Source organism: Python bivittatus, unplaced genomic scaffold (assembly GCF_059951505.1).
Source record: "Python bivittatus isolate LINGU-HERP-01145 unplaced genomic scaffold, Pbiv_v1 ctg000840_np1212, whole genome shotgun sequence".
Lineage (NCBI taxonomy): Eukaryota > Metazoa > Chordata > Lepidosauria > Squamata > Pythonidae > Python > Python bivittatus.
The window spans coordinates 37,478,231-37,622,409 of NW_028277113.1; the positions used below are offsets into that span (position 1 = coordinate 37,478,231).

At 37.5% G+C, this 144,179-nt stretch overlaps 1 protein-coding gene across 5 annotated transcripts; it reads right to left on the reverse strand.

Annotated features, from left to right (window-relative positions):
* Nucleotides 1-10,252: 10,252 nt before the first annotated feature.
* Nucleotides 10,253-83,363, reverse strand: KCTD1 (potassium channel tetramerization domain containing 1). 5 transcript variants are annotated; one of them, XM_007422483.3, is made up of 6 exons: nucleotides 82,921-83,363; nucleotides 52,721-52,819; nucleotides 52,072-52,250; nucleotides 26,263-26,407; nucleotides 16,404-16,709; nucleotides 10,253-11,872 (listed from the first exon to the last, which is right to left on the reverse strand). In XM_007422483.3, the coding sequence occupies exons 2-6, from the start codon at nucleotides 52,733-52,735 to the stop codon at nucleotides 11,714-11,716; spliced, it is 804 nt and encodes a 267-aa protein (XP_007422545.1). In that variant the 5' UTR covers nucleotides 52,736-52,819; nucleotides 82,921-83,363; the 3' UTR covers nucleotides 10,253-11,713. The 5 variants fall into 5 exon arrangements, with proteins under 5 accessions (XP_007422545.1, XP_025033481.2, XP_007422538.2 ...); XM_025177713.2 differs by lacking the exons at nucleotides 52,721-52,819; nucleotides 82,921-83,363 and adding exons at nucleotides 15,678-15,722; nucleotides 80,701-82,881; XM_007422476.3 differs by lacking the exons at nucleotides 52,721-52,819; nucleotides 82,921-83,363 and adding an exon at nucleotides 80,701-82,875.
* Between the last annotated feature and the right edge of the window lie 60,816 nt (nucleotides 83,364-144,179).

A 144,179-nucleotide genomic window follows, 5' to 3' on the forward strand; every position in this document is an offset into this window, starting at 1 on the left:
CAATGCAGAGAAGCACTCTACCTTCAGTTGGCTTTGTAAGTGCATAACCGTTAGAGTAGGAAAGTTAGAATGTATTCCACCTGCACTTACTTGGGCGATGTGACAGTTGGCATGCTCTTGCAGAACAGCTGCCCATACACTCAAGAGTAAGGGAAGTCTTGCCGATACTGGTGCTCAATTTGTCTATAGCAGTGTTTCTCAACCTTGGCAACTTGAAGATGGGTGGACTTCAGCTTCCAGAATTCCCCAGGCAGCATGGGGGAATTCTGGAAGCACTGGTCTATAGAGTGTCAAAGAATGGCTTAAAGAAACTAGTGAATCTAGGATGTCTCCTTGCTTCATTCATACCTATGAAGCTTGGGCTATATCTGCAAACTCTTTTGAAGGACTGTATATGAAAAGTGAATTCAAATATCCTGGCTTTTATTTTATACAGTAAGCAAAAATTATTTAAATAAGGAGGCTGTTGTAAAAATTATGACTCCACAGGAGCAAACGTAGGAAGAAAAAAGAAGGCTGGGAGAGATGCCTTAGGAGTGATTTAGGAAGGGAAGCTTTGTAGAGCAGAATGGCAGGTCCTTCCACACAAAGGGAGCGGTGCAGGAAAGAGCTGAAGGCAAGAGTGGGAAGAAAGCATTACAGCAATGGAGGAGGAGTGGGTGGAGCAGAGACTTATGGAGTGTCTTGGAGATGCACGAAAGTCAGAGATGAAAGTGTGTCCACAAGTATATTGACCCTTGTATGGAGATCTGGAAATTTTAAAGGAAACATTTGGTGGAAAGAATCACTTTAAAGTTTGCTATCCTCCAAGTTGCAATAAGATTGTATATGGAACTTTCTTTAAGAAGATACCTATGTATATACAAACATATACTGCTTTGATACATTCGCAAATGACAACAATGTTCTGCTTTTGGAAGATGCGGTTAACTGGCACAATCCTTTCCCCCCTTTTTTATAACCTGGGGTAATTGGATGGTGGAAGTAACTTAATTTACTGGTAGCACAGATACATACTTTGATTTAAAAGGTTGAAGGTTTGAGCCCCAGCAATTAATATAAACAATTTTTGCCTGAGATTCCAGAAAACTCTGCCAGTCAGAATATATTCTTAAATTACATAGGGAAGAAGTCTGATTCTGGTATAAAGTATCTTTTCATGTTAGTATTAGCCCTGAGAAAACTTGAAGAGTTCTGCTGAAATTAGTGGGAGAATTATACAGTAACTGCAGTTTCCAACAAGCAATCCAGGAAGCAGTGCTGACAAGAAAACTTGCATCAGCAGAGATCTTGTTCTGTTGTGAGAGAATGAACAGACCACTCCTGCTTTCTTCAATGGTTTCACTAACTAAAAAGTGAAACTTTTAGTTGATGCTAAATAGTCCCATTTGGAAGCTTTTGTTAATTGATTCCATTATATCAAGAGATAAAAGAAGATGCACAATTTCCTGAGCTGCCATGAATTTTAAAGCACAGCAAAGGATATGGATTAGACCCTCTAGAAAAGACTTTCAAAAAATTAGCAGCCCATTTTGGCTTGATCTCTCTTCTTTAGTAGTCTTATCATCTATATTTGTTTACAGCCTTAAACCTGTACTCCCCCCCTTAAAAAAAATACGGGAATCCAAGGATGAGAGAAAGCACTGTCACTGTTAGCCTGGGGAAGGCTTGAAGAATGATGATCTAACTAATGGAAACTCATTAATGCTATGTTGAGGAGGCCATCTTTTTTTTTTAATGGATTAATACTGAAATTGTAAATGACAGATGTTAATGGAGAGGGGAAAATAGAAGGACTGGCTTCTCTCCTTTGCCAAATGCAAACAGGGGTGCTATATTTCTTATTTTCCTTAGGTGGGAATGGACTGAAAAAGTAAGTATGAAGTGCAGTGTTCAGGAAAGTGAAAGAATGGTTGCTTTTTAATGCTCCTAAATACACTCTGGTCACCCAAACTACAAACAAAGCAATTAGTCCAGGGATCCTCCTTTTTTCCCCACCACTCTTTGTTTATGTCAAACTGGTTCAACACCTGAATTGCTCAATTCCCTAGTCAAAAGCTACTTCAGAGAAACTATGCCACAAACTTTATAAAACCAGTATTTATTGAAACATTTCATGCCACATATTCTCACTGATACAGGATTTTTCCTTTAATAAAATTATAAAATTTCTTTCAGTTGAGGTTTATGCCCATGTCATTTTCTTGGCAACTATATGGAAGTGATTTGCCATTGCATTCCTTTGGGATTTTTTAAAACTTCACAATTTAGCCTACAGGATTCTAAAATGCTCATCTCTCTTTCTCTCCATCAAACACATGGCTAATTTATTAATCAAGATAATATAATCCTATGCCTCTTAGTCATTGTAAACAAATGGGACTTACTTGGGAATATCATATAACATTGTAGTCATTCTACCCAAACACACTGCACAGTCTATTATTGTGGTGAGGATGAGATTCATTCACACACTTACACTAGAGTAATATCATCTCTAAGCAGCATGGCTGTTGAGTAGAATGGTTGAACATGATGGGTACTATAGTTGAACACATAAATTTGTCATTGAGAAAATGAGTTTAGACAATGTTTTGAACTTTACTTTACATACAGTTACTAGCTTTAGGTACATTCTTCTTTCCTGCCCTAATCTAGAAAGTACAAGCAGATTCTGAGGATTAACAAATTAGATTTAGTGGAAATTTTTACTGGATTTTCGTGTCTTTCCCCAGAAAAGTATGGGTAGTTCTGATAGTATTCAGTGAAACTATTTGTATCAAATTGCAAGTTTCAGGCAACGTATTGTCCTTGTGTAACTATAGAATAGTCTTGGTTAAATTAAGATAGTGAAGGCATTGATTTATAGCTAGAAAACTGCCCAGAACAAACCAGCATGAAAAGAAATGTAACATTACTAGAAGGTGCTATTTTGTTTTACAAATTATTTGAAATATTCATTCCAAGGGTAAATTGTCATAAATTAGAATACAATATCTTGTTAGACATTTGTGCTGTTTAAGACATAGCTACTCATTTGGCAGTTATTTTGTATTTAAAAGGAAAATGCACTAATAAAATCAGAAACAGAACAGACCTATGGAATAGAGGAGTCTAAGGCTGAGAGCTTTCTCTTCCTGTGCGCGCTCAAGATTGTGTTAATAGTAGATTCAGTTGGGAAATGAACTATTCCCCCCTCTCCTCACTTTTTCTGTGGTGGGATTTTTTTTTTTTAAATAAACAGCTTCCACTCAATTGATTCAAATAGAACTATCCCAGTTCCAGAGGTAGTGTAATTTTATCTTTTGATCATGTATCAGGGAATGGAACAGCTTTGCACTCTGTGGATACATAGCCCATTCTGACTATATCCCCAATGCGCAACTTGATCTCCTCTCTTCATCCTCTCTAAAAGCACCAGTGATGTCCTTTTTCACATTCTCATGGACAAGATTTAGAAGTTGGAACTGTCTCGCTAGCTGCCCTTTGAAGGAACTGGCAACTTCTAATGCCCTGAGATGACAGGATTGCAACCTCAGTTGCAATCTCTGTTGCAACTTCCAATAATGGAATTGCAACACAATTCCATTATTCAGGAACAGCAAACACTGTTTTAATAGTGTAACAAAATTTAAAATGTCTGTTTAGTAGTGTCCATACTAACTTTACTCACAAATTTTAGTTACAAATGATAGTGAAAAGATGGTGATTTTGACACCATATGTAATATTTCTGCCCCTTTTAGACATTCCTTAAGAGCAATGATATGCCAATACAGTACAAGTTTTTTTATGTTCCCATCCCTAAACATTCATGATATATTTATCGTATTTTCATCTACCCTATACAACATTTAGAAATATAACTTCAGGGAAGAGTTATGAAATTATGTAGAGTAGATCAATCTAAAATTAATCTAAATTACATAAGATATGTTGACCTTGTCTTTTGTATTGTGTGGAAGTGATTTTTCTTAAATACTTTTCTACCGATTTACCTACAGAATAGTGAGAATCCACTATTCATGCAATACGCAGCTTCAGGCAAATGCATGGCAGGAAAAATATGTGCTTGAAGTCTTGAATCACAAGCACCCTCAACATCCATAGTTTCCCAGTTGAAAGTATGTCAGCAATACAACCTGAATTATATGCTCACTTTCAACCCTCCCCTCTCATACTTACCTTAGGACAAAATTATACTCTTCCAATTACAGGGGCAGTTCAAATCGATACAAAGGTGGAAGAAAACAGATCATTTTTCTTATGGAACTAACTGTTTTCATTAATTTTTCATTAGACCTGCTTCGGTTTCACTATCCATCACTAGCGGAGCTGCTATGCAGTAGATTACATTTCAGTTATCTTCCATGCTTCCAGGATTTAGTAGATATTGCTTGATAATGCTGCAAGCATTGTGGCTTTAACTTTTAATGATCAATAATGTACCAGAAAAAGGTATTATTTTTGTAGTAGTAACAGTAGGAGTTGTCTCACTTCTCTAAGCCAAAATGGTTTGTCATCTGAGTAGGTTCTGGAATAGATTTTGAACACGGATTACATAAAATCCTCATCCGCACATATTTTTTAAAAAGTATACTGCACAAAAATTAACTAAGAGCTATTGTTAGTTAAACTCGTTGCTGTATAAAACAGTGAGAGAAGTAGGTTTCTTTAGTCTATGGAGCAAGAATGATTATAAAAAAGGAATATTATTTAAGATGGTTATTAAAGTATATGGATTCTATTGCCACAACAAAAGCATTATGCTTAGAACATCTCTAGTACACATAACATTAAGTCATATAGTTACTAAGTTGTATATTTGTTTGAAGTCTGATGTGCAAAATAAGCATTCTGATTTTTGTTAATCACGATTTTTAAATCATTGTGCCTCCTGTTTTAAAATATAACATACTGAAAACATCAACAAATACAAACAAGTGCAGTGTTAATATGCATTCAGCTATCACATTCTCTTTAATAAGTAGTCAAATTTCCAGTGTTCTTCCAAAGCTTTGCAAGTTATAGTGTAAAATCTACTCAAAGAGAAAGCAGCCAAAAAGCATGCCAAACAGCATTATGTGAATCCACGTATTTATTTATTTATATTTCAAATTTAGTCATCGCCCATCTCACTTAGAGAGTGACTCTGGACGGTTTACAATAAAAATAAGAATAAAAACCAATTAAAATACACTAAAAACAGTGTTCATAAATAAGTAATATTGGCAAAAACATGCCCACCACCTTTAGATGGACATTTGAATTTCATTGTTTGTTCACATTCTGTATAAATATTGCTTCACTATGATGCTGTGACACCTCCAATTGCCCTGTAGGGGCAATGTGTATTATTAGACTTTATTAGGAAACCACTTAATCCATTAAATAAAAAGTAGCTTCAACTTCATAATTAAAGAATGTGCATATGAGATATATCGGGGAAAAGGATTATTTGCTTCATTTTTATCAATAATATCCAATGAAAACGGAAAACGTTCAATGGAATAGCTGAAGCCAATCTTTGCAAACTACTACCAGATGTTCATTCCCTTCAAATAAACCAACATCAGCAAAGGAATCTCACTAACAGATATGGCTCACTCCTGAAGGAACCAATAATTAGAATAGATATATCAATAAACAAGGTGGGAAAAACTACCAAGCCAAGTTAAGATTTAATTTTAAACAAATGCTAGACATGTGAAATGTGTTAGAGTTCAATTAACATATTGTATAGCTATAAATCATAGGCTGCTGGAACCAATATCTAGGCCAAGCTAAGCATCTCATAATGAATATTTTCTCCTGGAAAGGCAGTGCCAACAACAAAAAAAAAACATAAAAGAGTACTCTTTTTCTATTATGAAGGAATTCATTTGTCATCAGCTCCAGCTCATACTAGAGAGACAGCAGTACCCTGGCTCATTCCATTCCACTCTCCACCTAGGATAGCATGTTAACTGTAGTTGCCCATTGGTTGGTGTTTCCAGCCAATATGATAATTGTTATAATAAAACTTCAAGATTAAATTTTTATTATTGTATGATTCCCCCACTGCAAATAAATGCTGTCTCAATAATGCAGTAATAACACATAGATCCTAAACCCGCTGAGGTTCTTTTGTGATCAGTATGTTGAGTAGATACAGTTTCTAATCAGACAGTGATTTATGATTTTCCCCTCTTGGGGCATGTAATGATGGTCAAATGTCATACACTACAAATAATTGTATAAAACTCCAGGAAAGCATACAGCAGAACTAGGCATCATAAAGATTATGAGGCTGCTAGCCAGAAAATAGCAACTTAAAATTCCTTTCCTTCCCTTGGTGTCTAGCTCAATTTATCCTGTGTTTTAACATCAGTGTATTTCCCTAACAGTTATAACCAGTAATAAGAAACAGACAGAGGAATAGGTCATCATCATAGTATTTAGGGGGGAAAAAGCTGAGTTTATAGATAGGAAAAAGGAAACTTAGGGCAGTTTTTCAACATGAACCAGACTTGTATTTTAAATTGTAGTTTCTTTATAAGTTAGAACTACTAAATTGGACACTTCATGATTCCTTAATGCTATACTTAGCAATCAATAATTCATTTCTATTGCAATATGTGAGCTCAACTGAAATGAAGCAAAGGCAAATTAAAATTATAATCTATGTAGTTGCTCTTTCTCTTTGTACTTGTATTTAAGAACAAAAATAATGGCTGCAGATGTGTAATAATTTTTATGCTACATGTACAACTTATTAGGCTAAGTTGGTTAGTATAATACAAAAGAAAGGGATCAGTACCTTCTTTTTAAAAATAAGATTTTGTTTTAAGAAATAAATTGATAAATAGAACAAAAAAAACCCCCAACCCTCCCATATAATTTTGAATTATAGATACAAAATTGAGACAGTCTTGGAAGAAGCAATAGCCTCAAATACAGAACATGTGATCTAACATATCCATTTTTTGTTAGGAGTGGGTAATCAAATCAGTGAGGAAATAGCCAAAAATAACAAGAAACTTTAATGCAAAGTATTGATCTTACTCCTGGTGATCCCTTACTCTCTCAAGAAATAATAAACCACTCACATTGAAGTCTGAAATATTTAACTGGCCTGAGGGGCTTGGAGCTTTCTTGGTTTCATTTCCACTGTAAATAAACCTCAGGCTGCAGGAATGTCTGCATTCAAATGCCACTTGTCCAATAGAAGTAATTCCTAATAGAGAATTCTGAAGGATAGGAATGACAGAATAAAATAATTGGTTTTCAGTTTCTAAACAAATAAAAAAGAACAATGTTCAATATTATTGCAGAGTTTTAAAAATCTATTACCTCCCCCAATTCCAGTTCAGTTTACCCTTTCTCTTGGCAAGCTGGTGATCAAAGTAAGACAAACACGTTGAAAGGAATCTAGATAATCATGCTCCTAAATATTTAGTCTACTTGTAAAATTCAAAATCAGATTCTATAGCCTAAAGATGAGCAGTAATTAGAATCCCTTCAATAGACAAACTTACATTTGCTCTATTTGATACCTCAGTTATGCTCAACAGGGAATTGCAGTATGTGTAAAACAAATATACTTACTCCTAATTGCTATTAACCTATCCATTGGACAAGAACCAGTAAGCTCTACCTTACTTCTAGAGCTTTAAAATTAATGTTAAAGATTAGATGCTTCTCTTCATCTGTCTAGTTTCAACTTGATTCCTTTCCTATTTCTGCATTAAGTACTTGGAGCATTTCTCAGTGATTGATTCTATAAAAGCTATTCTCCCTGGTGGCACTGAAGTTGGGAAGCATCCGTTCGTTACCTACCAGACTTCTCACTACTTTTGGTCACACTGCTGCTGTGGCCTTTCAGCCTGGGACAAAGCTAAATAACATGCAGCTTATTTTGTATCTTTGACATTATGCTTTCCCTTGTTTTACATACCAGTTTGGGGGAAGTGTCTGTTCACCACTGCAGTTAAGAGTTATCAAATAAGAAACAAATCTCTGCAACTTTATTGATTAGGCTCATTTTTGAGAGAAATTTCAAAACTAGAAGTTAGACACTGGGTGGTCTAAGAATGCTTTTAAGAAATAATCAGATCGAACACCAAAGAATTAGAGGTATTTGTATTGGTGAAAATGCATTCAAAACCAATATAAGCAACAATGATCAATTTGCCTTCAGAAATTTGTTTCATTTGCAACTCCAGCCACATTATTCTGAGAAAGGTCATATTGTATGTTCTTTCCAGTATATGTTCCCAGCAGTCCCTTTGGTACCACTTAATCATGTTGAAAGAATGCATAATCTTGGCAGCTGAAGTTCCATTTTTTATGAGTTGGAGCAAAATTCAGCATCCACCGGTGCAATAAAATGTAGTTAAAAAAAAAAAAAGCTAAATTACAACCACCACGTATTACATAAATTATTACCCTGTAAAAAGAGAGCTGCTCACTTTTTCTTATTTAATATATTTATTGCTCGTATCTACCAATCTGATTTAATAAATGACATTTAACAGACTGTTCAAGATTCTGCTTTCTTTGTATACAGCTAATCAGTCTTACCAAGAAGTCTACATTTTGTTACCCCTGCGTCATGTTTATTCAGCTCATAACCTCAGATTCCATGACTGATCTAAAGTACAATGTCACTGACATTCCAGTCCTCCACAATCTGTAATTAAATTCATAAAATAACATTCAATGAAGAAATGTTTATCTATTAAAAGAATTAGAAAGAAACAAGATACAATGTCTATTTCAGACAACTGAACAAGAATGATGAATTACCAACAAAGGCTCCATATCCCATCAAATGCAACACAAAAATGACAGTAATATTGAGCTGCAGCATTTATAAGTGGGAAGAACAATGTTCAACAACAACATCTGTGCGGTCATTTTTCTATCAATTATCCTACCCAGAGTTTTAACCATGTAAAGCCCATTAGCTCTTATAAAGTATGCTACATATAGAACAAGAGGCCATTTCCTCATCATCTTACTCTTAAAATTCAGTGTCTGGACCATTTATTTTAAAAAATGGGGGGGAATGTGTATAATATTAAATGTAAGTACAGATAGTGTTGTTAAATTTTATTTTTCGTATATGTTTGTAGATTTTTCTACTGACCAAGACTAAAAAGGTAGATTTTTCCAGCTTTTCTGTTCCTTCTGTTTTACCATAGTGCAAAATAAGATAAAAATGCACATCCATTAAGACTAATTTCCATTTAAAAAAGCAAGCATTTAACAATAATCCAAAATACAGCAATACAGTATTACTGCTATTGTCCAGATTTACAGATTTGAAACCACAAATTCAGTCTACCTTCTCAATGAAACTGTATGTTAATATTATTGTCATCTTATCCAGCATTTTACCTCAACTGCTTATGATACATATCACATTGGATAAATGAGGCTATATTTAATTTTACAAGCTTACATTTCTGGGGTAGCACAAGATTGTTTTTGCCCATCAACATATTTTATGGATTTAATCTCTCAGTTGTTTCTTGGTATGTACTTAAGGGAGGTATGTAATTAAGTTATTTCACATTTCAAAAAACCTCAGGGTAATGCCTTTAGCCTTCACTATATGGAGCTATATTAGATGGATTCTTTCCACTTGAAGCTCTGTATTCAAACTTTTCCCAATAAAGTATCACCAAAAAGAACAAAAGTGTTAATAGTGTTAGATTGCATATAGAAAGATACTTTGGGGGAAAGGATACGGTAATAGTTGGGAGTAGGCAAGCAAAATCATTTTCTGAAGAGTTTGGGACTTCTGTAGTATAATTTGCAATCTCTTCTGAGAGTAGACCAAACCCACTTAGACAGTTAGGATTACTTGGGGAAGAAAGGCAATTCTATTAGCATACCTTGGACAAAAAAGGGGCAACTGTGTTGGTCCATGGGGAGAGGATCTTAAAAACAGATAGTATAAGAGTCTTATTAAGACCAACTTAAAAGAAGCAGTACGCTAATTTTTTATCTTTACAGATTTATTCATACTCCCATTTTTCCATTTTTTTTAAAGACATTCAATTTTTTTCAAACTTCACAGTAAAAACTAGGCAAAGAAAAAAAAAAGATGATAAAGTAACAGAAGTCCCAACTGCAATATATCCCAATATTATAATGCAGTACATATTTTGCCTACTAATGAAGTTAAATTTTCTCAGTAATTTTCCCATGTCATACTGGGAAAAAGAATCAATAGCCAATAATCATTATTACAAGTCCAGACAATATGGGATTTCTTATTTTAATAAAATTGTAGATTAAGCATAGATGACTTCACAGATACCAAAATAATAAAAATGCACATCTCCTTTGAGTTAAACCTGACTCCTGATAACTTCATGAACGCATAATTTTCTTGGCAACAGTATGGAAGCAGTTTACTAATGGCTTCCTTCATTACTGAATCAACACAAAGTGAATTAAGTCCCAGTAATTGATGGTGATGGTGGTAGGGAAATACCTTTCCCTTTTTGAGAAAGGCAAAACAATGCAGAACAGAAGCGTACTTTGTAAGAAAAGAAATTGAATGTAAAAAGAGGATAAATCTAGGAACACTGATGAAGCTATACCAAGCAGAGATGTTAGGCGTAGTTAAAGTAGTTCTGTAAATCTCCAATTAATTGTTTTACCAAGTCTTTAAAAAAAGTTCTACAAAATTCTAGGACTAGCTTTGGGATTTTACCACACAACCATCTTTCAAACAAGGCTAAAAAATCAGTGAAGAAGAGAAAGTAGCACTAAGGTGCAACAGTTTTTTTTTTTTTTTTGCTACAATGGATTATAGTATATCACTTATTTTTTTTTACTAACTTCCTCATGCCTTCATATTTTTTTTTCCAAACAGAATTCATCATTGCGTACAGTGCAATTCTATACATATCTACTGAGATCAGTAAGACTGATTCTCAGGTAAGTGTGTATGGTATTGCAGCCTGTGAATGCATAAAATGCATAACAAAGTGAGTTAAAGGCTATTTTTTTTAAAAAAATTATTTTGTTGTTCAGTGTTGATTTTAACAGTTCATTTTAAGAGAATTTATTGTACTTCATATATTATCAAGTTGAAAAAAAAAAAAACACTTTTGAATTCACTAGACTCAAACCAGGGCCACTCTACTACATCATAAATTCTAGATCCTTTTTAGAGAGAGAGGGAGGGAGAGGGAAAAAAAATGTTCACATCTGTCAGGTGGACAGAAGTGTATGACTTCTGTACAAGCTACATTTTAAATTCTTGTTTATGACCTTTTCTTTTGCAATGGATGAAGAAAACTCTTCTGGAGTTGTGTTAAGTCACCTCCAAAGCAGACATCTGTAAACTTGATTCAAGGTGTATACACTGAAAAGCAGATTGCCATTTAACAATGGAAAATGGAAAAGAGATGTTAGCTTCCAGTAATGGCAATGGCTTCTTCACTGTCAATCAGGCCTTACTAAGGCCTAGGAGACTTAATGGCCATTACAACACCAACCTCACTTACCCATGTTTATTTTCTTTTGCAAATGTAACGTTTCACATATACATATTTTACACCTTGAAGTTATTATTACTATTCCAAATGCTCCCATTTGAATGCAAGCATGGTCTCTATATTTGATATAAACATGTCTTTTCATTCTAAAGCTGTTTTGGTGTCCCAACTGCACATGAAAAAGGTTCCCCTTTTGTTGCATAAGAAAAATTGTCCTTAGTCCAGAGGTTCTTGCTTTATTCGAATGACAGATGATGAACGAGATGTCCTTCTGAGTTCTCGCTTAAGTACATATTCACTGAATTGGGAAGAGTCCACTCCTCCTCCACATGAGCCAACAATTTCAAACCCTCTTTGTTGCAATCTCTCAAGTACCTACAAAACAGAATAAATACAAGAAGCTGTAGTAAGTACAAAAATGCAATTCAGCAATCATAAATTTATCCCAGTTCCATCATTAAAATGTATCTCTGAAATGCTTCTTTACAGCTGGTACTCAAAGCATGATACAATAATCATCCTTATGACTGTATGATCATCCCTGAATTCTAACAGAAGATAAGAAACATAGGGTGATTATGCCTTAGCCTTATTTTTAACCAAAGTATTCACATATACCATGCAGTATTTTTTTTACTTTACAGTAAGCACTAATTTACTGATAAATAATTTTAGCTTTCTTGAGATACTTGACTACTTTTAGCTCCATTTTGGAAAAGGTTTTCACCATAAGCATTCAAAGAAAAATTGGCCAAATTAATATTAAGACCAGATTTCTTAAAACCCATTTTAACCCATTTTGCTTTATTACAAAATAAAAACACATTGGTTGACTTCACAAATATATCTATAACTATTGTCAATTTAAATAGTCACCTATCTTACAACATTTAAAAACAATACAATATAAAACAAAACATAACATACAAAAAGCCAAACCAATCTAGACAAATAATACCATACCACAAGATCTAACTAACACTCTGACTCCTATGCCTGGCTGGAATAGTCAAAGGAGTTGCTATTTTCATGCCATCCTATAATGTGGCCTGTTTTTTGGGGGCTTAGCATTAAGTGAAACAGGCCATCTTCAGAACATGCTTAGTTACACATTTATTTTTTCCAGCTAACCTCTAAGGATGTAGAGGCCTGAATACTTGTTGAGCAAATAAATACACTAGAGTTTAATCCATACAAGATAGAAAGGCAGCAGAAAAGCTGATCTTAGACCAGTACATATAATCTAAATGAGACTATCTTCTCCTTGAAGGGTTTTGTCTGTGATCTGGGGGTGGTCTTTTAACTGGCTTTGGTCCATGATGGGAAGATGGCTGCAATGCTATAGCCAGGAGTGCTTTAATTCATGTATAGCTGGTGAGCTTGTGCAGATATGGTTATAGACATATAGGTTGAAATACTGAAATAGTTTCTAAGCAGATCTACTCTTGAAATATTGCAATTTCATTATATGTTTATTAGTTTTTAATGTTATGTTGTAAGCCACTTTGAGGTCCTGTTTCTAAAAGGTATATATTATCTAAATAAATAATACAGATGCTCATATATCTGAATGGGAATATTTATAAAAATTATAATCATCTAAAATTTGAGGTATTAGCAACTGCCAGCCTTTGTTCTAAATAGTTTTAAAGGGGAAAGTGCTAGCTGTCTTTCCAGATTTGATGCACATCAGTCTGATGTGAATTTTGTTAACAGAAAATTATTTAGACTCATTATATTATATTATAGCTATACGTGACATATAACTAATATCAAGTCACAGATATATTACAGGAACTAACTCTACACAGATTGCAGGCAGCTCGTATGGAATGAAGCAGACACCTCTTGATTGCTTTAAGTGAATTACACTCTGTGGTATGGGTAATAATATATTAATAATAATAATAATAATAATAATAATAATAATAATAATAATAATGCCAACAATGATAATATCATCCAGGCCTTTGGAGAGGATGACTGATGCCCCTTTCTTCCTTTCTGTTCCCTTCTGGGTTTATTTTCTTTCCATCATTGTTCTTTTGTCTTGTGCTGTTTTTGTGGGTTTCTTTCCTATTGTTCTTTGTTTTATATTTTAACAATGGTAAACTGCCCAGAGTTGCTGGGACTCAGGCGGCATATAAATTTAATAAATTATTATTATTATTAATAATATAGTAAAAATAAAAAGGTGGCATGTACTCTTGAAATCTCAGGTATTGTTCAAAACAGATCTTATAATGTTGCATCCTAGAGTTTAGAGAATTTACAGAAATTCCTGTAAATCAATGGCTTGCTTTCTATATGCTAAACTGCTTAAGCTATTTCATTTTTATGAACAGGTTTGCACTGAACCAGTTCATTTAATTATATAGCCCTTCATTATGTCATAAAAGGGAAATGTTATCAAGGATGGAGAAAATATGGTATTAGTATGTTTTTCAAGAACTCTGAAAACTGTTCTTAGATGCATTTGTGCGCTCAGTTACCTAATGTAGCTTTTCTCAGCCTTGAAATCTGTGGAATTACAGGTGTGGACCCAATTGAAATTTGTACTGATTGAGCAAATAATTAGGATCAGGAGGTGTGACCTTGCTCCTCCCATGTATTCACTGGCTCAATGATTAAACTAGTCATTCCATCACTTGAACAAGAAAATGGATAGAGGGAAAAATATTGCCTACAAAAGAGATTATGCAGAAGTCAGAAAACACAGATGCAATCTTTGGTTCTGTGATATTATTCTGCAGTGAATTTAGGTAACCCAGTAATGCTGAATTTGAGTTCCATTTCTACTGGTTTAAGCAAATACAGCATTTTTGGTGCACAGGGTTATTTAGGAGAAAGCAAGGTTGAATTTTTGATATGCTTGTGCAATATGGATAGCATAAATTAAATTAATTTATATTAATTAAATTTAATTTAAATAGATTGCACCGATGATGGGCCTCATAATTCTTTTGTATTTCCTTCTGAAAATAAGCTAAGAAAAAAGACCATATATAGGAAATGAAAGAGGGCCAGGTTACAAAAGAAAAGTATAAACAGGTGGCTAGGAAGCATAGAGCAAGTGTTAGGAAAGTGAAAGCTCAGAATGAGCTAAGGTTAGTAAAGGAAGTTAAAAGTTACAGAAAAGAGAAATGTTCAAAAGTTAGCATGAAGTTTTCAAGAACTAGTCTTCCCAAACTAACCTTGTCTTAAAAACAAACAAACAAAACAGGTATCTTCCTTAACAGACTGAGAATTCTGTAGAGTATCTTGAATTCGGCAAAGCATAGCAAACTATCTTGTGACAATGTTGATCGGCAAATTAACGAAGTATAACTAGATGGCATGACATTTAAGTGGATTCACAGGTAAGCTCAAAACTGTATTCAGTCATGTTCATCAGTGGTTCCTCATCAAATTGGAAAGTGGTATTTATCAAGTAGAGCGCTACAAAGTTTAGCCCTGAATCCTCTACTTTTCAGCTATTTTTGTATTAATGACAAATGAAGAGGTGAAGGGGATGCTTATCAAATTGCAGATGACAAATATTCATGGGATAGCTAAAGCTTTATAAAAGACATGAAAAAAATCAAAACAATCTTGATAAATTAAATAAATAGGATCAAAGTAACAGAATGAAATTTTATAGAGATAAGTGCAATATCCAAACTGGAGAGCCAGTTTGGTCTAGTGATTAAGGCACCAGGCTAGAAACCAGGAGACTGTAAATTCCAGTCCTGCCTTAGGCATAAAAGCCGGCTGGGTGACTTTGGGCCAGTCACTTTCTCTCAGCCCAACTCACCACACAAGGGTTGTTGTTGTGGGAAAATAGGAGGAGGAAGGAATATTAGGTATGTTTGCTGCCTTGAGTTATTTATAATAATAATAAAGGTGGGGTAAAAAAAACTCTAATGCACACACACACACACACTTCAGTTAAGAAACAAAACTCAAATGGACAGCATTGGGAATACATGGCTTGGTAATGTTACTTGTAAAAAAATCCTGTTTGGTCAAGCTCTACCTTGAGTACAGTGTCCGTTTCTGGACAACACACTTTAAGAAAGGTTCATGACTCAAACAGGTTTGGAGAAAGATGGCAAGGAAAGCAGATACTAGAAATCCTATGAAGAAAGATTGAAGGAACAGGGTATTTATAGCCTTGAGAAATGCAACTGAATATGAATACCTGAAAGAATGCCACACAGCAAATCAAGACCTGTTTTCTCTTGTTCTAGAGTGCAAGACATGAAATAATCTATTTAAGTTACAGGAAAGCTGATTCTGACTTATAGTTAAAGAATAGGAAAGGCAGTTTAACATGAAATTACTCAGAGAGATGATAGGGTCCCTTTCACTGAGTGTGTTCAAGAGGAGGTCAGACATCCATATGTCATCAATTTTTTAATTCTGCACCGAGCAGGGGGTTACACTTCATGGTGCAAATGGCCCTTCACAACTCCATTATACTGTTTTACCCATTTATTTGTGCATAAACTAATGCATTTTTAATTATATTGCATGAGCTTTAAGATTGCAAAAGAGTAAAGAATAAAGATACAAAAGGCAAGATGAAAGTAAAGTAAAAACTTTGTGAAGGGGAATTTTGGTAACATTCTCCCCTTCCTTTCGATTATCTTTCCCTAATCACTACCTAAATATTTATGCTATATTTTTAATATTTAATATTAAACATTGGAGATTTTTGCTTATATCTGTTCAAGTCTTTTCATCCGTTGTTTTTAATTAGTCTCAACTCTTCCTAGAAGCTGTATTCCAAATATCTAAATCTGCCTTGCTCTGTAATGTGTAATATATAAGGGAGCTATTCCTGCTTAAATTTGGTTAAACTTTAATTATGAATATAGATTAAAAGAAAAAAGAAAAAGAAAAACCTAATACATTGATTACATACCTGAACTGAATTGAGATGACAATATCCATTTAAAGGAAATCTGATGACGTGTGTTGAGTCATGATTCCAACCTGCATTGACTGAATTGCACATCACATCACCAATTTCTGGGAAAACCTCTTCTATTAAAGACTTATCTCCACTCAAAGTAATTCTTTCTCCAAGATCCGGAGCAACACGTACAACCAAGCACTCACAAGATTTTGAAAACCGGCCTGTCTCCCGATCCTGTTTCCATCTTTCCATTTCCCCTAGCATGGGCTGAAGCTGAAAATACTTTGCTTCTTCATATAACAAACTGTAATCCTGAAAGATACATAATGTTCAGTGCCACAGTGGGAAAAATATATTTCTCATTATGTAGTATGTGAACAGTTATTTATTTCAGCAGTAGGCTAAGGGCTAATAGCAGCTTATGGAGATCTCTACATTAATAGAAATCTGCATTTTTCAACTAGTAAGAGTTTATGGATATTTTCACATTTAAACAAACAGGGAAGCTGCTGTAGTGTTTTATGTTTTTATTCTCTTTCATGAATAAAGTGCTTACTTGGTATGTTATTACTCACAGCAGTGAATTAGGTTACACACACACACACACACATATATATATATATATATATATATGATTTTTCTATATTTTGTGTTTTATCATATGAAGATATATTTTATTTTCATTTTTTATCATATTAAGAGAAAATGTATCATAAAATATGAGATTGGAGTGAAGAGTCCACACAGTATACTACTGGGGATTTTTACAGGTCTTCCATACAGTTCTGTACTTCATGCATACACAGAAAAGCAAGTGTGAGCAAATATAATAAATGCTGACAATTATTCTCTAGTCTAGATCATTAAGGAACATGTGAAACTTTAGAGATAGGTTGTGGACAGCAAGCTTGTGAGACTCGGTTTGAAAACATTAAAGTGAAGTAATTGCTAATAGCTGCCATAAATTTGTGAAAAATGAGACTACATTTTGGGACCATACATTCCCTTGATGGCTTTTTTTTTTTTTTTGTCTCAGCAAATATTTTTCTGTACCTCCGTGGGATATTCTAAGCAAGCTATTCACAAACAAATGTATACAGGTCTACCTGGCAATACAGTCCACTGAATTTAATGATGCTCACAGATAAAAGTGAACAGGATTGCGCTGTCAGATAATTAGAAAATACTATCAGACGTTTAATATATCTTAAAAAAAGGCTCCCAATACTAGTCATTCAACTTGTTTTAGATCCATAATAAATGTAATAATTGACACTGAGTTTTATGATCTACACTTGTGGTTTCAAATGTTAAGCAGTTTGGCAGCAGTACTGCATGCATGTGGATGTATGTGCATATTAAACTTTACACATTTAACACGAAGTGCTTTGTTATGTCACAACTGGAAAACTGCAAAGAACCTAAACCTAAACTTCAGTATAATAGGTAATGCTCTTCTGAGGCAGACTGTTTAGCCATACTGTTGTAATAATCCGAAGATTATTGCTCAAGAAGGTATATATTATCTCTATTTAACAACCTACTATATCTATTATCTTTTTTTAATAACATCTCTACATTTCTGATTTCTAAGAATCTGTACAGTATTATTCAAAGCATATGCTTAAACTTACATGTTCATAATGTAAAGCTGTGTAGAGTTATGCAAAATCTGAGTTTACATGACATTTTTAAGGGACTCGAAGCACACCCCGTCTGCCTGACTTTACCAGACAGGCAAAAACTATCAGAGATAGGTGGTCCTAGGTTTAGCATCTTGAATTGCACCAGGAAGCCAGTGGTAACCAGAGCAGCTCACAGAGCTGTGGCATCATCACATGGGCATATCATGGCATGCCCATCACTGCCTGCACTGCTGCACTCTGGACCAGGTGTAGCTTCCAAGTGGTCTTCAAGGGTAGCCTCATGCACAGCACACTGCAACAGTTCCTTTGTGAGATGACTAGGATGTTATTATTTGAAGGCCCTTCCGATCCAGGAATGGGTGCATCTAGCTCACTAAGTGAATCTGTGTGAAGGCCCTCTTGGCCACAGCTGCCACCTGCTCTACAAGATGATCCCCAAATTCTGCACCAATCTTGAATGAGAAAGTGCTACCCCATCCAAGACTAAAGACAGAAACCAAACAGCCATTTCCCCCACTTTTTTTCTTCTTTTTCTTTTTTTGTTGTGGTTGCCTATTTTGCTTTGTCTATTTTCTTTCTTTCTCAATGTAGACGAACAATAATGAGTAAAAATACAGTGGAGACTTAGTATTAAGTATTCAAGCTTAAGACAGAAACCTTTATTGTACAACAAATATTTTGATATAATTTGCAGTTTTTATTAATGCTGTATTTAGCTTTGGATGTAAAATTTAAACAACCTTATTCTTATTAACATCGACATTTCAAATCATAATTAACACTAATATAACTTTTTCTTTTTTTCTATCTTTAGTGGTCTAAGTTATCGGAACATTAGTGTTAATAATCTCCAGTCAATACTATATAAATACCATATCAAAATAATATAATGTATTACTTATGTCTTATAATAATGTAATAAAACAAATTTAAAGAAGACTAAAGACAGAAGTTCCCAGAAGTGGAAGGCCCAAATATATATACGGCCACTTGGTCTTGTCAAGATAGTCTGTTCCTCCCCTCTAGACTTATAGACACTCCTTACACTGGTACAGAACCTCAGCAGTATCACTTGGATAGCCCAAGGTTGAAATGTGGAATTGCATATCATCAGCATACTGAGGATACCAGATTTCAAACCAATGGATAATCTCATCCAATAGTTTCATGTAGATACCAATACAAAAGGAGAGCTTTAAGCCCTGTGGCACCTCAAAAATGAAGGGTCGAAGAGTTGATGTTACCTCCCATCAACACCAGCTGGAACTGACCACAGAGAAAGGAGGAGAATCACCGTAGAATGGTGCCCCCCACTCCCAATCCCCACAGCCGGTCCAGGATACTGTGATTGATAGATCAAGGAAAACTATGATGGAGGCACCACCCCCATCCCAGTTCTGCCAGTGGTGGTCAGCAAGTGCAACTAATGCTCTTTCCATATTGTTTACTTAGCAATTATTTATAGTAATTGAGTAGGAGTGGAGGTATCAGGAGGTAGAGCTAGGGTTCAAACAAGTGAAGCAAGGGTATGTAGAGGTAGAAGTGACAACAGGAAAAAATAAAGTTTAAACGCAAATAACTTTAAAATCATGTTCAAAGCAAAGTTTAGATAGTTTGGCCCATACACTACAAAGCATTAATTTGACTCTATATTTTTCTGCTTCAGATTCCAGCAGCAACCCACCACAATGAAAAAGGCAAATGAGGAATGTAACTCCAAGAGGCTGACAGGGAAGCAGACTAAAAAGAGAGAAAAGGAAAACACAGAAAAGTATACTGAGGACTATATGCTCAGTTATCACCCATTTTCCCTAGATTTAAAAAAAAATACAGAAAGAAATGAGGAAAATAAGTACAGTGAAGAAAATAATAATATGAGAAGTGACAGTTTGGATATTGAGGAAACCATTGCATAATGTTTGTTTATATTATCTCTAATATCCAGTTTAAAAAAAATTATAATCTTTTAAAATATTAACAAGACCAATAGTTGCCAAACAAATCCCCTCATTAATCCCAATATTGAAATCTTGCAGAAGATTAGATATCTTTTCAAAAGTGGCTTTAATTATTTCATCTGTCAAAATGGAAGTAGTAGCAACTTCATCATCATCATATACTGAAACTGTAGTTTCATTTCTACTTTGCCCACAATGAAAATAAACACGAATTGTTAACAAGGGAATATATTTACTTTTTAAATGACTGACCTGCCTCAAGGAAAGAAAAACATTAGAGATAGGTAAAAACAAACAACAAACAAAAAACAGATGCCAATCTCAAAAGGATGTATCTGCAAATAGGCTCTTTTCAGATGCCAACTGTCATTTAGGATCAAGTGCCATAAGAATTGGTATGAAGGGCAAATCAGTACTAAGGGATTCTGTAACCACTGAGTTTAGATCTGTGGCTAGAACTTGATCTCATTTCATCGATCAAATACATTTTAAACTTTCCTACTGAGTAAAGAAGTAGGATCAGATGTTTCAATAACCTGGGATTTGTTTTTTAACCATGAGCACACAACCTCCTTTTTACACATATAGCCCTTAAGCAACAAGAAGAAAAACATTGCACAATATATTGTAATTCTTCACCTCTTTTCACAGTACCTCCCCCATCTGATGCAAACAAATTTCATTTTAATGCTAAGAAATACTGCATTAGGGCAGAACTTATAAAGATGTGATTGAATAAGGAACAGGAAAAGATTAACTCTGATGGCATTCCAATGTCAGAGATAATAAAACAGAATAGAGTTCTCCAAAAAACACTAGGATTTATATTTTTAAAAGATTTATTTTTAAAGTTTTATTAAATTTCAGAACCATTATAATTAAGAAATCTTTAAAACAACCATTCGTAGCTTGTAAGATTATATATAAACTAAATGACAATATAGCAATGTAAATACATTATTATTAAACAACTATATAGTTCAAAAAAGAAACCTAAGCTATATGTTAAAGAGAAACTTTAGAGAGAGAGAGAATCCTATATTAAATTACCTACAGAAGGAAAAACAAAGGAAAAAAAACCCTTAAGGGGGGAAATTAAAAACTAAATGACTAAACAAAATAGAAATTTGAACTCCTCAACACATAAATTTTATCTAATTACACATAGATGTGATTTAAATACACACATACATAAGCAGATGCATATATTCAGTCTATTAAAATTATGTAACTTTCTTCAATTTTTTCAAAGTTGTGATTCTAGTTTTAAATAATGAATTGAATATACCCCATAAAGAATCATATTGTCTAATCTTGCTCCTCCTTTGATATAAAGGTGTTTCAAAGGCTGAGAGTTGACAAATTTCACTAAGCCGATATTTAGAGTCTGGGATTGAAGCATTCAATCCAATATTTAGAGTTTGGATTGAAGCATTTTGTAAGTACACGATCACCTTTTTCACCACAGTCCAAGAATCCAAAGTTCTACCCTGAAAGATTCCAGATACTTAGAATTTAACTGACATTAAAAGGTAAATTTCTTAGGAATGAATTAAAATTATTCCCATTTAAATAGCATAACATTTTTTGAAATAGTATGAAATTCTTATGGGGTCCAGTAAAGTAGATTTTTATTTTATATATCAAAATGTGAGATACTTAAAAGTCCTAGCTAGAAATAAAGCTAAATGTTATTTTTTTAAAAAAATCTGATAGTAAGTGGAGTTTAACAGTAGAGTAAATTACTAATTGAGGAGAGCCAGTTTGGTGTATTGGTTAAGGCACCAGGCTAGAAACCAGGAAACTGAGTTCTAGTCCCATCTTAGGCACAAAGCCAGCTGGGTGACTTCAGCCAGTCATTCTTTCTCAGATGTTGGAAGAAACTAATCCACTTCCGACAATCTTGTCAAGAAAACTGCAGGGACTAGTCCAGGCAGTTGCCAGGAGTCAATTTTTTTCCCTCCTCAGTGTTTAAGAAGAGGCTGGACAGTTGAATTTAATTTAAACTAATTTAATGAAATTTTAAGTTTAGGATTGGATTTGGTAGTTCAAAAACTCTAGGATTTTAACTATAAATTTGAGATCTGGAGGGCCATAAATTTTCCATCTTTGGGAAGACTTGAATTTAGTGTCCACTCAGTCATGTAGTTCACTTTATGAATGACTTCAGATCTGATTATTCTTGTTCAATCATACAACTGTGAAGCTAAACTACGGAAGGGGAAAGAAAATGATATGCCAACTTCAACTCCCTAAAGAAAAGTTGGATATAAATACATACATTATGGATTCCTGAATTATATATCATAATATGTATTCAAATAGGTCATATTGATAAACAATCTACAGATATACGGTTTAAATAAAGGATATGCATTAAAATTGGACTACAAGAAATGTAAATCACATAAAAGTTCTTCTCGATCATATCAAGGACTGCTTCTGAATAATGGAGATATGAGATTAGCTAGAAATTCTTCATATAACGATCATTGCTAATACATTGTCAGCACTCAATGTTTCAGTTTATGATCAGCTATAATATACATTACATTTAATGGTAAAAAGGTATATGCTCCTCACAAGAAACATTTTTTTAACAATCTGAAATCACTCTAAAATTAATGCTAAAAACAACTAAAAATTAACAATTTCTAAGCAAATAATACACAACAACAAGAGCAAAAAAGGTGAAGGAGGGACTCTCTTGGTATAGATGTCTACTATTCTACTCAAGCATTGAGAAGTGTGGGATGAGACCTAACATGACCAGTGCACGGCTAAAGGATAGAGCCACAGAGTTCCACTTTATATGATTACTGACTGTGAATGCCCACAGAGATCTGAAGTACACTTCAGGTGTGTTGAATTTCTGCTTCTCTAATTTCGAGCCAGTACAATCAATAATGTACTTGCTAATGGATTGTGGGAGTTGAAGCCCAAAATATTAAAAGAACAGATTTGGAAGGTTTGGATAAAGTTGTGGGAAAGTAAATTTAATAATAATACAGTACTGTGCAAAAGTTTTAGGCAGGTGTGAAAAAATGCTGTAAAGTAAGAATGCTTTCAAAAATATACAGTGGTACCTCGGGTCACAAACACTTCTGTTCATGACCAATTCGGGTCACAAACAGCACCATTCGCAAAATTTTGCTTCCGTTCACGAACGCCGGATCGGGTGACGAACAGGATCCGCGGCCATTTTCCCTGCCGTGACACGTGGTCGTGGCTTCCTGTAGGGAGGGGGACTCTCCCTCCAAGCAATAACTGCCTCCCCACCCGCCTTCCTGCGCTCCACACCAGAAGTCGCGTTGAGCAAGGTTAGCGTTCTCTCTCGTCATACTGTACTTTGTGTCATATTTTTGTGGTTTAAAAAAAAAATACATATGGTTCAGAATGGATTAACCATTGATACATTGGTTACATTGAACCTTATGGGAAAATTTGATTCGGGTCGCGACCAGAGTCACAGAATGAATTAAGTTCGTGAACCGAGGTAGCACTGTATATTGTAATTGTTTATGTTTATCAATTTACAAAATGCAAAGTGAGCAAACAGAAGAGAAATCCAAATCAAATCAAAATTTGCTGTGACCATCCTTTGCCTTCAAAACAGCATCAATTCTTCTAGGTACACTCGCATACAGTTTTTGAAGGAATTCAGCAGGTAGGCTGTTCCAAACAACTTGGAGAACTAACCACAGATCTCCTGTGGATGTAGGCTACCTCAAATTCTTCCATCTCTTCATATAATCCCAGACAGATTCGATGATGTTGAGATCAGGGCTCTGTGGGAGCCAAACCATCACTTCCAGGACTCCTTGTTCTTCTTTATGCTGAAGATAGTTCTTAATGACATTGGCTGTATGTTTGGGGTCGTTGTCCTGCTGCAGAATAAATTTGGGGCCAATCACAGGCCTCCCTGATGGTATGGCATGATGGATAAGTATCTGCCTGTATTTCTCAGCATTAAGGACACCATTGATCCTGACCAAATCTCCAACTCCATTTGCAGAAATGCAGCCCCAAACTTGCAAGGAACCTCCACCATGCTGGACCATTGCCTGCAGACATTACTGTACCACTCTCCAGCCCTTGGGCAAACAAACTGCCTCCTGCTACAGCCAAATATTTCAAATTTTGACTCATCAGCTGCTGCCATTTTTCTGCACTCCAGTTCCACGTCAGAGGTATGGCTTTTTGGCTGCAATTCTTCCATAAAGACCACTTCTGGCCAGACTTCTCCAGACAGTAGATGGGTATACCTGGGTCCCACTGGTTTCTGCCAGTTCTGTGCTGATGGCACTGCTGGACATCTTCCAATGTCAAAGGGAAGTAAGCATGACATGTCTTTCATCTGCTGCATTGTTTCCTTGGCCAACCACTGCATCTACAGTCCTCAACGTGGCCCATTTGTGCTTCTTCAAAAGAGCTTGAACAGCACATCTTGAAAGCCCAGTCTGTTTTGAAATTTTTGCCTGGGAGAGACCTTGCTGATGCAGTCTAACTACCTTGTGTCTTACTGCTGTGCTCAGTCTTGCCATGGTGTATAACCTGTGACATTAAACTGTCTTCCACAACCTCACCTTAGTAGCAGATTTGGCTGTTCCTCACCCAGTTTTAAGCCTTCTACACAGCTGTTTCTGTTTCAGTTAATGACTGTGTTTCAACCTACCTATGAAATTGATGATCATTAGCACCTGCTTGGTATAATTGGTTAATCATACACCTGACTCTAATCCTACAAGATCCCTGACTTTGTGCAAGTGTACAAAGTGTGCAAGTGTAAGAATGGATGCTGGTTTGAACCCAAAGGGTAGTCACACCAAATATTGATTTGATTTAGATTTTTCTTCTGTTTGCTCACTTTGCATTTCATAAATTGATAAACATAAACAATTACAATATGTATTTTTGAAAGCATTCTTACTTTACAGCATTTTTTCACACCTGCCCAGACCTTTTGTACAGTACTGTACCTTCTTCATAACCTGCTGTCTCACAATCACAGACAAAATAGGAGAGAAACTTTATATGATTAATGGCATGAAAGAACCAAAAATTATGTAAAGTACACCTCGTTATTTGCTAACATGTCTTTGTTTATTGCATTACATCCCACCTATTCTCTTTAAGATCAAGGCGGTACACATTTTCCCCCTTAACTACCTTGTGAAGTAGGTTAGGCATAGACAATGATCAGTTCTAAATCACCCTAAGTTTTCTAGATCTAAATCCAGCATCCTAATAATTGTTGATAATTAATGGCATTGAAATCCTTGATAAGCTTCCAAAGAAAACATGGTTCAGCAAGATATAATCACTGAGGACATTTGGGGATTTAGGGTAGATTATTAAATTTATACACTTATAAAGATACAATCACAACATGCAGTGGGTAACATGAGTGCTTATGAGCTTTCATTTTTGAAATCAGCCAATCAAGAGATGGCAAGAGATCTAATGCATTTTAATTTTGAAGTATTAATGTATTTTACATTCACTATGTAAATTTGATATATATTTTTTAATTTTTGTGTAAGGTACAATAGGAGGGAAAAAGGTTTTCCTTCAAAACCAGAAACCATCACTTTCCAGTAGTTTTGCTGAAATGTTTTGGCCAGCACAGGTTGGGCAGAAGCAAAACCAAGAATGCTCTGGTTGCTTCAGCTTTTGGCAAAATGAAATCCAGATCAGACAGGGGCATATGTCACCCTCTCTCTCCCTTCCACAGTTCCCAGCACAGCATATGCCACTAGTTTGCCCTCTTCCTAGTGCCTTTCCTCCACCTCCTCATGCTGCTAATGTTCCAGTGCAGCACCCCTCCTCCCTCTCAATGTTCTTAGCACCTTGTCTTCCTTTGCCTTTTCCTTCCTCTCCTCAGCTGCCAATATTCTGGATTTTTCTCCGCTACCCCCAAACAAAATGTGCTCCAAACTAAGCAATCCCATCTTATTCTGCACACAGAAAAACAGCCCTGTTTCATTTCGTGGACAGACCAAGACTTGTAAAGCAGGCATTTTTGGGTTGAGGCACAGCCACCCAAAATCAGGTATACATTTGATACAACCATACTTCTCAGATTAGAAGCTGAATTTTGCTTTGCTAATTTCAAATATTCATTTTATTGATCTATTCTTTGCCAGAACCAATCAAAGCAATTATTCCCAAGTGTACTGAATTGTTAACTGGTGTTACTCAAACAATTGCCTCATAATCCTTCCATTATTGTGAAGATTATGACAATAAATACAATTTCACCTTGAAATCATCCGGTATGAGTAGTTTTGAAGTTCGTAGAAAATTCAAAATATATCTGAACATTTGGCCATCTCTGTCGATGAAGTAGTGCTGCTTCAGGCTATCCAAAACAATTGGCTCTGTGCCATCAAATAGCCTCCCAATTCTGAAAATAAAAGAGAAATCAAGACCAGCATAAATTTGCCATCAGCACACATAGCCATCAGTAGGAAATAAATCCTATCCTTCTAATGGCTTTATTTCATAGTTTTGCATTGTCTAGTCAGCTAGTTACAATGAAAACACAGCAACAAGGATATCACCTCCATTTCTATAGCTTTTTAAGGCTGATCTAGGAATAAACCAATCAAGATAAGTAAGGGTTTTGTTTTGGGGACATATGCATAGGGTTGTACTATAAAATATTCCCTAATACTAGATGAAGGGCCTATCAGTTATAAGGACTCTTACCCATTTCTTTGGTTAAAATGTCTTATAACATAGAGATTATAATAGCCTTCTCTGCATCTAAATAATCCAATAATTTAAAACCTGAAATTATTTTTATTATGATCTTCAAATTTGACCAAAAAATTCCTAATCAAAAGCTCTTGAATAAATTGCCATAACATAACAGGACATGTCTATCTATGTGGTTGCTAGGAGTTGAAAACGACTTGATGGCATATAATCAATCAATCAATCAATCAATCAAATCTCAGTGGAAAGGAATAAGAAGTGGAGTCCCCCAAGTATAGAACTGGTGGCTTTTAACTTATTATAAATTATATTAACTTACGGATGGATGAGTTTGGCCAAGTCACTGATTAATACTAACATTCAGAGTGTTAAAATACAAAAGTTATTGTGGAGGATATTGATATATTGGTGAATGTTCAAGAAAATGATAAATGTAGTTCAATTTAAGTAAATATAAAGTGATGCACACTGGGGCAAAAGAACTTAACTTCACATATAATCTGCTGAGGTCTGACTTAATTGTAATTAACAAATAAAAAGGTATCAGGATCACGGTAAATAGCTCAATAAAGATTTTGGTTTAGTGAGCTGTAGCTGTGAAAAAAGCAACATTCCATGATAACTAGGAAAATGATTAAATATTTTTAAAAATCAGCATTAGGAAAGGGATTTAAAATTAAAATGCCTTTATACAAATCTATGGTATGTCTGCAACTTGAATAATGTGTACAGTTCTGACTGCTAGATTTGAGAAAGAATATAAGAGGTGGAAAAATTGTTGGTTCCAAAAGTCAAGGACAATAAAGGCTTTCTAGGCTCCGTTTTCTATTATGCCTCACTAAACAGCTATAAAAACTAGGTTCCTGCCTCATAAAAGGGACACATTTTTATGCACTGAAGGATTTTACCCTCCCATGCCCATAATCAGCAATGATAGCTGCTTCATAAGAAAATATTCAAAGTTACCTTAAAACAATTTAGCCTAATTCAAATATCACCACCTTTTTATACTTTTGAGTTTCATGGCCTTTTTAGGGGGAACATTTGCTATTTCAAAAGCATGTTATTTATATTCAAAGAAATTGATTGCCATGAATTACTACCTTGTTTACAAAGTCAATCAAAAAAACAAACTGATTATGTTGTTCCCTGCTGTGTTCTCTAGCATCCCAGGATAGGTTACCTCTGTCTTTTTGCTAAGTATGTGGACACATTTGTAAACAAAAACAGTCCCCCATCATTTTTTTCTCTAAAAATGGCTATGGTGCCTATGTGAAATCTACGAGAATTCCTGGAAATAAAGATGATTCACAAGCTGGTGTTTGCTGCTTGTCACCATCACATTTTTTAAAAATAAATTTATTTATTTATTTATTTTTAGTTATGCATTTGAAAAAAGACTGAAATGGGAAATTCAGTAAACATCACAAAAAGTGTTTGTAGGTTCAGTAGCATCCATCTGCATGTTGATACTACCTGAAGTCAGCGTATAACATTTTGGGCAAAAATAAAATGTTTGAATCCATTTGTTTTCCATAAATATCCAACAGGTTTTAGTAGCATAAGGACATACACTATATCTCTGTTGCTGCTGCTTCTACTAATTACCTGCTGCCTCACCTTTAGAACACAATATTTATTATCCAATGTTCTGATGTGTGTGTATGTGTGCTTTTTTCAGACAATTTCTATGGCCATTTTCAGTAGTAATCAACTAAAGTAGGGAGAAGTAGTGGAAAATGTAAAGCGAGTGACTGTATTTTCAAACCATCTGTCTTTACTTTGTGGAATCACTGACCTTCTATTGAACTTCCTGAACATCTATTTTGATTTTCATGCTAAAAAGTGTACAACTAGAAAGTAAGCTAATGCTAAGTAGAGTGGATTTTATTTAAAACACAATTTAAAAGATTCAATTTAATTATTTAAAATACAATTTAAATAATTAGGAAGATTTTACTAAACACCATTTTTAGTAAAAGTGCTTTTTTGGTTTGGTTACTGGTTTTATTTTAGAAAGCAGCTACTGTACACATAATATAAGAACTCTGGTCTGCGACCATAATAAACTCTAGCTATCACATAATGAAATTATTAACTCTAATTTTTTTTTTCAAATTTCCATCAACATTTGATTGACTTCAATGCATATGCATTACTTAGGGCAGCTTTTAGCATTTAAAATTTACTATATTTTAAAGAAAACTTGAAACACACAAAAAATTACAGAAAACATAACCTATTGAATATATAAAAATTATAAAGCGAACAGATAAGAGTCCCTAAAAAGTTTGCCTATAGAAAGTATGTCTTTTAAAAAAGGGGGGGGAGGGAGGGAGGGAGGGAGTCTTGACCTGCTGGCAAAACAGTAGCAGAGAGGGTGCTAACCTAGCTTCCAAGAATACGGTGTTCCCCACATTTGGTGTGGCCATGAAGCAGGCCCTTTCTCTCTCGAGCAGATCTCTCTCACATAAGAACACATCAGTTTTGAGAGAGTGGTCAGACCAGTGTTGGAGAATGTGGTTCTTAAGTACCCTGAACCTAAACCTTTAAAGATTTTAAAGATCATAACCCACACTTTGAACTGAGCCTGAAACAAACTACTAACCAATTCAGCTCTTGCTGGACCAGTATAATATGGCCCTGTTTTTCAACATGAAACAACATTCTCAAAGCTGCATTCTCTGGCATTTTGTGAGGACACCTGAAAAGTAGCCTTACCCAAAGTACCCTGCATTAATTCAGTTTGGATTAACTGAAACGTGTCAGATAGCCAGGTTTGACATTATCAGGAATGGACTTACTTGATCCACAAACTTCACTTGGACAAAGGTGCCATCTGAATCTTCAGGCCCAAAGCTGAACCCAGAAACATGTCCAAATGGTGAAATCCATCCTAGCTGGTTGAAAGCCTACGTCTCAGCTGTTTACTTCCTGACTAAGAATACTTCTACCTTGTCTGAAAAAGTTTCTATTTTCTTTTCCACACCTAGCCTGCCATCAGATACTTAGAACAAAAAAAACTTATCTGGCTGCATATAAAATAGAAATAGAGCTACATGCCATTCATATAAAGTAGAAAGAGCCATTTAGCAAAGTGGAACTCACCACCTCTCCTCCACATAATCTGAATTTCTGAACTTCAAATCCATTATTATGTTCCCTGCATTGTGGGATAGTGCACCCTGCGCTACATGAATAGAGGGTATGTCTTGACTAACTTCTGCATTATATCCTCTCAGAAATGGAGTACCATCCTATCCTCCCTTTTTCAAAGCTATTCATTCCCTGTTTTCACTCTTCTTAGGATCATCTTCCTCTGAACCCATTTGAGTTTGTCTGAACCTTTATAAAAGTGTGGTACCTAGAACTAGACTTAATATTCAAAATACAACCTGACCAACGCAAAAGTAATTACTTCCTGTGATTCAGAAACTAGATAGTTTCTGTAGTTGCATCCTAAAATTGCACTTTTTTGCAGCCATGTTGAACCATTGATTCTTACTCAGTTTTCAGTCAACTAGTATTCCAAGAACTTTTCAACAAGTTAAATCTCATTCTATATCTATGGTTTTGATTTGTTTCCCAGTTGCAGACCTTTGCATTTATCTGTTAAATTTCATTTTGTTATTCTCAGCCAATTGCTCTATTTTTCTGTTCTGGTGTATTAATTATCCCATCTAATTTTGAGCAATCTGCAAATTTGATAAGCATTCCCTCTATCTCCTCACCCAGGGTCATTAATACAAATGTTGAAGAGTACAGGCTTCAGAACTGAACTTTGTGGACTAGTGCTCAACACACCAATTTGATGAGGAACAGTTGATGAGCACTTTCTGAGTATGATTTTCAAGACAGATATGTATTCACTATGTATCCATCCAGGCCACACTTAAATACTATGCTAATTAAGAATTCCATGGGGCTCTTTGTTAAATACATTGTTGAAGTGAAGACATTATCATAGTTGTCAGGCACTGGAGAAAGATTATCTAGAACCCTTTCAGTCGGGTTTCAGATTTGAGCGTAATATTGAGACAACATTGATCACAACTGTGAATGTGTGTGGCAGGTGTGCATCCCTTATCTCTCAGTGGCTTTTGATACCATCAGTCATAGTATCCTTCTGGACTGGCTCAGGGGGTTAGGAGTGGGGTGCACAGACTTGTGGTGGCTCTCCTCCTTCCAGGATCAGTTCGAGTTGGTGTTGGTGAGGGACAGGAGATCTAGCCCTAAGTCTCTGTTTTGCTGGCTCCCACAGGCTCCACTCCTCTTCCCACTCCATGATGGCAATGGGCGAAGTTATCCAACTGCACAAGGTCAGTTGTCATCAGTATGCTAATGATACTCAGCTGTACATATCAGGTCCTGGCTGACCAAATGATGCCATCAACGTTATTTCTTAGTGTCTGGAGGTTGTGAGAGCCTAGATGGGAAAAAATAAGCTTAACCTCAACTCCAGCAAGACCAAGTAGTTTTTTTAGGACGTCCTAGCTCTGAGGATGTTCCATTAATGGTTCTGAGTGGAGTTGCACTGCCCCAGATTGAACTGGTGTGCAACCTGGGAGTCCTCCTACATGCTTGATTCCTGCTCAAACAGGTGGAAGCTGTGACTAGGAGAGCCTTAGCATCTTATGCACCAACTGCACCCATTCCTGGATTGGGAGGCCCTACTCACAGACACTCGTGTTTTGCTCACCTTCTGCTTGGATTATTTCAATGTGTTCTACATAGGACTGCCCTTGAAGACATTCAGAAACTGCAGTTGGTCCACAATGCGACAGGATGAGTAGTTATGGATTCACCTTGATAAGCCCATGTTAACACTACTGCACGAGCTGCACTGGCTCCCAGTAACTTTCCAGGTAGAATTCAAGGTTCTGGTTGTCATCTCTAAAGGTCTTCATGGCAGGACACCGTCTCCAATTATTTCTGCCTATCTCAGATGAACCAATAGGGTGGGGATGCTCTTGTTCTCCTTGATTAAACAATGTATTATAAGACTTAGAAAGTATGCCTTCTCTGTTGCTGCCCTGTGAAACAGATGGCTCCAACCCTGCTGGGTCTTCCCTAAGGTGTTAAAAATGGTTTTTCTCTCCAGCATTGGGCCAGAATGTTAATCAGCCCATTTTTCAGGGGTTGTGGATATGGACATGTGTGTCATCCCTGCAATTATGTATTTTTAAAATGCTTTTATTGTTAATTATAATTATTACTCTCCACCCAGTGTTTTCTGTTGAGCGGGCAGCCATATAAATAAAATTTCATGGAAGTTACCCAATTAAAAGAATGATATAATATTAGTCAACATTCTTGATAAATCCATGCTGATTTCTGGTAAGTACAACATTGTTTTTAAGAGATTGATAAATAGTCCTCTTTATGATCTGGCCTAGAATCCTCTCAGCTATTGACATCAGAGTGACAGGTCTAGTTAGTATGCTAGTTTCTCCTTTTTGAAAACAGACACTTCTTCAGGATTTTTTAAGGTAATTATGTAATGATCCAGAGGTTCCGGACCTATCATTTTTGTGATACTATTACCCCCAAATGGTAATCTCTCCCCAGTGAATAAAACTAATAATTTCATTGAGCAAGAAAGAAATATGCCATCTTTTTCTTTCTTTCTTTCTTTCTTTCTTTCTTTCTTTCTTTCTTTCTTTCTTTCTTTCCTTCCTTCCTTCCTTCCTTCCTTCCTTCCTTCCTTCCTTCCATCCATCCATCCATCCATCCATCCATCCATCTATCTGAAACATTACAAATCAGTTGTAACAGCCTTACAACTTTTAAAATACTGTAATACAATTTCATTGGAATTTAAAAAAGCAGAACCCAATAATATTTAAATTCATATTTTAATGGGAAGAATTGATCTTGTTCAATTTTATATTATACCTGAAATCTCGGTTTCATTTTGAGAATAGCTACTCTCTACACTAAAGTTAGGGGAAAAGTGTGTTTCCTTGCCCTAAATCACCTTCTCTTAAAATGCTGCAGCTTGCAAAGTACTTTCTCCCAGTACAGTCACACTGAGATAACCATTACAGTTCATCTTCTCATTGCTTTCCATCTTGGTGCTTATAATCAGCTCATCCCCAAACTCTTGCAATTTCCTTCTTTTTTCAAACCCTTCTTCCTACCTCTCTTCATAATTCCCCCTACAGAATGAGTGTCAGATCAGATGGTCAGAGCTTTGCCTTTAGATCTCCTTTAGAACTCCTTATGCAAATGTGGTGTGTTAAAAAAAATCAAAAAGAACATGCAGGTTTCATATAATGATCTGGAACCATCATGCTGATTTGTATCCAGCACACTTTTACATCAAACTGGTAAGCCTGCTCAGAAGCATTCTCTAGTGACCTGTCATCCATTGTCTTGCAACTCCCCTGGGGGTCGCAATCCACCTTTTCTAAAATGCAATGCCAGCTAATTCCTTCAGTACCCTAGGAAGCAATTCATCTAGTCTTGGAGATTTATATTCAAACCCAAGAGGTATTCCCTGACCATGTATCTTTCAGTCTCAAGCCTCAATCTGGCCCCTCTGTTCTTCATAGTAGTCAGATGGAACACGTATCCTCTTTTCTGAGATAAAACCAAAATAAGAACTAAATAGTTTTCCTTTTAATTTACTGTAAAGCATTTTGCTATCTTAGGGCTCATCCACACAGCCTGCATACCACAGTGCAACAATACCCCACCTATCTTTTCCAGAGGACATGTCTCATAGACAGGCTGAATACATGTTTTGGAGAAAAATAATTTAAAAATATATTGAACAGAGTGCCTGGATATTACAACACCACCCCAGCATATAGGCTCTATGGTGATGGATGGTGTTTTTCCCTGTGGTTGGTGACATTTTAATTTCAGCAAGGGAAAACCCCTAATCAGTGTTACTCAAAGGAGTTGTACAAACAGCAGAACAGCATGGTCCTGTTCCAGATGCATGTTAAAGACACACTGTTGTGGATATGCAATTTATGCCAACATGATTGGCTCTGGGATGGGAAGAATGCAAGGCAAAATGACTATGTGGAGAAGCCCTTAATTGAGCAGCTGATACTTTAATTCTTTTTTACTTTTTTACTTACCTAAATAAGCTCTTTTTCTAAGTAAATTTAAAGCTCAAATAAACTGATATTGGTGAAGGATGCAAATGTTGTTGTCACACCAACACTATAATATTAGATTCTCTGTGAGTAGTTTTCTCTGTCTTTTCCCTCTTTCCATGTCTTAAAATGCCTTTTATTTTTATTTTCAGATTTTCACTAAGCCTTTTGTGCAGTCACATTGGCTTCTTCGGCAGTCATTCACTGGAATTCTTTGAAATTATACTTTCAGAAACTGCCACTCATATTGAGCTTCTTTTTCCATAAGCATACCATCTGCTACAGAATCTTACTTCCCACTGCTCTAAGTTTATTAACATTCACTTTCTTGAAGTTTAAGATATACATTCAACTACAATCAGCTTTTGTGTGTGTGTGTGCGCGCGCCTTTGAGCCAGTGTTGACTCCTGGCGAATGCTTGGACTAGTCCCTGCATTTTTCTTGGAAGATTTTCAGAAGTGGTTTGCCATTGCCTCCTTCCTAGGGCTGAGAGAGGGACTGGCCCAAGGTCACCCAGTGGGCTTTGTGCCCAAGGCAGGACTAGTACTCATGGTCTCCTTGTTTCCAGCCTGGGGCCTTAACCATACATCAAACTGGCTCTCAATCAGCTTTAGTTTCCCTTAAGATCAAGAACTGTAGCATTACATGATCTCTTTTCCCAAATATACCCACTATTCCTACATCCTAGACTATGTTTTCCTATTTGCCACATCAAGAATGGACCCTAGAAAGGCTGCCGGACCTGATGGCATCTCTGGCCGGGTGCTTAAAGACTGTGCTGATCAGTTGGCTGGGGTTTTCACCAAGATCTTTAATCGGTCTTTATCCCAGTCCACTATTCCATCCTGTCTGAAGGCTTCCATCATTGTTCCACTGCCAAAGAAGTTCCCTATTAACAACCTCAGCAACTACAGACCAGTGGCACTCACGCCTATCATCATGAAGTGCTTTGAAAAATTGGTCTGTAGGCACATCATTCCCTGCCTTCCACATACATTTGATAAACATCAGTTTGCATAGAGAACTAATAGATCCACAGAGGACGCTATAGCCATCACTCTCCACACTGCTCTGACTCATCTGGAACAGCGGGGGACCTATGTGAGGATGCTTTTCGTAGACTTTAGTTCTGCATTCAATACAATCCTTCCACATAGACTGGTGTCTAAACTTATGGATCTTGAGCTTCCATATTCAATCTGTTCTTGGATTTTGGACATCCTATCTGGCCGCTCCCAGAGGGTTAGTTTAGGCAATTATATCTCCTCAGCTCTTACTCTCAACACTGGTTCATCACAGGGCTGCGTGTTGAGTCCCTTACTTTACACTCTTTATACATATGATGGTACCCCCACTCACTTCAGCAATATTATCATTAAATTTGCAGATGATACAACAGTGGTGGGGCTTATCTCCAAAGGAGATGAGTCTGCCTACTGGGATGAGGTGGACCAGCTGCTTTCGTGGTGCGGAGACAATAATTTGGCTCTTAATATCAATAAGACCAAGGAGCTTATAGTGGACTATAGAAGGAATAAATTAGATGTCCAGCCCCTGGTTATTAATGGAGACCGAGTGGAGTGGGTGGCCAGTTTTAAGTTTCTGGGTGTTACTATAAAAGAGGACCTGACCTGGGGCATTCATATTGCAGCCTTGGTTAAGAGGGCCCAGCAGAGATTATACTACCTGAGACTTCTCAGGAAACAACAACTGAATGAAAAACTGCTGGTGACCTATGTATGGTTTGCTAACTGCACAGTGGCAGATAGGAAAGCGCTCCAGAGGGTTACCACCACTGCCCAGAGGATCATTGGTTGCCCTCTCCCCTCTTTGGAAGAACTTTATAGTTCCCGCTGCCTTAAGAAAGCTCAAAACATTCTTAAGGACCCATCCCACCCGGGACATTCTTTTTTTGAACTATTACCATCTGGCAGACAGTACAGGATAATGAAAACAAGGACAAATAGGCTGAAGAATAGCTTCTATCAGAGCTGTAACTATACTGAATTCTATCGTATAGTGCAGTATTAATGCAGCATCAGGGGTTGTGCAATATGGAATGTGAAGGTTGTGTTTTATGTCTTTATGTGTTTTATGTGTGTTATGTGTTTTATGTGTTCTATGGTTTTTATATTTTTAAAGCTGCACTGGGGTGGCATTTAATTTCGTTGTACAAGTAGTACAATGACAATAAAGATTTCTATTCTATTCTATTCTATTCTATTCTATTCTATTCTATTCTATTCTATTCTATTCTATTCTATTCTATTCTATTTATCCTGTTGTGCCTTTCTTCACTCTCTCACCACTCTTCCTCTCTCTCTGAATGGGAAAACTGTCAGTAAGATAAATCAGAAAGGATCATGCTTAGCAGAATTTCTCTTTTACCAGTCAGTGTAATTAAAGTCCATGTCACTTCTACTACTACTTCATGCTTCTTAAAAACATACCATTCGCTATTAGAAAATATTACATCGGTTTAATGGGCAACTGCAGACAATAAACAACAATACTGCTTTTATTTGTTCCTACATATATTTTAGCTCAGGTGATCTCTAGAGTATTGCCAAAATAATTTATTTGACTTTCTGAGCAGGCTTGGAATATTTTAACATGCAATACAAATTCTTTTCTCTTTCTAGTGCTTTTGTTCCAAACTGTGTCTTCATTCTACTACCCTAATCACTTATAATTAACCTTCCTAGTGTCCATTATATCTATTAAATCATATCTGTCTTCATATATTAGCTCATCTTATTTTCCATTCTTTTAACACCAGTGTATGGTCAAGAAAGTTCATGACCTTTATGAGTCTCATGTCACACTTCCCTCCTAGCAATCTGGATACAATTAATCCCCAGAACAAGTCTCTCAAAGCTGTGTTTAGTCATTATTAGAAGGAGGTTAAGGTTTCAACACAAGAATTCCAGTCAGTATTCTACTTTCAAACAAGAAACCAATAGAAGCAATCTATGGTGGCAAAAGACTTAGAAAAGATTTATATACTGTGTAAAATTGAACAAGAATTTTCAAGATGATTTTAGATTAATACTACATATAAAACAATCTTAAGTATTATCGGAATCACATCAATGATCAATAATTAACGAAAGTAGCTTATATAGTAATAATCATCAATCAGAATAAAAAATTGGAAGACATTTCTGTTAAATTTAAAAAATCCATACTTTGACCAAACTGGCAAGTTCTAATATTACAAAGCCTTATGTTAAGAGAAACCCAAATTTTGGATGCAATACAGGTCTATTCAAGGTTATGTGTAAAATTATACTTATATTACAAATTATTCCCAAATTAAATTAAATTCTATATCAAACTTATTTTTCAAATACATTATTTTTGGCAGTGATGTACAAACTTAGTCTGTCATTCTTCTAGAGAAGGAATCACATGCAATGTCTACTAAGAAGCATAAAGTATCCTGGCAGCTGTTATCATAAACAAAAACAACTCCATATACTTTGTAGAGATATATGGTTTAGTGATGTTTAGCCCTGGTCAATTTTCTTATGTATTTTCAGTGCAAGGAGGAAGATGCTTGTCTCTGTTGTAAAGGCAGAGCAGTCTGCATCCATTAATTGTTGTGATAACTGCTGGAGTTCTTACCATGTCACAAGTTATTCTCACGTTAATATTTTTTCTGATTTTTGTAATGAATGATTTAGTATTCCCCATTAAAGCAACATTCTGCTTTCCTTCTACAGACACAACTCTTTATCTAAGGTCCTTAGGGTTTTCATCTCCTACCCTTTACAGAATTCAGTTTAAAGCCCTCAGGATCAAGCATATCATGCTTTGGCCAAACCCATTTTTAGTAGTCCTTAAGAAATGCAACACACCTTGTGCCAGTAATTCATCACTTAGATAATTCATACCATTGTTTCAAAAACTAAATCTCCCACTGACACCATTTGCACAACCAGTTATTCATTTATGTGTTCTTTTTTTCCCCCCTTTCAGAGTATTTTTATTGGCATGAAGGATGATAGTTTCACTAGCCACCAGTTTCTTAAGACTCCTTCCTAAACCTTTGGAGTCTGTGATGGTTTGTCCCCATATATATTAGCAGGAAGGAATAATTGTTAGTAGGCTTGATGAATATTGGAAGTTTTGTCACATCCACAATACCTGCTCTGGCAGAGAGCCTAGTTCATGAGCTGATGAGTTCAGTAGTGCATGTTTATTTTTAATCCTAGTAGTGAATTATCAACTATCTCAACTCTGGGAAAACAGCTGTATCCCTTCTGCCCTTCAGGTATCGACTTCCTATTCCTATTCTGCAAGGTTCATTTTTCTTTCTTGGAAGGTTCACAGCTTATTTCTTCTGTGAAGGTCTTAAAACTATGTGCCAGAACGAACATTATAATAAATAATGTTGATTTGGGTTCATTTTCTATGGCCTGTTGCCATGATAGGCTTTCCTTTCCACAACTTTTCCAAAGATTTCAAATCAATGGAACACAAACTCAAAATTCTATTCCTCAGGCCTGTAAGAAAATGCTTTACTCTCTTTCTTCCACCAACTTTCTCTTTGTCTCCCCTGCACTACTTTATTTATCATATTTATACAGCCGCCCATATCACATAAAAGTAATTACCTATTCCCTATCCAAATCTATTCTGTTCCTCATCAGCAACCATTATTCATGGCAATAAGACAAAGGCTCAACTATGAGTTTACACATAACCATTCTAGCAAATCAAACTTCTAAAAGAGTTGACTCTCTTTATTGACAGGGTTTCTATTCTATCCAAACAACTTCAAGTAACAGGACTGTGAAAAACATACTTTACACATCTGCCATTCTGTGCTTGCGCGCGCGCACACACACATTATAATGTGGAAACATGCAACCTTTTACTGCAGATAACAATGTCCAGTCTGCATTTTCTATCCATGCGTATGCAAAACTGTAGAGAATGAAATTCAGATAGCACCAGCAATCTGTATTAGTGATAGTATTTGTGGATACAAAGATATTTTAATCAGTATTTTCACATATGGAAAACTTTTTTGCCAGTTCAATTACATTGTCCATTTTTTTCCTACTTTCCAGGACCATTCATTCTATGAGTGGCTCTCTCACTATAAAGTCTCTTCATACTTAAATTATGCCTTGATGCTTCTTTCCCTGTTTGTACCTCATCCTTTTTTCCTGAAAGGTCAGTTTCTCACACATGCCTGCATTTGTTTAACATTTGTTTCTGAACTTCCAAGCAGAGGCATGATGAAATTGATAATTTTTGTCAGCTTCACTGTGGCTTAAGGCAGAAACAGCTATACAGTTATAGGACAATGAACTATTCACAAATTTAAAAAGATTGAAGATTAGAAAAGTTGCTTTTGTAGCAAGCACATAAACAAATAAAGTATTTAAAAATGAAATAAATGGATTGGTCCCCTTGACATTTTTCAGAATCCTAGATATTTCAAAACAAGGACACATTTTGCCCCTCAATTATGTTTCATACCAAACATGACTGAAAATATGAGTAATGATAGAGAAAATGTTAAACTCCATTTTGAATTTCACTATATGGTTGTTTCTACTAAACTCTTCTTATAACTATCAATAAAACATGGAAAAATGCTATTAGATCAGCTGCCATAATAGGACCCAGGAATAAGAACTAAGGAGATTATCATGCCTTTTAACCCATGTCTTTTAAAGAAAGGCCTAGGGGCAGAACATTAATTTGAGCACCTTCTTCCACTTTTGTAACATCCTTTATCAATGTAATGGTTTTCTCTATGATTGATTGATTGATTGATTGTCCACTGAGGTCAGTTTCAGAAACTTGAAACACATCTTGGAATCATATTTTAACAGATCAGTTTTGCTACGTTGAATGAAAAATACTCCAGAGTTTACTGTTAAATAATCTGCAAATCCCCATTAGGTCTAACACTCAGACTATAAATAATGCAGATTAGGCAAACATATTTCAGTTTTGTATTTAAACATATTTTTCTGCATTGTCCAGAAGTATAAACAACAATTGGTTCTCTCATTTATAAGAAGTCTAGTGGCAGTTATCACAATCACAATGTGGTGAAGGGAACCACATCAGCAAAGCACAATTGTCTGCAGACTCAGTGCCTGCTGTGCATAAAGGCTGCTCTGATGAAAAAGCAGGTGAGGGGTTAGAGATGAAGATTGAGGGAGATGGCAAATGTGAGAGGAGAACAAAGCGAAACCTATAGGGAAACCACATGTTGGATTACTATTATCAGGCTTATACAAACCGCCTTCCGCCATTCTTGTATGCTGCCTGGCCTGATTACCCAAGTAGAGAAGAGAGTTGATTCCTCAAGCTGAAAAGTTTTCCTCAGGAGGGAGGAAAGAGAATCAGAGACTCTGCAAGTAAGGAGCTGCTTATATGCCCACACCTGAGGCTGGAAAATTTATAATAACTGTTGCTGAGAGCACAAGGGAGCAACTTCAAACTGCTGCTATAAAAAAAGCTTACCTCTTTGAATAGGCATTTTATTTTGAATGTTCTTTTGAGTTCATAGTTTGGACTGCTGAGGCTCCAAAGAATCTGTTTTTGTTTTCAAACCCTGTCCCTGAATACTCAAGGGACTAGGAGAATAAACTTCAGCAAATTCTCTTCACTTCTGGAGAGTCCAGTGTTTGCTTTCTGTTACTTGCTAGCCAGCTTTCTACTGCTCTGTTTACAAAGATCTTTGCCATGCACAAATAGATGCAGGCAGACTCTCATTCACAAAAGTGTCAGGCCTCCAGCTCCCTCCACTATAAAAGCACAGAAAAACTGGAAGAGGGTTTTGCCACTAAAAATTGTCCATAAAAGGTGCCTCATTTGAAAATAAAAGTTATGTGCTGAAATTCTTGTGTTATCACCTTAACCTTCCTTCTAATTAATGTTACTAACAAGTTCTGAATGTTTTGTTCTTTGGATGGATTTTTCCTATCCATATTGCTAGGAGGAAAGTCTGACAGATTTTTAAGGTTGCCCATTTTCTACAGACTTAATTAAATCTTTTGATATATTAATAATTTCATATTTGTTCTTAATTGTTGCTTGGAAAATAACAAATGACCCGTGAAACAGGACTTAAGAATGCTGATGTCTGTGTTCCATTTTATGAAGCAAATGGATATGAAAACAGAATGCTCAAGATATTAACTCATGAAAAATCAGTAAAACTAAAAAAAGCAAATATCATGTAGTGGCTATATCTCTGGACTAAGACTGGGGATACGCAGATCTACTAAACCATGAAATCTTAAGCCAATCAATCACTCAGCCTAACATTCTATTGAATTCTTGTGAAGATATAATAAGCAATTTTGTAAATTTCCTTGAACTTTGGAGGAAAGATGGCATGTAAGTGTAATAAATGAATTAAATAAATAGCAAAGGAAAAAGAAAGATTAACACTAATACGATCATATAAAAATTAAAATAAATAATTTTTAAAACATGGTCCTTGGAATATCTAGGCATTCCCAATAAAAGGTAAGCAATTTAGGGACAGAAAGTATAGCTGAAATTACACATTCCTTCACTTCCTTTTCCGAAGGCATCTGCTCTCTAGCCTTCTTTAACAGAAGCCTATTCTTGAAAGACATACAGTTGAAGTTTTCCTTCATATGATTTAACATTTTTGTACATGTTTTACTCGAGAACACTTTAGAAGGTTGCAACATAAAACCATTTGTTTCTTTCTGTTTTAAAATATGATAAATGTTATCAAAGGTAAGGGCAAGAAATGAAAGCAATCCCAACATTTTATTTTTACACATACTCTGGCTAATACTAGTTTATCCCAATGTTTGTGATTCTCTCCTTACAAATCTAGGAGTGAGGTGGGCAGTTATCCAATTTTCACCTTGTTTCTTTCTTCGGTAATATATCATTAAGATAGTGATACTTCTGATGAATTATCTCACACAAGGGCCTGAAGATAATGGATTCAACAGAAATACTTAAAGGATCATTTGTCAATTTAGTATTGACTATTTGGGCTGCTCTAAGACAGGAAGAGAATTCATTTTTTTAATATAAGCTGTGAAGCCCTGAAGCATCATCTTAAACTATTTAAAAAGAAATCAATTTTCAGATGGGTAAAAGAAGCCTAGAAAAGTCTTAATGAATCTGAGTAGAGTATTCTGGATCTCATTCAGCTGAATCTAACAATAAAGCCAGGCAAGTTTAGAATCTACTTCTCAAAAGAGACTTTATGGGCTGGAAATGTTTGTTGCTACTGTTTAGAATTTGTGGTTATGGCTCCTTGACTGAAGCCATAAATTACTGTCTTAGTACCCAAAACATAATGTCTACTTGCACAAGAGTGTAAATTAATTACTACCTCTAACAAGAATAAAAGGAAAAGCAGTTGTGCAAACTAGATCTTTATATTTATGTATGAGGAAGGAAAACACTGTATCTTGTGACCATGTAAATATTGCCCCACTGCTGTAACTATTATTTTCAGATAACTCCACAAAGCAGCCATGACACTGTACATTTTTTTCCAAATAATATTACAGCCTTTGCTTTTAAATTATACCAGATGTGTGCTATGTGGCTATGGAAAGGGAGCTTTCTTCTGTTCCCAAGATGGAACACTGACAGGAAAATCTGCCCAATATAAATGTCTTTGGGAAAACTGTAGCAGAAGGAACACAAACAACTTAACTGCAAGCATAGCTCAACTAGTATGGTGGATATCAAATGAAATTGAGGGCATTTTGCATCTGGGCTCCTAAAATATGTCTAAAAGAAGCAATGATCAGGCCACTTCTGAAGAAACCAAATCTGGACCCATAACATTGGTTATGCTGATTTGTTATTGATGAGGTTTTTTTTTTTTACCCTGGCTGTTTTTTAAGTGTGTTGTCCTTCTGTTTTTCGTGTGTGTGTGTGTGTTTAATATTGTTAGCTGCTTTGAATCATGAATTTGAGATGGGTGGCCATATAAATTGAATGAATGAATGATCGATCTAAATAAATAAAGACAGAGACAGGCCTACGGCCAATATTCCCTTCCTTGGCAAGGTGCATGAGCAGGTAGTGGCCAATCAAATCCACCCTCTCTTGATAAAACTGATTTTTTAGATCTATCTCAATCCAATTTCAGGTTAAGCTATGGAACAGAAACTGCCTTAGTCACGTTGTGGGATGACCTGTGCTGGGAAAAGGACAAGGGGAGTATGACCATGTTTGTCCACCTAGATCTCTTAGTGGCTTTCAATACGATCAATCACAATATCCTCCTGGATAGGCTGTCAGTGGGGGCACTGTATAACAGAGGTTCCACTTCTATTTAGAAGGCTGTTTCCAGAAAATAGTGTTGGAGTTTAGTCTTCTGCCTTATTTATTCTCCATTCTTTTAAACATCTATATGAAACTGCTGTGAGAGGTCATCCAGCAATGTGAACTGAGATGCCATCAATATGCGGATGATACCCAGCTCTACCTCTCCCTTTCATCTAACATAGGTGAGGCAGTTGGTGTTCTGAACCAGTGCCTGGACAAGGTAATGGACTGGATGAGGGCCAATAAACTGAGACTCAATCCAGGCAAGATGAAGTTACTGTTTATGGGTGATGCATCTGTCCAGTTGACTGATGCCTTGTCTGTCCTGGATGGGTGCACACTCGTCCTAAAGAAGCAGGTTTGCAGTTTGATAATGCTCCTAAATCCATCATTTGTCACTGAGATCCAGGTGGCCACAGTGGCATGGAATACCTTTTACCAGCTTTGGCTAATTTACCATCTACAGCCTTCCTAGGACAGAGACAGCCTCACAACAGTTATTCACACCCTGGTAACTTTCTGGTTGGATTATTGCAATGTGTTATACAGTATGTGGCTCTGCCTTCAAAATGGCCCAGAAACTTCCATTAGTTCAAAAAAGAGCAGCTTATGAACATATGCTAGTTCTCCACCATTTACACTGGCTGCTCAAGCCACTCAAACTTACTATTAATAAACTACAGCCCTTACTGGACAGTGACACTGCACTTTCTCAGGAACTGGGTGGCAGGTTCATACTTGCATAAGGCAACCACCCAACTTGAAGCAAATTCTCACAAGCAAAAAGAAACCACAGGAAAATTATGCTAACATGGGAACCATATCCTGCCACAAACTCAGATATCTACTCTGTCCCCACATCTACCCCAACAACACAATCACAGGCCTCAACAATACACACACAAGATTAGAGGCATCTTTACATATTTTTCCTCTGATGTGATACACACAATCATCTGCAAGCAATGCCCCTCTGGATTCTACATAATGGGACAAACTTTGCATAGTAGTAGTAGTAGTCGTAGTAGTAATAGACACAGGTTTGACATCAGGACTCAAAACTGGGACAAAATAACAGCAGAGCATTTCAATCTTCCAGGATACTCTTGCAGATCTCAAAATGACAATTTTGAAAAAATGAGACTTAACAGCACCATTGAGCAAAACATTGCTGAACTTACACACATCAGAAGGGTTCAGTCTATTTCAAAAGGTCTCAAGAAACACAGTGTTTTTTTAAAATATTACAATAGTACTTATAATTTGTCTCACATGTAACCTGCATCTGGTCTTCCCCTCCCTTATTTATTCACAAGTCATCCCAATTTAAATTCTACATCAGTCAAGGCGCTCTATGCATCTGAGAAGTAAGCTGCAGTTCACAAAAGCTTATGCCTTTTAATAAAATTTGTTAGTTGGAAAAAGGTGGTACCAGACTCCTCCTAATTTTTTGTAAAATCTTCAAGGAATTCAGTTCCCAATTTCCCAACTCATTCTTCAAATTTTAAGATTTCTGGAAAATATTAAAAAATGTTTGAATTGGTAAAAATATTATTTTCCTAAGTTACTGAAACTTCAAAGTTGAGTTAAATTACATAAAGTAAGAAAGACAAAGAGAGCCAGTTTGGTGTAGTGGTTAAGGCACCAGGCTAGAAACCAGGAGATCATGAGTTCTAGTCTTGCCTTGGGCACAAAGCCAGCTGGGTGACTTTGGGCCAGTCAGTCTCTCTTAGCCCTAGGAAGCAGGCAACAGCAAACAACTTCTGAAATCTTGTCAAGAAAACTGCAGGGACTTGTCCAGGCAGTTGCCAAGAGTCAACACTAACTTAAAGGGACCAAAAAAAAAAAAAAGACAAATGTAAATGTTGAATAAAAATGAATTGTTTTACTAAATAAAAAATAACATTTTAAATGTCATACTTTAAATGTCATATTTAATTGCATTATTAATATAGGATTGTAATATTTACCACCTTAAGAGAATAATTGTATCTCTGAATTCAGAATGCTCTAACTTTTTCAAATGCCCTGCCTGCTCTCTGCTCTAGTGACAATCCCTTTCTTCTGACACAGCTCCAATCTGGTTCAATCTTTTTTTTTTCTCTCTCTCTGTAATACAAAGGAAAGACTTGCTCTTCCTCACTACACTTTATCCAATTCCTTTATCATTCAAGAACAGAGCAGTGCTGAGAAAGTGAGGTCAACAGGTAAGTAATTTTCTGATTCACTGACTGGAACTTTGACATCAGAAATGAAACATGACATCCAGACCACTTCCACTAGCAACTAGCTTTCACTTACCTCAGATTCTATTTAATCAAACATTTAAGCTGGAGTCCAGGATCTCTCATATAATCCTCTCTACAATCGTGTTCAATTTTTTAACCTAGATTTTTAATGCAAAACTACCATCTTTCCTTCTATTTTACCTTTTTCCAAATTAACTTATTTCAGTTTCTGCACATTTGGCTATTATTTTAAAAATTGCTTACTTTTTTTTTACTAAAATTTTCCCTAGTTGCAGGAGTACCCTTTGTGTTACGCAGCTGCCCTGTGAATTTTTAATATATTCTATAAGAATTTGGGGGGGACAGTGTTACATTCTGTGTTCCTTGGTCTGGGACTTTTGCACTTCTTTTTTCCCCCTTGGAGTTAGGCTGAAGGGAGGCATCTTACCAAAAGGGATTTCAACTGTCCAGGTACAGTTTAAATGGCATTAGGATTTTAATCTGATTTACCCCAGTCTGTGACAAAGCATATCCTTTCTCAGATCCATAGAAGTCATCACCCTAGCTTCTATTTTATTTTTAACTGAATAGAACAGCTTTCCCAAACCTGATGCTATATGGACCAACTCCCAGATCCAAGCTAGTAGGGCCATTGCTAAGAACCCTGGGAGTAGAAGTCCAAATATACTAAATATCATATTCATTCATAGGAAAATATTTGCAATGGCAATTAAAATTTTGATCACTTTGAGTACAATGAAAAAAACAGGCTTAATCACCTTGAAATAATTGTGATTAAAATTTATATTAGATGGTGCTCTCAAAAATGCAGTCATGGGGTCCAGAGAAATGTGCTGTCCTGGGCAAATGTACGTCAACCAACAGGAGCACCCATACAAAAACCATGTATGCCAGCAAAGAGTAGCAACAACAATACAAAAACAAAAAAAAGGAGGTCTGAGTAGAACTTAATAAGAGAGGAGAAAGGCAAGCCCTGATAGCACTCTATATGATTAGATAAAGTTTTGATTGTTAAAATATCAATTTGAAGAAAATGGCATCAGATCCAAGATATCTTCATCTTTTCATGCTTCCACTTTAACTAAGCACTTGGAAACAAATCCCACAAATGATAAACCTTTCCAAATACAAAGCCAACAAAAAGGTGGACTACAGCCAGCAAGAAACATTCTGGAACTTGGCAGCTATATCCTGAAGCTTCAAACATGCCCTGTGGGTGGCCATGGGTGTTGGCTGCAAAGCTACAAACAGAGTCTGTTTAGTCCTGCAATTATATACACATTGTATATTAAACTACTTAGCAACTATACAGCAGTTTAGGAAATATCAGCATAACAAGCTTTTTCATTTAGAAATGTACTGGATGGAGCTTAGAAACATTTTTCAGAATTAAGCATTATTTAATTATTATGCTTCAAAATACTAAAGAATTGTGACCAAAACTTATATCTATGCTGGATTTAACAAATGTATAACAATCCAGGCAAAAGAAAGATGAAAACAAGACTGATGCTTTTAGCAAAGAACCCATTAGTAGCAAAAAGCTCATTGGGTCTGTGGAGTGAAATGAGTTTGAAATAAGTATTTTCCCTGTAAAAGTTATCCTCCACATAAAGAGCCTTATAAAATAAATAAAAATAAAATGAAATAAACATCTTAAAACAAATTACTCTTCTGAACCCATTACATCTATATCATCTGGAAGACTCTTTAGTCTCCAAATTCAGGTAAGTTCCATCTTACACACATCCGTGTCTTTTTTCTTTTATTTTCCTTCTAAGACAATATCCACTTTAACAACTTACAGTACTGTAAGCAGTAGGTATCCTGCCTATTGACAGTAGCCCTATAAATATCTGCTATTCAATGCATCTATAAAGATCAGATCTCTTATAGAAACTGTTGCATTTTAAAAGAACCAGGAAGGGTGAAAAGGTAGCCACAATTCTTTTACCTTTATCTTCTACAATATTGACATTGAGACTCTCTTTCTCTAATTGTCTTCCTCACAACCAATGTCAAAGAAAGGGAAGAAGAAAATAATAGAATTATGAATGAGGAGCCATGAAGAAGCCACAGCTGCCTTTTCTTCAGTTTTAAGTAAAAAGCTATACCAGCATTTGATGTGAGAGAATTGTGGGGATAAAACTGGAAATACAAGCACTATACTGTACACTGTTCTGACCTTTTCTAGAGAAAAGACAGGAAAGAAATACAATGAATGAATAAATAATAATATATTGCAAGAGTAAGGTGACAAGAGCGATCATGACTAAAATAGTATTTGGGATTGTTTTAATAATGAAAAAGCAGGATAGAAATGTTATAACACAAGATGCTAGGTTTAGGACTATAAAAGCTAATACAATATGTAGCCAGGATTGAACTCATTATGCCTGTATTCAGAAACAAGAGCATATACCAGTTACAATTCAGAACTCTTACATATCATTAGTATCTAAAAATACTCAGTCACTGCAACCAGAACTTGCTATTTGAGATAATAATTGCTCCAGCCATTAGCTTCTGAGGAGACATTACAGGTAGTCTTTGGTTAATGACTGCCCTATTTAGCAACCATTCAAATTTATGACAGCTCTGAAAAAGAAGTTTTACAACCTCAAACTTATGACGGTTGCAACATTCCTGCAATCACAAGATTGCCATTTGCGAGCTTCACAGCCAGCTTCCAACAAGCAAAGTCAATTGAGAAGCTGCCAGTAAGTCGCAAGTTGCAGTCACATGATGTCATGCTTAATGTGGGAGATTCACTTAGCGACCACAGAACTGATGTCTTAAGTCCAGTGCAATCACATGGTGTTTCACTTAATGACCACCTTAGTGACAGTTGCTAGTTCCAATTGTGATTGTTAAGTGAAAACTACCTCTGTAAAACAACTCCCTACCTGTTTTTTTGACTCAGCTCTTCTGTATCAATCAGTAGCCAAGATGATTCAATTACAAATTGTTAATATCAAGGAAAATACAGCTAAAATGTTAATTTATCTGAAAAGGACAGAGAGTGACTGACCAATTTGTGGCAATCTAAGTGTATCATTCATCTTTTATTCCCAATTCTAATAGCCATGTTAGATTTAACAAGACAAATACAGATATTTCAAAGATCAAACAAGAAATCTAAAACTAAATCTGAACACATTTTTAGTTTTTTATAAACTGAAGGCATGTTAAATTGGATAGTGCAACTAATGCTAGCAATTAAACTGTAAGCTAACTATACAGAAGCCAGAAGGCATATTTGATGCACCCAGCTGGACTGTGAAGGTAGGACTAAATGAAAACAACTTATATTGTGAAAAACCCTTCCAAGATTTTGGTCTGGATAGGATAGAAGAAATGGAAAACTAACATAGCAAAATAGCCTTAGTGAATCAAATCATCACAATTATTTTAACATTTATGCATATTTGTTAGTCAGAAAAGCATCAAGTCATTTTACACTTATCTAAAATTATATATTTTTTGTCAGACTGGATCACCCCAGATCAACACTATAATCCATCATGACAAAATCTGAATTTCCTTTAAATTCCACTCTGCTTTTGTTTTATTATGTCAAGTATTTCAGGGACTTTATTATCTTTTGTTTCTCAATTATATCATGCTCTCCCTACAAATTCTATAATGTTCACAATTTATAATTTCATTGAGTGAGATGGGCGGTGACTAAATTTGAAATATAAATAAATAAATAAATCTGAAATAGCGCATTCCTAATCCAAATGCTAGAAATCTACAATCCTTCCCCTATCTGTCACCAACAAATTCTAATCATTTTTTTATGAAAATAAAAAATGAAATCTTTCTCCAGAAAAGAAAGTTGATACAAGAGAATACATGAATATATTTGGTTACTTTACAATTTGTTCTTCTCTACCAAAGCTAAATAAATACTTTATAAATTAGCTCTTATCCAGATTAAAAACAAAGAAAAAAATATGTAACCCTTAAAAAGAGTCAGTCATTTCACCATACAAGTTCAATTACTATTGTTTGTAAGCAGGCACAACTGATTTTTGTTGTGATTCAAGCAGAAGTGAATTGCAGGTAGTCCTTGTTTAGCGACTGCCTCATTTAGCAACTATTTCCAGCTACAACCCTGATGAAAAAGTAACTTTGTGACCAATCCTCACATTTACAACCTTCACAGGTCTGTAAAACAAAGCTGAAGTAAGATTATAAGCACAGTTGCAGTTTCACTTAGCAACCACTTTGCTTAATGACCAAGTTGCTGGTCACAATTGGGGTTGCTAAACGAGGAATACCTGTACATGCAAAACTATAGGTAGTCCTCACTTAGCAACCACTCATTCAGCTACTGTTCAAAATTATGACAGCACTGAACAAGGAGACTTACAGACAGTCCTTGAAGTTGTGCCCATCACAGTGTCCCTGTGGTTACATGATTATGATTCGGGTGCTTGGCAATTGGTACCCAATTACAACAGTCGCAGTGTCCTATGGTCACAAGATCGCCGTTAGTGACCTTCACTGCCGGCTTCCGACAAGCAAAGTCAATGGAGAAGCCAGCAGGAAGTTGCAAGTCGTGGTCACATGACGTTGCACTTAATGATGTGTGTGATTCACTTAATAACTGCAACCAGAAGTGCCAGAATAAGTTGGCACAGTCGTGTGATTTTTTGTTTTACAACCATGTCACTTAGTGATGGAGTTCCCAGTCCCAATTACCGTTGTTAACTGAGGACTACCTGTACTATTCTAGATCCAGTAGGTTCTTTGTATCAGTATATGAAGAACAGGTTTCATATGAAGTTCCCAAAACAGATCAAAGTCGAGAAATTAACTAATATAACACCCAATACTAGTCACTAATTACATGCTTGCAGGAAATGGGGGGGGGCAGATGTTGAATTTAGGTTTTCCCTCTCCATCTTCTACTAACCTCACTTAATTTGTTATTAATGCTGTCAACAATTACAGTGTTGGTCACCTGACTGGCACAGAGGCATCAAGATCAAGCAAGGGTTTGATTTGAAACTGAAAAAAAATATTTGTGGGTTTTAAATATTTTGTTACCCAAGACCATCTACCGTATATAATTTACTGGGGCATTTCTCAACTAACTTGCATTTTTCCCTAACAAGAGTGCCAAGATTATACGAACACTAGGAACTTATATGAAAATTTCCAATTGAAAAAAGTATTATTTAGCTTATCAAGTATATTTTGGACAGTAAATATTTTAAAAAGCAGCTATTTCATGCCTTTGATTCTTTAGAAATAGCCTGCAGTATAGGAGAATCTGATGAAATAAATACCTTTTAATTAATCATCTCTTTTGAATTAGTGTTACCTTTTGAGTACCAGAGACTATGTTAGCTTGTGCTACACAAAGTGGGTAGGCTAGAAGAAGAGAGTTGTTGTTCTTCTTTTTGCTGTTTTTTTTTTCCTGCTGCTTGCTTGCATGCTTTAAAAACTGTGTGCTGCTGGTATTACAAACTTGCTGCATACCAGATGCTTTTGTTTACTAGTTCTGTGGAGCCACACAGAAAAGTCTAGCAACTACCATAATTATTTTGAAGCAGCTTAGTTTAAGGAGCTTCTGGGATAAAGTATCTTCATGGAAGTAGCAACATCTTTCTGGTTAAATTGACTGGATAGCTTTGATTTAGACAGCAAGGGGATGTTTTAGGGCAGGACCCTGATTAACACATGTGTTGTCTGAAAAATCCAGACATCCATATGAAAAGAACAGCAATACAAAAGCCACTTTCTTATAAAGTAAAATAATAGAATTATAGCACTGGAAATGACCACAGAGGTCATTGTCTCATTGCTCAGTGAAGGATCCACTAGAGTATCTGTGACAGATGACCATCCAGCCTTTGTCTGAAGACTTACTATGAAAGAGAACCTATTATGTGATATGGCAGTCTATTCCACTGGTTGACAGTTTATACAGTTACAAAGTTCCTCCTGATGCTTAGCTTGAGTCTAGTTCCTTGTAGTTTTAACCCACTGGTTCTGGCCCTGTCCTTTGAGCAACAGAAAATATGTCCACTCCCTCTTCTGTGTGACAGCCCTTAACATATTTAAATGCTATCACATTTCCCTTTGGTTGTCTTTTCAATAGGCTAATCATGCCAAGATCCTTTAACTGTTCCTCATAGGGCTTGGTTTCCAGACTCTTAACCATCTTGGTTGTCCACCTCTGAATTTCAACAACTTGTCCCTGTCTTTTTTGCCCTGTCCTCTGAACAGGACAAAGTCACATGGAAAATTACTTCCTATGATCTGGACCCTATGTTCTTGTTAACGCACCCCAAAATAGCATTTTGCCTTTTTAGCAGCTGCATCATTAGTTATGATAAATGCTAAGTAGCCTCCCATCGATACATAATGGTGTTGTAGAAATGATTGACAAGTTGTCAGATGTATTGAAAAGTACAATATAAAAGATCAACATCCAGTGAAGTGAGTCAGGTAGATGATGCAAATAAGTGGCTCCTGAGCAAAGAAACACTGTTTGGTTTGCTTTAGTAAAATGTTTTCCAACAACCACTTTTAAGGCACCCAGAAATTTAGGGCACACTTTCAAGTGAAAAGATTTAATACCAAATAAAAATTTAGCACAAAAGTTGAAAGGAAAAACGGAGCAAGTTAACAGAGCTTCTGGAAAAATGCAACACAGTCCTCAGAATTACCTTGAATCAGGATATTTAGTTAGTGTGGCCAAGCTGCTGGTGTACATGTGCCCACCCACGTCAATATGAACCGGTGCATTGGATTTTGTGAGTTGTGCTGGTGTGGGGATGCCTTGATTGTTCAAAGGAGATGCAGGGGACCTAGTGATCAGAGGTCTTGACATATTGGGCCGACTGTCCTGTAAAAAGACACAAAGCATGTTAGGGATCTGATCTATTTTAGGAAAGCTAACAGTAATATCACAATAATAACAACAGTAATGAATTAAAAAAAAACAGTAATAAAACACTAAACACTCACATTTAGGAGTGAATAAAACAAAAAGTTACCATCAATTTTTTATCTTTAAATATAGTCTTAAGAATCACTTAAGGTTTAAAAAGTTGAAATTTAGTTGCCCTACAATTGTAAAGTCCAATAAATATAGTGTTGCTTAAACCTACGTGATGGTAAGGCTGTATTTTCAGGCTTTTGGCTAAAAACAAAAACTGATCAATGCTCTTATTGCAGAGGCTGGTTAAGTCATTAAAGTCTATTGATTTAACACCCCGGTTCAAAAATACAGTTTCCAGGAAGGGGGAGAAGTAGCTGTTTCTTGTGCCCCAAACCCTTCAATATGCTAAGCGGTTAGAATAGGTAAATACAAACCCTCAGCTCTTCCATTCTGCCAACTCTTCTCTTGAATTTCCAAGTCACATATCACGCAAAGAGTAGAGGAAACACCTGGACTAGCCAACTGTTCATGTACTGTAAAACATGGGGCACCGAGAGCCTTTGAGAAAGACATTTTCCACGTAAATATTATACAAGTTGTGACAGATGCCCCTCTCTGCCCAAGTATGCCACTATTCCCAGTAGCTTCCCAAAGAAATCTCCAAAAAAGGAGCACCACAAGCAAATGCAGATGAAACAAACACCTTAGTCAAACTGGAAATGCAATGTCAGTAAAAAGCAAGCACTAGACCTATGCACAGTTAGGGTGGGGCAGAGCAAAAGGAAGCATTTTGCTGAAGCCAGCAAGGCAGACCAGTTTCAAATTATGGAATGTAAACAGATCTAAATCTGGTCACATTTCTAAAGGCAGTCTTACTTACTCTTAACATACATACGCAATAATGAATTTGGGATATATTGACTGAGGATACCAGGTATATCTTTGATTTTTAAGGAAGGAAAAACACTATATCACAGTAAGCATTCTGAAGTACCATATATTTTGTTCATCTTCCAATCCATTTAGTTGTACAAAACAAGTGTTAATAATTTAGTAACATTTAAGGGAAGAAAAGGAGTGCTTCCTAAGTGGCCTTGAACATGTGCATCCCTCTAATAGTGTAGTCATGTATGTATCTACTCAGAAATAGGCTTAACTGCAGTCTCAATTAACTCAAGGGAGACTACTCCTGAATACAACAGTACTTTTGTGTTCATTACAGAGATCAGGATTGAAACTATGTCAAAGAGTTATAGGAACTACAGAATAAGAATTATGAAGCAGGATTTCCAGCTCTGAACAGTGGAATGTTTACAATAATTGAAATATATATTTAAATTATGCCTCCCTCATAGTTTAAAGTATTTGTTTGCTAGAATTATGAGGCATCACCTAAGTGTGTGATGTTGACCAGCATATCAAATGAATTATCTGGGTTATTTATTGTTAAAATAGGCAAATTCTTCCACTGAACAAACTATCCTGGTCACACTACAGGATATCAAGATAGGAAAATGCATAAATAGAAAAAAATAATTATATTATACTTTTATATCAAGTTTTTTCAAATGAAAGAAAGAACAGCAATTTTATTCTGTAGCTGAAGATATGTTTAAGGATCCCAGATACACAGCAATTTAACACTAGATCCAGCTAATGAGTTCCAAAGAGAGCAAACAAAGCAAATCTGTGTGAAGAGGAAAATATTTCATTACTTCTGTTCATCCCTACTGGCAGACTGCTATGAACTTAGGATCTGGCAATGCTGGAAAGACCTATTTGGAGAAGAACTACTATTAGTTTCTTTATCAAGCAATCAATGGAGTGGGAAGACTGTTACCAGCATGTAAAGCATGTGACTGTATGCTTAATATTAGGAATAGGAGAGGACATTCATAAAGTGTAAAGTTTGACAATATCCCACAGTTAAATTAGATTTAAATGTATTTGGAGGAGCTGAGATTATTTCATACAAAACAGAATAATCACAAGCAAAGAAAAATTGCCCTACAGAATAAAAACATCACACAAGTTCCTTTATAAAACTTTTTTCTTCCAATAAACAGATCACTATTAAGCTTTGGATAACAGCATCACAAAAAAAAGTTTTAACCATCATATTCTGCCATAAAATATTTTCAATTTGTCATTAGAATATAAACAATATTATTAATGCCAGAGTTAAACTTCTGACAACTAATCAGTCTACCTTACAAGCCTATTTATTCACCCAATTCAGATTTTGTGAACGATGTACATGGAACTACGTTCCGTAACTATGACTACTTAGTGGGGCGACTGCTGTTGACCTAGTGAAGAGTCCTAATTCCACCTGCCCTGAGCTTCCATCTCTGGGAGTATACAGAACACTAATTGTGATGGTGGGCCTGCCACTGACAAAATGATACCAAAGAGGACTGCCCAACTGGGGGAGAATAAAGCTATCAGCTATCCCCTTGACTCTGGGAAAAATAAAAATCTTATGCAACATCAGATTTGTTAAGAAGGGATTAAAATATGTTTTGGTAAATGGGGAGAGGAACTGCCCAGATGCTATTAAGAAGGTTAGAACACTCTTTCCAGATATTGAAAATACAGCATTCCCAGGACTGTCCCTAGGTTTGTGTTATCCCATTGTATCAGCAGAGATTCATAGTCGTATTAACCCGCCCATTTTGTGATGCTGTTGCAGAGTGCCAGATAGGTCTGTAATCAAACATCTTACACCCTGATTGTGGATGAATGGATTGACCTGGTTTGTATCACTGAGACTTGGACAGCAGTGCTGGGTTGCCCAGATTTAACCCAGCTATACCAATCTGGATACATTGTACATCATCAAGGTAGAGCATTGTAATCGGGGTGAAGGGCAGAACTGAAGGCATCCACAGGGATTCCATTTCCCTCACCAGGAAACCAATTACTTTGCAGTCTGGATATGAAGAAGACCTGTATTTCGTGTTGGGTCAGAGGGACAGAACAGGGCTGACATTGACGTACCACCCACCAGGTTATCCAACAACTACCTGACTGAACTGGAAGTGGTCTACTGTGTGGGAATATTGGAAACTCCTAGGATTCTGCCCTTGGGGACTTTAATGGCCATGCCGGGAACCCTGGAAATGGATGAATTTAGGACCATTTGGGCACAATCACAACAAAAGGCTGTCTTATTGTATCAGGAGCCTGACACACATGACCAGATGTTGAACCAATGAAGAAATGAGCGCATGTTAGTCTGTTGTCATGATCAGATCACTTTCTGGTATAGTTTGGGTTGATTGCCTGTCTATTCTAAGACAGTGAGAAATTAGAGTTTTTTTAAAAAAAAATTACTGAGTTTTAAAAATATTATAATTAACATTCCTTTACATAACTAGATTACTAATTTATAAAAGCATATGTATTTGAGAAGAAAACCCCAAATCTATTATATAATAAATTATATGCTTAAAAAATTAAAGTCTTGCAGTAAGCTACGTAAAGGGTAAAAAAACCCCTTGGAAATATAAAGGGGAAAAAAAAACCAGAAGAAAAATACATTAATGAAGACCACCTAAACAAACAAAATTACTCCTATCCCACATACATACACACCATTAATTAAAATATCTGGCTATTCTATTAAAATTACATTACATTTTCAACTTCAGTTTTTGAACAGTATATTGAACCTAAACCACATGGAATCATACTCTCTGGGCTTGCCTCACCTTTAATACAAAGCTAATTCAAAGGCTAAGAGTCAACAAATCTCATTTAGCCAACTTTTATAGTCTGGCACACTATTTTTCCAGTATTACACAATAATCTTCTCAATAGTCCAACCCTGATATACCTAAAGCTCTTCATAGTTTGAAGATTCCAGATTTTGCAGACAGAATTTAATAAAACTTCACTAGTCTTTGACCATTCCAATAATCTGGTTCACCACAATAATATTTAACCAATAGGGACAAGAGGACATGCCTACGGCAACAAAACTCCTTTAAATTTGTTACATCTTTGGCACAGAAAGGATGCGTGCCAATCTTCTTAAAAATTCTTTGATGGGGCCCTATAAATCTGTAAAATACTTTTTGTTCCTGGAGCTAATAAAATTTTTAGGTCATAATTCCTTAAATTTGGGGTCACACTCTTTAAACCTGAAACCATTGTCTGGATAACATAAGATATTCCAGTTCTCTATTCTAAATTTCTTACATATTGTTCAGACTTATTTCTTGATTTTTTTAAAAATATGGTGAAATACATTCTTTGTTTAGACTTGGTAAAAGTTTTGCCAATACATTCAAAAACTCTGGAATTTCAGAGGCCCCAAGGACATTGGGGCCAAGCAACAAATGTAATAAATGTTTAATGGTTTATATCCAGCCATTTTAGGTAAACTGAATTCAGGAATGAAGGACCAGTCTCTCCAAGACTTACGAAAGCAGAGCAACTCCTGAATGTTTTGGAGGATTTTTCAACGGATATGACTGGTGCTCCTGCACCAGTCTCCTTAACCTTACTATGTAATAATGAGAAGGCTCAGGTGATTTACAGAATAATCCCTCACAGTTCTCCTTGTTTTACTAAGGAGCACAAAACAGTGGAGGGTACAGAGCACAGATGGCACATATTTAGTCAGAACATGATTGAGCACAGATGAGAATGCACTATAATGTATACCGTGTTGCAATTATGTAGGGAAATAGGACATTTTAGGCATAGTAGCAATAAATCTTGATTTTCCAGACACTTAAGCCCATATTGAGAAACTTGTTTAAGTGGAAGCTCACAGACATGACAAGGATAGATCACTTACTTTATTGCAGACAAAATGAACTCATGTACAAGAAGAGGATCTGCCCGTTGTAGTTTATAGACATTTATAGGTCTATGCTCCAAGGTTTACAGTAGAGGTGCATTTTCTCCCATTTCTCTGAGTCAAAAAATATTTGGCCATTCACCAGTTTCAGCCCTTAAAACTACTGTGCCTGCAGTGAGCCCCTCAGCAGAGATTTCTAGGCAGTTAAGGATGTGGCAAGTGTTGATTGGACAGATCAGCTGGATCCGTTTGGAGAAGCAATACAATAGGTTTGTGATACGCTTTGTGGTCAAACTTGCTCAAAACTGCACTGAACTGGGAGCCGAACCAGAAGTAGAGAAATTATCAGCAAACTATATGATTATTTATTGAGGGATCAGTTTTCGGCCACTGAAGCCTGAGGAACTGGACAGCATTCTTGTAGGTACCTGCTTTCTTGTTCTTTGCCCTTTATAGTTTTTAATTAAGCTGTAGGGATGTCAGTGCGTAGAAACAGTGGAGAATACCTCATTAATGGAGGCAATGAGATCTATAGATTTAAAAATATAAATGATCCAACACCTCCTAAGAGAACCTCTCTGGCCCAAGGGCTTTTATCAAGCTACTGCCCTGTTTCCTTCTGGGCCAAAATAATTGAGTGTGGTGGCTGAACAACTGCAGCAAATGCTGGATAAAAATGATTTTTTTGTCACAGCCTGGTTTTAGAGGTGGTTTCAGCACAAAAATTATTTTGGTCACCTGGGCAGATGACCTTTTAGAGAGGCAATGGGAGTGCCATTCATTTTTTGATCTCATGGCAGGTTTTGAAACTGTAGCCCACAGAATCTTATTGGGCTAGCTCCATGAATTGGGAAATGAAAGCACTATACTGTAGTCATTTGATTCCTACCCAGGGGTTGATTCTCAAAAGCAGAGGGGAGCTTCTGGGGAGCTTCTGTTTGGTCTTCTGTTTGGTCTTACTGCAATTGTGCTATAAAGTTCCACAGGACTCAATGTTGTCCCCCATGCTACTTAATATACATATGAAACCACTGGGAAAAGTCATCTAGAGGTTGGATGAGATATCATCAATGAAGAGGTGACACACTCTCTCTCTTTTCCATCTGAACCAGGAGTAATGGGGGAACTGCTACAGCACTGTGTACAGGCTGTGACTGACTCAATGAGGAATACAGGAAGGCTGAATCCCTGGATGATGGAAACCATTTGGCTGGACAATACCCATATCCAGTAATTGGTCTAACCCCATTGTTGGATAGATTGGCACTCCCTCTCCAGGACAAGGTATGGGATTTTGGGGTGTTCTTGGATGCCAAACTGTCACTGAAGGCACTAGTAACTTCAGTGACCAGGAGCATCTATGCACAACTTTAGCTGTTGACTCAACTGCAACCATTTATGGATAGAGATAGCCTGACTTTAGTAGTGCATATGGTGGTAACATCTCCAAAGTAAATTACTGTAATATATTCTGTGTGGAACTGCCACTGAGGATGGTCCAGAGATTACAGCTGATGTGGAATGTTGTGGCCAGGGTATTATGTGGACTATATGGATGATGGGTAAATGTTACCCCTGTTCTGTGAGCTCTGTACTGGCTACCAATAGTATCTGGAATCCTAAACTGCTGCAATTTACAAGCCCTACATGTCTCTGAACTTGGCTATCTCAGAGACTGCCTTATCCAGTACTGGTCACATTGTAATTTGACATCTGATGGGAAAGACTTTCTGACAATCCTGGCTATAGAACAGATCACTAGGGCAAAACATCAATTAGCAGGAGTTTAGCACCAGACCTTTGGATTAAACTTCCAATGGATTTGAGGGAGGTCTCCTTACTTTAAATTTTTAGAAACAGCTAAAGACCTATCTGTTTATCATGGCATTTCTTGAAACTTCAGTGACCCTAATACATTTTATTTTAAATATGTTTAGAATTATAAAATTTTAATGTTCTAAGCTTATTTTAATGTTTGAGATTCTAAAATAATTTTAATTATGGGGCAGAAAAGAAATCTAAACAAAATAAATGAAGATTGAAATATATTATAAAACTATACCTAGTTTGCTTATGAAATATAAAAGAATAAACATGTCTTAAAGAATAAAATATTAAAACACATCTTATTTTAGTAGAAATCTTTTTTTCCAGACTAAGTGGTAGGAATCTATTTGCTAATGTCTATTAGGCACATTAAATAGCAAGGAACAGTAGGATAGAAAATAATTCTATAGGAACTTTGTACTTCAACCAGCCCATTATGCATGTGTGTACGTGTGTATTTACCTGTCTTTTAAAAGTCACAGGATAATACCCCATAAAATAGAAAATGTTCAAAATTTCCATGACAAGGGAATATATTTCCTGGCATATATAAATACAAACCTTAATTCTGATTTTACATTGCAAGTAAGCAATAATTTGTCATGTAATGCTATTAAATGCATCAGAAAAATGTATTGCATGAAATCTTAGAAAATGGGCCTTCATATATGAGATTGACAATAGGAAAAGGAGTATTTGTTCTACAAATTGCAGCATTATTAAAACTGAAAAATAGCAAAAACAAACCATTATTGGAAAAACTGAGCCTTTCAAAACTGTCACACTTCCATCACACCTAGGAACCCAGCACCTCAATATTGTTTTAATATTTTTTCTACCTTTGCCAAACCCATTTCTCTAATTTCTAGTGGCTTAAAAGAATGTATGCAGATATGTATATGATTCAATTATTTGCTCAGCTTAAAACATCCCATACGATGCAAATTTGAATAAGCATGCATAAATATGTACATATCTTAAGATACTACAAATATCTTCATATCTTAAGATACTGTAAATCCCATGCTACACAGACCCTCAAGTATGTGTATATACCCAATACAATCCAGTGCCTACATGCATGTATTCATGTATACCACTTCCAATGAATTCCATCACTCAAGCAGTCATGAGCTTTTGGGCTGAATAGCCATGGTCTAATTTTCTGGTGTCCTGCTGTTTCACTGACAACTGGTTCCTCTTCTAGGTAGACTTCCAATTCGTCTAACAATTGGAAGTCTGGCTATACAAGGAACCAACCAGGAATCAGCTTTCTTGGTCTACCAGTTGGAAGTCTACCTAATCAGAGAACAGTTTGCCAGGCACAATACAAGTGTCCAGCTAGTCTGTTCAGTTGCTTATGGGCTGCTGAGAAGTACACTAGCACTCTGCCTCTAAAGACACAAGCTGCAGCTGCCAGCAAAAGTCAGGACACTGGAAAACTAGACCACAGTCATTCAGCTAAAACTTTATCAGTGCTTGAGAGATGCTGGCCATAAAAGCCTATGCCAGTAAAATCCATCAGTATTCTAAATCTTGTGGAAGAAATAGTTTCATTACTGTGTAAAGGCTTTACATGATTTATCAAATGGATTTTAAATTATCTGCATTAGATATAAATCTCTACCATTCTAAATGCTCCTTATTTATTTAAGGATAAATAAATATCCTTATTTATTATATATGTCTCACATTTTCTTCTTTAATAATGTCAGCTTCTTAAAATCTGTAATTCTGTATTATTTAAAGCTATATTAATTGAACATATATCATTAAATACCATTCTATCTGATATAACAAATAGAAGTGATCAACATTTTCAAATATTGAGGCTTCAACATTTTATGACTATATACTCTTAATTCTATATTCAACAGTGCCGCCCTATATACATTTGTACCAAGAACTAAGCTCTATTGACTTCCAAAGGACTTACTTCTAGACAGTATAGGACTGTAGCCTGTGAGGTAAGGTAGAGTAAAGAATCAAAGGGTAACTATCATCATTTATATTCTCAAAATAAATTAATTTAATAGAATTTAACTGTTGTAATAATTTTTCCAATTGTTACTTATGCTTAAAAAATGTTGCCTACCAGTATGACAGATTACTTCACTTGCATTAAGAAAAACCTCTGAATAATTGCAAAGTGATGTAAAAATTCAGTAGTAGGAAATCCATAGAAAAGCAGAAAAATGTTGTAATAATCCTTTATTATTTTGCAAGTTGATTCCTCATTATACTCATGCATGTGAAAAATGACTTAGCAAATTAATCATTGCCCAGATCATGTAATCAGTTTCCAATCAACATGTTCATAGCATTCACACCACTATTGGTTTCTAAAAATTAACACCATTGAGGTTTAAAAGTTGATTTAACAATTCTTCTATCGAGAAAGAATGAAAAATCTATTCTTAGGTCACCTAAAATTGACTAAAGGAAGCTATCAGATAACAGGTTTGTGAAGCACTTTGGATTTGAAGACAAAAGATCCTTCAGAGAGCACATTGGTACCCACATACAGTGGGGCAAAAAAGTATTTAGTCAGCCACCAATTGTGCATGCTCTCCCACTTAAAAAGATGAGAGAGGCCTGTAATTTTCATCATAGGTATACCTCAACTATGAGAGACAAAATGGGAAAAAAAATCCAGAAAATCACATTGTCTGATTTTTAAAGAATTTATTTGCAAATCATGGTGGAAAATAAGTATTTGGTCACCTACAAACAAGCAAGATGTCTGGCTCTCACAGACCTGTAACTACTTCTTTAAGAGGCTCCTCTGTCCTCCACTTGTTACCTGTAGTAATGGCACCTGTTTGACCTTGTTATCAGTATAAAAGACACCTGTCCACAACCTCAAACAGTCACACTCCAAACTCTACTATGGCCAAGACCAAAGAGCTGTTGAAGGACACCAGAAACAAAATTGTAGACCTGCACCAGGCTGGGAAGACTGAATCTGCAATAGGCAAGCAGCTTGGTGTGAAGAAATCAACTGTGGGAGCAATAATTAGAAAATGGAAGACATACAAGACCACTGATAATCTCCCTTGATCTGGGGCTCCATGCAAGATCTCACCCTGTGGGGTCAAAATGATCACAAGAACGGTGAGCAAAAATCCCAGAACCACATGGGGGGACCTAGTGAATGACCTGCAGAGAGCTGGGACCAAAGGAACAAAGGCTACCATCAGTAACACACGCTGCCGCCAGGGACTCAAATCCTGCAGTGCCAGATGTGTCCCCCTGCTTAAGCCAGTACATGTCCGGGCCCATCTGAAGTTTGCTAGAGAGCATTTGGATGATCCAGAAGAGGATTGGGAGAATGTCATATGGTCAGATGAAACCAAAGTAGAACGTTTTGGTCTAAACTCAACTCGTCGTGTTTGGAGGAGAGAGAATGCTGAGTTGCATCCAAAGAACACCATACCTACTGTGAAGCATGGGGGTGGAAACATCATGCTTTGGGGCTGTTTTTCTGCAAAGGGACCAGGACGACTGATCCGTGTAAAGGAAAGAATGAATGGGGCCATGTATTGTGAGATTTTGAGTGAACACCTCCTTCCATCAGCAAGGGCATTGAAGATGAAACGTGGCTGGGTCTTTCAGCATGACAATGATCCCAAACACACCGCCCGGGCAACGAAGGAGTGGCTTCGTAAGAAGCATTTCAAGGTCCTGGAGTGGCCTAGCCAGTCTCCAGATCTCAACCCCATGGAAAACCTTTGGAGGGAGTTGAAAGTCCATGTTGCCCAGCAACAGCCCCAAAACATCACTGCTCTAGAGGAGATCTGCATGGAGGAATGGGCCAAAATACCAGCAACAGTGTGTGAAAACCTTGTGAAGACTTACAGAAAACGTTTGACCTCTGTCATTGCCAACAGAGGATATATAACAAAGTATTGAGATGAACTTTTGATATTGACCAAATACTTATTTTCCACCATGATTTGCAAATAAATTCTTTAAAAATCAGACTGTGATTTTCTGGATTTTTTTTTCTCATTTTGTCTCTCATAGTTGAGGTATACCTATGATGAAAATTACAGGCCTCTCTCATCTTTTTAAGTGGGAGAACTTGCACAATTGGTGGCTGACTAAATACTTTTTTGCCCCACTGTAACACCCTTCTGCAACTCTTTAAAGCAGGTGAATCTTTTCTCTCAGCAGCTGCAGTGCAATCCTGGGAAAAAGAGTTTAGTTCAAGAAATTGCAGACAGATACTGTGAGTTCTGTAACAGCCAATCATTTTATGAGCAAAAATTCACCTTCGACACTTTAGCTTAGCTTATTCTCCAACTTGGCCTAGTTCCAGATTTACTGAACTAATCAATATTTTATTTGATAACTTGAAAAGTTACCTTAAAAATAACAGAGTTGAATCATGTTTTTATCTGTAGATATTAAGAAAAGAACACATCCTTTTTAATGAATACAAAACCCCCACCCCCCTGCATTACTGTCACTATCGTTACTGTGTTCAACATCTGTATCCATTGTTTTCCTCACCAGCATCAAGCAAGGTTGATACCACATTTTACTGACATAAACTGATTTCACTACCATAATGCAGAAAAGTGTGTTGGTCAGTTACTTGTATACTGTCTTGACCCACATTTCCAAAACATTTTAGAGAAAATAAAAATATTCATGAAAATTGATTCCAGAATATGGTACAACCCTCTGAGAAGGTAAAAAAAAGGTGCCTTTTTATTATTATCCTAGGTCAAGCAGTCAATCCTGAAAGAGAATTTGGGTGATCAAGCTAAGAGCCTTTAACCCAAATACAGTTTTCCAGGGCAACCAAAACTCTCAGCTCAGCCATAAAGCATTTAGAAGGCCAAGGAATGCTGATAAGCTGAGAAAAGATACTGGGAGGCAAGAGGAATAACTCCCTAGAAAGAAACTATGTTCATGAAATACTGCCTCTTTGTTCTTTCAAAACCTCATTGTCTTTGTAGTGCTGCTTCATTACCTCACAATTATACCCTAATTGCATCTCAGACCTCACTAGACACATATATTATATCCAAATACTTGATGTCTATATCCAATCAAATACTTGCTTATACCCAAATATCTTGCTGCTGTATACAATCTCATGTATATTCTAATTTGCATACATCTATAAAGGGATTGTAGGTCCTCCTCTCTTTAGACCTATCTTTGTTGTCAATAAACCAATTTATGTTTCAATGTAATGTATCCTTTCAGTTTACAGAAAAATTGTGTGCCATATAATATATTATGCCTTAATATTAAAAGTACAATTTAATATAACATGTTTCACAATATCTTCATAGATTTATAAATAAAGTGTTTCTAGTCATTTGCTCTGCACAGCTTTTAAAAAGTACTTTAAATGCTAAAAAATGGACTAGATTACTAAATTTGGGGGGGGGGTTATACTTTAGCAATTAGGTTTCATTTTTCCTGTTTTGAGCAATATTAAACAGAAAACAATCCATGACTGTGTAGAAATAATGAATGATGTAAGTCTGGCAATGATCTGTGTAAATGGGAAATAACTGGAACTACCAGAAGGAAAAGATGGTCAAGTGAACTCTATGGTACCAAACAGCAACCAGCCTTGATTGTAACAGCAGTGGATTTGCTACTGCAAATAAGTGGACACTAGAAGAAGCGCATTAGAATGGAAAAGTATTTTTATTACAATAGAAAACTTCATCTGGAAACTTCATCATGTTGTTTACCATGCACTGTTACAGTTAAAAAATTGTGAAACACTATTCTTAGCATTGCAGTAATATTGCTTCATTTTCAAGGCATTTACAAAGGGTACAAACTATTGCTGCTTTGTATTTTGCATCCTGGAAACTATTAGGTTTATACAACACAATACAAAATCTGCTATCACTGAAGCTAGGTTTACAACATTTAACTAACCCCTGATTAAACATACCACATTTTAAATAAGTACGTTGCCTAATCTCACCTATGGTCATCTACAAACTTTGTTTTACAGTTTAGTACCTGTGAAATCTAGCTTATATTATTTTACTATCCATGGTTAAATAAACCATGGATAATATATGATATCAATTTCTGGGTTTCCCTAGCCCTACTGCCAAATGCACAATTTGTAATATCACATTACATGTTATATACATTTAACTTTGCCCTGAAGAAAAGAAATTGCTGGATCAACCTTACTGTTTTGACGGCAAAGTAGCCTGCCTCATGTATCAGATAGGAACCCTCCTCTTCACCCAAAGTCAACTATCAATGCAACATTTAACCAAAAAGCAGTAGTCCTGGGTTCTCTCTAAAGTATAATTAAACACTTAATAAATCAAAAATTCATTGTGGGGTGTGCTATGCTAAACTATAAATGAGATAAAAAGATAACACATATTTAATATGTTTGTGACATCAGAGTAGATTGGTTTTGATTGTGTGGTTTGCACCATTTAAAATAGAGCAGATCTGCTCAATACTGTACTGTAAAAGAAAACTTCTGTTCAGCCAATAGGACTTTTAGTTTTTCTCTGCACATTCTCCTCTCCACTAACAATAAATACACTCTAGAGTATCATCTAACCTGCAGAGGTTTTAGAGGTGGGGGGGCAGCTTTGAGGGCAGAGTGCATTTATTCCACTAGCATTCACTGGTTGATGCACATCACTCAATTTCATTTGAAGAAAAACTCAGAAATCTGATATTACGAAGATGCTATGAAGATAAATTCTGTTTAAAGGTTCAGTCTAGAAAAGCAAAAAGAGATCCCTTTCAGCAGACTCTCTAAAAACCTCTTCTGGAGGTCATGATACCTGGTATAGGCTTTCACGGGTGGTATTTGTTGGGCAGTGTTGGGCTCCAGGTAAAAATCTGTTGTCCAGACTACAGTCACTAAACCCTGAAGCCCAACACTGCCTGTCATGATACCTTCTTGAATAGGGTGGGGTAAAGGGCAAAAGACTCCCGAAGGAAAGGGAAAATGACTGAGAATCAAATTGACATATCTTCCAAGGACAAGATAACATCAGGAAAGGAATTATTACCCTGTTTCCTCCAGTTCTCCTAGCAATTTGCTAGATCTCAGTCATTAGTTTAAGTCTGCATGGCAAAATTTACTTTTAAAAAACCACTAAGTTTACAGTTCTTTTTAAAATGAAATATTTCCTATTCAAAATTTGAATCAACCCTTTATTAACTAGGAACATCCATCTGTCAGCAGTAATGTCAGAAAGCTTTTCTGAATTGTAAAGTATCAGCACTCACAGTTGCCATCCTGTCACATGGGAGGTTTTCTCCTGGTAATAAATGAATGCCTACAGCATAGCAGACTGACCACTGTGGCAGAGCAAAACAATATACTGTCATTAGCCCTGGAGTGAATTATTTGTAGTTTCACAGAAATGGAAGAAACCACAAAGCTATTCAAAGCTAATCTTTTTTCAAAGCAGGGTGTTTCATCTATTCAACCCAAACCACCATGAGCTACCAACAGAAAGAAAGTACACTGCAGGACAACAATGGCAAGAAACCCTGCATCTGATGAATGAAAAGTAGTTCACCATTATTATTATTGTTGTTGTTGTTGTCGTCAGAATTACCCAAGGAAGATATGGTAGGACTCACAGAAGCAACCTGTGAGTCACAAGCTGCTGACAGCTATTGACTGAATTCAGCCCTCAGGTGCTCTCTCTCTCTCTACTTCCCAGACAATCTTTTTCTGGTCTCCCTGCAGCCTAGTTAATTACCATTGGAAATGGCCAAACTCTGAACCAATCAGTGGGCTCCTCAGACTATTCTAGTGCTGTGTGGCTGGAAAACCAATAGGATTGTTCATTATAAGTATTTAAAGTGTATGCATGTGTGTGTGTGTGTACATACATATACATTCGTTTGTGTTCATCTAATAGCTGAAGATGACTAAAGTAAATGAACTGTTATGTCTCAAGACCATTTATATTTCTTGAGAAAGTTTCTTGAGTCAGGCAGCCAACACTTATATCAAGCCTTGTATTTACTAGCTGATTCAAGATACTTTTGGGGGACTACTGCAGTCCTGGAAGACAGCTAAAGATAGGTACAAAGACACACACACAACATATTGAAATAATATACAGATACCCTTGAAATTCTCAATAGGTTTCTTTTACTTCAGTTAACTGTGAACGTTGCTTATTTGCAGTAAAAAATAGTTTCTCAGAAGCTATTATTTTTGTCTAAACAACTCAACCAGCTTAATTCATCTTGCCAGATCAACACAATTCTATAAATAAATTATAGTGACTACAGGTGAAAGTAGGTGAAACTTCCCTAAAAGCTATTTCTGTGCGCTGTCTGTATCTGGAGTTACATTCTTCCACTCCTAAAGATTACAAGGGAGATTCTTGCACAGTATACACCTATATGGTCACTAATTAATTAATAGAATTAAGGCAACAAGCAGGAAGTAAGGGGAGCAACCATTTAAGAAGTATGTTCACTGCCCTGAGATGGCATACATACATACATGCATACATCTATATAACAACAATATGCATAACTTTGGTTTCCCAGTCTGATCTACCTTGGAGGTCTGACAGGTACCCAGAAAAGGATGGTGACTGGCAGTGCACAGAGTACTACAGGTGCCAGTGGCTGTAGGTCAATGATGGCAGCAGAAAATAGGAACTAGGCAGAGGACCATTGCTCTGGAGAAGCTGGAATCCCATCTGCAGTGGAGGCAGTATCAAGAAACCTTACTTGTCCTGGTAACTGTGGCTGCAGTAGCTGAGCTGAGCATTTCAGTGAGGATAACTGTGATCACTGGAAAAGCAGCATCCAGTAACAGTTTCACCATTACAAGCTTAGCCTACTAGTGGGCAGCCATAGACCTGAAGGTAAGAATTAGTGAGAAAAACACCTGGGACTCGGAGAACAAGTCAAAGTGGACTTGATTTTTGAAGTGAAATGTGGAGAAGTGAATGGTCTGAAATTGTCTGGAGTCTGGAAGAGGCTGGGGTGCATGAGATTGGTGAAAGCGGTAGGTAGTATATGTGCAAATCATCCTCTGGGTGAGAAGTAAAGGGTAGAAGGGGGAACTGAAGTGCCACATTGAGAGTGAAAGTCCAGGAGGCCACATCTATCAGATTCAGGTGGAAGTGAAGAATGAAGATGTATGGAAGGGAATATAAGTAGCTGAAAGAGGATGTCAGTGGCTGTGAAGTAGTCAATTTGTTCTCTCGTGAGAAGTGGTTTGTAAGTTCATAGCCAACATAACAACCATGGACTTTTCCCAGATCATGGACCTGAACCACAAATGAGGCTCATGTTAGATCTAGTTTCTGTCTTAGAGTAGCCGAGACACAGCTGAGTGTGAGGAGGACACTGTCATCTCTTGTCATGGTCAGATCACTTTTTGGTTTTGGCACCATGGACCTCTCCAGGGAGAATGGACTCATTTAATCAGTTTGCCCAGATATCTAATGGATCCCTTTGGTTTCAAAAGCGCAATTCAGGATTTTCCCAAAGCCCTGATGAGTAGCTCTATTCAGTTTTTGATCTATGGAACAAGGGGGGCAATGGCAGCACTTGAGAGAAGTGCTTCCAAGAAGTCTGGCCTTGCTGGCAATTCAAGGGAGCTTTTTGGTTTACAGAAGAACTCTAGCAATGAAGCATCAAAAGAAGTGCCCAGTCCCCTTCCTATAAGGATGACTATGAGTGAATAGGCATAAGAGCTCAAGTGAGTCTACATCATGACAGTTAAGAGCAGTGAAGTGGGCTTGCTTTCCCACTCTTGTTGTGTCTACTGATAGCAGCTTAGCAGCAATGTTTAAAGTTATACAGTCCCTTATAGGGAAAGCTAGAAGATAGGCTGCTGGGTTGTTGCTATGAATTCTCACAGATCTGGAGGATAAAACCACTTACATTCACAAGAAGTTTATGGCTGGCTGGAGAAGTCCAGCTAAGATGACAGAGTTTTGTCTTGTGATGTTATCTGGAATCAGTTTGTCTCTGGATCTTGAGGAAGCAGACAGGGTTCTTTGCTCTGTTAACTCTACCACCTGTGGTTCAAATCTATCTGATTAGTGAAAGCTACCAAGAAGTTGATGAGAGTCTGGATGTGGGCAGTGATTAATGCATTCTTGAACAAGCAAATTATGCCACTGGTCTTGAAAAAGGTGGCAATGTGGCAATAATTGACCTGATTATTGACTTCCCTACAACTTCTTTTTAGAGAATGTTGTTGAGAAGGTGATAGGTTGGCAGTTAAAAACTCCTGGATGAAACTGATTATTTGTATCTTTCTCAGTCAAGATTCAGATGTAAAGTGGAAACCATACTGCTTGCTCTTGTAGATGATCTATCGCGAGACCAGGATGGGGAGTGAAAATTTTCTGTTTCTGTTGGATCTGCCTTCTGTACCATTAACTATAATATCTGGGCTGGCTGTAAGGGTTAAATGGGGGGAATCTTTTGGTGGAGGTTTTCCTTCCTGAATGGACCGTTCCAAACAGTATGTGTATGTGTATGAAATAGTGACAGAAATTGAGTCCTTGGACCATTCAATGTGAGGAACTGCAGAGCTTGCCCTTTTTCCTCCTTGCTATTCAGCATCCACATGAACCAACTGGAAGAGGTCATCCACTGGGTGTTATGTGACATATCATCAATATACAGATGATATCCAGACCACACTGGAGAGGAAATGTGGTGGAAGTCCTGACCTGATGCCTGGAGAGTGTTAGGATCTGGACATGGAAAAACAAGTTTAGACTTAATCCCACAAATGGAGTGGCTATGGATTTGAAAGCTAATTGATTCCAATTTGCATTTCCTGCTTCCCAGAAGAGCTTTTGCACAATTACATCTTGTGTACCAGTTGTAGCAATTTCTGAAATAGGGTGCTTTGCCCTTTTCACCTTGCATGTGGATTACTGCAATATATTTTACATGGAAGACTACCTGGAAGCTTTTGCTGGTGCAGCGTGCAATGACCTGAATAGTTATGGTATGCTTAAATTTACCCATGTAATACCACTACTGAGAGAACTGCACTGGCTGCCAGTTAGCTTCCATATGAAATTCAAGGTGTTGGTTGTCACTTTTAAAATCCAACATGGATCGGAGCCTAGATATCTCTGGGACTGCCTCTCTGGGTTGATTCTGCCTGTCCAGTGATACCAGGGAAAGAAGGCTTGCTGAGGGTCCCTCCCCCAAGGGAATATAATCTGTAGTAACTCTGGGAGTGAGCCTTCTGAGAGATAGCCTCCCTCTCTTGGGCCATCTGGACCACTCCCTCCTTTACATTTCTGATGAGCTGTAAGAACATGGCTGTTCAAGACTTTTGGGGACAAATTAAGACTATTCTATCCCTGAAGTGTGATGCACTGGATGGGGGATGTTAGTTATGATGTAACTGATTTTAACTGTGTTTTGCTGACTCTTTACTTTGTGGGGGTTTGTTGTTACCAATCAGAGCCATTATTGCTGGAGTGTCATATAAACCAGAGCAAACAAGCAAGTGTACATATGCATGTATGTTACAGAATGGCACAAACATCCAAGGCAGCACTTCATTTGGACCAAATGTTTCAATGAAGTTGTCAGCAAATACAATACATTAGCTAAAGCATGTGTATTTCTCCTCTGATTTTTGAATAAAACAGCCAACAAAATTCACAGCCAAATCCTAGAAATACTGAAAGAAAAAAAATCTGAGAAGCAATAGCAAATAGTGAAAAGGAATCTCTCAAAGTTATTGAAATACTGAAAGTAAATAAATGTCACCAGGTCTAAGAAATCTGAAACACTTCAGTGTTAAATTGTTGATATCCTAATAAAAATATTAATGTGTTACTGGGATTTCTGGAGACTTGCCAGTATAATTTAGGTTTTTAGGAAGAGATTCTGGCAGAACCCAAGAAATTGTATGTCAATCAGTTTTAACATCTGTGGTAGGTAAAAAAAATGGAAAGCAGCATTAAATGTTTTCTATGACCAATGCTGGTAACCTAGTGTATTCTTTATCTTCGCAAAAACATTAAGAGAAAGCCTTGGTTAACCAAAGCCATGATAGACAGTGAAGCTCAATATGCACGTATGCATCTGTTGGTGACTACGGCATATGTAAGATTGTGACTTGGAATGCAGAAGTAGTATATGTCAAAAGGCATAAACTAATGAATGAGAAAAAAGAAAAATGGATACATTGTGTGCTTGTGAAAGAAAAATAAAGGATGCAATCAATCAGAATGGACATAGTCTAAATGGAATGGAATTATATATGTGTGCATATGTGCGTGGGTGTATGTGTGTGTGTGTGAAGGCAAATGTTTATGAATGAAAGGGTTAAGAATGTGCATGAAAGTGTGAATTACTGTAGTTTTATTTAGAATAGTATGGTTGCATATGAAAGTAGAACTTCTTAGGTAACAGTTGCATGTTATATTGTAGTGAATGGTAATAAATTATCTAACATTCTGGATTAATGCAACTGGGGGCGAGTTATTCTATTTGGTGACATGGATAGAAGGGTAAGAACAAGAGTGGGCATGCAGGAAGTCACCCAAGAATTAGCAAGAATATTTGTTTGGTGAGTATCACTTTAGAAAAAAAAGTCTGTTTTGTATGTCAGACAGACAGTTGTTTGGTAGTGTTATGCATAAATTTGGAGGCAAACCAGAAAAGGAAGAAAATGAAAGACTTAAAAGAAAGTAGAATGAAAGCAAAATGGCTGCTGGAAGAGAAGATATGAATCCTATATGAAAAAATAATAGATTTGAATGGTTGAATGGAAACTAGACATAAGGAAGATTATGAATGACATGGATATAGTAGCCAGGGAGTGGTTTTTCTTCTTTCCTTAAGAAATTTGGACCGGGGAGGTCAAAGAATGAAGTTGATTGAAACTTCTTTCTAAATCTTGACGACAGAACTTTTTCACACATCATATAATTAACCTATAGAATTCATTATTAAAAATCTTTGTCCACTTCCTTCATGCCTGTGCATCTTCAATATGCCTTCAAATATTAGATGCTCAAGAAGACAAGATTTGTATAGATAATTAGCTTATATTATGTTTAGGAAAAAAAACCTGAATTGAGAAAAAGTAGAAATCTCTAGAGTTTATAAATAAGAATAAAGTGAGGAACTGACAGAGATGTTCTTAACAAATAGACCTGTAAAAGATTTAAAAAGAATTATATGCAGTGGCAAGATAACTTTACATGTGTTAATCTTTAATGATTAAATCTATACCTTAGCCTCTATTTTTTCTTATCAATAACTGTAATGTTAGGAATGAAAGATGTAACACTGCAATGCCAACTGTTTAATCACACACACACACACATACATTCACGCATACACATGCACATACAAAGGTATTAACATCAATACAATAACATATTTTCCTCCACCCAGATAGTTTTGCTTTGTTTAAAAATAATAATCAGATGCCAACTTTTTTCACATAAACATACACAAGGACAATGCAAGCATTATCCTGTGCAAAGGAAATAAGATAGGAGCAATGTAATCACACCTTTAAACATTTTTGCCACGTTGTTATTTGCCAACTGTCAATGAAATTACTGCTTTATTTATCATACAGAACTTTAATACCCAAGCATGTATGAAATCAAGAATTACATAAAAATGCACATTTATTTATAAATCAAATTTATACGCTGCCCATCTCACTATATATATGACTTTAGGCAGCTCACAAATAAGAAGCATAAAAACAGTTTAAAAACTACAGAACAAAGTTAAAAGACCTTAAAACAAAGTTAAAAGACAGAGAGAGCATCCTCAAGACACCAGCCACCCCCAATATTTAACACATTTTTAGCAGTATTATATGTTTTTTGTGTACTTAGCCATCCAAGAAACTGGAAAAATTAAGTGTGGAGGAGCACAGGCATCCAAGCAATTTCTCCCTTCCACACCAACTTGAACAAAATTCTAGTTATGCCCAGAGATTACTGTATACATTATCTGGATTCAAGTATCATGCTAAAATGTGATTTTATTAACTATGGTTTGTTGAACAGGTCACAATTGATATGTACTGGCATTATGCTAAATCAAAACCAGGTAAGCCGCATTGTAGCATTGTGCAATATGAAAACTTATTTATAAAATTTCTACAGTGCTTTGATCCAGTGGACTCTAATTCAGTTAAGGTTGATGCTCATCCCTCAGTCAAAAGAAGTAGGCATCACTTTGTGCATGTACACTTTTATATAATATGCCACAAAAACAGAAGCTAAGAATAAGGTAGTTAAATCTATATTTAAGATATCCGTTTCCATAATATTTTTGAGTCACTGGTCTGCCTAAACATTAACAGAAAATGGAATAAACAGAATCTTTTACCACTAACAATTTAGTTTTTCTCTGAAATAAAGTACTGTTGGACTGACAATATGATACATACCATTCACACTTGGCTACCAATATATACTGTGTGATTTATTGCAAACCATACATAAAAACATGTATCAATTACACTTACATAATGAAACACAATATGATATAATGAATCTCCACAATCTCTCTCTTTGCTAGCTATAATGATTTGTAATGGAATTTTTAATCAATTAAAAACTAAAAGCCAGGGGCTTCTCAGAAAAGACAGATGCACAGAGGTTTGGAGATAAGTAAAATGTGCCAATTAATTACCAATTAATACAAAAAAGCTAATTAAATTTGTAGTACTTTGCTTTTATTTTGTATTGATATTTTTAAAATCATTTCTTCTAAATCTCAAATCACTATTTCTTCATTACATCCAATTTGGGAGAAATTTCAACATGACTAAGTGACAAGATTAGCAACAAGAACCAAAGGACTAGATATAGCACTGGGTTAATGCAATATGCTTATTCATGGTTAATTATCTCAACTGAATGTACTGGGTTCACCCACATTAAGGCCAGTACATTAAGCACATTTTACTATCATAACATCATCTCTTTTAAATCAGAGCTGATCCTGTTAGAGAACTAGGGCATAAGATCTCATCCCTAATATTTGATATTGCTATAAAGTGCAATAAATTACAATTCTTGAAAATACTAGTATCAAGACAAATATGATTCAATCAGAAGTAGAATTATGATCTCACCAGTGTCAAAAAATTTAGTCTGCAAACTATTTACTTATGTCATTCAATAAATGTTATGGTTCTCTTGCTTTCCCTCACTACAAAATCAGTCTCCCAAGGTATGATCAGTACAAATATGCAGGAACTATGCACATGCATTCTGGATGCCAAGTTTTTCTAGTGGTAAAAGTATCCATGAGCAGAAGACAATCTTGCTAGTGACAGAAAGGAGACAATTTTAGTTGCATTGCTCTTTTCCCTACAGCCACTTGCCCTGCCCATCTTTGTTGTAAGGCTTGGAATATTCTCCCAGTCAGGGAGTATGAATGAAGAATTGGCAAAAACTGTCTCCATCCTTTTCTTAGTTCTAGATCAAGCACATTCATAGTTTCTGTCCACAAAAAGGGCTTCAAGATTCATGGCAATAAATTGTGTACAGGAGTAATGCTTCAAAGCACTGGACATGTACTGTAACTGACATATGACTAATTTTTTCTTGTAACATGATGTTTCCTACCATAATGAAAAGTTGGTCAGGAAGGAGGGTTTTCTTTCAAATGTGCTCATGTAGAAGTCTTATGTCACCAATGTTACCACCCCATTTAATAAAGTCCTATAAAAGTGCTACTGCATTACACAAATAATAAATGCAGCAACCCCTATTTCTTTATAAAATCAGTATTCAAACATCACAACTTCCTTCAGGTATACACTTGATAAGTTCCTTCAAATGACACTGAATCCAAATTATACTGAAATCACTTCCACAGAATTGACAACATATGGCCCATTAAGCAGTAACTGATATTTCAGAGCCATCTTCACTGCCCCTTTCCTTTTGAAAAAGAATAGAATACATGTTTCTGACATTACAAAAGGCAAAAGAAAGATGGAAAGAAAAATAAGTGGTGAAAAAGACAGGTCTTCCAAAGTGATTGAAAAACTGCATAACTAATTACGTACCAACTTCTAACACAATACTTGGTATACTAGGGTCTCTTATCAAGTTTATAGCTCAAGGCAATCAGACAATACAACCCTATATTCAATTTAATTACAGCTCATGGCTTTTGCAGCAGTTGGCACATTTCAACTAGTTTAGCCACTCATTTATTTCTAGACCATACATGAAATAAAGCAGTGTACTGTCACAAAAATTCACCAATTAAAACTGAACACTTTCTGATCTCTCGGCCTCTGCAAGGAGAACTGAGCAAAAGGGAATCTTTTTCCACAGCAAAAGCACAGAAGCCTCATTTAATAGGCAAATGCTTTCAGGCACCTAGCATACTAGTCTGTGAATTAGAGTTTTGATGTTTGTATACTGGGGTAATAAATTATTTAACTATTTGCGAAAAGTGGAATTTAAGAGATGTCACTGCAGGACACCTGATAGGATCCACAGATTGTCTGAATTTAAAACAACACAAAATTAAATGTTTTATCAGTTTTTAAAAAGAAATGTTGATGAATTATGATGACAGAAGTTGCAAAGAAATTACTTTAAGAGAAATACAATTACAAGTGGAAAAACCCAAGTGATAACACAGTAGAATTGTTCACATAACACTACATTGCTGAAGTGCCTCACCTCAAATACTCTTAACACCTCTGCCCCCTCAGCTAACATAAAAAAACTCCACGTATGTCTGATTAACTCTAACACTTACTTCACTGGCTTCCTATTTCTTTATAAGACCCATTCAAGTGCTAGTTCTAGTCTTCATTCTCTAAAAGATTTAGAACTAGTTTACCTTTAAGACAAGAAAACGTTTTCCTGTACTGGCATGCTAAAAATGAAAATCAATGGCAGAGGCCTTGTTCTCACTGTCATTTCCTATCTCCCATAGTACCTGCCTGGCCAATTCGATCTGTAGGGCTGGTGCACTCTGGGTTCCTTCAATTAAGCAATGTCATCTATTGGGAGCCCAGAAGTGCACCTTCTCTGTCACAGTGCCTGCCCTCTGGAAGGAGGTTCCCTCTGAGATCTGAATGGTCCCCCCCCTGATGGCGTTTTAAAGGGGCCTGAAGATCTGAAGAAGGGGCCTGAAGATCAGGCCTTCGGTGGGGATGACTGAAGCCTACTTTTAATTTAGGTTGTTTTCTTTTGTTTCCACCTGGTTTGTTATTCTGCCATCTCCACCCTTTTTTGTTTCTTGTTGCTTTTATTGTCATGTTTTTCATGTTTTAAATCATTTGTAAACCACCCAGAGTCACTGGGAGTTGAGCAGCATATAAATTTAAATGATGATGATGATGATCAACAAATAAGCAAGAAGACCAGGATATTTTATATAGTGGTACCATGATTCTGGAATAGACCTGCAAATGAAATCTTTCAGGCTCACTTTTGGTATTTCTTTTTGCAGAAATGTAAGGCAATTTTTTGGCTGTCTAAATAGTTATGAAACTATTTAATTTTATTGCTGCTTATAGTGTTATACATGTTACTTTAAAAAAATGATTAAAATCTTTTTTTAACAGTGATCTTGTCTTCAGCATCGTTTAGGTACATAATGCTAGACAAATACTGTTAAATAATTAATGTGAAAATATTCATGACCTTGGGCAAACTTCCCTTCCTTATATACAGATCCCAACATGATCAAGCACTTGTGTAATACTCTAGCATAACATCAACCCACTCTTATGCTACTTTTTCAACTGCAAGAAAACTTTGTGACAAATAAGACGAAATAACATGCCATCTGATTGCTTTTGCATCCAAATACTGGAGCAATTATTCACAAAAAGCATAAGAGCACATCTAAGCTATAACATTATGATGGATTTCTATACCTAGCAATGCTTTTAAGATGAAGATCTTCTCTGGTTTATAATTTCTAATGATTGAAGTGTTAGAACGCTTCCTCTCTAGAAATGGATCAAATAAACATTTTAATATGCCTTTCCACCATTCAACTGCTGTCATGTAGCGCTTCCTGTTCACCCTTCGTGAATTAAAGAATAAGGGAAAATACACTATTAGGGCCAGAACACATGACTTCTAAACTTTCAGTACATTCATATTTAGAAGTCAGTACCATGTCTAAATATTTGAACTTTACATATCTATGATGTTCTACAGTAGCATTTTTATTTTAAAAACTATGGTGCAGTCTTCCTTTACTTTATGCAAGGGTTACTTTCTCCAAAAACCTTCTATAAAGCAGATTTGCATAAAGCAAGGCACTGAACCAGTGGAAAAAAGACGGTTGTGGGGTATGAGGTCAAATTTTGTAACCCGAATCCATTAACAAATATGCTAACAAATATGCTTTAAAAAAGCCTTATTCTTAAGCGCTATGTTACTCAAATATGTTTCCTTGTCTAGTGATCTGTATACAATGAAAACATTCTCTCCATCTTTCTATAGTTGGATTTTTAATGTGTATGATTATAATGGCAGACAAAGAGGTAGAATGCATCATGGCATTACAAATACTAGCATTCTTGTTGTCGCACACAGTAGATTCATCCAGGTTAAAATCTTGTTCGAAGGCTTAAGTTCTTTCTTTAGCATTGACGTGGCATATTATGTTCAAATTTGTTTCTGGTGTTAGAGAGGACCTTTTACTTTTGGGTAAGGGGGTGGCTGAGGGCCACTCTGACTGCATAGCTACAGTATAGTAATAGCTATTGTAAGTATGAAAATAAGTTAGAAACAGGACGCACAATTAGAGCAACCACACAACAAGATGGTAGATGTATGACTGTGGACACAAAGGGGTTTTGGTGGGAAACTCTTCAAGTGTTTGGTTGTGAACTGCCCAGAGTCCCTCGTCGTAGGGGAGTTGGGCGGTGATATAAATTTAATTTATAAATAAATAAATAAATAAATAAATAAATAAATAAGTGGTTTTGGCAGGAAAACGTCTTGGCACATTTCCAGACCTTTGGTGCTAATTGACTATGCTGGTGTAAATTACATAACAGTTTTTTTTTTTTCATAAAATGAATTCTTGAGCAAAAATAATCAATTGCATAATAGTGAATTTGCATAAAGCTAGAGAATTGTATACATATATTTGAACCATGCTTCTCTGTGGCAAGTATAATTATGCAGTGACTCCTAAATCTAACTGTAGATGATGACTATTTCATAAATATATATTACCTGTGTGGAAAAGACTGTAATACACTAAACCATTATGTTTTTCACAGAAACTATGGAGTTATCTTTACTTAGAGGTAATGCCAAAGAATCCAGTAAGCATACATGTATGCTTTTTTCCTTGCTCTGAAATGTCCAATACAGTTTCATTACAGAAACTAAGGATGGTTTGTTTTCCATTCACAAATCAGAGTCATTAATTCTATATAAGAACTGTTGATGTAATGATCAATGCATAAACATAGTATAAGGTCATCAAATTCAATATCTTTTTCACTGTATATATCACAGCATAGGCACATTAGGATTAAATACCAATATTATAAATTATCTAGACAATTATTAAATTCCTCAAGTAACTTTGGGTGAAATTTACCTTTCCTGATTTCAGATGAAATCAACCTTTTAATTCTGCTTTTCATTAAAACTAGAGTGTATCATTTACTCATATGACTGGCAGTAAGTACATCTTTATAGTACTATGAGTCAATAAAGCTTTCATTCTATGATCTTCAAGACCTCAAAGCTATCATGAAAGCAGCAATGTTTGTCAATCATGGAATTCAGTGGCATGCTACCTGATGAAATCAATTCAGTTATGACCTGAAACATCTATGTTTACAATTAAGGATAACAATTATAGGTCAAGTCATTTCCTCCAGGTTAATGACCTGTTGATGGCCTAACCCAAACAGTCATTTATTTCTTTTAATGTTCTATAAAAAATAACATTATAGCCTTGTTTATATTAAAAGGGAGGACAGCATATATCTATTATTATTTCTATTTTGACGTTTATACTCAAATTTGTAAGACCATCTATAAATGTGAGTGATAAATGTTGCAGTTATTTAGAAAAAATTAATTGTGGATAATTAACATTTTTAATTAAAAACATATTGTCAGACCCTAAATGAAATATTTTTTACTTCCCCAACAGTTTTCTGTAGAAATGGGTAGGTAAACAAATCACCCTCACTCAAAAGATGGTAGTATTATTAAGCTATCTCTATACATCTCATTAAATGTTAAATTATTACAGATTGGGGCAGGGGAGAGATACTAACACAGAACAACACATGTTTGTATTCTATCTACAACATGTAATATTTCCTGAGTCTGGCTACTTTTCTTATTTGAAATGTCTGATTTAAACTGTCAGCATTAACATTGACTATATAAATCAAATTCACTTTAGGCAAGCTTCCTATATAGTTATGGGAATACAGTTATAAATTACTAGATTAAAAGTTTATATAAATTATCTAGCAAAAATTATTCTCAGCTTAGAGAGTCTCTTGCTAATTTCAGTGATGTACACTGATGAGCTACACTTTTATTTAACTATACTTGTTCAAAACAGATTTCCTTTGTATTATTTCCAGGCCTGCAACACAAGAACAAAAATCTGAAAAAAAAAACTTTTCAGCTGTCCACAACTTCACTAATTAAAATACTTTTATGCTGAAAAACAATGTTTCATACACCAACTTTACCTACACATCAGTGGTTCTCAAATCATTTATGCTGTAAACCAGGAAACCAAAATAGAATACTCTACTCAAGTGGCCCCAAAATCCAAACAGTAGAGAGGTCACATATATTTCACAGAACACAGATGCTGATGCAGCCATTCACAAAAAGGCCCTTTCTTCAATCAGCCTTGAGGCTAGCTGATTAGCTGGCAAACTCCTCTGAAAGGGTCAGTTTGTACAAAACTGGTATTTCCACTCTGGAAATTGCTCAGGCATGTTATATACCTGTATCCATACAGCACAGCTCTTTCAACCCTCAGTTGAATTCAGTTAACAATGAAGCCAAGATCATTGATAATTTTAAGAGTCAACTGCAATGTTTTTGATACTTCAAACATACTTTATGGGTCTACAAAGAACTGTGTATTTTGACACTATAGGAACAAATGTGATTAAAATCAAAATACTACATATTCTTGAAAGTAACTTGCATACTCCATTTTAATAAACCAAGAGAAAGATTCTTGACAACTCATCTGCTGATGGCTTTCAAAATTTGAAATTATACTACCAGCCACTGCAATTGGAGAACTAACCTGTTTGCTTAATTTCAGATATACAGGATGTTGGCATTTTGACAAGAATCCGGACAGATCTAGTAAGATCCTCAAACCTTCTGAAATATTTTCCCCCATTTCTGAAATTTAAAAAAAGCCAATTTCCTAATAGCTACCAGTCGCATAACTTTCTCATAACGTGCAAAAAAGTTTGACTCTCTCTGACAAGGATGTGAGATTTCCCAAGTCTTTCATCACCTGGTGGGATAAATGTAATAAAAACTTTGCCTAGTTTCATGATATCTAATGCTAAATGCAGAGAATCAGGACAACTGCCATCCCAAGGTGAGGGAAACTAGTACAGTCCCCAAAGTTGCTTTAACAAATGCTGTACTGTTAATTCATACTCCAAAAAGCCTGCTTGAAATCAAGGGCAAGCTCAAGAGCCATCTATCTTGTGGGAGATTCTTCTGTTAAACCGATTGGCGGATCTAAGAAAAGGGGGAAAGGGGGTGTGCATATGGGGGGAGGAGGAGGAGGCATTTTCTTTTTGGTTACCTGTGTAGGGGAAACCATTGCAGGTGAAATGACTGTGGGAGAGTTGGTGCTCCTCGGCCCGTTGGCTTCAGGGATGAGGAGAGGCAAGGGGTCGTGTTTCACCGAAACCACCACCACGGCGGCGGTGTCGAGGGGCTCAGCAGGCCTCAGGCAAAGTCTTTTGGGGGACGAGGAAGGGCCGCAGGCATCTCCCCCCACCGCGGCCCCTCCCCCGACAGCGTACATGGCCTCATGGGAGCGCTTGGTAGGCACCAGGACTGCAGCTGCTTCGGCCTTCACGCTGGGATGGTTGTCGCCGTCTTTGGGGAGAATGTAAGTGTTGTTGGCGGGAACGGGCGGGAGGCGGGCTCTGCCGTTGAGGCCGTAGAGACCTCCTCCGCCAGCGGCCCCCGAAGTCAGCTTGGTGCCAATGCCGGCGATACTGTTGAGGGTGGCGATGGAGACCGCGCCGATGCAGTGGTTAGTGTAAGTCTTGGAAAGCTTGGCAGCCTTGGAGAGCATCTGCATGCGGGTGCCCAACAGATTCTTGCCGATGGCCTTGTTCTCATACCAGGTGACGTCGCCCTCACTGCAGTGGTCCCGCGGGCGCTGAAAAAAGGCCTTGCAGAGCGGGTTGCGCTTCGCCAAGTATTTGACGAAACTAGCGTAAGGGCAGAACTCCGTGCCGGTTTCGTACATGCGCGGCAAATTCTCCTCGTCGCTGCTCTCCGCGCGCTTTTTGCTCCAAGACGACGAGCGTGACTTATGATACGGCCCCAGGGCCTTAAAGTAGACAAACTTGCGCCCGTCCTCGTCCATGGCCAACCCGAAGGAGTCTTCCTCGAGCTCGCGCTGGTTCTCGCGGCCCCGCGTGCAGAAGTACATGCACGTCTCGAACCAGACCTTGTTCAGGAGCCCGAAGGGGCTCTGCGTGCTGAACACGTTGCAGGTGTAGAGCTTCCGCAGGTCAGCGCGCGTGATGGCTTGCTTTTGCACCACCGGGCCGGCGCCTTGCTCCTCCAGCTTCCGGATGACTGCGGCCAGGGTCAGGTTAGCGGCCCGCAGCTCCGGGTCCTTGGTGAGGTCGAGGGTGCGGCAGTAGGGCGGCTCGTTGAGGTAGCGGTTGAGCGAGCTGCGGATGCTGATGAGCGACGACTTGGAGTAGAGCTGCCCGCTCTTGGAGCGCGCCTCGGCGTAGAAAGAGCGTAACACGCGGCACAGCGCCCCCTTGTCCATGGTCTCGAAGTCGGGGCTTTGAGCCTTCTCGCTCAGGTACTCGCGGAAGATGCGCACCGCGTACCGGGTGGCCAAGCGCGTGTTCTCGCTCAGCCGAGCCCGCTCGGGGCGCTGCAGGAGCAACTCTGCCTCCGGGTCTGAGTCCTCAGCGGCAAGAGGCGCCACCGCGTTGCTAGCGATCGAAGCAGCCGCACCGCGGGCGCTAACAGGCACCGAAGGGGCGCCACCTGCGGCGGCCCCGATGGGCCCTGTCCCCCCTCTCCTGACCCCTCCGAGGCGGCCCCTGGCGCTGCACACAGCAGCTGCAGCTGTATCCAGCAGCGCCCTGGCACCCTGGTCCATACGAATCATATGGCCCGGCTCCTCCTCAGCGTCCCACGCGAGACCCATCATCACATCCTCTTCTTCCTCGTCGTCGTCGTCCAGCAGCAGAATTCCCCCATCGGTGCCCTCCTCGTCCCCCGTTATCTGCACCTCCTGTATCTCATCCTCGTCCTCCCCGTCCTCATCCTCTCCCGCGCTGCAATAGTGGAGGGGCCGGTGGGGGCCGCCCCGGCTGGGCTGCCGGTCCCCCGCATTGTTCTCACCACCTGCACCGCCACCACAGCTACCGCCCCCGGTGCTCCAGTCTCCGCCGGCGCCGCCGCTGCCAGGCATTCTCGCCATATTGCCGTCTCCCTGCCAGTCCTCGGGCAGGGCGCATGCGCTATATTGGACCGCAGCGCTGGAGAGCTTTTGTGTTTAATGACCTTCAGCTACCGGGAGGCAAAGCTGGGCTCTTAAAGGGGCCGCGCGCTCCCAGTGGCGGTGGCTGCTGTGCGATGAATGGGGTGGGGAAACAGAAGAGAGACAGAACTGGAAAGAAGCGTGGGGTGGTGGTGGGGAGAGACCTCACCAAATAGGCACAGCTGCTTCATTATATGGGAAGCTAATGTAGTGCAAAGGGTTACTTTATATTGGCCCATGCAAGCACCCGCTAGAAGATTGAGACTGACATTCACTTACCCAAGCCTCGGTACGGTGCCAGCTGCCGTCCGTTAAGTGATGCCCGAAGAGCAGCACGGCAACCCCTGCACGCTCATTGCTTAGGGGAGGCAGGGAAGAAGGACTCCCCACTCCACTCCCACTGGCGACTGAAGGAAAGGGATGGGTTAGGGAGAGAGCAGCTGTAGTAACAGCGGCGGCAGCAGGTGAGACCCACCAGGACAGCGGGAGAAGAAAGGGGGCAGGCAGCTATCCGCACAAGGCAGCTCCTCCCTTTTGAATTCTGGCAGACGGGCGCGGAAACGCGGCTTCTTTCGCAGCCCCCGAATCAGCAGTTGAGGGCAGCGGTTCGGAGTTGTCGCCAGCAAGGGAGAAACTTCTCGGATCATCAGCACTTCGAAACGATTCCCCCACCGCCTCCGCCCTCCGACCATCCCACCTAACCCTCCGCCCCAAAAAAGAGGATTACTCCGACTGCATACCAGGCGCGCCGATCTCGCTCCTCCTCGAGTTCACGGCGAAGGCATCGAACGATCTTCGACAAGCCAGACACGACAGGCTGCGACCGGAGTCGAAGGCGGCGGATCACGCAAGAAGGCGGATGGTTCGTCCAAAAAGGGAAGCCAAAGGGGAGAGTCGAGCAGATCCCCAGAGGTTTCTCCAACGCTCCCCAAGCGGCCGCCGTTGCTGCAGATCGGGAGGCGACCAAAGCCCGCGAGTACGCCGGGCAGGCTCTCTACAAAAGAAGGAAACCCGCTTGTTTCCTGCCTGGCGCTGGTGCGCTGAAGGGAGCCAGCAGCGAGTAGCGTAGGAAGCCGTCAGGGCTAGCAAAGCCCACACAGTCCGCAGCCAAAAGGCAAATCTAGAGCTATTCCCCAGCCTGCGGGGACAGGCAGCTGCAACACGCGCGCACACACACACAGGCTGTCTCTCACACACAAACGCGCGCACACACGTGGCACAGCCTAGCCCTGCAGAGCATAGCTATCTACATGTCTCGTTCTCACAGACGTGCATATTTGCCTCTTCTCCCGGTTCCCGCCTCACTTTCCAGAGTCCTCAAAACCATTTCTAGGTTTTGAAGCAGGCATCTCCCTCGGGCCAGGCGGGACTCGGCAAGCCCTAGCGCTGCCGACAGCCGCCCTCAAGTTAGTACCTGCTAGAATCCCTGCGTTGCCGATCCCCCCGTCTCTTCCCCGCCAGTCCCAAGTTCTTTTCCCCGCGCATTTCCAGAAGATGCCGCCAATCGTTCCTTCCCAACTTTGAGCGAGAGGGGCGTGCCGGCCGGCCTGCTCGCCTCCGACTGGGCTCCCTTCGCTGTTTTACAGCAGGAGGATGGGGCCCCTGGGCAGGGGCTTTCTCAACAAAAGCAGGGTTACAGAAAAGCAAGCCACGTACGTACGGGCATCCTGACAGTTCCCTGCTATGTCAGCGGGAGAAGCGCATCTGAATTTAGCCAGTCGCTTTCTTTTCCACACACACAGACCCAAGATTAGACGTTACTTTCCCCCCACTTCTCAGCACAAACCACACCGCTCACAAACTTGGCGGTACCAAACTGACGCCACAGGGTCTTTGCGCTTCTCTAGATGGAGCAAAATCCCTTTCCACACTTCCCGATACTGTACTTTTCACTGAACAGAATTGTGGGGAAATCTTGTTTAGCAGCAGACAAGTCACAACGAGCAATCGCAACACCCCAGATATGATTCACAGATAAGGTCAGATATGACAGTTTATTGCTATTCTGATCCCTAAAATGGGCTGGAGATAATTTTAACAACACTGACCTACAATCTGTGTGTGTGTGTGTGTGTGTGTGTGTTTGAAAAAGTGAAATGGAACTGAGTCTATTTTGGGAAAGCTAGATGACACCCATTCAAAAAGTAATTCAAAAAACAAAGTTAAATGTTTGAGTTGCAAAAATGATGTTATCTGTAAGAAATACTCCTTTTCTTTCACAAGAAAGAATCCTATTTTGCAATAGTTAAATGCTGTGTGAATTAAAAAAAAAATCACAAAACTCAGAACATTTCCAGCACAGTGATAACAGCATTGGAAGGCTTCTAGTGGGGTGAGAAAAGCTGTTTTCAAACTTGGAGCAACTGTTTCAAGCTTAGGATAGCACATTTTGAGCTCAAAATATTTTCCACTGAGAATGCCTTGCATATTATTAAATATTTATGTTTTTTAACTATATCATCTTTTTCTCAGCAGAGGTTTGAAGATGGGTAGGTTGTAGTAGAACATGAGCCTGATCCTATGCATGTTTACTTGGTAACAGCAATGAGTTTAACTGGCCATCAGTCTTCTAATAAAGATGTTTAGAACCCTGTGTATGCATTCACCTGTTTCCATCTTCAAAATATAAAAGTACTATAAAATATTTCTGGGGAAAGACTTTGTATTACAATGGGATTTTGCTATTCATCATTATTTTGGTTTAAAAAAAAGCAGAGTTCCAAACAGGAATGTTGTATCAACTCCCAATCATTACATATTTGTCTTACATTTTATAATAGTATTGTAGTGCCAGCCAATAGTTTCTGTATCTAGATACCAAAAGCATATAGAATGAAGTATATTTATTCAGACAGTGGTCTTGCTTTGTTATACATTTTTATTAAGCTTGTATTAATGTAGGCATATCCATACATCCCATTTATATGTACACCTGCAATAAAGAACTAAAAGAAGTTTACCATGAAATATGTGTCATGTGAAGCATGTAACTTGGTGGCATATAGTTTGTTTTCATGAAGATTGGCTAATGCCAATGGAAAGATCCTGTGGCAGGGAAACTTATGTCTGAATTACATTTTTATTTCACGGAGTCCCAAATTGATGCACAAGTACAGCAAACAGATACTTAGCTTACGCTTCAGAAAAAGACCTACCTGGCTAGCAGCATCAGCCTTTCTTTCACTCTCTCTTTCATATATATTGTGGGAAACCTTGCTTTAAAATTCCTCAGTCTATTTCAGCACCTTAAAAAAAATCACATAATAAACCTGCAAATTCCCAAGACTTACTAAAATCTTTTATTAAAATAACTGAAAGGACCAAGGGAGAATATACTGTAGCACAGCAGCATTGTGTCAGAATGTTCTTGTCTTTGCTCTCCAGCAAAGGCAAAGTGATAGGACAGAGACAGGTATTTTTTTCCTACTACATTTCAATGAGGTAGATTACAGGCGCTTTGAACAGGCCATGGGCTGAAGTATTTTTGAAGTGATGGCTGAAACTGTTTTGGTTTTTTTTTTTTCATTTACTTAGTCATAGCATCATTTCATTTGTATACGTTGCATTCTGATAGTTTTTATTGAGTTTTTAATGTAAGCTGCCTTGAGTCTTCCTAGTTTGGCCATCACCACCACCATCATCCCAGAAGGAGTCTTTGGTTGCATCTCCCTTGCTGTTAAGGTCATAAAGGAACAGGGAAGCTAAGTATAATTGACAGAGTGAGAGCAGATGAGGCATTGAAGGCATGAAGGAAGCCAATCCTTCTGAACTCTAAAATCAAACCTGCAGGAACTCAGTGGCAAATACAGAAGTTTTGGCAACTTTTGTACTGTTACCAAAAATCCCACTATATGGACAGGGCTGAAACATATAGACAACTTTGGGTGCCAGGTGATTACATCTCTAGGTGAGAAGACACTCCTCATTACAGGGATAGAAGACTGAACTTTTATAAATAGAGCTGGAGGTGATGATGTGACTGGACCAAGTCACAAGGAAGTCTGATCACTATACTGACTTTACTGACAGTATACTTTCTATACTGAAAGAAGAGTTGTTTTGCAACTGGAGCATGGAATATAAGAAGCAATGCTCAACCAAGAAAATCTGAAATTCTCAAAAATGGAAATGAAGTATATAAAATACGGTGTTTTGGAAATGTGAAAGTAGATGAACAACAGTGGGCCACTTTAAATAAGTTTACTATGATATCCATAATATGAAACTTAAGAATGGAGTGGCAATTATATTCAAAAAAGACATAACTAAATATGTATCTTGCTATATCCCAGTAAACAACAGGGTAATATTTATTAGAATTAGTGGATATCCAGTGAACATTAATGTAACAAAAGTATTACTACAGATGCAATGATGGAAAACACTGAATAATTCTATAGCAAATTGCAAGAAGTTCTTAATGCAACATCTAGAAAAGATGTATTACTATTATTTGATAATTGAACTGTAAAGCTTGATAAATAAGGATTGCCCCCAAGTGGCATCTCCTTGTTCACAGATCCAGGACTACTCTTTGATATACTGAGTTGCTCCAAGAGATGAAGCAACAGAAGAGAGACTTGAAGTGAAAACAAGAAGCAACCCAACTGGGCATAGGTATGAGCTCAGATGTGGGCCTGCACTATGGCACTAAGGAAACAAAGCACCAGGATTTCTCAGCTCTTTTAGCATCTGTGAAGTGCCTCCAGCAACACTGTTTAAAGTGACTTGAACATTTTGGGGCAAGATGGACTGGAAGAGCCTGCAGTCGGCTGCTGTAACCTTTTTACTAAGCATTTTGGAATAAAATCATCATATTCACTCAATTGGACAGTGCCTGGAGTCCAAAGACTTGATGAGGTGGTGTCTTTAATGTTGTCTGGGATTCATGTGAGCCTGTGGATCTTGATGAAGTGGATAGGATCTCTGTGAGGCAAGTTCTCCCCCGCCCCCCAAGCTAGATCCTGGTACAACCTGCTAAGGGGAGATGAGGAGCTGGGTTTGTTGAACACCTCTTTGAATGAGGCACAGAAGTCACCAGCCTTGAAAGAGGCAATGGTACACCTCTTCCTCAAGGGAGATCTCTCAACTGATTCATATTAGACTATTACTCTGTACACTACCACTATTTCTAATTATCACTTTTTGGGGGGAAATTGTTGAGAAGTGGTAGGGCTGCAGCTACAGGAATTCTTGGATGAAGTAGAATCTAGTCCCTTTTCAGTCTGGATTCAGGCCTGGGCATGAGATAGAAACCATACTGGTTACTCTTGTTGATGATCTGCAGCAGGACTTAGATTGCAACCCTCTTGGTTTTGCTGGACCTCTTGGTGGCCTTCGATATATAGATGCTATTCGGTGCTGCCTGCAAGGATTGAGAATGGGAGACACTGTTTTGCAGTGGCTCTGGCCACTCCTGAGCAGATGGTTCCAATCAGCGTTAGCAGGCGAAGAAAGGTTGAGCCTTTGGCCACTCCTTTATTGGATACCCTATTGCTCAGCCCTTTTCTTCATACTATTTCACATCTACATGAAGCTGCTGGAAGAAGTCATCCATTAGCATGGGATGAGGTATCAGTATGCTGCTGAAACCCAGCTGTATGGTAGAGGAAGACTGGACCTGGTGTCTGAAAACTGTAAGGGTTTGGAAGAGAAGAAACAAACTCAGGTCTAATAGTAACAAGAAGCTATTCCATAGTAGAGTGATTCCAATTTTGGCTCTAGATAGGGTTGCACTGCCTCTGAAAAGGTAGGTTTATAATCTGTTGTTTTTTTTTCTTGGAATGGGAGGTGTTAACAACACTCATTCATGCCCTTTTCATCTTTATTTTTTTTCTGAGGAGCCTTTATAATGAACTAGAAGGTACTGTAAGAACTAAGTGGAAGCAGAATGGTTCAGAATAGGAAAAGGTAAGATAAAACTGCATATTATCATACTGATTAACTTAGAAAGCAAATATAAGAATGACATTTTGGAAAATATGACAGTTGGAAAAAAATTGAAATCAAAGCAATAACAATTTGAGATACATAGACAATACCATTCTGTTAGTTGATAGTGAAGAAGGGTTAGAAGAGCTTATTATAAAAACAAAAATGGAAACTGCAAACTCTGGATTAATATTATATATTAAAAGCAATGTCAATTGGCATGTTTAGTGAACTTACAGGTGACTGCAATGGAGTGGAAGTAGTATAGTGCTGTATTTTTAAAGTCAAGAATAGATAAAGATTAGAGAAGTAATGTATAGTATGTCAGATTTGAAGCAGAAAAGGTGATATGGAAGGGATGCATGCTGCCTCTGTCATCTCCTTAAAGGTCGCTGCATGATCCCAAGAAAATACATGTTTGAGCTCATAGGTTGCAACAATATGGCTATTCCTGGGACCAAGTGGCAATCTAGGAATAGATGCAGCTTCTTTATGGAGGTGCCTACAAATGCAGCATGCATACCTACACCCTCTTTAAAGCACTTTTTGTTTCAGATCCAAAGCGTTCACGTCCTAATAAATAAGATAAACCTTGTGCTGGAGAAGTAAAAAAAAAAAAAAAATTAATCCTAGAGAGGAAGGCTATGTCAAGCTTAGACAAGATCATGCAGTATAAGGATATTTCTCTGACAACCAAAGATCAAAATAGTTAAAGCAGTGGGATTTTCCACTGGTAATGAATTCTTGTGAAAGTTCGATATTAAGAAAGAGAGAAAAAGAAAACAGATGCCTCTTCAAATTATCTGGTATCTGGAAATCTTTACTAACAGTATCACAGACTGCAAAAAGAACTATCCAGTCCATTTTGAACCAAAATAAACACTACTCTCCAGACACAACGATCCGCAAGTAGAAATTCATATATTTTGGACATACAATGTGAGTTTGTGCTGGGCTAGAAAACACTATAATGCTTAGCAAGATTGACAGGAGTAGAAGAAAGGAAAGACAATAGATAAGCTGGATGGATGGATTCAGAAACGTCCTTAGAAGAGAATTGTTGGAAGTGCTACAGATAGTCACTGGAAAAGTTGAGATGTTGGGCAATGGTCCATACAGTCACCAGAGATTGGGTCTGACCTCATAGCACCTAAATTATAAACTTCCTCACAAAAAATAACCAAGTTCACTGGATCTTACTAGTAAGAGAAATAACACTGAAACCTCACTAGGGGATTACTACCATTGATCTCAATGAATTTTCCTAGACAATTGGACTGATAATCTTTACAGAAGTGAGTGTGGGAAAGAGGTAAACCAAAGCCCTCTAGAATAAATATTAAAGGTGTTTTAAAACAGAGAACATGGTTAGTAGCCAAACAAAATGAGCTCAAGTTCTACATCCAGCGCTTTTCAAATTTCTAAGATGAAACATAGAATAAATTATTTCTTCAGGTTTAGAAAACTGACATCAATTAATAAATGAAACAATAGAATGGACTATGAATGCTGTAAATCTTATCTGCCGAAGCAGTAGTGAATAATATTGCAACACATTTCCGCGGATGAATGGGTGATAATTGTTTGTTTGCTTAATAGTATCCTTGGAACTCACATGAACTAAAGATTTGCAATCAGGTAACTCAGTAATCATTTTATCCTAAGATTTAGAGCAATAAAGCTTACATTCATCTATATTTATATTTTGTAAGCTTAGCCTTACTTTTGTTATTGTTTGCTGTTTATTTTTATACACCACACAATCACATTAAAATTATCATGCAAACATTCATAATTGCCATAATGTGCAGTTTATAGAAGCTGAAATGGAAAAAGTATACTGTATCCTGGATCTGAAGCACTATTCTCACTTCAGGTCTGAATCTGAAGCATGAGGGGAGAAAAAGCAAATATCCTATACTGTATATGAAGCCAAGATGTGTACTTCAGATCTGAATCTGAAGTGCACATCTTGGCATTGTATATTGAATATTTGTTTTTTCTCCCCTCATACTTCCAAATCTGTAATTAATTCAAGGCTTTTCAGCTAGCTTCCCTCTCCTCCCTTCTTCCCTTTCTCTCCGCCCTCAGCTTTATTTTTCATTTTGCCCAATGGAAGGACTCAAAAGCTTGCATGCTACTTTGTCTTTACATTAGCCTAATAAAAATATTCCCCTAGTACAGATTTTGGAATGTTACTGCTGTGATGATTAAGACCATAAGGAGGTCTGATAGATGAGATCAAAGACACATTTAGCCCAGTACTCTATGTACTATAGTGTCTCTGGATGCATTCAGGAAGCTTACAAGCATGGACAGAAGGGGGATATGCCTTTTCCACACGTGCTCTATAGCACTGGTATTTAAGGTATGTTGCCTGTGATGCACTACCTTTCCATGAATTTAACCAATCTCCTTTATAATTGTCTGAATTGATGGCTATCACCATATTTGATGACAGTGAATTCCACATATTTATTATGTATTAGATAAAGAAATAAAGAAGTAATTTAACTGGTGTTGGACAGAAAATGAATGTTTTATTCATGATTATTTTTGCATTTTATGATGTTTTATAGCTGCCTTGTGAATTGTGCACATTAATAGTGAAATCGTTCTTTTTGAAGTTCTGATCTTATAACTAAACAGTAAGAAACTGGTCTGTTTCATTGCTATCAGCTGGCAATTATGCAATGATATTTCAAAGTAGATTGAAATAGTTGTAGTATCTTTTTAATTGCAAGTACTGAGTTCATAGGAGCTGCTTGCAAGGCTACTGTTAAATAAGCAAACAACAATTATTTTTCAAGACTTAGAAAAATTGTTGCAATTAGAATTTGCAGGTGCATATTGTATCCATTAACGCATCCTAGGAGAAGGTGCATTAGGTTATGTCAAATTATTTATTTCAATCTGTTGAAGCATTTAATACATTATGTATGGAGCTATTTCTATAACTCAACCAATTATACAGGAAGTTGCTTGATACCAAGCCAGATCTCTAGCTTAGCTTTATCAACACTGATTCCCAGCAGCTCTCTTGGATTTCAAGCGGAAGTCTTTTAGAGATAGTACAGATTGAACATCTGACTTCATGCAGGCAAACGGTGTGCTCCATTGCTGAGATGTGGCTTGTCTGTGGTTTATTATTATTGTTGCTTCATACTGTTAGTTATCCTCCAGGAGAATTAACAAGCTCCCAATACAATATGCAAGGGCTGTTATTTTAATGGCTCTTATATGGGCCTTGTTGTTTCTAACTGTAACAGGCCATTATTAGTCTCCTAGAAAACCCCTAAGGTCTGATGTACATATAGTATTCTTTCCCCCTAAAAGTTGTTTTCTCATGCACTCATTGGATGTTAGGGACAAGAAGCAAAGGTTAACAGAACATATGCACTGTCAACAGATGTATAAAAAAAGGAAGCAGTTTTTTTTCACTACTGCATAACAAGCTGCACAACCAAACCTCTTCTGTTCTATGCACAACTATTTAGGCTGCAGTCCTCCACCCATTTCCATTGGATATATTAACAGAATTTCAGTATTTGTGATATTACTGTACCTAGCATTTTTTTCAGTTTAGAACTACTCATTTTAGCAGGTCACAATATTTACTTAGAATATGAGATGAATAATGTAGTTTGGAAATAAATCAGCCTGAGTAACATAAGAAATAAGGCATATTTGCGGCAATGTTTCCATGCTGTGATAGGTAAAGCTTGTTACAGCCCTACCTAAAACATACTACCATAGTACATTCTTAAAGTAACTAAGAAATTTGTCACATAGCCAGATTTTTCTTTTTTAGGAATAGCTGTAACTAATGCATCAATACTTCCATCATATAGAAAATCCTGATTAAGGAACAACCCAATATGCAAAGTTGAGTCTTTAAAGAGACTGTAGTCTCACTCCAAAGAAAGTAGTGGTGTATAAAACATTTCAAATTCAAAATGTTCCAAATTCAGAACAAGACATGATCAGAACAGCTGTTTCAAACCTGGGACAGAGCATTTTAAATTTAAAACATTTTAAATTCCAGCCTCCGTCTATTGAGAATGTCGCCTTTTAAATTCTTTTTTCTTAGTTTGAGGCAGTTGTTGCAACCATTTAAATGGTGTTCCAAGTCCAATGTAACCATGTTTTGAGCTCAGTATAATCAAAACATTTCCAGAATGTTTAAAATGCAGTGCTTCGATCTTGAAACATTTTCCACACTCCTGTTTCTTGATCCATATACAAGCAGTTATCTGATTGATAGTCTATAAAAATATCACAAAGTCGTGTAAAGTAAATGCAACTGGCCTCGTTTCCCGTGAAGATCCTGAAAAGGAACTAGATCACTTTCATCCATAAATCTCTGGCATTCTTCCTATAAATGACATTCTAGACATACATAGTATTCATCAAACTAGACAGTGAAAGCCTATAGAAATTATTGAATATTAATTCCTTCTTTAGTGTGCTATGAAATATATGAACCATTACAAATGTCTTGTAAGTCTGCAGCTCAAATTCTCATGGGGAAATAGAATGCACACAGCACTATTCAGGTAGTCACGCCAAAGTTACAAGCAGTAAAAAAAAAAAAAACCTTGCAAAAAATATGTTAAGCCATTGAAATCAATTATCTAAGACATACATTTTTCTCTTAAGACCCGAGAGAGCAGGGAGGAGGAGATGACAGGATTTTGTCTTTCAAAGGGCTATTGACCTACAAACTGCTTAGGGCAATGGAGGTGAATAACATTTCAGGGGTAAGGCATTTATGTGGGGAAAGATCTAAATATTTTTTATGTCTGAAATCAGCTATTCAAATGGATAATCTGAACTGGTCTTTCATCATATCAGCACTGAAAACATAATTCTTCAGTGTGATGTACCATGCAAAATAACATTACTTATTTTAATGCTGAAATGAGTAAGGAAAACGCTGTTAACTGCTGTTTCATTTCCAGAGCTATTGTTTTGACCATATTCTAGATTCAGATTTCTATTCCCTCTCATTTGTTTAGAATAATTCAGATTCATGGTTTAATGACAAAAATTAGAAAACCCAAACCTTCATAATTGGTGATATTGAGATCTGTCAAACACATAATTCATTGCAGCCTCATTGCAACAGTTCCTAGATCTCACATTTCACTTCTGGCTCAAACAGACCATGTGCAGGAGCCCAAGTAAAGAGGAAATACATTTGTAACATGAGAATTAGCTTTAGAATCACCATATTCCATTTAAATGTAAACTAATGATGTAAATGCATGAATATGTTTAAATCTCTAATTATATTTAAATATAAACATGTATTTTCATATATAAGGTGGTGAGAGGTGGTGAGCTTACTGGTTACTTCAGATGGAGAAATTTTACCAGATGACAAAAGAAAAAGCAGAAAACGTCAACTTCTATTTTACCTCTGTGTTTATATCCAAAGGAAATGGTCATTTAAATAGTTCAGAATGGAAATGAATACAACTGGGTACAGTGTAAGGAATTTTTGGGAATTTGAATGCTTAATGAAATTCAGGTCGAAACAATGAAAAAACTGAAGATTTGTCAGGACACCTGCCAATTATCTTTGAAGAATCCTAGAGAACTGGGGGTGGGGGTACCAGAAGACTGAGTAAGAGCCAATGTGATTCCTCTCTTTAAGAAAAAGAAAAAGAGGATCTATGATACAATGAAATAAAATAAAAAGGGATGAACTAAAATAAGAAATCCAACAAATGGATTTCTATTATGGAAGTGATTAGAGCACAACTTGGATTTTATGGGCATCACTATGCTGTAAATACTTTACCTTGCTATCAAATTCCCACTCCACTTTTGAAGTTTTTTTTTAATTAATTAAAAAAAAGGAAGCTGGCACTCTGCAAAATGCCAGTCTCCAGAATCATCTTTATCTCTAAGAACATCTCTAGGCAGCTGTAGCCCAGCGTTCTGCTTCAAAATATGCCCCTACTTACTTGAGAGTGGGGAAGGGGGGAAGACAAAGATACATTGGACAATGGTAGAAAGTATTCCGTAGGAGTAAACAAGGTGGTAAGAGGCAACGTTACCAATTTGCTTTCTAGTACCTGGTGTTTTTGTGACAGGCCATTTCCCTCATAGTAGCTATCTTGTAAATGTGCTGACTCTATAGTACTCATATTGTGAGACCACCAACCACCTGCTCTAAAAATTCCAAATGTCTCTAATGACTTGATGAAGTTGCATGCTCCTTGGTTAGAGTATTGGATAGGACAAAGGAGGCCCAGACTGAAATCACCACTCAGCCAGAAAGCTGACCGGTAGATAATCATAAGACAGTGATTACTTCTGAGCACAGCCAACTTGTTGAGGTTCCTGTGACAATAAAAATGGGAGGGAGGGAGAGGCAAGACCACACAAATGGCCTCAAGCTCCCTGGAAGAAAAACAGGAGAGAACTGAGAGGGAATCATAACATGGCATTGAGCACAAATACCAATGTTGCAGATTATAAAAAGATTATTGAAAATTCTAAAAGGCCAATTCCTATGCACGGTTGGGCACTTTTATTCCAACTGGAATGAATAGATTCACCACATCTCTCTCTCTCTGAGTCAGGCCACTAAGCTGTGACTTCATGGACACAGTGTGCTACGTTGACAAGGATCTACTGAATTTGGTGACCTCACCTCCGAGAAAAGATAGATTAGAAAATGTGCTGCAAGAGCCATTTTCTTTGACATGTAAAGAGACTGAGATTCTGGGTTCATATATCATATTCAGCTATGGTCTATTTAAATATTGTCTGTTGAATAAACTACAATTGACATTGAGCCAGGGGTCACCGACCTTTCTAGGCTGGTGGACCCATCTGAAATTTTGAGAACAGCTTTGCTGTTGTTCATTCATAAAATACCTCTCATGGGAGATTATAATGGTTTTAAAGCACTATTTTACCAGAATGCCACCAATCACTCTCACCATATCACATTTGCATACTTTTCCTTGTTTTATTTTTTCTACACAATTGGATACAGTTACAAACAGAGTACTGAGCCAAGCTTATGGGGACCATTTTCAGAAACATTCCTGGATAAAAAGATGATGCCACTTTCTAATTTAAAAAAAAAATTAAAATCATGCATGGCAAGAAATTTGAAAGGCATCAAGAGAAGTTGTATGACCATGTTTGTACCAACATGTTGATGATCTCAGTGTCAATCCATAAACCATGGTTTACCAAGCACAGCAACTGGATTCACACAACACGCAAAGCCCAATCCAAGCAAGGCACATTTTAGCTTAGCATGATGCATGTACGTACTCAACAAGAGTATTATTTTAACATTGCACCTATTCACATAATCTAGACAGCCACACTGTAAGGGAATGAAGCTGGGGTTGCTGTCTGTATTTGGGAAAAGCAGCTGCAGCCAGGCAGAAACACTTCCCACCCCCATTTTCCCAAGGCTCAGCATAGCTCATGCTTTTTCCCAAAGGGCAGTAAAAGTTTTTATCTGCGCTCAGTCGTTACCAACTCTGCAATGACTGCTTGGATGAGTCCTTTGCAGTTTTCAAGGCAAGTGTTTCGGAAGTGGTTTGCCAGTGCCTCCTTCCTAGAGCAGAGCCCAGCTGGCGAGCGCAGGAGGCGGGGTTTCCATTGCTTCGCGCCCTTTTCGGGCACGCGCGGTTTTTCGCGCTTACCGGCAACTGCTCCTGACTCCTTTTTGCAAGGCACCGCCAGCATTTTTCCTCCCACCCGAGTGAGAGTACCCATTTATCTACTCACGTGAGTTTCGAACTGTTGGGTTGACAGGAACTGGGGAGGAAACAGGAGCTCGCCCTGCTAACACGAAGGCTGGACTCGAACCGCTGAAGCGTTGACCATTTCTGGCCAGCAACTTTCAGCGTTATTAAGCCGCTGCGCCACTGCGTCCCACCAAAAAAAAAGTTTACAGCCACAGAAACTTGAGAGGAGATGGGCTCATTCCCCCATTCACAGTTTATTCACAAGCATCCACACTGGCATTCCAGCTGTCTGGCTAATTGAGCCACACCCTGGTGTTTTCAGGATCCTGTCGACATCCATAGGCAGCTTCACCCCACCCAGGCCCTTAGCTCACAAAAGTTGGACGTGTAAGAGAAGAAAAAGACAACAAGCAGACGACGAGGTGTGAAGCGATGTCTGGGATGTAGGACTATTACAGGCAAGCAAGAGAGCCATCAGTCAACTGTCAGGACCACAAGCTATGGTAGGTAGCCCATTGTGGTTGACTCCTGCCTGGAGCTGGGTAGCAACCAGAAGAGGAGCAACCATACTGAGGCAGCAACTCATCCCAACAAGCACAAGAACTTTTAGAGGGAGGCAAAGGTGTATGCCACTTTACTGACTTTAAGACTTATTTGTTACAAGGTCTAACCATCAAATACTTACGTGGCTACACCAATTTGCAAAGCCTGGGGGGAGTGGAGGTAACCCAGAGCAACAGGAAAGGTGTGTACTACAATAAAGTATTTTGTACAGTTACCTTGTATGCCGTGGTGTGTCCAGTCCTTGGAAAACAAAGAACCCTCATGCACCCATCAGTTTCCAAAGCAAGGCATCCTTTGCAAACACTGAGAAGTTAAACTGTAAATGTATGTGTGTACATGGACATGTAAAATAAAGGTAATCTGGTAGATTAGACCAAGAGACAGAAGCAAGTATTAAAAGAATAAGAAGGCAAAAGGGAATAAAAAGCGAACCTTACAGCAGACTTTTCCATTTTTCCTTCCTACCTTCAGGTTTCAGAAAGAAAGAAAGGTCATCTTAACAATTATATGTGGACAATGAGCCAAATGATTGCATTGTTTCCACCAAGAGAAAATCAGGTTATCTTGGAGCTTGAGGGCAAGAAAACCAAGCATTTTAAGTATAGCTCACAGACCTGGCATCAGCACTTCTATTGCCATCACTTGTCAGAGATCAGAAGACAAACAACACAGGTATACTTGATCTAAACAGGTTACAAACCATATCCGAGGAAATCAGTGGAATTTGGGCTACAGGGAATAAAAATCAAATTTATGCTCTACAAACGCCCTTTCCCATGAAAACACAGGAACTTGCAAATAAGCTTTTGGAAACATCACTAGAACATACACAGAAATATCAGAGTCTTTATGCCTGGTTCAAAGTGTGTCCACTAAACCAATGTAACATTTAATTTTAGTGTAAGAAACAAACAAACCAGGAAGTAACAGTGTGCAACCCAGCAGAAAGGGAATTAGAAGCTATCAAAAAAGCTGCCTTCAATATAACTGGGGCAGTCATCAATTCCCAACTTTGTTTGCTACAAAATCACTTACATGTATTTCAGATCAAATTAGGTCAGCTATGTTATTTCAACATGGCCTTGATTTCTGTTCTTGATTAACTAAAGCTTCCTGTGTTGTCTGTATTTGGAATAGGGGTTAATATTATCTATTATTAATTTAGGTAAGCCAGCATATAAACCAAAGAGACACAAAATTTGTGCAGGCAAAGTAGTAGTACTGTTGAAACTTGTTCCCATTTTGCTAGTACAAGCTGACTGTGGGCTTACCAGGCAAAATGGGAGCATTGTCAAAACTCACTCTAGGTTTTGCTCCCCAATTTACTTGCAAAAACCCACAACAGGGGATATCACAAAGTCTAAGAATCCCGGTGATGCACAGATTCAAATTTAATTATTACAGATAAATGCTATAAACTTCCCCAATCCTATCACAAATGAAATCATTAATTTTATTTATGGAAGAGGATCACATGAATTCATGTATCATTTTAGAGAGTTACTGTACCACAAAGACTGAGGAGGCTAGCATTATGGGAAAATGTTAAAAAAAAATCCATTCAAATTATAAAAATATTTTAAATAAAAAGTCCTATCCTTCATCAACAGCATTGTTCACACAATTTAGAATTGTACATTGGGTTTCATTTTTTTTAAAATCTAGGGATATAAAATGATAAAAAAAAGTCCTACCAATATAATTATGGACATGTAGTAGAATAAATAAATATAGCGCTCAGGAGATCAGAAAAGAATGACAGTACCTACATGCTTCTGAACATTCATTGTCTATCCAATGTCTTAGATCAGTCAGGGAATCAAGGACCAAGGAAGCCCCACCTGCAACCTCCCAGGCAGGATATCAGTACAAGTGGGAGACGAGCATAACTCTCTCCATTGTCCAGAAGAATAAGCTGATTTAACTATCCAACTTATAAACAAACATAGATGAAGGAGGCTGGGCATGCAACTCTATTTCTCTAGTGCATTTCTCTTGTGCTGGTGCATTCAAAAGAACCTGTGAATAAATGAACATAAATAAATAAATTCATCCACTCATATCAATTGTTGTGGTTTTTGCTAATTAATGCTAATTGGCAGGTTTTGATACCATCGACCATGGTATCCTTTTGGGTCGGCTGTGGGAGTTGGGGCTGGTTCAGCTCCTTCCTCTGAGGCCAATACCAATCAGTGTTGATAGGGAGTGAGAGGTTCAGCCCACGGTCCCTACTTTGTGGGGTGCCTCAGGGTTCGGTGCTCTCGCTGCTCCTATTCAACATTTACATGAAACCGTTGGGTGAGATCATCCGGCACCATGGATGAGGTATCATCAGTATGCTGATGATACTCAGTTATATATTTCCATCCCAGGTGACCTAAGTCATGCTGTGGCTACCCTTTCACGGTGGCTGGGGGCTGTAGAGGCCTGGATGGGGGACAACAGGCTTCAACTGAATCCTGGTAAGACGGGGTGGCTGTGGGTACGGGGAGCCTCAAGATCTAGGACCTTATCATTTTTGGTTCTGGGTGGGGTTGCACTACCCCAGACAGACCCAGTGCGTAATCTGGGAGTCCTCCTAGACTCACGACTCCTGTTTGAAGTGCAGGTGGCAGTCATGGCTTGGAGGGCCTTTGCAAAAGTTCATGTTGCATGCCAGTTGCACCCCTTCCTGGATCAGACGGCCCTCCCTGTGGTCGCTTATGCCCTGGTCACCTCCTGTTTGGATTACTGCAACACGCTCTATATGGAGCTACCCTTGAAGAGTAATAGGAAGGTACAGCTTCACACGGCGTGAGCTGCATTGGTTGCTGGTTTGCTTCCAGATCCAATTCATGGTGTTGGTTATTACCTTTAAAGACCTTCATGATACAGGGCCAGGTTATCTGAAGAGCCATGTTGCTCGTTATGTCCGCCTGCCCCACTCAATCCAGCAGAAGGGGCATGTTGTGGACCCCACCAGTCAAGGAATTTAACTGGAGGGGTCTAGGAAGAGGCCCTTTTCTGCCATGGCTTTCACCCTGTGGAACAACTTACTACCTGAGGTGCTGGCTACCCCTACTCTTCTGGCCTTCTGAAAATGTGTGAAAACATGGCTATGCCAGATGGCCTGGTGGCCTGCTGGGGGCTTGCATTGTTGGAATTGGCTGGTGGGATGATCGATACTGCTCCCCCCCCCATCATCTTGAATTGTATATAGGCTTTTTATATAAAATTGTTACTAGTTATTTTAATATGGATATTTATATTTTTATTGGTTTGGATTTTAACTGTAAGCTGCCCAGAGTCACCCTCTGGGGGAGATGGGTGGCATATAAATTAAATAAATAAATAAATAGCTACAAAGTACTGCCATATAGTTTGGCAAGCAGAATGATCAGAATGAGTCTGCCTGGCTGGTTTCAACCTACCCCTAGTTAAAAAATAGCACAATGAATATATTTCCTCAATACTTGAAGTTCAGCAATAAGCTTAGTATAAAATCTAACGGTAGAATGAATTGTCTGGCTGGTTGGTTGATTGATTGGTTGATTATTCATTATTTGTATTTATGTATTTTCTTCTTCAGACTTTTTTCCCCAACACCCCTGTGGGTTAGTCTGGGGTGAGACAAAGTGATTGTCCCAAGCAAACCCAATGAGTGAATGACATGTTCATTTCTCCTAAAATAACTTTGCAAGAATTATGAACGTTCTGGCAATTCCAGTTTGGGTTGTCACAGTGAGTTCTCTACTGCTGTTAAAAACAACCAAAAACACTAGATGATCCAAAGAGAATACAGTAGATACTCTTACATCAATGATTTATCTCAGAGTTTTGGCAGTGGTTGTGTGTCTGTTATCAGTACAAATTATTTTACTATAGTGTTCGCATCCAGTTTTCCGTTGGGTCAAGTGTATGAGCAAAGATATGCAAATAAAAGCTATTATGCATGCAACCAAATCACAGGAATCTTGCCAATCCTTTTATTGTGATGGAGTAAACTTTCAGTTAAGATGTTAATGCTCACATCATTATAGAAAAAGCATCTTGGCTGGCTTGGAAAAAAATTGTTTTCTTCTCTAAATTTATTTATTTATTCCAGTATCTTTTAGGCAACTTCAGTCTCTTTTCTGCTTTGCTACAGCAATTGAAGAGGGCACCAGGAGCTGTACTGCTTCTTTTTTCTTCAGGCTGAACATGCTCAACTGTTTCAAAAAGCTTGTAAAAACCACACTAGAGAAGACATGAGTATTCAAATTATATGGCTGACATGTCAGCAGATATTCCACTATATTATTTCATTTATTTTTACTATTGAATTTACACCCCAGCTTTCTATTTATCTGATAGGGGAATTAGTGAGGTGGCTCCCTTATTTTTAACATCCTTTTATTCTTTGTTCTATTTTGATTTTTATATTTTTAATGTATTTACTTATTGTTTTTAGGTTTGTTGTATGCCACCCAGAGTCACCTATGGTGAGATGGGCGGCTATATAAATTGGTTTAATAAATAATAAATAATATCTGACAATCAAGGCAGATTGCAGCAATAAATACAAAAGCCACAGATGGTAAGCATTATCTTAAAGTCACATTCATATGCTTATGACACACCTAAAATCAAAGAAACCATGCCTCTAATTTCAGAACTGTTTTACCAGTATGTAAAATGTGAAATGTAAACTACAGTATATTAAAATATACAAATATGTGCAGTTAATCAACTATGTGAGATATTTTTATTTGTGTTTCACCTGGATATTTTTAGCTAGATTCTTTTTAGTTTCTGATTTGACTAAATAAACAGATTATTTTACCTTTGAATGGAGTTGTAGACACTTATTTGATATAAACATGTTGCTTGTTTAGCAGGACGGCCGAAAGGTGTAGACTCAATTCATGTAAGGAGAAATATGCGCACAAAAGACTTCCATCTTTCTCATAATCACAATTCAAAACATGCAGCATACTTAGATGAAACACTATTTAATGTTTACTCCCATATAAATGAACATAAGATCACAGAAATTTTTCAGTAAATGTCAATTCAACTGATAGATCACAATAAAGAATCACAGAACTTATTATAATAATACCTCACAACTTGGCATTCTTCAAGGGTGTATTAGTGTTATTTTCAAAACAGAACTGCATTGCTAGAACTTTCATAAATTCAGTTCTGATTATTTAACCACTCCCCACAGGTGTCCATTCCTAACCACAAGGACAGAACACAAAATGTTTGTTGTGATGTTGCCATGGGCATTTACAGAGAGGGACAAATTATGAAATATACATTGTGACATCACAATACAAATTCCAATCCTTTTGTTCTTGTATTGCAATGTTGCACACAAGTACTATATGTAAGGAGCAGCCATTATGTTATGATCTCATGACACGTTTTATCACTTTGATAAAATCTTAGCTTGCTATGGATGTCCCTCAAGTTTCCTGGCATACATCACAGTTGATTGATCCTAACCCTGCCCAAGAATATGAGTCAGAACATCAATTGCATCCCATGTATTAGAAGAAAAATAAATGCTGAATTGGATATCATCTATACAATCACATCCTAGCCATCATATTAAGTTAATCACCCCAGAGGTTTTACAATGGTAAAGTGCAAAAGATAAAGAAAGTCTTGAAGAACTTTAAAGCAACTGCCACAGGCAAAACAACAGTCTCCTATATTACCTTCCTGAATCAGCCATCCCACTAAGAGCTCCAACCTTAACAGTTTTCGCAGAAAAGCATTAGGGCTGATGATGTCAATGAGCTGCTGAGAGGACAAGAAAACCAACCAGGTTGTTATCCCATAACCTCTTTCAGCATATATCATCCAAAGACTTTGTTCCACATTGAGGTCTGATGCCAGGTTAAAACAGGTCCAGAAAATAAATTTCATCCAAGTGAGCCTGCAGTTGATTAGTGACTATTTACTTAAGCAGCTTGCCCAGGAAGCTGATGATGGCAATCAATTATAACTGCTTTCCTGTTATGGTACATATTAGGTTTCTAATCTGACCACTACCTCTTTCAAAGAAGTCGACACTGCTTCTCTTCCAAAGGTGCAGAAAGCCAGGAGGATCAAGGTCAAGACACAAGTGGTTGGTTAAACTTGACTAAGTATCATCAATATCTGCACTGTCAGGTCTCAGAAACTGAAATTTATCTGACACATCTGAACAAAATATTGTAGACTACATACAATGTAGCCTATATACTGAATATTATAGATTAGATACCACTGTAATTACACTAACTATAAGTTTAAGCCATGACAGAAAGAAATAACTGTGTATTCATAGTTGATCATAAATATGTCACCTTGACAGATCCATCACCATCAGAAAACTTTTGCTGGCTAGTAATGTGGAGATACAATGGATTTTTTCCCACTGTAAATACACAGAACAGAGGCTCTTGTTTAGGTTCATTTGGATTCAGCATGAGTTTTCCTTTTCTTGCTTTCTAGCCATAATCCTATATGTCCATCCAGGGCAAATACAGTTGGGGTTGGGGGAGGAAAAGCATTTCCTTAACGTTTATTAAGGATATTACTAATTCTGCCCGTTAGTATTTCATATAGCTAAAGCAAAATCTACAAACAGCAAAATTCATATTTTTCCTGCAGCAACCATGCCTATTTGTATCATAACTGCATGAAAATAATATATATTGTAAATTAAATTAACTTGGTACCAATAGAAGAGAATATACAGTCGTGTGAAAAAGAAAGTACACCCTCATTGAGTTCTATGGTTTTACGTATCAGGACATAATAAAAATCATCTGGTCCTTAGCAGTTCTCAAAAGTAGGTAACTACAACCTCAGATGAACAACAACACATGACATATTACACCATGTACATGAAGGAAGACCTACTTCTGAGGTGCCACATGCTAAACTGCTTCTTTTTAAAATCTGCATGTGAAGGAGTACCGTACAAACACCCTGCGCCTCCCTGAAAGGAGAGAAAAATTCATTTGCTGGCTTTCTTCAACTTATCTATATACTGAAACCTTACAGAATACACTTTATCCAAATGTATAAAATGCTACCATCAGTTCATAGCACATATACATGTAGTTGTTGAGGGGGGAAAAAAAGTATAAATAATCAAGTTAAATGGCAATGAATGTAAAGAGATGTAAAAAGAAAAATCTAGACCAATTACATAAATTTGTGAATGACCACTTAATTGAATTGTACAGATTATATTTTTTGGATACCCTTGCCGTTTGAGTGTACTGTTTATCATTTTTCTTCTCTACACCCATACAAATTCATGCTTGACAGCCCAGGATAATATACATTTGATGGAGTAGATGCCAGTCTATGAAGTGTTATGCTGTAATGAATGTTTTCATTTTTAGAATGTTACATGATCCTTTGTTGTTTCCGTAATTCAGGCAATCCATGGAACCGTTTTGAAATTACAAGTATAGGATCATATATTATATTCAATTTAAGGATTGTTTTCTTCAAAAAAGGCAGTACAGCCAGTTGTGAGCAGCAATGGGTGCCTAACGTACATAATTATGGAGAAAGAAATGGACCTATATGACCCTATAGAATTTACAAAAAAACATTTTCTATTGCATGAGGACAAAGAGATAAATGCTTCTAATAAATCACCCCATAATTTATTTCTCAGTGACTACATACATAAATCAAGTGTTTATAACATTTTTCTTTTTTCATTATCTTTTGAAGGACAAGGATACTTAAATATACATTATTTCTAAAAAGAGATTAGCAGAATTCTTAACAAAATACTGAATTAAAAAACTGCTAAGTCAAAATCTCTTTATGCATAGACATTCATTCATCCCTTTACACTGAGGGCCATGCCCTCTTATAAGACCTTCTGGTACTCTGAAGTTTTACTGTCTAGAAACAGCTCTACTGCCTCATTGACTCCTTGTAGGAACAAAGTCTGATGTCTGGACTACTGAGAATATGTGCTTTCCTTGAAATAATGCATCACACTTGGCAGAGAAGGAGCAAAAAAGAGATTTTCTTTTTGCTCTTCAGGATTGTTTCCTGAGCTAGTATACAGGATGCTAAAAGCATCTGGGCTTCCTTATATACATACACATTTTCCCCAGAGATTAAAAAGACAAAATAGGGAAAGAAAATTGGATAAAAGTACATGCTGTCAATGTGGCTCTACGCTTTTTTCTATGGGCTATAACCATTAAGAACTTTAGTTGAGATTAAGTTTCATTAAAAAAAAAAGTCTGAATACTGTGCTAGTGTCTTTCCTTCACAGCTTTAATTAATAAGCAGGTTTCAAAATTTGATTAATAACCAGGTTTCAACATCTGGAGCTCCTTCTGAGTGGAAGGCAATGAGATTTCCAAAATGCAAGTGGTGCTCCATAGGCACAGATATAGTGTAATATCCATTGTGTTTACAGTATGAGAGCACATACCTTGTACTATAGAAGAAATAAGGGTTGCTAGCAAGGCCACATATTTTGGTAATGCTACTGGTTGCTGCAATGTACATTTATTTTTAATCAAATGTTCTATTTATGAATGTGAATAAGTTTAACTTCCATTTTTCATTTTTTAATTTGATGCTTTTCATACAGTTTTAAACTAACTGCTCCTTTCTGGATCAGTAATTCCTTGAATTGAGATCAGGGTTTCCCTCCCATCTTCCTCTCCTCTGAGCTGGCTGCCCAACTTTTAAAGGATTTCAGAAATTTATCTTAGTAATCCTTTTTCATAGTTTAAATTCTTTCTAATCAGCTTCAAAGTATCTATAGATATGGCCTACTCTAGGGAATCTTTGGGGCAAGTGTCCTGTCACTCCCTGAAGTTGACACCCATATCCTAATTCAAGGGTGGGTCAAACTCAAGCACTCCTCAGTATGTTGCAGCACCAGATCATCCTGGGAACACACCACCAAAACTTGGGGGGGGGGGGGGAAGTGACTGATTTTCAGCAGCACATTTTGAGTTTTTATATTTGTTTTGGGGGTGTCAAAAGGAAAAAATAGTAGTGGTTTGCCTCTGAGAGTTTCCTGCTTTGATTCCTTTCCTTAATACCCTGCCCCACAAAGCCAGAGAAAATCATGGAGCTCAATCTTGTCTGGACTTCTCCATCTTCTACTTCTTCTGACACTGGGACCGGCCTTGCAAGTCATATCAGGAAAAGGGCGCTATTGGCAAAACATCATGGAAGGCTAAACTAGGGTTCTGTTGTGAAGGAGAGCTGGCTTCTCAAAGGAGTGTGTTGAGATTCCTAGGGAGGTCACTTGGTTCTTTAAATTGAGATGCTTCAGAGCAGACTGTGTTATTTGCTGTGTGTATGTACTTTATACTTGCTCCCACTTATATCTCATATGTGGACTGTTCTGTAAAATGCATTGCTTTTCTTCCTACAGGATGTGACTTGCAGCTTGCAGTTCCCAAAACAGTACAAAAATAAACATAAACAAAACAGCATCAGATAAGAACTCTGCTCCAAACTTAAGACAAAGCCCAAACCCAGTGCAGATCACGGTTATTGCAAGTTTTTAACTCACTTGAAAGGGAACAGGTTCTCTTATATGGCTGTCCCAGTCAAAATTATCTGATAAGCTTTGCTCCAGTATACACTTCATATATGTGGCCACATGACAAAAAAGGATAATTTTAATAGATATGTTACTGTTTAGATAGTAAAATATCTTAATGGACAAAAGAGGGGAGTTCCAGTTTCAGTGACTGATAGATTTGTCCTTAAATTGGTGTGACCCTTGCAGTCAGGCCACCATTGGTTCCTCAATCTCAGACTCAGGATGAGTAGAAAATCATAAAAAATGACAAGAGGGAGATTTATTTTTGCTTTGCTTAGTCATGTCTCATTGCTTCCCAACTCTCATCCTGAAAGGTTCTGTGTGACACCACCTTCCTTCCAAATTGTGATTATGACCAACTGTTGTTTTTCATCATCCTAATCCCTATTCTTGTTTAACTTTAGTTAATTTGCATCTAACTTTTATTTTAAGGAAGCGACACCCCTGGTTGGGGTGGGAGGCAGATAGTTATTATTTTTAACAACAAGCATTTTTCCAGATTCATGCTTCTGAAATGTGTAAGAAATAGGACATAGGTAGGTTTGTTGTTTTTACAGTAGTTTAAGAAATAAATGAATATGAAGAATTGTTTATGGCATAATAGTTATGGCTTTGGACAAGCAGAAACAAAGAAACCTAATTTTACATTAGAGCAGAACTGGGAAAAACAGAAAAAGGTAAGAAGGTAAATGGCTACAATAGGATGCAGTTAGCTTAACCACAAACTGCAGGTATTTACAGGAACACAGTAGCCTTTAAGATGACACATAAGTAGAAGTACCAAATATGGACAATTGTAAATAGGGGTAAGGGGGCTTTGGAGTAGAGTAATGGGAGATGTAAACTAAGGCAGGACTTCCGGAAATTGTATTAGGCGTATCGGATAGGTTGTAAACTCCCTAGTACCTAACCAATGGGAAACCGGAGGAGGGCTTTTTGCGTCTGTGATAGGGAATATAAGGAAGACCAGTTGCTAAGATTTGGGTCCACCTCATTGCTAATGTGTGTGCACCCGTTTTTGCAAAAACATTAATACTTTGCTGCTTCTGAAGACTTGAGCTGGGTTTTATTGATAACAAATGGAAATGAGTCAGCAAGAATAATCTCCTGGTATGTGTAAAGTGGGTCGGGCTATTTGCAAAGTCTACATCAGTAATTATGTATACAGTATATACAACATATAAGAGTATACAGAGTGGAACTGCACTTAAACACAGGGAAACATACCAGAGTTTTCTGAAAATATGATTCAGGATAAACTAACTCTTGACTACTTTTTTTGAAAGAGTCCAAGTGACTGGATTTATCAGATTGCCAAGAGGGACGCAATAAAGGAACTGAAACCCCCACTGGTCTCAGTTCAACAATTCAGTCAAATTGTGCCTTCCTAGAGTAACTTCATATTGCACAACCTAGATGCTACAAGTAATAAGCAGGATCTCCTGTATGTCCATGGCTCTTTGAGTTATTATCCATATTGGAAAAAGAATGACTTTTGTGTGTCTCAGACATGATAAAAAATGGAATACAGTAACAATAACCACACAACAGTTATATTCAGCCAGGTATAAAGTTCCTAAATTCAAAATGCTTTACTCTGGTTATGTCAGTAACTCAACAGGTTTATACCAACAAAGAGAAAGAGTCTACAGTATGTAAAAGACTGAGAGACTACTAGAATAGCTCAGGCCATCTAGTGATATTATAAATAAGATCTGAACTACTAATTATTTTATTTTTTTCTTCATCATTTATTTCTCTTTTCCTACTTTTTCACAAAATATATATCTAATTTTCTTTAACTTGAAAGCGTGTTGTTTTGTATATGTTAGTTGGGTATGGTATTTGTTTTAAAATTAATATACATTGTGTTTATACTGTATTTTAATTCTTATTATCATCTTGGTGAGATGGGCGGCCATAAAAATATGGATAGAAAATAATGTAATTTCATATCACTATTACTATTTTTGCACTTTTTAAAAAGGCAGGTCCCTATTTAAAGAAACTTGCAGCCCCAAAAACTTGATGTTATTTGTAAAATATCCTATTTGGACTAAGAAGATTTCAGTAAAAACCTGTTCACTTTCTACATGACCATCAGCTAGTCAGCATTTGTGAACTTGCAACAGCATGGGACAGAGCTTCTTGAAAGAAAGGCAAGCTAATAATTTAAGGTAATTTTTTTTGTATCATGTACTGTGCAACTAAGGCTATGGTTTAATACCCATTAGTTCAAATAAACTGGGGAAATTAAGCAAACAAAATTTTGTATGATTATTTAAACTTTAAAGAATATCAATTAATGTTCCCATTTTTTATAAAAGGGTGGCAACTTTAAAATAATTACAGTATTCATAATTTGTTTATCCCATCATATGTTGGTCATATTAATGAAAAGTTCTGTATGAAGTCCTTACTGTTTATTTACAGTAAAATGCGGGGAGCAAAGATTCTCTAACTGCAGGTCATGACCCCCAGTGGGTTGCAGGTAAAGAGAGGGGGCACAAATAATTAAAATTAAAATAAATTTTGCATTTTAAATGAATTTCTTCTGAGCAGGAAAAATTAGTTTATAACCTACAAAAAGTCGGACAAGGAATTAAAGTGTAATAGAGCAGGGCAAATTAGTTCTTGTGTATTAGCAACTGTTACACTAAGGCTGACTGAAACTGCAAGGAAAAGAAAAGATGCTATCCAGCCTTAAATGTAAAACTATAATGAAATGCAAACACTTCAAGAATTGCACAACTGTTTGCAAAAACAAGGACTTTTCCCTCCCCCTGGAAGATCCAATGTGCCTCTATGTAGCAATGGCAAAAAAGCCCTCCAAATAGGGATCAGCAGGCAATTGAGAATTTTCTCCTGGGAGATTTTTTCCTTCAAATGCAGAGCAAAGAGTTGAACAACTACAAGAATAGCATTGTTGGTTATGTGTGTGTGTAAGAATGAATTGTTTCTAATTCAAAGTGTTTTCAATAGTCTTAGATTTTTCTTTTTTAATGTTAGCACATTAATACTCTAGTGAGACTTTACCATCATATATATTTGAGTACTATACTACTGGAATGTAAGGGAGCATCTTTAAATTTTATTTTATTCACTTTTTTCATTTTGAAAACAGACCTCATATCCACATTACAGTCATTGGCTTTCTTCCAATTTCAGTTTCTAGATCAGTGATGGATTTTTATTTTGGTTTTAAACGTATTGATTTTGTTCTGTTTTGTTTGTAATTCTGCTTTATTGCAAGCCACCTTGAATATTAGAAGAAATGGAAAGGCAAAGTATATATTCAGTTATTTATATAAATAAATGTGCAAATCAATCTTATTCACAGTTGAGTGCAACATCCCTTTTGTGAATGCAAAGGGAAGGGCTTTCTCCTCTATTTTTCTTTTGGGTGTATATCAGTCAGGCAAAGTTTTCATCTTGCATACGCAGGGGGTTTCATTCTTGTTGCTGCTGCTGCTGCTTTTTAACTGGACATTTCCTTATATAAAACAATTGCTTTCCTAGATAGCCATTCTGAAACTGAAGGATTAGTGAGTGAGCTGAAAACCAATTTGCATAATATTCACAAGCAGTGTGGGTCAATATTCACATAAGTGTTTGACAAAAGCAGCACTTTGAAAAAATAAAGGAAGGGCAGCACATATTTTCTAAAAACATCTAAAAGGAAGTCAAAACTGAAATATCATATGCACGCTACTTCAGGAGCAGCACCTGCATTTTAGACTTCTGCGATAGATTTTGTGTTTGAAATCCCACACATTTATAAAAAAGTCCTCAAATGCAGAACTACACAACTCAGAAAACACTGTGATACAACCTTTTCTCAACGGATTACCCAAAATCATGGAACAGTTCTTCCTGATATTCCTTAATACAAGTTTATAGCAAAGGTGGGTTTTTTGTTTTTTATTTTTTTGGTCATTCACTGAGATTTATATCCAGTTACATAGCCTTATATATTAGTCTGGTGAATGCTCTAAAGTTATCTAGGATATTGTGCACTGAAATAATTGTGTTGGATGCATAGAACTGATGAGTTCAGTTCTGCTGATGGAATCTTTGGCTCAATTAAGTGGGGAGAGGGGAATGTTTGCTCCTTGTCTTTTCTTCCTGCAGTTTACTGTGTCTCTCAAAAAATAAGAGTAGGACAAGTTGGAAGACCACTGGGAAACTATGAAGTCACCCTGGAGGAAAGAATCTGCTAATCCTACCATACCTCTTTTTATTGTCAATAGTAGTTTCTACTGAATTGCTTGAACTTCGGAACATAATGTTTTTGGAACTTCTACCTTGAATTCAAATAAGTGAATATAGATACTTAATGTGGTAGCTGTTACTGTTTACAAAGAGTCACATGATGCAACGTCCTCTTATCAGGCAGCAGACAAATGACCCATTCTACACCTGTAAAGTCAAGACTAAAGAGTTTGGGATGTTTTAAGCTAAGCTAAGAATATTTTTAAAAAAAGATTGGGAAGACACCTGGCTGGCAATTTAAAAATTATATCTGGTGTGAATATAGATAAAAATAAGTTCATCTCTCACAATGGTACTCAGGAGCTAAATATGCATATGGCTTTCTCACAATCTGTGTCTCTGATCACTCTATTTGAGATGAAGGACAACCTACACAAATTCAAGAGGATCCTTCATTGCTGACTTTTGCTGAACTGTAGCATAGCATGAATCTGCCAGAGGATGCAATGGATGGAGTTCACTCTCACCTAACTATAACTCTCAGCATCTTTACTATGTGCCATAACAGCTGGAACTTTTTAAAGTTGTACTTTTGGAGGTAAGTCCTTCACCTTCTCTATGCAATGATTATGCTGTCATGAGCATAATTGTTAAAAAAGCTTTGTCCTTCCAATGAAACTGGCAGGGGTTCACAATGCACAAAAGCTTTCATTGCATAAATTGAGTTGAGGAAATATGCCACTGTAGTGGTGAAATCTCAGGAAGAACACTGGATCTTCACGCTTGGATTATGAGCTAGCTAGAGGATCTGTGGGCCACTGTAACAGGATGGTAGACTAGATGGACTTATGGCATTACCCATCCTTTGCCTCTTCTTTTAAGCATATAACAACAGGATAAAAATGTAAATAAACCTGAAAGAAAATATCTTAACACGTGTAAAATATAAATATCTATTGTTGCTAATGGACTGGGGGCAGGACAATATACTTGCTCCTGTGCCTTTAACTAAAGCTTGGTCTGCAAAAATCAGCTATCACTTCCCATGGCATGGCATGGCATGGCATGGCATGGGTCAGAATTGTTTTCCTAGCAACATTCACACATATACTGAATGCAAGGCCCACAATTCACTTTACCTTCCCATCCCACTATTGCACATTTAACAGAAAATCAGTGGTGGTGGTGATGAAGTGATCTACAAATATATGCACTGAATAGCTCTCAATATCAGCAGAAACACAAATTATACAAGATTCCCACTGATGCAGGGCACCTAAGCACATACAGAATATAAACAGTCATATGGTAGCATCATGAATAAGGGACTGGCAGGTACTATCCTATTTGCTCTTCTAATGTGGCTGTTATTAAATGCAAGAGGTGCAAGAACTGTGATTAAAAGTTAATACATCAATTGCTATGGTATAATTTTGCAACTGTATGATCATCAAATTCAAATCCATTAGATCTTGATAAATAGATCTGTTTGTATCTCTTAAAGTTGTATTGTCATGATTTTATTTCAGCAGTTCACCTAGTGATGCTGCACCTTTTAAATCATCTGCAGACATTACAAAGTAAACCCTAAACATTGTTACTAGACTAAATCACCCATCCAATCCACGTGTAAGCATGTAAATAATTAAATCTCCATCTTTTCTCAAACTTTATTAGAACCATACACATTTTATCTGTACAGAAGTATAAATGCTTGTTATGGGGTAACTGGATCCCTGTTAACTTATTTCCAAGTATGCATTGTACAAAACATCCATTTTCTAGATTCCCACAGATTTTTTTTGTAATCAAGGCTAGTATCTTCATTTTAAAGGTGCAGTATTTTCTAACCAATTTTAAAGAAATACACTGAATGTGTATACATTCATTCTATCCATTGCTATGTAAAAATAAATGTGTTTTAAGATTATAGCCCTAGTTGATATTATTCAAACTCAGATTAGAAATAACTGTAAACAAGACACATCTTAGCTACGAGAGAGACCTCTAGTGTGTGCTAGAACATCTTGTGTCATGCTTCAGGCATAATTAATACACCAAAATCACTGCAGTCATTTTGCATACGTGATATTAAATTTCAGTAAGTGTCTCTCTGAGTGAATTAGTTTTAAATGTCCTCCTAAGTGTGCAGTTTAACTCAAATGGCATCAGACTAAAACTGACTGAGTAAAAACAACCCACTCTTCCTTTCCAAAGCTTCTGCATTATGTCTGATCAGTTTCAATGATTTGATTTTATAGCTGAATGATCAAAAGGTCACCAGCAGTGTTCAGACCTTTATATCCAAGATCACAAAGACTTTGCCTAACAGTGTCTTGTATTCCTGCCAGATCGAAATGTCAAAAATAAAGCATTTTATAAACCTATATTGTTTATTCCGTTGAATGCTGTAGGGTGGGGTTTAAAATAACTAGTCTCTTTGATTTATTTAATGACCATTAGTCAGTATGCATATCTAAAACTAAAGAACATAGGATCTGAAATTAATTCCTGCTCTAAATCTGACATATTTGGGGGCTGTATGGCTGGCTAAGATAGTGAAAGTTATTTAAAAACTACCCATGTCTTTAATAGTAAATTCAGAAAGTCTTTTAATTTGGAAGCAAAATGGCACTATCCCAAAATAATTGAGAGGTTTCTACAAAATTGGAATGATGTTAGAAATGTACATTTGCAAATAAGAAAAAATATAATTAAACAGAAAATCCCCAATAAATAACAGCAAGCTATCAGGCCATAAAAATACTGAAAGAGATTGAGCCTACAGAGCAATGTGAGTCTAAAAGTAGGATGGCGATCCTGTAACATACGGGTCATAGCTTTATTGTCACAGCCCTATTTGGTCCACTCTGAAGTCTCTGGGCATTGGCTGGACTATTATTGAAGGCACCTGGGAGGAGGGGGGTAAAAGGAAAAGGGAGAGATTAAAATGACCCATCAGAGCTAAGGAAATATAGACAAATGCAGTCATAAACTTGGAGAAAGTATGTGGGAGCCATTAAGAGAAAAAAAAAGACAACTTAGTGCTGGAAAAGAGGAAGGTGTGAGGAAAAAAATCAAAATAAGTCTGCCTTGATTCTGTTTAATATAAGAGGGGGTAGGAGAAGCTCTGGCAGACGTTTAAGTTTGTTATTATGCCCTACAACAATAAAACATTCTTGCAGTCCCTGCGAATTCTGTTTCCTGACATGGCCTACCTCAAAGGGCTCACTGGAAGCTTATGAAAAGCAGTAAGAAATTCCAATAAACTGCTGATGGAAAGTTGCCAAAATGAAACACAGAGCATAGAACAGGGATAGCCAAATTTTCCTTGGCCAAAAGGACATTAAAAATTTTGAGAGCCTGTGGTGAGCATGCAAAATGGCTGCCATCTGAGATATGTGTAATTAGAAAATGGGCAGTATAAGAGCATGTCCAGCCATAAAATATTCATTTATTTGAAGCCAAACTAGCTTCCATCCCATGGAAACGTCGTGTTACTCAACTATTCTTATAAAGAAATATGGTAGTAGAGCCCCATGCTTTGTAGCAAACCAGTTTCCTATTTATCATCTATGCATCCACCCATCTTTCTCTTTCTCTCATTCATTCACCTTATTCTTTCACAGTATTCCTTTAAGAAACGTGAGAAATGGAGTTAGCGAGCACCAAGGGAAGTCCTATGGGCTCACTCTACCTATGGTCAGCCTCTTAACTTTCTCCTCTGGAGGAGGGAGATGCATTAACACAGAACTGTTTTTTTTGTCTTGTTCCTGCCATGATTAAATTGGGAGGGATTCTACATTTGTAGAAAAGAAGGATGGTAAATTGACTAATTTGAGGTTACTAAAGGAATTATTTCAGGCTCAAGTGTTTTAGCTAATCCCTGTTTCTTTTTTAACTCAGCAATCCTGTAAATACCCCACTTAGATAAAAGTCCTCCTGAATTGCATAATTTATAATTGAGTGCTGTAATACTAACTCTGGCTGCAGACTGACTTTTTTTTCTTGTGGGTTAATTGCTCTTCATTGAAAAAACAAAAACAAAAGACACTCTCATCCCTTATTCAAAGGAACCTGGGAGAGTACAGAACATCCTGGGGGGCTAGAGATTATAGTGGGAAGCAACTTCATCAGCTTTCTTTTTTGGTAAGGCCACTCTGACGACTGTTTTGTGAGTGAACCCACAATACACTCTCAACATTCCAAATGTGCATATTAGTCCAGAAAAGGTTCCTTAACTGAATTTTATAGAACAACGTATGTCTTATAGATGCATGTACACACAAACACACCACAGTTGTATATGTATAGTTCTACAACAGCTTGGATCTCTGGATATTTAATGAAAAGAAAGTCCCACTAAATTCAAAGGGTCTTACTGTACTTCAAAGTAAGTTGCACAACCACACACTTTAATTAAATGTGCATCTGAAATACTTACATAAACAAATGTGTTATATAAAATATTTTAGGCATATTAGGAAATCCCCTTCATTCCTTCTCACTCTTTTTGTTTGTTTTTCCACTTTCAAAGTAGAAGGACTCTTAAGGAGTCTAACTGCTAAGAAGGTAAAAGCCATTTTCCTTATTTTTAATTTGCTCAAACAATCCAAGCATGCTTGGTACCCAGAGGGTATGCTCAAATAAACTTGTATGTGTCTGCCAGCTTTCTTGATTGAAACCAGAAGGCGAACATTTCTGAGAGAATTGTGATGTTATAACTGTTTCCTTTATTTCAACAGAAAAGGAGGAATTAAGAGAGGGAGAAGGAGGGGAAAAAAACAAGCAAAGACTTATTTGAAGATAACTGCATGCATTCCAAAGAACATTAGGGCATTTCATTTGAACTAATTGTGTTTCATCCACTGTGCTGATGCCACTGAGACTGAAGAACAGCTAAAGCCACTGATACTGGATGGTATACCCGCTTATAGCTATCTTCAAGCTCCAACTTTCGGCCCATCCAATCTTACATATATAGCTCAGACAAGATTTTTATTCCGTTCACCTCCTCATATTGGGCCTGATCTTAAAGGAACTCCCTAAATCATCTCCAGTCATAGTAAAATCATACAATACTTGCCTCCAAATGCATATCTTTGGGAAACTGAGTGGGTTTTTCCAAGTTCAGACTAACAATGAACACATATTTTTCAACTTTATCAGCATCCAAATCTAGAAACCAATCCACCACCACTTTTGCCTACCGTGTGTGCAACCCCAGCCAGTGGTTAATTTACAGATCAATATGCTGTGGTAGGAGTAAATCATGGTTAACAAAATTATGAGTGTCATGCAAACACAGCCGCTGGTATTCAGCAATTAATTTCTTTTGCCAATTGTTTTCAAAAACAATTGAAAACTGTATGCCACTCGGATTCGTTTTGAATTGGTCAGCCGTACAAATTTAATAAATAAATAAAAACACTCAAGTCTTCTGAAACCAGTCTTGGACCGTCTTCATCTCACACTTGTTGGGAATGTTTGCAATTGTCAGTAAAATAGATTGAGAAACACTCTGCCTACGCTCAGGGACGTTCTGCTTTTACTTCGCTAGCGCGGCCAGCCTACGTACGGCACGCGTTTGAACACGTTTACACCGTAGGAAATCCCCACAAGTTGTTTCCGTATTCACGTCCACTGAAAATCACTAATTTCTATCTCCGGTGACGCATCGCGAACGCGTTGCACGCCCGACAGATTACCACCCACCGCTTTCAGCGGCTACTTTGGAAAAGGGTTCCTTCCTCCACCACACAACCCCGCTCGTGGCGTACTGTGCCACAGAATAAAGCTTTCACCAATTCCTGAGGAGTCACTCCCTGAGAGTTTTATGCAGCCTCTAGTCTTCCCGTAAAGGCAAACTGACGATGTTTCCGAAGGCAAAGCTCTGGCCCTTTAAGACGCCCGGTATACAGCTACGAAGGCGGGCAGCGACAGCCTCGCAAAGGTTCCGACTCGGCGAACGGTGCGGGAGGCAACGCGCTCGTTCTCCAAGGAACCTGCCAGAGGGGGGCAGCCGCGAGTGGCGCGCTGCAGGGAGGCGGCAAGGACTCCGCAGGAAAAGCGGGCCCTCCCGAAAAGCTCGCGCCGCTGTCCGCGCGCAGAAGGAGAGCCTTACCCTGACGCCTGCCTCAATCCTAACTTGAACCGCCTCAACCTAGGCAGGGGAAGAGGAAAAATTGTCCAGATGGGAAAAGGGGCGGGGTCGCGGGGTAAGCCCGGGCTATCCTCTAGCTCGCGCGCGGAGGACGCGCCTCCGCCAGCCCGCCTAGTGGGGAAGGTGCCTCCTGTAACACAGAAAGCGAATGGCCCTGGGGCAAAAGCTCAACACACGCACGCGCTTCGCCCATAATGGCGTCTCTCGTGCAGCCAGCTGGGGGGCTTGGGGGCGGAGAGAGCTGCCGAACAATACTAGTCTAGGCTCCGCTTGCGGCCCGTCGTTCCCCACTGTTACACCGACGCTCTTCGGAAGGAGATGCGGCGGGGGGGGGGGGGCGGAGGAGAGGGAGAGCGAGCAAAACAACCCTCAGCCCGCTGGGAAAAGCAATTGCAATAGGCTCGCGCGCGCGGCAGTTCGGCTAATTGCAAAAGCAGCCGTTTATGGCGGCGCCACGCAACGGGATGGATTGGCTGCACCCTTTGGAAGAGGGCGGCGAGGAGGGATGAGGTTATGGGAATCGGGGAGGGGTAGAAAGTGATCACTTCCAAATCAGTAGCCGCTTGGACCAGGCGAGCACGGTAGGCGAAAAGGTTGCGCGAGAGGCCGCTCAGAGAGATGCCAGAAGGAGCGTTCCAGTCGCAGCCCAGCCCTCCCTCGCAAACTCGCAGCGCCCCAGTTCCAGTGAACCGGGAGGCTGGAGATTTGCCAGCCCGGTGTCTCTCCTCGTCTATTTCTAGGAATGTGCGGCGCTCACCCATTGCCTGGCACATGCGTAAAAGCGAGTTGCGCCCAGAGTCCCAAGCAGACCCTTCTTAGCAAATAATAACAAACCCATCCAGATCTTACCTGAAACATTGAAGCCGCGAAGTGTGTGTATGTCTCTTTTTCCAAGTCCTTTTTTCTCTCTCTTTTTCCTTCCTTCCTCCCGATATTTCTCTCTCCCGGCAGCGATCTGCTCTCTTCGCTATACCAGAGAGAAATGCAATAGCTTGGCTAAGGTAGACAGAACAAAATACAAAGAATAGTTGCTCCAGGGGTTTTGAAACCCCTCAAGGCAAGGATCAGGATACAATTAGCTCATGTCTCTACCTCCAGTCTAAATCAATCTCCAAAATAAAAGTTAAATTAAATTAACTGATCACACGGGCATTGAATTGATCTCTTTCAAAACGCACACGCACATGTATGTATTTTTTCCAGATTTTTTTTTTTTGTTTGGAAAAAGCAGGCTCATTCCGGCCTCCAACTTGCTTTTTACTTTCCTCTTGCACAGAAAAGCTGATTTTAATCGTTGTGATTAGTTTTGATGTAACGTTTCCGCGGGCGATTTCTGCAAATGGATGGCGTGTTTCTTTGCCAGAAGAGGGAAAAGCAGCAGATGATGATAATTATAAGGATTGTTGGTTGTTTCTTTTTCTTTTTTTAAAAGGGCATTTAGATCGGTCCCTACGCTTTTCCCAGTTGACCTAACGTTACCACTGTATCGAGGTCGCCCAACTTGTTGATTAGGATGCCCTCCTAATTTAATAAGAGATAGGTGATAATTTGGCAAGGGAGCCACCTATTTTCTGATCCTTTGGCAATATAACTTCCCAAATGACGTATATAAAAATAAGCACATGGAGTCTGCTTTGCCCCAATCAAGTCTGAATCAGTGCCTGGGGGTGATACACAAACTCATTTCGAATGTTCAACCATGCAGAATTGCAAAAAGATTGAAGGAGTTCCACTGAATTTTTATTTCAAAACAGCAAAAATAAAATCTCTGAAAGCCTACTCAGGAATTTACCATGAAGGATCACAGTGACCCTCTTATCGATTATGGCTAACTTTCTCCAATTATCTAATTAAAGTGGAAGAGCTCTCCAAATATTCTGGGCTGGTAACTACTTTCTGAAGAACCTGCAGTTAACAACTTGAGTAGTCTTATTGATTTCAATAAGACTACTCCAATACTGTTTAACTCTTAAAGGTTTGGGGGTTTTTTGGATAGGGAAGGTTAAATTGGTCGGTCTGCACATAAAATCTACATTGACTGGAATATTATATTTAATTTTAAAAATGGTTATGTTGTACTTGGCTTTATAATATGAAAAGCATTCAGATGTGACGAAAACTGTGGGATAAATGTGACCATGGCCTTGGTGCTGCTTTATAGCCATTACAGGGTGAAATAAATCTAAGGATTTTTTTTTCACAGCTTATTGACCAGAATATTTATTACAGTATTCAAAATGTATACATGTATAGCATGTGTTATGCAAACTTAGGAAACCCTACTAGGTTGCAACACTTAGATGCACAGTCCCAGCATATTTGCACAATCAGGTAACATTAAGGATGATTAAAAAACAAATAACAATGAGATTTTTTCCATAAATCCAAGGGGCATCTCCCACCTCTTGTATTCTTTTTCAACAGTGTTATTGTGAGTGATTGAGGCAAAGAGTCTGAGTTTCCTGTAAGCCAACTTCCCAAGTTAAAGGTACCTAATAAAAAATACCAGATAGAATTAGACAGATATCCAATCCCATGTAGAGATATTTGGTGGTAAAATCTGTTGTAATCAGAAGCACTTAGAAGTTGAAATCTGGAGTCACTGTGAGCAGTAGTTAATGTTAGACTCTGTTTCCAAAAACATTTAAATAGATGGTTTTTAAATGATAGAAAGGAACAAAATGGGGTTCATTTAATGACTTTAAAGTGTACTTCACCATGTTACTTAATGTTATTTACAAGACAAAATTTAATAAATCAGACTATTTTCCATATAAGTAATTATGTGAATATTTAAACACATACTTTACAGTAGCAGATTTATCTGCATTTATAACTTAAATGTAATAAAGAAAAAACTTGATTAAAGTATTAAAATGCTGCTTTTATTTCTGTGGGTAGTCAAATATTTAGTTGATTTAATCAATTGATCTAGATAAAAGTGTATTAATCTCTTCTAGCAGTGAAAGCACAAATACATAATTTGCATGTTATTACACATTTTCTAAAGAAACTGTTGAAAGGAATCAAAGTTTGTGGGGATAAAAGAAAAGAGCTTGTTTTTCTGATCTAACATTTAACTTCCCATAGTAGCAACATACCTCTAATAGATTTTATTTATTTATTATGTATTTATTTATTTAAAACAAAAAAGCCTAAATTGCTCTAGCTTTCCTTTGATAGAAAATGCTTTACCCATTCCATTCATGCATCTTGCTGAAGCCCCTCTGCAAATGAAGGTTGTCTGTTCTCTCGTCCCTGAAGGTCTATGAATTCAGATCACAGTGAGCTATTGGAAGAGTAGAATCCTTACTTATAACACATAAGTTGACAAACTGGGAACCCAAACCCTCTTCTGTATGAGAAAAATATAAACCATTGGGATATTTTTGTTTAGGGAATAATTTGGGGGGGGGGGTATCTCAGTTACCATGGGAAACTACAAATGTGGCAGACCAAATCATTCCAGATAACTGGTGGACCAAACTATTAGCTGCAGAAAAAGTCTCTGCCTACCTTGGAGTCATTAAATAATGTGACTTAAAGGCGAATTTTTATCTGACCCTGAATAAGATAGTCAGAAACATTAACTGGAATCTTAACTGGAAAAGTATATCTGAGGACAATAACATACCTCCCAATTTTGTACCTGACACCTCATCATTTTTGCCTGGAATTCATCACACAGACTATAGCAGATCCGGCCTCACCAATCAATACCTTGTGCAAAGGTATATCTGTTCCTTGCTGAGAAATAGCTTCTCCAATAAATTCCTTTTGTTCTTTCCATAGGTGTATCTTCTGCAGGCATTAATGGGTATTTTCTGCACTATCCAAAATAGTGTGTCCCACTGCAGTTTAACATATCTGGTGTCCTATATACATTCCCTCTTCCAGTTTCACTAATTATTTATTAGTTTCTCATATTTATTGATATTCACATGCATTTCTCTGAGCAGCTTTACAAAAAAAACAAAAAACCCTCTTCTAAGACAGGTTTTGATTGGAAAGATTGAAAACATACTTCTGGGACTGGCTTGGTATAGAAGAAATTGTTGCCCTGCATGCCATTTTTCCTTTGGCTTCCTGTCTATTGTCAGAGAATATCCTGTTGCTCCTACTATTCTCATTACATCCTGCCCTTCTTCCAAGGAACCTAAACCTCCACAAGACTATCTCTGTTTACAGAATTATTTATGCAGCAATCAATGTGTATTAATTTAAGAAAAGTTAGGACTGGAGCTCAGTGGCAGAGCATATATTTGCATACGGAATATCCCAGTTATCATTCCTTGGTATCTCTAGATCGAGCTCAAAAAACCTTTGCTTGAAAGCCTAAAGAGTCATTGCCAATCAGTTTCAATGATACTGGGTGATAGGACCAGTGATCCAATTCTAATTTCTTTATGGATTTTGACAGATGTCTCCTTGGTTGAATCAAAACAAGTATAAGCATGTAGCTAACCTCTGGTGTTCTTCAAAAAAGTCAGTAGGATTGGACGTTGTTAGTACTCAGATGGGAGATGACCAGCAAATCCCAAGGCTTAGGCTAGACAAGCATGCTGGACAAACATGCTGGAAAAAAGCAGTGGCAAACCAATTCTATATGTTGTTGCCAAGTACATTATCTGGCTGTGTTCATATAATCATCAGGATCAAGCTTGAGTTGAAGGGGTTCTTATCTTTACCTCCTTACTCAAGGGCAATATACCTCTGATTCCTACATGCTTGCTGTTCTGGGGATTGATAGCATGAAGTAGCCTAGTGTATCAGAGAAAGCACATGAATGATTTTACAGACATCTGAAATTAGTAAGATGGCTAGAATGCATTTTGAATAGGCAGAAGTTGTTGAAGAAAAAATTGGTACCACTTTCATTACTAGGGACAGCATAATTATCATAGAAATAATTTGTTCTGTTATTCCACAGTTAATTTGTTCTTGACAGCAGCTGCCATAGCTCTGTGGTCCTATTTTTAGATACTGTCTAATTGTTGAATATAATTTTACTGAAAAACTATGTTCAATTTTGTTTTATCTGGCATTAACTTTGAAGAGAAATTCCTCCTGTAGATTTTACATAAATCTGGAACATGTTTGTGAACAATCTGTGAACTCAAACTGAGAGGGGTATTTGGGTTTTGAGTTTTTACTAAAAACTCTCATCTGGTTATAATTAGCTTATGGAAAACTAATATCCTCCACCCCTCACGTCATCATCAATATTAACCCTCAAGAAAATGAAAACTTTTTTAAAACAGAAAATTTTCTTTGCCTTCCACCAATCTTGCATCCTTCAAATATTATGGGTTCTTGACAAAGAACTCTGGAAGTTGTAGCCCTAATGCTTCTGGAGGACACCAGGTTAGGAATAGGCTGTTCTAAAGGACACAGACAATATGAGTCCATGCATTTTTATTTGCTTCTCCTTGTACAAACAAATATCAGAACTAACTCCATAAGCGTGTAAGTAGCTTTATGTTATCATGTTAACCTGATCCCAATCTCAAAAATACATAACACCTAAGCAGAGACATAAAAACAAACAAATACAAACACCTCTATTTAACAATCCATGCCCAATGTGTATTTTGAAGTTTAAGAGCATAATGCTGCTTTTAGAACAATTATATGTTTCCTTTTCATTTTCTCTCCAAATTCCTCTTCAAATTTCTGGAGGCAGCATCTCTTCCCCCAGCCAACAAGGATCCTTTTTTACTCATCAGTTACCATTCTTCATTCCCAGCCTCCTGATGAAGTATGAGATGGTCATACAGCTGCATGACCATTTGCAGACCAGTTGCATGACTTCTCAGTGTTACACAGATGCACCTCTAATAATGTCACTGGGTGGGGGTGGGGGGAGAATTGCATCCATATGGAATTTTCACATTAATACTGTCATTACTGAGCACTTTCAAGCAGAAAGAAAGACAATATACTGATGTTATTTTATTATTATTATGATGATGTTATATATTATATACTAATATATAATATAATAGAGGCTGGTACACTGTTCACACATGTGGGATTTAACAGCCTCCTTTACTCTTAACTTTAAGCCATAATAGGTGGGTTCTCATGTCATGTTACTATAAAAGCAAAAGAACCATAATAGACTTTCAGTGTTACTTCTGAACCAAACCAATATTTTCTTTTTAATTTTATATAACTTCTTTGGCCATTTCAACCAAGGGCCAAGCAATTGTTATCTTCACATCATAAATTTATATATGCCAAAGAGCAATTTTTTTCAGCCTGGTCTTTAATGAAATTCTAATCTCCAATTCTGCAGAAGTTTAGTGTGTGTCTCAGGTTTGGTTCAAACGCTTGTACATAGCTTGGATTTATGTGACAGATGGTTCTAATTAGAGACTGCAATCAAGACTGGCCCTCACTAAGTTGGCACTACAGACAACATAAATTTTTCTGCTACCCTCAGGCTTCTCAGGGACCAATATAGTCACTCCATGGCTTTTCCTGGCAGTGCTGATCCCCAGTATTCAGTGTCTTTAGTTAGCAAGTTACTCCCCCAAAATAACCATCAACAGACATTGTTTTAGTTTTTAATAGAATGGGCAAGTGGGAAGAGAAGATTCTGAAGTAAAACTAAGAGCTATTTAATGTAGAAAAGAGATAATCCTGATCGGGGTTTTGAATCCTAGGTCTGGGATGGAAATGACAATGGGCTTAGTCTAAAAATTATGCAATTTTGGAAAATCACAGTGTAGTGTAACTGTCCCCTTCCCATTCTTAGAACCAGCTGTATCTACAGTGATTCACAACTTGGGGGTAGTGTAAATGATATATTTTATCTAGAGCTTTAAAGACACTATGGTGTATCTGAAGGCACTTCTGTTTGTAGCACAATCTGTCTTGTTTGCAGTTCATCTGGTATAGAACTACTTAGCTTTGCTTCATTGTCCTATTGCCTGAACCAGAACTGTTCATGAGATACCTAATAATGCAACAGAGTTGCCTTGAAGGCACTATATAAATTTATGTAAGTGTATCTCTTTGGGCATCCTTTGGGTGTTAGAACTTCTCAGCTTAGCTAACCATGAAAATAACTGTCATGTAATTCCAATATAGGTGCAAAATTATACACACACACACACACACATCAACAACATTAAAATATACTAATTTTATGTGTAGTATTTTGTACTCTTAATCTTCCAAAACATAACAGCAAATGTGAAAGTTTTATTTTATCTGTCAGCTAACACAAAAACTTCAGAAAAATTAACAACATATATACAGATGAGACAGTAGAATTACAATAGAGTCAATCCTGTCATTACTGAGATAACAGGTACAGTAGAATAATAGAATGAAGAACAAATCAATAAGCTTGAAATATATAAATACTTCAAAAGTGAGACTTTTCCAAATCAAATTGATGTTCTTTCTACAGACAACATAGAATGGATGGTCTTTGATACCTTGTATTAAGGAGGAAGCAGTTTGAAATATATTAATGTTTATTATTATGTCATATTTTAGAAGCACACCTTTATTATGGAACAGACCAACAGCATTGACTCAGAAAAGCTGAAGGTACATCAGAGTAGTGTTGTAAGATACTACATGGAAGATTGTGAAAGAGAGAGCCAGCCCTTTCATTAGGCAGAGTAAAGAAGTTATTTAAGGCAGCACATTTGGAGGTCTCTTTAACATTGCCATTTGTTTAATGTATTGGTGTGCAATTCTGACAGAACTATGTGGGAATAAGCCCTATTTAACATATCCAAGCAAACAAAGATTGTGCTTATGATACCATTGCAACAAATATAATGGACTCTTTTTCCCTGCCACAAGGTGTTGCGAGAGGGGAAATATAACAAGTAAACAGACCAAAGAAAAGTTTCATCCAATTAACCAGTGAATAATTTCAAAACTACCTTTCCCATTTTGAATGTTTCACATGCACACTCACCATGCAAATCCTTTGACTAAACTAGTGATCTTCAAGGATTTTTCTCTTGCGTGAAACTGAAATTTGTGTTTTCCAATAAAGACGAATGATAAGACATTCACAAAAAGAAAAGGAAATACTTTGTCATTCAGTATATGGTTGAATTCTCAGATTTGGTACTGCAAGATAGAGCAATGATTGCCAGTTCGAACAACTTTAAAAAAGAATTACATCAGTTTACAGAGGACAAGTCTACCAATGGCTGCTGGTCAATATCATGTTAGAAGGTTGGTGCATGTAGACATTTTTATATATTAAGACATTTAGATGTTTAAACATTTATCTTTATAATAAAAGCAGGCCGAGCAAAATGCCAATATTCCCTTTCCTGTATGTATGGTTAACTGTATTTTAGATTATCAAAAAGTTGCATTCTTGAGGATGAGACCTTTAACACTTTTCAAAACTCAAGGATGTGTTAATTGCTGACATGGTTTGCCTCTTCCTGACTGGAAAGGCAGCAACTCATGTAAGCAGATAAACTGTCTTGACCTGATAGTCTCTTCTTGTTCAGATGACCCCTCACAAAGAAAGATAAGCGGTCCTGACCTTGTTTCTTAGGGATGTATGTTTACATATGGCTGTTAACACTCAAGGTGATAGAAATTAGTTTACATACAGAAAGGAAGAACCTTATTTGGCATCAGAGAAAGGGGTCCTGGGTAAGGGGAGGAGTATGGATCAAGGTAACTGGCTTTGATTGGATCAGAAAGTCATGACATCTTAACATGGGTTTGAATGTAACAGAAGGTATATAAGGTACTGTGGGGAGGGGGCCCAGTGCGGCTGCCCACCTAACTGCCTGTTGTCATTGCTTCTGCACTTGGGTGAAGAATAAATCTCCTAACTTCATGCAATTTGTCAGTGTCTTTACTCCCGGCTCAGAAACGGACTTGGTAAGATAACTTTTTCTTCCAACAATCACAGCAATTATGCCTCTCAATACTAGCAGCCAGAAAACCTCAGCTCAAGAGTGCCGTTGTGCCCATGTCCTCCCTGTGGATTTCCCATGACAAGTGGTTTCCCACTGTACACAGGATTAGAGAACTTGTGACCATTGCTGAGCTACAAGTTCCAGCAGTCGCACTAACATGTCCAGCTATGAAAAATGCTGAGAGGTCTAGTTCAGCAACACTATAACCGAAAGGCCACAGTATCTCCACCTCTGCACTACAGGAATAGAATACTGCATTAGGTGGTCCCAGTGTCTCATTAAGTATTTTTTGTCAAGGACAGCAGTATACAGTATCCTTATTCATACTGGGTGCATGCATAGCAGATTTGCCCCACATGATATTCTCCAGTCTTGTGATGCAATTATGCCTAGGGACAGGGGGCATGTATACTGCTGGACCCCTTTCTTCTCAGTGGTTTCCGCTGCAGAGCGGGAGGGGGGGGGGGGAGAGAGAGAGAAAGAGAGAGAGAGATTTGCTCATGTTATGCACCCTATTATAGGATACTTAACCATTGTGATTTTTCTGAGTAGAAGTCATACTGATATTTCCTAGCCTGCTGTCCAAGTTCCTTTAACTGGAGATGATACAAATTGATCTTCAAAAACTGTGTGTACAAAACGTATGTTTTGCTAGTGAGTTCTGATCTTTCTTGCCTGTTTTTTTGTTTAAGATTATTCAAATTTTAAAGCCCACTATCCTCATTTTTCATAAGTAGGTTTTTCTTGCTTACGAGTCTGGTATTCTTTCTTTAGTTATATTTTATTTTATTTTGTGCAGAAGTATACCAACCATCTGTTCTTTTAATATGATATTCTTAAATAGCTATAGGCAGAATATGTAGATTTAACTCCTTTTAAAAAACTTTGCCCTTTAGATTGTTAATTTCTTTCTATTGCTTGATGTTGCTGGATTGATGCATTGGTATAACAAGCTTATTTTGGGTATGTTCAATATCTAGTGTGTTGTGAGAATTCAGAAAGTGGTTAATTTAGGATCAAGAGAAGAACCATTCTAACTTCAAAGTATTCTGGGTGACTCATTAGTCAAAGTTTTTCCCTTGATTAGGTTGTGTTGTAAAAATCTAAAAACCCAGTACTTTGCTCAGAAAGTTCAGAAAATGAAATGGAAATACTGAACAGCTGAAAACACAACATACTCCATAAAAATTGCTGTCATACAAACTTTGATTTGTTCAGTTCCTGAACTATATTTCAATAGCAACTTGTATATAAGCTCTGGATGCAAAATTTAAGCAGGATGATTGATATGCAACAATGGAAATATCAATGAAAGACAAACATCAAATTTACAGTGACTATTACACTAAGAGAAAACTGTTATAAGACTTTTTCCTTGGTATACTACTCCAGTCTTAATTGCCAAGATGTATAATATAAAGAAAATTGCTGGAAATGTAATAATCAAGTTGGATCATTCTTTAATACCTGGTGGCACTGTCACAAAGCTCAGCAATTCTGGAAGAGAATTCATCACAGAATGACACAAACTCTAAATACTGACTTTCTGTTCTTGTCAGGAGGGTTTCTGTTCAATATCACCAAGACAATATCACCAAGACTTATTTTGCTATGAAGTATACCAAACTGGTATTATAACAGCTGCTACACCTCCTCCTAAAAATTGCATTCAATTCCTTCATTAGGGATTTGGTATATTAAAATTTTGCAGTATACATCAATGTCAAAAATAACTTCATATCGAAAAAATAAGCATACGCCTTTTAATAACATTTGTTAGTCAGAAAAGGTGATACCAGACTCCTGATGTTTTGTCTCCTGATATGATGTAGTTAGCTATGCAGAAGGCTTTATCAATTTCCTACAATGTACTTATAAATATTTATTTAGAAAAATTTAGAACATTTATTTATTTAGAAAATATATATGGCTGCCCATCCATTATATGAACTCAGGAAGTCTAACAACAATCAACAAAATCAATATTATAAAACCTCTGTATGCCAAACAGAAAGCAAGATTAAAATAATCATAGTGCAATAACCAAGGCACCATGTAACAAACTCAGCCACACAAACCATCCTGTATTGGGCTCATCTATTACCCTGGTCTGAAGCCTGGAGGAAAAGCCAGGTTTTCATGGCCTTTCAGGAAGTCAAGAGGGTCCAGACCTTCTGGGTCTCAGGGCAAGCACTGTGACAGAGAGCACACAGCTCCATGGCATCGTTTAGTAAAGGGGACCTGGAGCATACTTACCCTGTCAGATCTGGAGTCAGGCAATCCTGCATGTTACCTGGCCCTGTGCCATGCAGGGCTTTAAAGATGGCAACCAGCTCTTTGAATTGTACCTCGAAGCCCACTGGGAGCCAGTGCAGCTTGCACAGCAGTGGTGAAACCTGGGTGAACCTCAGTACGTCCAGAACTGTGCACATTTCTGCATTCTGGATCAGTTAAAGCTTCTAAGTGTTTTTCAAGAGCAGTTCCATGCAGAACACATTGCAATAATCCAATTAGGAGGCAACTAAGGCATGAGTTACATTGAGCATGGCCTCAGACATTGAGCATGGCCTCCTAGCCATGGCTGTCACTAGATCTTTGAGCAGGAGCTGTGATTCTAGGAGGACTCCCAAATTGTGCACCAGCTCTGTCTGGGGAATGCTACCTGCTGAGAGTTAAATATGAAAAATCTCTGATCTGGGGGGCCAAAAATCCAAAGGTGCTTCATCTTGATAGGGTTGAGAGCAAGCTCTTTTCTGTTATAGTTTTAAAACCTGCTTCAGTAATCCTTGCTCGGGTTGGATTCTTGCTCTCAGAAATGCTGAAATGGACACAGAGAAGGCTTCAACCTTCCAACACATCAGGCATCTATGGTGAAAACTTTATGTGGGCATATCTGGTTTCTTATTTGTTAAAGGAATGGTTGTGATCGGAAAGGCACTGGGCAAGGAACATCCTGACTCTGTCTTTTGGCTGGCTGGCTGGCTGGCTTTCTGTTCTGTATTTTTCCCATTGAGTGTGCAGTCACTGGTAGTCACCCTGGAGATTCTCCTTTTAGTGTAGATACAGTAGTACTCACTTATCCAATATAGGGACCAGGCTGGAAGCTCTAGTTGTTATTCCTTTTACTGCCATATATGTTAATCCTCTAAGGAAAGTTTGCCCAGCAGTACCATTAGGAATGCTTGGGGTTCATCATTCTTGCATGGTGGGTGATTACTTTCATCAGGGAAGGCAGGATTAGTAAACTGCATCCTTATTTGTGTCCTGTACATATGCGATACTCCTCTGGTGAGTAAGAATACTTCTAGAAAGCACTTTATTCATGAATTTTGGGAGGCTCCAGATGTCTTTGCCTTTCATTAGACTATCTCCTGTGCTTTTCTGTCACCTCTTTTTTTCTTCCATCCTTTTCTTACCATAGAAAATCTATTAAGGAGAGAAGGAGAAAATAACTCTGCAATCTACTTTGGCAGAACTAAAAGCCCTCAGTCTGAAAGCACCTCAAAGGAGCTTTATTTACCCAATAAAGAGTTTAAATATATTATAGGAAAAATAGGGGAATCATTGTGCAGTGTTCGGTATTTTTGTACTTTGCAAATCTGGGAAACTTTGGGAAAGGAAACTGGGGATGATCAAAAGCCTTGTTTTCAGTCACACAGTTCCTCTTCCTCATAAGCATCCCTGGCTTGCTTCTGCATTGCCCATTTTGGTGATCTCTAGATTCTTAATGTACCTGGAAGAATTTTAAGGTTACCCACTGTTCTTTCTACCTGATTCATTTTGGCTCTGCAAAATGCATCAGTTTTGTAGAGCACACTTGTATACTTCTATAGATTTAGATATGAAGGAATGTAGTTCTTTAGATGGGTTTGCTGCACAGGGGGTCTTCTTGGTGTCATGACGTTATTGATTAAGCCACATAAAATCTGTTTTATAAGATAATTTCCAAAGCATTTATCTTACATTTATTGTGGGGGGTGGGGAGTGGTATATCAAGTAAATTTCTACTATCTTGAATCATTAACGCTCTTGGGTGACAATAGTTACTGGCAGGAGATAAGTATGGGGGACATAGAAATTCCTGAATGGTTAGGTCTATGGGATTGGATGAATCTAGGCTTATCCAATTTTTAAGATTGGATTAGATACACCATACAAAGAAGGAAAGCAAGAGAAAGTGTAAGAAGTTTTGGACAGTATAGTATTGAGTTCTGTTTTGAAAGGTGGCTATAATCTAGCATAGCCTTTCCCCAATAGAACCCTCCAGATACATTCAGCTACTGGGAGATAAATGCTAAATGCTATTAAGTTGGGAAGGATGCCCTGATAAACAAAGAAACCAAAACAATATTAAAATCTTGTTAAGTCTTTACCTCATTTATATAGTAGGAATGGAGCCAGCCTGATTCCCTGAGGAGGGAGTATCATAATTGTACTGCTGCTGCTGCTGCTGCTGTTAATAAACAAACAAACAAACAAATAAATAACTTTTTGTATGTGCCCAAAAAGATTGTCTCCCCGGTGATGAGACAGTGATGGGAATTACAGATTTGGGGCACACTTATATAGGAAGAGAAGCCTTTCATTTGGAATAAATATCTATAAAATCAATTGATTGAAAACTAAAGACTATAGCTCAGTGATAAATTGCAAGCTCTTGGTTTTTTTGAGCAGTAAGACTAAAAATGTGTCAGAAGGGAAATGGAGAGCTAGATGGTTATTATTATGCTACTGGGGATAAGAAGGAACCACAGCTTAAAATAGACAAGGATAGGATAAGAGAGCTTAGCTAATTTAAATGCGTTCAAGTTTCCAAGGTCAGATGGATTACATCCTAGGGTACTGAAGAAGGTAGTGGAAGTGATTGCAGAATTACTCTTGGTCAGCTTTGAGAACTCCTGGAGGACTGACAAGGTTCCAGAAGGCTAGAGGAGAGCAAAAGTTGTCTCCATCTTCAAAAAGACAGAGCAGACTTCTCAGCTTGACATCTATACTGGAAAGAGTATTTATAAAGCAACAAGTTTGTGAGCACCTGGATAGCCATTCTACAGTTAACAGGAGCCAGCTTGGTTTGTCACAGATCATGCCTGACTAATCTTATCTTCTTCCAGCTCATTAGATCAGGGGGATCTATACACATAATACACCTGGACCTCAGCAAAGCCTTTAACAGAGTCTCATGATAGTTTCCAAAATCAAAGAATAACATATAAGCTAGATGATACTACATATTCCTTCTCTTTAATTTCCATATATAGTAGCATTTGTCTGAGACTTAATCTTCTTCATCTGAGACTTGAATAATCCTTCCTTGTTCTTAAGCATCTGAGTTGGCTTTGATTCATCAGTTGCAAAGTCTAATAACAGTTTGCTTAGCCATGCAACTTCCTAGCAAGCCCAGGCCACTAATATACTGTGGGATCAAAGAACCACAGTTGAGCATCTCTGGATGGCCCAACTGATTATGCCATCTCTGTAGAAAAACAGGTGCCCGCATGAGAACTTGTGGTCTATGCTGTTTTCAACTCAGTCTGCATCCATATATCCCACGAGTCAGGGATTATGTCTTGCTGGCAGTCTGAGTTTCAGATGCACTATATTATTTGATATCTTCCCAGGTTTTTTAGTGCAGCCCAGTCATTTTTAGTTGACACACTTATCTTTCTGTTAAATATCCCTACAACTGTGGCAAAGTCACTGTGGCTATATATACAGAAGTTTCCCGACTTCTACCTTTCTGTACTTCCTGTTGTTTGGTAGAAGGTAATTATTTTCATTCCTTTTTAGAAAGCTTATCTCCTTGATATACTAATTTCCTTAGCTTCTGTTAATTGTAGGCATTTAAACCCATATTTTATTTTCTGCTTCTGATTGAGAAGATAGCATTCATCTTCTGATTCTGTCTGAAGGCCAAGGTAGTATCTGATGTCTTTGAATTTTTTCCCCTTGTTTAAGTACTTTATGACTATCTTCTTTCTCCTCATCACATATAATCAAAGGACTTAAATAAAAATGAATGTTTGTTTGCATTCCTGTGACTTGAGTATAGGCAGTGATCAGATTTGCTTTGCATGACCCCTCCTTAAGCACCATTTGGTTCAGTTTTTCATTCCATGATATTGCTGCTTGTTGCAGGCCATAAACATTTTTTGAAGCTTGAATACCAGTCCCTCTTTTACAGATTCTTTGGCTGTTGATAATTGCTCCATGCAAACGTATTCCTTGATTCCTCCATGTGAGAAGGCAGTCTTCCCATCCAAGCGAGCTACATTTGCTACTAGAATATTGAGGAGCCTCCTTATAAAAGTCTTCAAAAGTTTACTGTTGAAAATGTCTCATCATATTTGGGGATTTATTCCATAGTTGCTAATGGAGTTGCCATGTTCTAGCCCAGGGATTTGCAAAGATGTGTGGACTCCAATCCCCAGAATTCCATAAGCCAAATATGCTGTAGAACAGTAACAGAATCATAGGAGAAACATACAGTTAATAATAGAAAAGGATTCGAATATCTAAAAAATGCAAATATAGTTCTGCTTTGGGAAATATTAACTTCCAACTTGAACCTATTTTAATATAGTTACATGAGAAGTATATAAAGGGCAATTGATAATTTCAAAACCGAAAGGTTTATGTTCTCTACCCTTCCTGACTTGACTCTCCTGTGTACCTTGCTCTCTAGAAAACACACATACGCACCCCTCCAGATCCTTTTGCTTGCCTCCCATGATCCCTAATGCTGCTGTCTCTCCTGGCCACACACATGCCTCTCCATGCGTTTTTCGACTGGAGGCTGCTGTCGTCAGTCCCACTCCCTTTCAGACCTTGACTGCTCACTTACTTGCTCTCCCCACACTCTTCCTTCTCCTCCCTCTTTCTCACTGGCCACTCACTTTCCTCTTCTGACCCCTCTGATTTCCTGTACAACACTATGCTGTATTGCACTGATGGAAGATAAACATGGGGGCTAGGTGAAAAGGGCCAAATTCAGGCCCCACCTAGGGGTCCAGGCCTGATTTTAAAATCTCTTTTGTATCCTACAGCCTTTCTTCCTGCAGGTCGATCTGTGGTGTGTTCATGTCTGGGTCTTGGGAGGAAATTCACTGTCTTCCTCTATAGCTTCTCTGGTATTTGTGCCATATCTTGCCATAAGGAAGGCTTGTATCTCCTCTGCTTTTGGTGGAATTCTCTTGTTGAATTCAGTTTCTGCATGTTCTTCTTATTCAGGTTCAGTGGCTGGGTTAAGTTTATAATGAATTCCTCTCTATTGCCTCAACTGCTTTCCTATGGGTTTGACAACAATGCCCTTCATTTTTCCCCTCTTTCTAAAGCATCACTAGTACCAAAGCTGAACTGTTCCTTACATTTGGAAGGGGTGTGTGTGGTGTGTGTGTGTGTGTGTGTAGCAGAAGTGCTACTGATACCAAGGATTGCTTGCATATGTAAGTGAAAAATAATTTAAAGCATAATGGCAACCTGAAAATGTTTGCATAATAATTTTTGCAGGACTATCATTCCTTTAATGAAAAATAACACGAAGAATCAACTCTGCCAGTTAAATACCAGAAATCATCATGCTAGAAAAGTAAGGAAGAAAAAAAATATTTGGCATCTAGGACTGTGAAGAATTTGAAGAGCAATATGTTGGGATCATGCATGGCTCAAAAGAAGATATAGTGCATGGCTAAAAATGAAGGGCAAAATTTGGGATCATGCATGGGCTCAAAAGAAGATATAGTGGCTTGAATGTGTTCCCAACACATGCTACATGCATGCCTAGATACACTCGGAATCACATTTTGCACCTTGAATCAGATCGCTGCATAGTCCCCCTGCAAACTATACAATGATCAGCGGCATCCTCAGGGTGATTGAAAACGTTAAAATGGCAGTGACGACTATACAATACAAGGCCTGCCCCTTACGTACATGTACTATACCCATGATACCCAAAAAGGGTGCAGTTTCAGTTATGTGATCGTGGCCTCTATCTTGATTTTTTGATTCCCCACCCCCAGGATGCCCTGGACAACAATGATTGGCCATCAATAAAGTGATGATTGGCTGTCAAAGCAATACAGAGTTCTAAAATGGAGTTTGTTATCATCAATACCACCATTCATAAAACTATGTTGCTTGACTTTAACAGATTCAATCTTTTTTAATTGGCTTGCCATCCATTATTTCATGTTATTCTTACACATTAGATTTTATGCTAACTTCATTTGTATTACCTATAAAAATAGATTTTTTTTCAGGTACTAGGCTTAAATGAGCACTATGATTCTTTTATACAGTAGATATAAGAAAACTAATTTTTGAAGTTTTGGAATCTCTTGCCCATTGTATTGTGATGTAGTCTCCTGCCACCCACAATTATCTCCAGTTTCTAACTGATCTCTGAGCAAGAACTAATGAGAGCTCAGAATCATCAACTATCATTAGACAAGTGAGGTAAGTTTCTCAGGAAGTAGATGCTGGGGAAGATGTTAGGGAACAAAACTATCTTTGCCATATGACCTTTCCTTCACTGCTTGAGCCAGATATACTGGCCTGAACTGTAGTGGAAGAACTACGCTACAGATAATGCTGAAATCAGATTTAGTTGGTAAGTCTCTGGAATGGGCAGGAGGGAGCGTATGACTTTTACCTTAGACAGCAAAAAGGCTTGGTCCAGAAGTGCCATTTACATTTTTAGTTTTTTTCAGATGGATTTGATAGAGAATCTTAAAAGAAAACTAGAGGTAGAAAATCTCACATAAAGAAATATATTTTCTCAGGTTATACTCAAAACAGCAAAGGATGATTGTTTTTGAAATGCTGGACTGATTTACACTTGATTCTGAAGAATACCTTTTCCGTCAATAATTAACAGTAAATCAAAGGATGATATTAGTTCAGACGGCACTAAGTTCACACATTCATCTATGCCAAGAACAGACAGTATGGCCTGTGGGCATTTCCCCCCTAAAACTATTACAGATAATTTTTATGTTGGGGACAGAGACAATACAAATGGAGGGGGAAAACCCTTGAATCTCCAAAGAACGAAATATACCATACATTTTAGCACTGGGGTGAGGAGGGAGAGTTTGTATTAAATTGTTCCTCTATATGTTCTTAATTTCTTCCCTGCTGAGTGTTTTTCTTTCAAATCATTTGCCTGCTGGAATATGGCAAAAGCTCCAATGGTCATCTAAATCCCAGTAAGAGAGCAGAAGAATCTTGTTATACTCAAGAAGCCTACCTATTGAGTGTCCTGGCTAGAAGGTGTCTATTGAGCCTATCTATTGGGGGTCCTGGGACTTGCAGCCCTAACACTTTTAAAAGGCACCGAGTTGGAGAAGGTTCCTTTAACAAATGAGGAACTAGATGCAAGACAAAAAAGCACATTCCATTGTTAAAAAAAGATTTAAAAATCTGTCATTCTGATTAAATGAGCCAAAGCATCCCCCCTTATTTACTGATGACCCCAAAGGGTCTGTGTGAATACTCTGCTTTAATCTCAAGCTGAATCTACTATGCTGCTACTGTAGAGTTTTATAGCAAAATCTGCAAATGTGATCAGAATTCAGTCTTGTTCTGCCCAAGCTATAGGTAGGGTAGGAAGATTGCTCGCAGTAATAACTTCTTTTGTTTGGTACATCAGAGCCCAGATTGCCATGGTGGCAGCTCATGTTTTTGTTCAAGTCTATACATATGTATGTATTTCTACTTTCCACTGTTTTCATTTCTCTCTGAGCACTGAGGCTTATGTGTTTGCTTGTTTGAAATTTTGGCAGCAAGGGACCTGAGGTGTTTTTTTTTTTTTTTTTTAAATCCCTCTCCCTTCCTCCTTCTCCTTCTCCTTCTGTTTTGTATCCTCAGCTCTTTGGGGGCAGGGCAATTTAACAAGTCAAATATAAACCACATGGCAGAAGGGGGAGAGAATAAAACCCATGCAATAGACATTGTATGTGATATTCCATCACTGATTCGATATACTGCATTGAAATCACACACAGGCTGGGACTAAGGTGAAAAAAACAGTTGCCTGAAGCTCTGAGCTTTCAAATTAGGCTAAGAGGCTCCCTTGATAACCAGCAGCATTGAAGCTTTCAATATTATTTAACTACCCTCATGTCAGTGACACTTGACTATAAGGCAAGGACCTGGAGGAGACCTACATCACACCAGTAAGGTAATCCACCTGCCCCTTCCATCCTTCATAAGCCAAACACAAATACTTTCAGTTTACCCAAATGGCAATTGAGAGCAAATGCCTCTTTCCCATCTTGAACACTATCTCACTCCATGCAGCCTATTTTGCATCAAAAGATACATTTGAAAGTAGAGATCCCTTTGAGCTAAATAATTCTAAACTGGCAGAAGAATTTCTAGTGGCACACCAGCCTGGAGCCATGTTTTTATGAGGACATCACTTTATATTTCGAAGCTTCAGTAGGCACTCATGTTTCCTCATTGCTAGGAGCCATGCCACATCAAGTTGTCTCTCACTCTCTCCCCCCTCTCTCTGCTTTTATGTTTTTTTAATGGAGTCCAGTTTTCTACCTAAGTTATGGCTAGCTTTTTGATAAATCCTCAGACACCTATGTAACCATAACAGAAGGGTTCTTTTCTGAACCTGCTATATGGAAGAAAAAAGAAAAGGAGGCATTGCTGTCATTAATGTATTACTAAACAAAATTGTCCCCTCCCACAGTGATAACTTCTCATTATACTCAAATATTTATCTGTGCTTTATTTGTCAAAAGTTGAATTATCTTTCTATCATCTATGTCTGTCTGTCTGTCTCTCTCTCTCAGACATAGCTCATTCCTAATAGAAAAACTGCAAAGCAAAGTCATGATAATTAATAAAATATTTGTGCCTGATGTTCCAGTTTATTCACAGATATGCTGGTAAGTTTTACCACTGCCTGATAGACATCACTGTCTGATAGACCCTTATGATCACCTCCAGTAGGTCAGGATGAGTGAAAGAACTGAAAGAAGTATAACTTTCCTAAGGCTACACAGGCAGTTCACAGCAAAAATGAAATCTCAACCAAGAACTTTCTAGCCTGAAGCTTTTGCTTCCAGAAAATGTGCTACCAAATCTTTGGAGCCCAAAATGTGGCTCCAGTGATTAAGGCCATATATTGGCAACCATTGTTTGCATTCCTAGTTAAAAGCTGCTGACCACCAAAGTGAATGAAGCTACCATAGAGGAAATGCTATATGGGATCAGTCACAGCTCCATGCTCAATGAAGCCAGTTAATGCAGTCTTGGGAACTTATGCTGATCCTTTACTCATAGCCCCATGTTTTCATTGTTTTTTGCATTTTGTAAATTACTAGCAAAAGAATATGATGGAACAAAGTAGTGTTCCTTATGTATGCATACTGCAAGGATGGGAAACATTGAAAAGACTTATTGAATGCAGAAAAGTTGGTGATAATATCATACTATATGTACAATCAGCTTTTGGACTTAATATGCACTTTGATAGTCAGCAGATCTTTGCTTTTGGGAATTGCAATGAAAACAATCCCACCAGGTAAATGAAGTGACATAATAATCTAAAAGAATAAACAGGTCACTTTGGTGCTGGAAATAACCTATCAGCACTAAAGTAGAGCCAGATGCAATGAGCTTGGAGACAATGCAAACTCTGGATTAATCTTGAGTTAAAATCTATAAATATGTTGGCAGTCTAGGCATGGGAGCAAACAAGTTAGAGAACTGATATCTTGAACTTTAAAGCAATTATAGTCTTCCAAGCAAAGAATACACAGTGGCTTTAAGTCTGTGTTCCAGACTGAGCTGGAGAAAGGGTGAATAGTTCTGTTGAGTTATAAAAGGGGAGTTCTTGTCTATGCAACTGAGTCAGATCTGTCTGAAAAAAATCTATGCTACAAGAGCAAGTAGGCATCAGTTTGTAGAAATAAAGCTACTGGAAAAAAATCTGTCTTGGTAATGTCAGACATAAGATTGGACCAGGTTCTGGACTGGCTAATTTTCAGATACCCTTGTAGAAGAGTCAATTGATGGTGGCCTGGCAGTCAGTATGGAATTTATCCTTATCAGCAATTCTTTGAGAAATATTTTTTTCTTTAATCCAGTCAGTGGAGGCAAGAAACATAGCTCTCTGCAAATTAAGCAAAACAGGAAGCTCAGAATCTTTCTGCCACTCTTAACAATGTACTCTTGTTCCTAGCAGTCACCAAAGTAACTGGCTTTGTTGTTGTTTCCAGAAAAGAATTGGATTTTTGAGGAAAAGAAAAAGCAAGGTGCCAAGCAGCCAGAGAGGCAACATGTCTGAATTCCTGTGCAACAAAATCTGTAGTTTCAAATGACACCTAGCTCTCTTTTCTCTTCCCCCTTGCTCGTCAAGCATTTGTTTGGAGGTTATATATTTCAATAATTTTAAGTAACAGAAGAAACAAAATTAGATACTTGTCTATGGTAACATCTGCATATAATTTTGTGCAGGGATGGAGCCCGTCAACATTTAATAGTGGGTCACCTTTCTTTTTCTTTTTCAATAATGAATCAAAATGCTGCTTAAATGCAACATCCCCCAAACCAAAGCTTATCTTTGAAATGAAAATACCTTGTGATTTTCACAGATCCCACACGGTTAAAATTCTTTTAAGTGCTGGAGTCAAACAATATAGTGGTATTTCTTTTTCTGCCTCAATTTTAGAGATCCTTAAATTAAGAAAAATGTTGAAGTAAGAAAAGAAAAGAAAAAAGAAAAGAAAAGAAAGAAGGAAGGAAAGACAGACAGACAGACAGACAGACACGTTGTGGTAAGCCAGCAAGTTCATTGCCTTTATCTGTATAGCCTGCAAGACATCTGCAGAATATTCAGCAATTAAATATGCCCCCAGCTGAACAATAATAGTGTTGCTAGGCCTGCATATGAATGAGATGAAGTTAAAGGTGGGTTTCTAAGCTGGGCTTGGTTATTGTCTCTGCTTGTGCATTAATGTACTCCAGCTACTATTGTAACCCTCAGCCAGCTAAGTGGCATTTATGCTGCAGGAGATAGGTTTGGATTACTAAGATTTTTGTATAATATTATGGAGATTAGAGTCTTCTTCAAATTTTGAGAAAATACATGCATTTTGGGAAATAAATAAAAATATCAGAGCTGATGTAGCATAGTGGCTAACACTGTCCTAAACGAATCCTCCGGTCATTTGGTTCAATCCATATTATTTGGAGAAATAATGACTGCCCTGCCAAGGTAACCAGCATCTAGCTGACCCTGGCTGAGTTTGAGAAGTATTTATAAAGGATATTACCAGAAAGTACTAAAACTATAAACAAGACTGAAAATTTAAAAACAAACAAACCCCGGAAGAAGGTACTGTAGTTCTATTCCACTTCAGTATTGTTGGCAAGAAAAAAACATGAGTGTGTCCATGAAGCCCACTATCGATCAAGGTTGATTTGAAAGAGATTTTACCTTCAGTTATGGTCAGGATTGGCTTACTAGTGTGTGAGTCACAATTGCCCCATAATAATAAACTAAATATATGGCTTTATAAAAACCTTTCTTGACTCAGTCTCTCACCCCTGACAATTAGCATCTTTCTTGTCCATATAAACTTAATGTGACAATAAATGTATTAGTATATCATGTGCCATAGGTTTCTTTTATTTTTGTTTTAATAACCATGTCATCAACAAAAGATGCTGCAACCCAAGATGACCTAACAATAGCATATGACACCATGAATTACAAGGTACATGCATGATAATGTCCTTATCATGGAATATCATTAATTTATAGGAATTGGTTTTGCACATCATATGGTTCAAACACCAAATTATGTAACCAAACTGAGTATGGTACTCAAGAAATAGACTACCGAAAAGTTATATTATCTTATGCCATACCTTATATTTTTTAAAACTAGATACAGGTAATAATCTGTTATGAGTAAATCTTCTACATATCCATTTTTTTTAAAAAAAGAATGAATTTACTATTTAAAAGCATTATTTCTAGCAATACAGTATAGCAATGTGATATTTTATGGACAAAAGTATTCTGGAAATTTCCTTGGAAAAATTAGACACATATATTTCTACACACATTTCATGTATAATAAACAAAAAGAAAAACTATTTTCCATGGAAATAAATTTGCTTCCTTTCTTAGGTTCTAGTTTGGATGGTTACTCTAACATGATAAATAATCTAGAAATGTATTTATGTATTTTGAGGATTACATAAATAAACTATACAGCAAAGTAAAGGAACAAAATAGGCATATCAACAGGATTACAAACATTAAAATGCTCAAAGACTAGCAAGATACATTCCTACTTGTCAGTAAAAACAAAGAATCAAATCCAACAGAATAATGCTTTAGTCCAAGAATCCTCATAGGAGTTCTCCCAATCTTGGAGATACCAGCTATCATCTCATAGCAATGGTGAGGTGGATAGTCAAATATTCTTACAAAGGGTATGTTTCTAAAGCTGAAACTGCAACATGGTGTCCTGCATCCTTATCTTTGGAAAGCTACTTATTTAGCTGGAGTTGTGGTCAATTCTTAGTCTCAGTTGCTGTGGGATTAGCATTCTTTAATGTATGTGTTGGAACTGGGTTGAGTAACAGAGCATTCTCCTTGTGGTAGTTGATACAAGTGAAGTAGCAGTTGATAAGACCAACTTAACCATAACCTAGGTTTCATTAATTGAGCTAAATTATACATGTTTGGTGATTACAATGAGTATTAAAAGCATGAATTGTTTTGGAATGTTTAAGATTAGATTACATCTATATGCTTGTAGTGTTTCCAATATGCTTGTTTGTCAAGGTAAATAATGGAAGCTACTACCCTCATAGAGTTATTTTTGGATTATATATCCTGTAGCTATGTAGTGCATTCTGATGCCTTAGTGTTGATAACCGTGAATATAATTCAGTTATTGTTTCATAATCTTTATATTCTAGATATATGGGGGAGATGCTGTAAATTTATGGTAAACATCTTGGTAGGTATATGCTAACAATAGTTACCAAACAAAATATGAGGCAATCCAAGCATATTCTTATGAGTGTAGAACTTGTAATAAAGTGGTATCATTTCTCGTTTTTCCTATGGTAAATGTATATTATGTGACATTGTCCCCCGTTCTTTTCTTGCCAATATATATACAGTGAATGAAATGCAATATTAATAGAGCATTTTGTTGCTTTGAATAATAGGACACATCTATTTTCTGTATCAAATGCTGTGATAACAATGTGGACCTGCCTCCTGAATTTGATTAGGAACAACAAAAATCTTAAAAATTAATAAATCACAATTGGTTAATCAGTCTTCTACTCTCTTTTCTTCTGTAATCTGAGATGCTGTGAAGAAAGAATAGGTCTGCCAAGGTTAAATCAAGAACAGGACCCCAAAGTTGGAAATACAAATTGGGTTGGAAGAACCTTTTGTTATTGTATGTCTTGTTGGCATATCTTGTGTACAGACAGAGCTTTCTATTATGTGGTCATTTATGCTACCATTCTGCAGTGTGGATGGATAAAACAACCCATGTGACTATTAAAGTAAATGTAACAAAAAGTCTTACGTCATCTTAGAGTACAACTAGAGAAAGTTGGATTTACTTCACAAGTACACTAAATCTTGTCTCCTCTAAACATGCACTTAGAAGCATCTGTTACAGAATGTTGATAAACAGCTAGCAATATGTAAAGGCATTTTTATTTTACAGTTTTTATGACAATTTGATGGCAGTCTTGCAACTGCTATCCTCCATGGTGGAAGCATTTCCTTTTTATCCTCAGAGTTCTTCTAGGAGGTTAGTGGGTAACAAATGGATGAGAGCATTAATTGCATGGTGAGTCACATAAAAAAGCCATAATCAATTGCTCCAATGTCACAAAAGTTACAGTCTGTTGATTTGATGTCATAGTGATAGATTATGACTTAAAATGCTTCAGTCAGAAACCAGAGGAGAAGGAGGAGGCAGAAAGATGCTGTAAAAATTTTGATTTGACTCATTCAACATTGCTCTCAGAAGCAAGGGAAAAACAAGGGAAGCTGTTTTCTTCATATTGTTAATGCACAGTTTTGAGGGCTCTTTTAGGATAGGATCAGTAGGTGCAGAAAAAGCTAACCCCCTGATTCTGTGCACTGATTTTCCCTCACATCACTCACTTTCTGTTTTATTTTGTTTTGTTTTTACTTCTGACATGCCCCAAAGCAGAAATTAGCTTAGCTGGGGAGAAACAGTGACAGGGAAGTTTTTGCAGGACCCAATCTACATGCATAGGAGGAGTTGCACACTCGCTACTCTGCCCTGCAAATGTCTCCTCTGCCCCAGGGACAAATTGTTCATCAACTTCAATATACCTGCCCACCCCTTCCCCCGCTTATAAGCCAAGCTTGGATCAGATTGTCTTTCATAAAGAAGGTGCCTTCAAATAAAGAACAGTCCTTTGGTGGTTCCTCAAATACAGCACTGAGCTCTGTAAAATCAGATATATTTTAAGAATAAAGATGTTATAAATGCACAGCTAGAGGAGGTTGGTTGATGGATATATTGGGACAGTTGCTTGACATGAATGTAGTATAAAATGGTCATTTCCTGAAACTTTTCTATCACTGCTGTTCCATTTCTTCTAAGATTTTTTTAAAACTGGCATGAAGTCATTTGAGTCAAGCTTTGCTCTTGGACCTTGCTTGTCTTCTGTCATACTTGTTGCTCAAACCTCACTCTCTGTGCTTTATAATGGTCAGTCTGCTGGGCTTCCAGTTAAACAGATCCTCCTCCTCCTCCTTCTCCCTTTCAGCACTCCGTGTTTAGCTTTCCTCTGACCCTGAGGGCTCATACAATACAATGGCCATGCTGTGGCTTCAGAGAAGCTAAGCAAAGCTCCTCATGAGAATAGAAAGCTGACTTCCCTGAGTGCCTGGAAACTGCAGGGGAAAAATTGTGAAAGAATAATACCTGAAGCCCAATACATCATGGTAGCAAAGCATGACTCCCTTTCATATGAGGCTCCTTCAAGTCTGAAAGCAGAGTGAAAGAATATGATTCCTGTAAATATTTCAGTGAGTAGCCTGTTAGACCTTAAGCATATACAAGGGAGTGAGCGAAATCCATCTTATTTTTGGATTATAATAAAAGGAGGGTTTAAAAGCCTCTGAGATTAAGCTCCCTCCCTGATGGATTTACTTTACTGATGGCAGCTACATTTCTGTCTTTTTGATGATGATAACGATGATGATGATGATGACGATGATGGTTATGATGACAATGATGATTCCAGAATGAAAAATCAAAATTCAGATTGATTTAAGAATAATTCTCCACACATCTTATATAATGTGTATTGTTCAGAATCATTTAAAAACACAGACAAAACACTACATTTACTCTTCACTTTCCAGCTATTGAGAGAAAGTAAATAAATAAATAAATAAAAGTTTACGTTCTGACTGGTTGGCTCTAATTCTCTACAAAGAAGAAACTGTGGAGGGAATGAGAAGAGAAAGGGAAGAATATACAATACCAGGTAAGTTTCATGGAGAGAAGGTGGGGTGGAAGTCAAAATTAAAATGGCACAGGATTTGCTGGTCTTCGTGTTTTCAAGAAATCTAAAAAGGTTACATTCTTTCTCTTCCTTCTCTACCTACTTCTGATATCAATGAACATCAGCTAAAGGTGGCTGAAGAACCAATTTCATGCATCTACTGTAGAAGGAAATGAACTGAGCCATGGGCAAAAATAAAATTATCCAAATGTTATTATAGAGTAGCCTGCTTCTGTCCTAGTTTAATTCAAATTTCACTGCTGCAAGCTTGGCTGTTGGCAATAGCCTTGCTGAATAAATCAACATTTGCTTACATCTAAATTATTAGAGAACATATGACTTCGTTTATTGTATAAATTATATACAAGCATTAGCTGTTCAGATGGCTTTATGTAGCCACATTGTCTCCCTTTAGCTTCCCCCTGTCTCAAAAAGAAAAGAAAAGCCCTCCAAGACAAACCACGTAGGACAATAAATGTAGGCCCGGCCTGGTTATATGATTTCTTTTCATGGATCTGCCCCAAGGCAGAATTGGTGAATGTTATTTCAGTTTGCCTTGGGGATAGTTATTTATTTCTGTACAAAAGGAAGTAAATTTTGTTGACTTTGTATCATTCATATATCCACAGAGTAGAATTATAAATAAACACGTAAAGATCTGAGTTCAACAGAAAGACTTTGTTTATTGTATGCTAGTCAAGGATCCATCTGTAGGATAAGCTGTATTTATTTATTCTTCCATAAAAATGATGGATGCTGTGGTCCTTTGTCTATAGGTCAAGAGTCTGACTTCAAGGGGTTGAGAACTATTGTCCAGCAATTGAATACCTAATCTATTGTGATAATATAATGGCTTGGCTTGAGATGTCCCCTAGCTCCTTGCCGTGCACTGGAGTTAGCTACTGAGTTTTCATAGA

Excerpts from the sequence above, each read along its gene's own strand:
- KCTD1 (XM_025177713.2), bottom strand. The coding sequence starts at position 82,581 with ATGGCGAGAATGCCTGGCAGCGGCGGCGCCGGCGGAGACTGGAGCACC. Across the intron at positions 26,408-52,071 it reads ACTAAATATCCTGATTCAAG|AATTGGGAGGCTATTTGATG; the intron begins GTAATTCTGAGG and ends TTTTATTTTCAG. Across the intron at positions 15,723-16,403 it reads GTCATCTCAATTCAGTTCAG|AACAAGAGAAAACAGGTCTT; the intron begins GTATGTAATCAA and ends CTTGCACTCTAG.